The sequence below is a fragment of the Micromys minutus genome, assembly GCF_963924665.1.
Source record: "Micromys minutus genome assembly, chromosome: 1".
Classification (NCBI taxonomy): domain Eukaryota; kingdom Metazoa; phylum Chordata; class Mammalia; order Rodentia; family Muridae; genus Micromys; species Micromys minutus.
Window position 1 is genome coordinate 29,254,539 of NC_137969.1, and position 144,179 is coordinate 29,398,717.

The 144,179-nt window shown below is 40.7% G+C and overlaps 1 protein-coding gene across 5 annotated transcripts; it reads right to left on the reverse strand.

Moving 5' to 3' along the window:
• Positions 1 to 9,454: 9,454 nt before the first annotated feature.
• On the reverse strand, positions 9,455 to 114,225 carry MTMR3 (myotubularin related protein 3). Of its 5 annotated transcripts, XM_080933945.1 has the most exons (21): positions 114,060 to 114,225; positions 72,047 to 72,099; positions 60,861 to 60,938; positions 58,383 to 58,472; positions 57,895 to 58,011; positions 51,101 to 51,183; positions 47,831 to 47,997; positions 37,224 to 37,320; positions 33,931 to 34,044; positions 27,961 to 28,166; positions 27,009 to 27,140; positions 26,444 to 26,555; positions 21,232 to 21,427; positions 20,341 to 20,526; positions 19,516 to 19,686; positions 18,186 to 18,331; positions 15,788 to 17,186; positions 14,487 to 14,597; positions 13,977 to 14,065; positions 13,307 to 13,333; positions 9,455 to 11,536 (listed from the first exon to the last, which is right to left on the reverse strand). In XM_080933945.1, the coding sequence occupies exons 3-21, from the start codon at positions 60,861 to 60,863 to the stop codon at positions 11,365 to 11,367; spliced, it is 3,618 nt and encodes a 1,205-aa protein (XP_080790071.1). In that variant the 5' UTR covers positions 60,864 to 60,938; positions 72,047 to 72,099; positions 114,060 to 114,225; the 3' UTR covers positions 9,455 to 11,364. The 5 variants fall into 5 exon arrangements, with proteins under 5 accessions (XP_080790071.1, XP_080790074.1, XP_080790073.1 ...); XM_080933948.1 differs by lacking the exon at positions 14,487 to 14,597; XM_080933947.1 differs by lacking the exon at positions 13,307 to 13,333.
• Positions 114,226 to 144,179: the final 29,954 nt, after the last annotated feature.

Sequence of the window (144,179 nt, forward strand, 5' to 3'; positions counted from 1 at the left end):
CATAGTATGTGAAAACATGCATGTGTGTGGTTGTGTGTGTAAATGTGTTTAAGTGTATGTGCATGTGTATGAGTGTGTGTGCATGCTTGTTATAAGATATTTGGTCACACTGTGAACTCTGAGATTGTGTTGTTTACTGGAAAAACCTGTTTCTAGGTGTGGTGTGGCTCAGCCCTTAGCACACACCTTTAATCCCAAACAACCGAGGTAAAATTAGTTTGTAGAAGGAGACGCCAGTGTTTGAAAGTGGTGTCTAATTGAGTGGCAGTCAAAGTGAGGAATCAAAGAAAGATTTGATAGACTAGGATCTGCCCAGGACAGTTGTACAGAGACAGCTGAAGAGAGAGAACATGTAGACACAGGTGAAGACAGAATGAGCCAGGGAATGAGAAGGAACCAGACAATTAGAACAGATTGCCAGAGTTAGTTTGAGGCCGAGCAGAGAACAATTCAATCAGAGGCCAAGAGAGAAGCCAGATTGAACCAGTCAGCTCGGAAAGGAGTTTGATCCAGAATAGCTGAGCTGACGAGTCAGCCAGAGCTCAGAAAGAACTAGAAAGGATGAACTTGTTCAGCACTAAGTCTCAGAAGCTGAAAACATTCTAGGCCCAAACTGAATTGTACAGAGGCCAGAAGCTTCCCAGGTTGAGGCCTAGGTTAGCAGATGGAGACAGTGAACCTCCTAGATGACAATTATATTAAGTAAATAAGAGTTACCTTTACACATGCGTGTATGTGAGTGTGTGTGTGTATGCATGCGTGTGTATGTGTGCATGTGTGAATGTGGGTGTGTGTCTGTGTGTTTAATTTAAGATGCTTTCACGTGGGAGGGGGAGGGGTTATTTATCAAGCATGGCAACTTGCCAGTGGCTACACTACTGAAGGACTTCCCTCTACTGGCCACCATTAACTGCTAGCAGCTCCTCAGAGAAGGATGTGGCTTCACATGGCCGTCCTCCACCCATGAAGGACTGTTGACACCTCATTTGTGTAGGTTTTGCAGTTAACCACAGCCGCCTCCGTGAGCTCATGAGAACAACGGCTGCACCATGTCCAGAAGAGGCAGAGCTGTTGCTTCTAGAAGCATCGCCTCACCTGGTGTTTCTTTTCCATTCTGGGGACTGACCCCAGAGCATGCTGGGCAGTGCACTACCATTGGGCGTACCCAGTCGCCCCCCTGGTGCTTTTGACACCAAAGTCTCCTGATCTTCCTTCTCTCTTGGTTCTTGCAGGAAGTTCAAACTTTCCACTGAAGGTTTGATATTTGAATCTGACAAAGCAAAGCCAGCTATGGGATAGGTGATCTCTTTGATCAATTTAATGGGACAAGAAGGCATCAGACCATGACCTGAAGACCCTTATGCTTGGGTTCCATAAGGCATGGACATCTGTGCCTGGATGATTTGTGAGCTGGGAGGACGCAGGCTGTGGAAGGGCCACAGTCTCCTGTTCTGGTTCCTCTTGGCCACCGGCCTCAGCGTGTCTGCTCTAGGGTATGAGGCATTCATCCCCTGTACTACTTACAGCCAAACACCACAGGGAAGTACTCTGCAGCCAGTTCTAAGAAAGGCAGGGGCGGATCAAAGATGGTCTTAGTTCAAGGTAGACTTTGTGGCAAAGAGGATCTGATTTCTATCCTGACTTCTGTTCCCATGGGGGGGAACTTTGTTTCTGAGGCCACAGACACTTTCCAGGCATCTCACCCCAGGCTCCCCTTTCCCCAGCTCCTCCCACCAGTGTTAATTTAGCTTTGTGCTTGGCCTCAGCAGGCTCCCTCCCCTTGACCCTGCTCCCCTTGACTCCAGCTTCCTCAGAGAGCCAGCTGGAGAGAGCCTTCTGAAACATGAGCTCCCTAGGGCTCATTTCTCAGCAGGTTATGGCACTTACACCTGAGTTTGATCCCAAGGACCTAGAACCCACATCACAAATGGGGAGAAATGAATTGTATGCTGTCCTATATCCCCAGGAAGCAGCAAGCCCTCTGTTAGTCATTATTCATGACAGAGGCATGGCCTTGATCCCTCTGTTGCCCAAACACTTCCTAGGATGCCCTGTGGGTGCTCAGTGTCTCCTGGAAGCTCTGTGGGGAGCACTCTGCTGCCTGGAGCATTCTCCACGCTGCTCTGACACACCGTTTCTATGCAGCCTGTTGCTAGGATAAAAGCATGCTCTGTTCAGCCCAGCTCATCTTCCCCTGGCTCACATGCCTTCTCACTTCTGTGGCTTGAAGCATCCACTGCCTAATTGCCTCCCTTCCCCATTCTCCTCTCTCCCTGCCCGCTTATTTTTCTCATCTTATTTGGGTATTTTGTTTGTTTGTTTGTTTGACATAAGGTCTTACTCAGCAGCTTAAATTGCCCTGGTACCCACAGCAGCCCTCCTGCCTTGGCCTCCCAAGTGCTGAAACTATAGGTGTAAAGCAGCTACCACTCCTGTAATCTTCAAGAACGCCTTGATGGGGCCCTGACACTGCATTCTGGTCTCACTGCCAGAGGCTTTTCCTGTGGAAGGTTTGCCTCCTGGTAGAAGTCGTATGTCCCTGAGAATGGCTGTCTGTTCCTCCTTTGCATCCTCCAGGGCTAGCAAGGGTGTCTCTAGATGCCCAGACAAGCAAGTTGTGTGGAGGAGCCAGGAGAACACACAGAGGAGAAAGAATCCGGTAAAGAACAGTGGGGAGGGGTGGGGTGGGAGTGGCGCTGGGATGGTGAGCTGCAGCAATCCAGAACTTAGGGTTAGATTTTGCAGTTGGAGGCATGTCAAACCACTCAACTCAGCGGGAAGAAACGGAATGGTCTGATAGGTCTTTACAGCCTTCAACAGCCAATCTGGGTTGATAATGGGCCCTGTCTTTGGAAACTGGGGATAAGTACGTCTCCAGTGTTCCATGCTCGCTAGGCATTTGATATTCAAGTGCTTCTGCAGGACTGTACTCTCGGCATCACACTGCTTTGCTGAGAATGGGAGGGGCTGTGACAATAAGCATTTTTACCACAGTCTGCATTTTTCTTAGCAGTAAATGTTTTTAAGGTTTGCAGGGGTGGTGGTGGTGGTGTAATTTCCTTTTGGGAGGGTTAGAGTTAGGGTTAGGGCTGGGGATTGAACCCAGGGCCCTGTGAATACTAGCTTAGTGCACTGGCACTGAGACACACCCCTAGCTTAGGGTGTGTTTTAAACAAGGTTTGGGGATTGGCAGAGATTGGAACTCAGGGAGGCAAGCGAGACCAACTTCTGTGAGTCTCCAGAAGGAGCTGGGACCTCAGGGAAGGGGCTCAGTTTCCCAATCCTTGGTGGTACCAGGATTCCCTGTGGCTCCTCCCTATGTCCCTCTGTCCCTCAAGGCACTCCAGACAGTATTTAAGCAGCCAGCCCTCCTTCACTACCTATAACTGAGTTCCAGAGCAGCTGAGACAAGCCTCCACTGTAAGCCATAAAGAAACAATTAGGCACAGCTAATGGCCCATAATTTGTTACTCCTATGTTGTGTTCCCAAGGGTTCCCTCCTAAGTTATTACCCAGGAAGAAACATAAAACTGCACATAAAACAGTGTATTTCACAGAAACAGAGGAAGCATATTCTCATCCTCCCCGTGTCTCCCTGTGATTAAAAGCTGAAGTTCTTCCCAGCTGGAAATGACACAGCATCTCACAGAAGGGAGGGACTGTCACTCACTGGCCCACGGCACTGCAATGCGGACATATGTACAGGGACAACCACTAACTTTGTGGGCCTGGTGTAATACGTGGGGCCTCTTTTTAAACATATCAGGATTTGCAGCACAAACACATTAAGCCCAGCGTGGGCCACTGGTCAGTGTAAGGGCCTAAGCACCGCAGAGGCTACACCTGTCAAGGTGCTGGAACCCTTCCGGGCTCCTCTCTAGTGTGACCCTGGGTTCTCTAAGAAAGCAGGCTGGGTAGGCCACGGAGAACAAACCAGTGAGCAGCACCCTCCATGGCCTCTGCATCAGCTCCTCCCTCCAGGTCCCTGCCCTGCCTTAATTCCAGTACTGACTTCCTTTGATGATGAACAGCGATGTGGAAAGCATCAGCTGAGTAAGAATAAATTAAACTCTTCTCTCCAAGTTTCTCTGGTCACTGAGTTTCATCACAGAAACAGCAACCTTCGCTAAGACATTCCCCATCCCGTTTTCTACACTAAAGCCTTCTGGAGGAGAGGACCGAGGTTCTGAACAGTGTCCAGAGCAGGGCTGTGTTTTTTGTGAAGCAGTACTTACAAAGAAAAGCACTTGAGACACATCTACAGAGGCTGATGGATGGTGCTAGGTGTACTGATTGTAGTGCCTGGAGCATCTTCTCTGGATAGAAACCCCATCGGGCCTCCACAATCTGCCCATCCCTACTAGACAACCTTGGTCAGGTGATGTCTGTTGTCATTTCCTGCATCCACTACAGAATACCTTTTTCCTTCCTAGTTTTAAGGTTCTTAAGGGTGGGATTGTGCAGCACATGTTTTCAAACTCTCGAGATTTTCCAAGACCCACTCATATGGCTTTTCTTTGTCTGGCTACTGTAGTCTCTGTGTCTTGGTGTGAAGCTGGCATTCTGGGTTTCTTTCTTACAAAGGCAGGAAGAATTTGGAGAGGAGAGGAGAGAGGAAAGAAGCTGAAGTAGCTTGGAGGCACAGCAGACAATATGGTAGGAAGGGCTTTGTCACAGAAATGCAGAATGGGGCTGGGGGTTGGGGGACAGACATGAGAGCTCACTTGACAGCTGCCTGTAAAATTGGAGCAGTATGCTCCCTCCAAGTTGGATAAGCATTAAGTATTGCGGTGATGTTACCAGACCCCACTTCTCTACTCCTTTTGGGGTACAGTTCAGCTCTGTGTGCCTAAAAAGCAGGCAACAGAGAATACTGTCAATGGGAGATAGGGGAAACACAAAGTGGCTAGCCAAAGCTTCTGCTCTCCCATCAGGAGCATGCTGGTTGGTGGCTTGGAAGTGAGATGGCCGGAGTCCTGAAGAAGCTGACAATTACTGGCTGTTCCAGCTTAGTAATCTTGCCTGGGTTGGCAAGTGAAGCCTCTAGTTGAGTCCATCTCTTGGGGACTTTCCAAAGCCAGGGGAGAGCTCACTGCCACTGCCAGAAAGCCTGTCTTAGGCAACACCTCCCTTTATCACTTCAGCTTGGAGGCGACTTTCCCTTGCTCTCTGGTTTTACAGATATAGTGAGAGGAGATACTGGTGTCTGGAGCTGACAGGCTAAATTCGTGGGCACAGAGACTCTGGCAGGGTGCTGGCCTCATGCTGCCAACCAAGCAGACTTTGCCTATTTCCTTACTGGCTCTCAGCAGCCTGACTGAACAAGAGACTGCACAAATACAGACAACAGTGAAAGCAGAGTGCAGCGGTCAAGACCACCTGAACTAGGCAATTTCGGAGGCTAAGCAGTAGGTCCCACATTCTGAGTCACAGTCATGGCTTCCAAGCAGTGTTTCATAGTTGCTAGGGGAATCAGTTGCAAATTGATAAGGGTTTTGTTTGTTTAAAAGCAGGAACTTTATGTATTTGGTGAATCCAAGTTCCCCTAGAGAACCTAGCTTGGAAACTGATTTTAAATACAGATTGAACCCATTAGTCCTAGGTGTTTCATGAAGGGTGATCTGAATATCAAAGTTAAAGGGGTGTATGGAAAAGCATGACTAAGTATCACAAAAATAAACACAAAAAGCTATCTTACTGTGTGATGTTTAATCTTGAGAGATAAACACCTAAAATACATGTTCTGTGCTAACAATCAGTCTGGAGTTGCAAGTCCATCTTGTCAAAGGATGTTTGTTCTAACAAGGCCCCGAGGACAAAGGATAGAAGAGTTTTGGTTAGAAGAGTCCCAGAGCTGCTAGTAATGAAATGGACCGTGCTACTGGAAATTACTCAGATTTTAAGTTTTCTCATTACAAAAAGTGACAATTAACTCAGCTTAGCCATTCTATGATGTACATTCATTCCCCAAACCACGTACATGATAAACAATGCCATTTTCTTCATTACGCTAAGGGCTGAGGACACAGCTCAGGAGCACAGCACCAGTCCAACTCATGCCCAGGCTCCACGTCCAGTACTGCTTATTATAAAATAAAATAAACAGGACTGATTTTAAAAGATAATCAAAAAATGTCAGTTAAGTCTTAGTTTGAGGTCGGTGCTGAAGAAATGGTTCAACTGAAGAGCCCAGGGTGCTCTTCAGAGGATCCAAGTTCAATTTTCAGCACCTAGCTGGCATCTCACAGCTGCCTGTAACTCCAGTTTCAGGGGTCTGACCCCCTTTTCTGGCTTTTGTAGACACCGGGAATGTAGATGCAAGCATTTATGCATAAATAATAAAATAAAATGTTTAGGGAACTGAAGAAATGACTTGGTGGTGTAGAGCGCTGAGTGTTCTTCCAGGGGACCTTCAAGAACCTATATGGTGGTCTGCAAATGACTCATTAACTTCAGTCCCAGATTTGAAGCCCTCTTCAGACTTCGGCAGGCAGCAGGCAATACATGTAATACACATACATGCAGGTGAAATATATAATACATATATAGTAAAACAATTAAAGAAAAACCCATAAGAACTAAGATACATTTTATTATTTATATGCCTGAGTGTATATGTATCTGCACTGTGGTTTTAAAGTGCCCAACCAGGCCAGAAGGCAGTTCGATCCTCTTGAACTGGAGCTACAGACAGCTGTGACCCACCATTTGGGTGCTAAGAACTGAACTCAGCTCCCCTGAAAGAGTAGCCAGTGCTCTTAATCACTGAACCAGTCTTCTGATTCCTGTTTGTAAATATCATTTTTATCCTTTGATAATTTCATGTATATGTATTTTGATCATATTACCCTTTCCTCCTAAATGCTCCCAGATAGACCTTAACTATTCTCCCTTCCCAATTTCATAGCCCTGCTGTCCCTCCCTCCCTCCCTCCCTCCCTCCCTCCTTCCCTCTGAGTTCAATTAGTGCTGCTCACATAAGCACTGGTGTGTTACCATGCACTGGAGCATGGTCAGACTCCAAGGGTGCACAGCCCTCAACAAAGCTGACTCCCTCCCCTACTGCCCCGTCGACTGTCAACGGCTCTCAACTAGGCTTGAAGCGACACTTGTCTCAGTAACAGTTTCAAGATAGAATTCCCAGTGGACCTTTTTCATGTTGTTGTTTGACATTTATTCTCTATGTTCCTATGCAGGGGTCCTCCTGCCATGGATGCATGTGGAGGTACAATGATTAGCTCTCAGTCCACCATGTAGGTTCTGGGCAACCAAGCTCAGCCTGTCATGCTTAGCAACAAGTCCTTACAATGGAGGTACTGTGCACACATGTGAGCGCATGCATGTGTGTGTGTGTGTGTGTGTGTGTGTGTGTGTGTGTGTGTGTGTGTAACTTGTTGACTCTGAGAAGCTTTTCAGGTTTCAGTTCTGTTTGGATAATAAACCTTACATTTACCTGATCTTTCATAAAATGTGACAAATTTTTGAGGACAAATAACACCAGAGACAAATGCCATCTCATGAAACAGCAAGACAGGGGATGCACCTGAGTCAATAAAGCCTGGACAGAGCCTCGGCCTCCAGTGACATGTCAAATGAATCAATGACAGGGCATAGTCATAGCTGATGTGGCCAGGGTCCCCATAATGGGGGAACGGTGTTAAGAGTATCAGGGTAAAAGGATAGTGGCGGCTTCAACAGATAGTAAGGCCCTGGCCTTTAGCCCTGGTGGGGATCTACGATACACTTTGATTGGCCAGTCTATCAGGAAGGCACAGAATGGGCAAGGCACTGGGGATGATCCCCCAACTGCCACTTCACCCTCCTCTTGGCATTACACAGAGCCCTGTGCAGCAGTTTTAGCTGCTGGAATTTAGTGCTATCTGCTATGGGTCAGAACTGTAACAGAGCATCATAAACAGACCAAAAGGAGGCATTTCTCTGGGCCCAGGAAACGTAGGTGAGGCATCTAACCACAGCATGAACTAGAAGGCAAGCATATACTTGAGGTTGTTGGGAAACGCTAGCCAGTTTACTAGACCCTGCAGGTAGAGGAGCACAGAGGCTGGGTCTAGGGAAGTCCTACTGCTCCACTCCATCCAGCTGACAAAGCTGGGTTAGTAAGGGGGGGAGGATGAGACGTAGAAAAGCATGTTAGGATTACACGGGCTGTAGCTGTGAACGAAGTCTCCAATGATCCACTGGCATAGATTCATAAGGAACTGTGGTTCCTAACAGCCTCCCATTTTTAAAGCTCATTTTTAGAGGGTGGGGGATGAACTTTACTGATGTTAAGAAATGCCCAAACACTGAGCTACTTTTAGCCTGATTGCTCAGTCTTCTAGGAAGCAAGTGTCCCAGGAGGTCAGAGAGCTTGGACTCCAGGACTCATGCACCCAGGGAGCATCAAGGGGCACAGGGGCAGCTGCAGGAGTGAGAGCATCGGTGGAGGTGCACACTGAGGTCTAGAAAGCCAGAAGGATGGGTGGCCCCTGGGGACACAAGCAGAGCCTGGGGTATCAGGAGCTAGTGAAGGAATGGCATGGGAGCTGGCCTTCTAGGAATTGGAAGGGCAGGCAGACAAGAAGCCCTTCTGGAGGCAGAGACTTCAAAAACTTGCTTTTCAGACTTTAGGGCCAGGGGAAAAGCAAAGTCCAGCTGAAAGAAGGGCCCCATGCCATCTGACTGATGTTATCTGTCACTTAGCTCTGCATCCTATCCTTGAAGTGGTGAGCTGTGGTGAGGTTCCCGACAGAAAAGCTGGCAGTGAGGCTTTGTGGTACCATCTTCACCAAGACTAGGCTGACAGAACGGTGCTGCTGGCAAAGGTGCTTTGTCACCAGGCATGACAATTTTGATCCCCAGATCCCATATGGTATGTTGAAAAGAGTGAACCAACTACTAGCTTGTCTTCTGATTGCCACACATGTGCTCACTGTCCTTTGGTTGTTGGAGAACAAGTAAATGCTTAAAGAAATATCCAATGGCTGCTTTCTGGCTCTTATCTGTGAGCCAGGTATAAACACCCACGGTTCTAAGCGCTGCCGTAGTTCTTAGAGAGCCCTCCGGCAGTTAGCTGCTGCTAGACTGTGATCAGTCAGTGCCTTACAAATAGCATGTGTGCCAGCCTGTGCTAAGTGACAGAGACGGGAGCAGAGAGGCTCTACAGGCTCGGTAGCACTGACTACTCTGGACATGCAGCGGTCTTTACGATGATCAGTGCTACGCCTTTCAGCCTGGTAGACCTCACAGCCTACCCTTGAGAAAATGTATTAGAGTGCTTAGGCATCTTGGGAAATCCCTTCGCCAAAGTCTAGAGTTGAAATGTGCAGTTTTCCTTGGCTAAAGGTCAAATTCCCAGCAATCCCACAAACCACTTCTGTGTGAGGGGGAAAAGGGACAAAGAGAGTTTTAAACCACAGGGCAAAGAATTAGAACTCATTCGCAGAGGCCACCGTGCGGACACTCAACTTTATTCACTTTATCTATATATTTAACAATTCTAAAGTATTTACTTCTTGTTTTGACAAAAAATGAAAAATATAGGAGCACTGGCTCCTCTTTAGGAGAAAAGGGTTATATGTACAGCTACGGAGAGTTACGGTTCCTCCTTTACATACAAAGAAAACATTAATAAAAAAGTGCTTCATTGATCAAAAAGGGCTAAGAGCTGCAAGCATTTATTCACACTGTACAACAGACCCAAGAAACCCGTATCATAACCTCTTGGCACCTGTCACTAGGAACTGCACAATCTTCAATTATGCCAACTTTCCCCACCTGCAGCTCCAGACCACAGCGATCATGGAGAACTTCACCCTGTTTCACTAAACTCGGCCTCTGCCTGACTTGCTCCTGGAAGGATGAGCAATACTCTGATACTCTAGCCTTCCGTTCAGCAGACATTGCTAGGGAAGGCTTCTTTCTGGCCTCTCGAATCCATACTGAGGAACATGTAGAAGCCACCTTCCTGAGAGACAGAAGGCCCATGGCTTCCAGAGGGGAGGGGTAAGGACATGGGCCAGGCTAAAATTAGGTGTCCCCCAACTTCACCCAACCCCAACACTATAATTGCTCTGTTACCAGTCTGCAGCTTTTAGCAGAGCCAAGCATCACCCTTGGGAGGTGGGGTGGGCACAAACATAGATGCCAACAATTCAAACCAAAACCAAAACTGCTCTCTACCCTTCCCACACCCACCTCCACTACAGAGAACTACTGGTTTAAGGCTCTTTTTGGACCACATCAAAGCTCACTGAGGGAAGGTACCCCGAATCTTCTCCAGGCCATGTCATTTTCCAAGAACCCTACAATCACCATGGCTCTTCACTGATATATAGCAGGAACCAGACATGTGCCCACTCAGGCAGCCAAAAGCAGGACAAGGGACTCCTGGGTCCTTCCTGCTGCCCCAGAAGTAAGAGAGGAAGGCTGATTGTGTAGAGAGCTTTGAAACGGTAGGGCTTCTGTCCTTCAGGAGAAGATGCATGATTGGTTTGCTTTGGGAACAGGAGACTTGTGGAACCCTGAGTCTGGATTTCCCTGTGTCGGCTGAGGAAGAGATTGCTTACTGGACTAGGACCCAGATGGGGGCTCCCAGGTGCCTAGCTCAGTGCAGGCCTTGACCACTGAAGCAGGACACTGCTTTCTGGCTAGTCTGTACCTTTTGGTCTGGAAGCCCAAAGAGGCAAAGAGAACCCTACCTAATCTTGGTCATGTTAAAGAAGGGGTCCATGTAAGCCAACTTGTCAGCCATCTAGCCCCTCAATAACTCAAAAGAAGCACATACCACTCTATTCACAGTAAGGCCTGTGGAGTACCTCACTGCGTGCCTTCCTCCCAATGCCATCCCTGTTTTTATTCTGCGAGGTGGGATGGCCCTATTCCTCTCAGGAACAGTACTCTCAAGAAAAGGGCTTCCAGCCTCCCCAGTAGCAAAGGTTTACCAGTCAACTCTGATACAGCTGTGATATGAGGAATGGTCACTAATATTAGGCTGACTTTCTGTCCTGCTGTTTCAGGCCTTCATTCTGGCTCCTTCCACATGGAAGCGCTGAGTGATCTCACAGAATGCCTGACAGCAAGCAGCTCAGCAGTTATAAGAACCTGGCAACCACTGGGCTTCCATTAAAAAAAAAAAATTAAGACAACTGGGACATTTTTCTTTTTAGAAGGCAAAGAAGAGGATGGAAAGGGAAGGGGAGAGGAAACAAAAATCAATTTACAATCCAGTGGTACATCCCAATCTCTGTACAGGTTGTTCCATGCCCCCATTCCAAAATGTATGGGCCTCTCGGACTGCCCAGGCTGTGTGAGAGCCTGTTAAAGGAACAGCAGCATGGTCTCTGTCACCCCAGGTCACTGAGCTTCAGTTTGAAGTGGCAGCAATAGGCTTATCCAGTTCAAGGTCAATGCTGGAGCTTGTGGGATGGAGGCTGCTATAGCAAGACTTGCACACTCGACTGGGTTCAAAGAGCTGCTGGCTAGGAACCGGAACCTTCTGGTTACAACAACTGGAGCAGAATACATTCCCACAATTCCTTGAGACAAAAAGGAAAAATAAACAACAACATTAGTTTCAGTTGGTAGGTTTTTGTGGGAGGAAAAAAAAAAACAACTTCAGAGAGCAACATTTGGTGTGTACCATCTGGATGTGTTAGAAACGTGTTCATTTCTCCACACTAGGCCAGGAAGAAGCTCAACAAGAAGATAAGTGTCTACCTAGTATAGTCATTTTCACCTCTGGCCAAGGATGGCATGTGACTGCCTCAACACTCAGGCACAAGGCTGTGGATGCATAGGAAGACGTTCAGAAGAGCTCTCTGTGGGCAAATGAGCCCAGCACTACAGCAACTGCCAGCTTAGCCCTGAGTACTGACCTGAGGATGTACCCAGTGATTGCATTAACCTTGCCCACCTGGGTATCTTGAGGTCAAACAGAGACCAAAGTCAAGTGGAGTCAGCCTCTGGGCTCCTCAAAGAAGAGAAACAACTATGCTGCCCATCTGGGAATGAGAAACTTTGGCCTAATGGTCACTGCCTCAGAGGTAAGTTGGATGCAGACTACTGCCAGCAGCATGCAAAGCCAAAACCCAAAGCAGCAGACGACACATGCTCAGCATGAAAGAGAGGTGGAAGGATGAGGTCATGGAGAAACACATGCACGTATACATCCCTGTTAGGCAGTAATCAGTCAGCTAGAGCTCACTACCCGGCCCCGTGCATCTCAAGGCTCCCTTCTCCTTTCTGCCAAAATCTCTATTTCTTTGTATCTTTGCAGTACAGGTCTAAACACCCAGACTGAAACCGCCCCAACACCCCTCTACCCCAACACACACACACACACACACACACACACACACACACACACACACACACACACACACACGTGGAAGGTAACCAACACAGGATAAGTTCTGTTCATCTTATAATCCTACATTTGCTGAGCCCTGAAGTACAAACCAACACTGGTCAGCTCAGCACAGGGAACCCCAAGGCACAGCTCTCCAGAGGAGAAGAGGGAGTTAACAGAAAGGCTTCCTCTGTACTACTCAGCCATACTCCTCAGAATACAGACCACACTGGGTAAGGAACACTCAGACATAGGAAGAACAGACACTGAAGACCACATAAGACAAAGTAACATGGAGAAGGAAGATGGGATACAGGGCAAAAGGACAGTGAATGAGAACACAAAGCCTTTCATTCCTAGAATGTAGGAAACATTTTATATCTTTCTAAGAAACACAAGTCAGCAAGAACTTGTGGTTACAGAGGAAATCTTCTGAATGTCTGTACTTGTTAAACATACCTGCTGAAGTTTGGCTTAAAAGCCTGATATGAATTCGATCAATTAAGCTTTTCTATCTGACTTCCCTTGGGAGACCCTAAAAGACCTAAGTAGAATCTTCCACACTAAGTAATTCTCTGCAAAGATCTGTTCATTTCTGTCTCTATAAAAATAAAACAAGGCAGTGATGCCATGACTTGAAGGTCACTAGTTTCATCAAACTAGTGGCATCAAAGAATGACTGTCACCTCTCCCTGAATAAAAAGCTCTGAAGCCCACTGGCCTTCCCCGAAAGATGAGCCCTGCAGAAGCATCACTTCTCACCAAGAGTCTAACAGCCCAGCTGGCCTGTGCAGTCTACAAGGCTGCAGCAGACATGCCCCTGTGAGTCTCTTGCCTGCCTAACCTCTCCCTTTCAAGGCTTCAGCCCAATGAGTGCAGAGACGGGAATGGCAGCATTAGTGTGGAGAAGTTACTGTGGGTGTGCAGACATCACAGACAAGTTGTTGCAAATGCTCACCACGTTTGATCAACACGGTCAGTGTCCCTGCAAGGAGGGGAGAAAGAGCTCAGAGGAGAAGCCACTTGGTCTAGGGGTGCGGGGTGGGGGAGACCCATGGTCCTAAGAGTGTCATCTGTCCACAAAGAAATTTTCCCATGACTTTCAATATAGTCTCACTTTAACGTGGCCACTGTACCATTCTGATAAACTTCCTATTCTAGGAACACTGAACATCTGTCAGATAATCACCACCCCAGCCAGGGCAAAGCAGCCTTAGTGACTCACTACCCAACCCAGGAGAAAGAAATTGGAGCAACAAAGACTGGAGACTGCCCTCAGCTGTGTCTACTATTCCCCAGCAGCACAGGGAGCAGGAAGGAGTGAGAAAATCAGGCTCCCCGCCTAAGATAGAAAACTGTTTTTGTTCAAAGTATCCATGACCAGTTTTATGCTGGAAATAAGAAATGAAGATCTATAAGGTAGCTGTTACCCACCAATCTGGGAAACAAAGTATGTCCACATTTCAAAATAGTGAATTGGAACAGAGTCCCCAAATACAGTTCTAGAAGGACCAGTTTCAGAGGCATAGAACCACATCCCTAATGGCAGCTCACACAGAACATTAATTGTAAGATGCCGAAGTTCAGATTCCGTAACCCAACCCACCCTAAAAGCCACCCAATGGCACCTGCAGTGGTGCTTCCTACTGGCGAGCCAGAAGGCACTGTCGCAGGCATAGCAGTGGGCAGCCAGGTGGTCAGGTAGCCAACGGGTCATCTGTAAAACACATGGGACCAAGTTAGTAACAAGATCAGCCAGCTGAAGTCAACAGAGCCACACCAGGGGGAGCAAGAGCCACAAGGACTACACGTGCTCCAGTGGTATCAGTCCAGCAGGCCTGCTGACAGTATAAGAAAGGTGTCCACATTGTTTGCCTGGCGGAGGCACCAATCTCCTGAGACAAACTGGCCCAGCGGCACCATGGGTTGCCATGAGAGCTGGCAGAGGCAATGGAGAGAAAGGGCCAGCTCACTGATGTCCCTGTCTTACAACTGATGGATGTGGGTTCTCAGAAGCTGAGGTGCAGAGGCTGAAGACTGACTGTGAGTTCTTGGTCAGTGGCATGGGGCAGGGACTGGAGTGAAGAACTGTAGGACACCTGTGTGGTTGGCACGCAGAGCAGGGGCTGAGCCTGTACCTCTGTGTCCTGTTTATCCACCTGCTCCCAGCTGGCTTCAGAGAAAATCTCTGTGCTGCAGCGAGACAAACAGTTCTGATCCAGATTGCTTTCCGAGTCGGGGATTGAAGTCTGTTGGCAAACAAACACAGCTGAACGGAGTGAACCTGTCTCCTCCCAAAGGAGGAACAGAGCACTGGGGGTCTATGGGCAGGCCTGAGAGCTAAGGTGCCAAATGTGCAGTCACACCAGCCATCCAGACTTGGGCTGGCCAGGTACAGAGAGGGGCTGGGCTCAGAACAACACATGGATTTTGTGAAGTGACGTGGAGTGGAAAGAAGGGTCTTAGGGTCCAGGAAGCAACGAGTGAACTAGAGGGAGAAGGAGCTCCCTATGTCTGCTGTTCTAGGGGGTCTGGTGACTCAGTCCAGCACTGAATGAAAACAGTGATTTGAGTGCGCCCTCCTTTTTTGTGAGGGACTCATTGGGACAATGAGAAACCATTATTTAGTAATGAAGAAAAAGCCAAAACTTCCTTTGGTTGGACAGTCACTGGATCTGGGATAATTCTCCAGAACCTGCCTTACACTGTCTGACCCATCAAAGAAGAAAGCCCCTCTGGGAATCTAGGAACCCTCATTTCTCTAGCTAACAGGCCTCATCAATGCTAAGCCCTCAACAATGCTTTAAAAACAAACAAACAACCCCTTCTCTCCATTTCTCTTGCCAGCACCTGCCATAGAGTGCGTATGAACACTTGTTCAAAAAGAGCAAAGCTCTCAACACTCCCGAAGTCTGGGAAAGCAGGCAGCTCTCTCTAGTCACTAAGGCAGAACAAGCACTCCAGCACAACAGTGTCAGCACTGCTCTACCAATGCCACTCTGAACGGGTGTGCAAGCCCTTCTAAACACATGTGTTTTTCTTTCAGGGTAGAGTGAACTGAGAACTCACTATGCAGCTTGGGCTGACCTCAAACCTGTAGAAACATTTGCTTCAGCCTCCCTTGATTACAGGCATGAGTCACAAAGCCTGGTTGACACAGGACTCTCTCTGCAGAGATTCCATCTCCGTGTCATGCATATCAACTCCCCTCTTTCTCTTAACTGCCTACAATGGAATAAAAAGCCAGCACAGCAGAAAAGAGGCAGACTGCTGTCTCCATGGCCAAGGCTAACTCCCAAACAATCTCTCTCAACATTAAGAACTTTCTAATCCTTTCAGAAATGTTTCAATAACCATGCACTGGGTGCAAAGGGTTATTTTGCTGGCCTCTGTGTGTTGTCTCCTTGGATAACTTCAAAGGAATCAAGACCTAACTTACCACTTCATCTCCAAAGTCCCCATTGAAGCGCAGAGAGCTGGTCAGGTACTGGCTCTCCAGGCGACTCTTCAACTCCTGGACTTGTTTCTTCAAAGTCTCCACTTCCTGTTGGTGACCAGATTCTATCTGTCGCAGGCGCTGTTGGATTGTGTCCGTGTACACAGGCATGCCATCATCATCCAGGTGGCTGCGGGAAGGCTGGTCAGGACTGCTGCTAGTGGATGGCCTCCCTGAGTGGCTATTCAGCCACTTGTGATGCAAGTTCCTTGAGTACAAGTGAGCAGAGCTACAGCTTGTGGCAGACAGCTGGTGGCTCAGTGAGTCCTTACTCCTCCCAGCCTCCCCATTGGCACAATGCCCATTGGGTGTGGGGTACTTCTGAAGGGTGTCAAACCCTGCAGGCTGTTCTGAGGCCTTGTTTTCAGTCTCTGGGACACCGTTGCACACAATTCCCTGTCTACATTTGTCTAACGGCAAGGCACAAGGAGCCTGCATCAGGCTGAGGGTATTGCCAGAGGATGAAGTCCTGTATAGCACAGAGTCCCATTGGGGCCTCTCAGCAGACCTGGGTTCTGGTGCTATAGGAAGCATGTCCTTGCCAATGAATCTACCACTGCTTGCCAGGCAAGGTCTGTGATGGAGCTGGGGCCCACTCTCTGACTTCACCTTATCTTCTAGTAACAGGTGCATGGCGTTGTTCATGTGTGGTCCTCTTGTCTCGAATGGGACTTGGGAAGGCAGCAGAGGACTAGACTGTGAGGTACCAAGGCCAATTTTTGCATCTACTGGGACAGCAGGGGCAGTATTCTCCCTGACCTCTGCAATATTCTCTACTTGAGGCTGTTCTACAGGGACCTCCTGGGAGTCCTCTCCCCTGAGAGGAGCTTGGAGTGAACTAGAGAGATCACTGTGCCCATCCTGATGTTCAAGAATACCCTGGGAAAACAAAGACAGGCTGGGGCCTAGATGGCTTCTTAAAGGAGCATCACCCAGCTGTGGTTCTTGGTGAAGTACAATTGAGCCCACGGCCACCATCCTGCTCTCTTTTGGTAGGAGTGCCTCCTCTTTGACCTCTGGCACCTCAGTGTGCTCCCTGTGGGCAGGCTCTTCTACCCCACTCTCCTCTTTGGTGGCCTCTTGCAAAATGTTCTCCATCTGTCCTTCAGCCACACCAGCTGCCACAGATAGCTCAGCACCACTGAGCAGCTTGCTGGGCTTTCGCAGGCTGTCCATAGCAGGCCCCTCTTCCCCAGCACCAGCAAAGCTGTTCAGTTCCAGCGAGCGCCCGTGCTCCTGCCACTTCTCATTCAGGCTGGGGTCACTGCTGCGCCGGCTGGCCAGTGGCACCATGGCGTCGCAGGTTGTGGTCAGATTGTCAAATGATCTAGTCTTGGGTAGGCTAAAAGAAGAGAGTTTGGGGAAAATGAGAATCTTAGAGGCTATTCAGAGGGCTACAGAGGACAGCAGGTTTCTAGTAAGCTAATGTTTCACAACTGACCCATTGCAGCCACATCTCTGAAATGAGGCTCAGACTCCTAGAGTGGCATGGCTCTCCACTGGTACTTCCTGCACTTCCTCACTGCCAGTCCCCACCCTCAAATAGGCTAACAGCATATGTTATTTCTAAAAGATGTCCTTTTACTTTTATGTTTTCCTCTCTTTATTTTTTGATTTTTCAAATGGGGACACATGTATTCCAAGTTGGCCTTACACTCTCTATATAGCCTAGGAATGGCCATGAACTCCTGATCTGTCTGCCTCTACCAATGTGCTGACAGTACAGCAATGCGCCACCATGCCAGGTTTATACAGCACTGGGGTGCAACCCACTGCAGCCTTCAAGGGGCATCCCTTACAATGTTCTGTGCCTCTCAAGTAATGGCAAAGGAACTTCCTGGTTCTTTGTACTATACATTTTAAGTTCATTTATTATCTCACTCTGATCTTAATAACACATATTCAAAAGTGGCAAAACCAGCTTCTCTCATCTTATAGTACCTGCCTTTCAAGCCTTAGAAGACTAATCAGAGTAGAGAAGGGGAAGGAGGGAGCAGGGTGTAAGAAAACCAGAGTCCACAAAGACTCTACAGATGTGCTCCACTACGGAGAAACGGCTCAGTGCATGTGGTAGAATCATAATAGGTCCAGTTCATTTCCAGAAATAAGGCTTACTATCTTTCTTAAGAAGCTAAAACTGCAGCCAGATGTCACAGTTTATGCCAGTAAATCCAACACTCATATCACTGCAAATCTAAGGTCAGCTTTGGAGGCAGGGAAATGAGGGATGGAGGAGAAGGGGGAGAAGAATGGAAGAAGGGAGGAGAGAGGGAATACCACCACTTGAGAGAGAATAGCACCACTTAGGACTTGGGACTTGTGGCATCAGCTTTGGGCTCACCGGCTCAGTGGGGGTTCATCAGGGCTGGTGCCTGGGGCTGGGTATGGTGCACAGCTGTCATCTGTGGGGGTAGATGGGGATGGGCAGGGAAGGTACACTGCACTCCACAGCATCAGATTCCGCACGTGGCACACGGGGTATAGCACCTGAGGAGAGGGGGAGGACACAGGTTTATGCATGATCCAGCAAATCTCTTAGAAATGCTTGAAATTACAGAGCAAGAATAAACACACCTAGGTGGGCCACTCAACACAGCTGTGTCACAGATCAACAAAGAGGTGGCACCAGTAAATAAAGGTCTATCTTCCAAGAGGATAGGTATAGAACCAGGGCTTCTGTCTGGCAATGATCATTTAAAAGTCTCTTGTGAACATGAAAAGCTAATGGTTCCTCTTATTAATTATCTCAGGTGGTCTTTACTGAATGGCAGGCTTTCACCAGCCTGATTTACCAAGTAAGAATTGTTCTGTTACAGGATGAATATGTCTGTTTCCCTGAAGCTTGGCTTCAGTAGAAGCTGCAAACCCATTTTACAAAATCACTTAAATTAATCATGTGACTATAAGGGTATTTCCCCATCTGTTATCGCCACTTCCCCGGTAGGCACGGTGAAGGGAGAGGCACTGTAAACCTTTTCTTCTGACTACTTAACTGTGAGGAGAAGTGTATTAATCACCCAGCACTGTAACACAACCCCCAATTAGCCTTCATGGACTTCTAAGGGCTTAAAATGCATCCCACAAAGGGAACACCAATACATTTTGATACACAGACATACTGCCTCTCTTTCTCTGGTTAGCAGAAGGCATTCTTTTGAGGGAACAAGGTGCTAAAAGGCCTGGCAGCTCTCATGTGTGAAAAGATCCATAGACAGACACATGCCAACACCAGAAAGAACTTTGTGCTGAGACAGAGAGGCAGTGGGTCCCACTGCCTGTTTCATGGAAGAGTAGCAGGGTCCTGGAGGCTGACCCTTCTTAGCCATACAAGGCATCTGAGATAAGGAAACTTGGTGCACTTTCCTCCAAAGTATGTAAACACATTAGGACTATGCTGAGCTCTGAAAAAAGTACAGGCAATGATTCCTGACAAAGGGATGATGTGTCTTATACCAAACCACCTTGAACCTGGGTTGGTCATGGACAGGCCAGAGCATTATCAAGAAAAAGGCTTTATACAGACAGAATGGTGGAAAATGAAAAATGGAACTGGTACCTTGAGACAGCTGACACATTTTTACAAAAACAGGTACTATTCAAACCAGCTCCCATATGCACCCCACCCTCAAACTCTTTCTGCTCATCACAGAGACAAGCTAAAGGGTACATACGGCTTCTGACTGAGATGAATACAGTAGGTTTTTAAAAGCCTTGTTGCCTGCTCGAAGAAGTGACCACACAGAGCACGTCCGTTCCTGAGTCTGCTTTTCCCCTCTCTCTTTGGCGTTGTTGCACAGGAATGTTCCAAAGAGACAGGAATAGGTATGCTGTACCAGTTTCACCTGCAAAATTCCAATCAGGCAAAATTATATAGTGGGGTACATGGTCTCAGAAAGGAGGTCAACCCAAATGAACAACTCACCAAGACATCCCAGAGAACACTTCAGCTCACTCAGGGATGTAGACTGTATATGTATAGGCAGCTAATAGGTGCCTCCTCTTCAGTTACCAATTGCAGGGCCTGACCCCAACCACCAGCACTCCCATATCAAAGACACACTAATGCGGTAGGCATAATGGAGAAATGCTGAGCCCGTCAGAAATAAGGGGAAGAAAGCTGAAAACACGGGAACAGAGTACATCTTTCATCAAAGGAGTGGGTGCGAGCAAAAAACATAATGGCAGACAGCATCAGTAGAGACTAGAGGAGAGCACATTCAGATAGTTTCTATGTCTAAATACCTTTTAGATCATGCACTTTAGAAACCAAGTTTAAAACAAACTTAATGTTACAGAGGAAAACCTGGTGCACCTTGATTCTCTGAGTGAAAAATAAAATGCCAGTTAACTGCTGTTGCTTTTAAATAAAGCAGTCACTCCTTGTTAAATTTGAAAAGTACATAGCTGTGAATGAAAATGGCCCCCTAACACTTGACTCAACATCCCTCTAAGTGTATGTGGGTCCCAAAATATAGAATCATTAAGTCCAAACTCACAAGGAATGCTTCATTGAACTCAAAAGAGCAAGGAAATTGCCTCTGAAGTTGATGAACACAGTCAAGCCATTGTAGAAACACTGGGCAACGTTCATTTAGATCATCTGAGTTCTCCCCATGACCACACCGGTCAGCAAACTTATGACCAAAATCCAGCCATTCCATTTCCACAAGGACTTGGAAACCCTGCAGGGAGGCACCGAGGAGAGATCACTTGTACAGTACTGTCTCATCTGTGACATCCTGAGCTCCATGTCCCCAACAGTCAATCTTCTTTACCAACCTTCTGGGAAGTTCCTCTGGCACAGACTCAGAGCCAAAGGCTCTCTCGGCCTAATGGCTCACACATCATTTTTACACAAATGTCTCAATTCACCAACTCCATTCAGGATCCAGCTAAAGGACACTGACTATCTATCTAGGTATTTGTGTAGTCTTTCTAATTTACCACACAAATGCTACTGCCTACCCAAATTTCTCTTTTATTAATTTTAACTTATAATGCCATAATACAAAAAGTCTTGCCCAGTAGCAGTGTTTATGAGTATTTGTACTTTGTGTCACTTTATGCGGCTGTCCTTCTGTCTTTAACCCATGCACTTCTGTTGAGACCCACTATCATAAGCATGTGGGTGTTCTCTAAGGGCATTTTCCTGAAGTAGACAAAATCTTTCTAAGTAGAGAAGCTGCAAAGGAAACATTCCTGCATCCTCAATGCCCATTACTGAGCACAAGGCACCTAGCCATATAGCTCTAAGCAATGGATGCAGGATTACAACAAACTACACTTTCGATAGACTTAACTTCCATCCCCAAATTGATCATACAACCTTCCTAAAGGTTTCTACAACCTATCTTGAAATGCTCCTCCCTCCCTCAGACACACTTTACCTCTATGGTTCGGTAATAAGGGTCCAGCAGGAGCTTAGCCAGGGCCACAATCTGAGGAGTGCGATCCCAGCCGTCTGAGCAGTGCACCAGCACTGGCCGCTGATCGCGGTCCACTGCATGCACGACGAGCAGTGCCGACTTCAGAAGCACAGACAGGTGATGGAGCCACTTTGTACTTTCAAGAGCAGAAAGCCAACTATAAAAAAGACAAGATATGGAAATACTGATTTTTATGATTCTATGGCATCATGTCCAAGGCCTGTCAAATTAAAAGGAAAATTCCAAAATGATTCTTAAAAGTTTACTTATAATGGATATCCATGTGAGGCTCAAGCTCCACAATCAAGAGAAGACAGCTTTAGGGGAAAAAAGCAAAAAACAAAACCCTATAATTAACAATACTACACTGTACCCAGAACTTATTTTTAATTTTTAACTGTGTGTACAGGAAATGTGTAAGGAGGCTGGAAGAGGGTGTCAGAGCCCCAGGGTTAGAGAGTTACAGGGTGGTTGTGAACAGCACAATGTGGGTGCTAGGAGCCAAACTGCAAGAGCTCTATGTGCTCGTATTCAATGAGCCATCCATCTCTCCAGTCCCCTACTCTCCTCCCCCCACCCCCCCCAATGTGCTGGGAATAAAACCCAGGATCTCACATTTGTTAGTTAAGTGTTCTACCATTGAGCTATGCCCCTAACCCTAGTTCTGACACACACACAAGTATATCTCCCCCAATCCACATTTAATTAACTTGAAACAGGGGTATTGTTATATAGCCCAGGCTGATCTGGAACTCAGTTCTTAGATTAGCCTCCAAGTGCTGGTATGTACCACCACATCTAGCTCTTCACAGATAATTTGCCAAAAGGGTGTGTGTGTGTGTGTGTGTGTGTGTGTGTGGTGGTGGTGGGGGGGGACAAGGGGGAGTAGTCCTAGACTGATACACACAATGTAAGAAATAGCTCTTCTGGCAAACACATGAATGGTTTAAACACTACCTATCACCCACTGTTAAGTCTTGACTACTTACTGACTAAAACTGCATAGGTCCATTATGATCATTAGAGTCCTAAGACCTGGTACAATGGCTACATAATACTGCTGAGTTAGATTGGATTCAGAAAGAGGTCTCCCCCGCCCTTTTCAAAATCCTTTAGAGGGTTATCAGATAAAAAGAACGGCCTGTTTGGCTTGAGGTTACATAGTTCACTACCTCCCCCAATTATGCTGATTTTGTGTTTCATGCACTTCTCCATCCCTCATTCCCCCAAACAACTTGTTTTGTTTTTGTTTTTGTATTGTTTTGGGTTTTTCCCAAAATGTGGCCAAATTTGTGGTTTTAGTCTAGCCTTTTAATCACTGAAAGATAAGGAATAATAATTGTCCAGGATCTTTGAGAAGGCTTTGCCAGGACAAGGTTTAGATAAGGCCTATAGGACAAAGCAAGTCTACTAAAACCTGAAGAATGAACATGAATGTTATTAAGAGTCTAAGAAAGGGAGAGCTTTCCTGCTAGGCAAGCGAACAGTAGAACAGGTGTACAAGCCCTGTTTTTCCCAACTATACTGTGACTCAGAGGCTGACACTATGTTGTCATCATTGTTACACCCCAAGCTTTGCCCCAAAATATAGGACTCCTTCTATTTAATGAATTATAATTTTTTTCATAGGTAAAGTTCAATTTCAAGATTCTCTATCTTTCAGTTAGATACACTTAAAACACTTTCTTGACGAGTCAGATGTTTTCTCTTTTGTCTTAAAAAGCTAAGAGTCATTGTGACCATCTCCCTGCAGAAGAAGCAGTAAACAACTCCAGGAGGACTCCCTTGACCCACTGACCACGAAGTGCTGTCAGCCTGAGAGAGAAGCTGAGAGAGAGGCAGCCACCAGAGACGATGCCACAGCACTCCTTTGTGCTGTCAAATTGGAACAGAAACACAGCGTCCACGAGCCCTCCACGGCCCCAGACGGTGGCTCACTCAGTGTCCACCAATGCCATAGCTTTTTTTTCATCCATAAAGGAGATTTAAGTACCCAAATACAAAGCATTCTATTTTTAACAAATCCTCCATTCACTTGGACAGGGATAGGCTAATTAATTTTTGTATTCAAAACAGAGTTTTATTTTTAAATAGTCCCCCCTCACCCTTGTCTGTGTATGTGCAAATCCAGTGAAGGCCAGAAAGGGCATTGTATCCCTCAGAACTGGAATTACAGTCATGAGCCATCATGTGGATATTAGGAACAAAAGCTGGGTTCTATGCAAGAACAGCAAAGTGTTCTTAAGCACTGAGCCATCTTTCTGGCTCCAAAATTAAGTTTTTAAAGAAAGAACTTAAATATATGTGAGGTATCAAAGACTACATAGTACTGATCTGGTCTCTTTATTTTACATGACAAGGGATCCTGAGCAGTTAAGTTACACAGCCAAGAACAGAGTTTGTGACAAGTCTAAAAGGACTAACTAGGCCCTGGAGTTAAGTGACAGATGCAAATGGAAAATCCAGAAAGGAAGAAGCCAGTGCTTCTTTGGTCAGAATGGTGATACGAATGAGATAGGTCCAAGAGGCTCGTATATTTAAATGCTTAGTCACCGGACTGACACTATTCGAAAGAATTAAAGGATTAGAAAGTGTGGTCTTGATGGGTGATGTTCATTTGAATCACTTTGAGGTTTCAAGAGTCCATGCCACGTCAGGAGTCTCTGTGCCTAGAGGTCAGGATACAGCTCTCAGCTGCTGCTTCATAGTGCATGGGTGCCACTATGCTCCCAGCATGATGCTAACGAACTAAGCCTCTGAGAATGTAAGCCAGCCCCAAGTAAGTGTTTCCTTTCACCACAATACAGAGGCGCAGGCCTTTAACCTCAGCACTCTGGAGGCAGAAGTAGGCAGACTCCTGTGAGTTTGAGGCCAGCTTTATTTATGAAGAGAGGCCAGGAGAAGCCCTGTCTTGAAAGACTAATGGAATACACATTTATTCCCAGCACTCATGCGGCAGAGAAAGATTTGTAAGTTCTTTGTGAGTGGCAGAGAACTCTGAGTTTAAGGTCAGCCTGATCTACAGAGTGAGTTCCAGGACAGCCAAGGATACACAGTGAGAACCTATCTAGAAAATAAAGAAGAGGGGAGAGAACAGGAGAGGGGAGGAAATGGGAGGGGAGGAGAAGAAAAAGGAAAAGAAGAGAAAAGAAAAGAGAGAAAAGTTGCCTTGGTGGTGATGCCTTTTTACAACAGAACAGTGACTAACAGTCAGACACTGCTTCCTCTTCAGGGCTGACTGCTACTGTGATGGATTTAATTACTTTTTACCAGGAGTCAGCAAAGGCAGTTTGGGCAGCACTGATGCTATAAATCCAGTTGAGAATGTAAAACAAACAAACAAAAAAAACTTGCTTTGATTATAGAATCTACTGTCAGGACCCAAAGAAACAACTCTGGGCTTCAGCACAAGCACTTAAAAAAGAAACACCTATCTTTACTGGCACACTGCTGGCTTCCTGAAACAACAGTGCTTACATCTCTTTTACAAAGCACTGCTCCCAATTTATCTCATACTCAAACAAGTCCCCTTGCAGGGAGTGCTGCTTTACCTTCCACACGGTAAAGTCCAGCTATTCATTTTTAAGAAGCAGTAGAAACTATGATAATGTTCTGAGTAAGATTACTTTAGAAATAGAAGTTAATGTAAGAAAAGAACTGGCCTACAGGTTCAACACTAGAACATACTGAGAGACTGGGGAGATGGCTCAGTTTGTAAAATGCTTGCCACACAAGTATGACAACCTGAGTTTGAGTCCTCTAGCACCTATGCACCCCCCAAATGGGTGGAACCTGAAAAGCTCCTCCCTTAAACTAGCTTTCATATTTCACAATACTCAAAAGAGTTATACAAGCTTCCAAAGGCGGGAAGGAACCAACAGTCCTACCCAGCTGTGGTATCTATGAATCATACATGATGTGCTTGGCACATATAGGTATACCACCAATAGACGTGCTAACTTGGAAGGTGGTGATGTCTCAGGGTCTTGCCCCATGAAAAAGAACTGCATTGTAACTAAGAATTGCTTACAGTGAGAGAAAAGTCTTCTTTGGAGATGAGCCCCTTAATACCAAATAGCCAGACCTGAAATCCTATAATACAAGCAACACTAAATGGACGGAGTAGGTTCTGTGTGCGTGCATGCATGTGTCTTCACACAAAATATTGCTATAGTGCTTCAAGGACCAAAGAATTACACTGGACTAAAAATAACTCAACAGAGAAAGGAGGAGCCCATGAAAAAATAACAAGTGTCTGCTGCTTCTGCTCTGAGGACTGAGATCGATTATGTGCTGCATCCTAGACTCTCTGACAGAACTGTGTTACAGACGTATCAGTGAGGCTGGGTACCCTAAACAAAGAACGACAGGCCAACTAAGGAACAACTAGATTGGGAGAAATCATCCTCCCAAGGGAAGAGTCTCCAAATTGATTATCCAATACCAAGTTATCAGCCCTGAAAAAAAAATAAAAGTAACATTATATGGACTGAACAGATATTTATATACTTAGAAATATGCACACACATTGTAGGAATATGTACTGTGTGAATTTGTGTCTCTGTCTTTCTTTGCCTGCCTAAGGCACCTTCTGATTGGTCAAAATAAAAATCTGATGGCCAATAAGCTGAGGCAGGATTAGAAAGTGGGACAACTCTGGCAAAGAGTTCAGGCACAGGTGTTTTCTCCATCTGGGCTTGAAGGAAGTCAGATGTATGAAACCAAGGAGAGGGAACCAGCCATGTGGGAAAGAGTAGAATAAACAGAATATTGAGTTATGAGCTAGTTGGGAAGCAAACTAGGCATTTATTAATAAAAGATAAGCCTCTGAGTTGTTATTTGGGAACTGGGGCAGACATAGAGAGCCTGAATGGTTACACACATTATAATTGGGTAGGAGGGAAAGGGAAGGGGGTAAGTTATGTAATTATGTTTTAATTTCAAAACAAAACAAAACACAAACTCTGCAGAAGAGCTGAACAATTTTTCCACAGTTGATGTTCTATACTGTAGAAAAAACAGATTCTAAGCCAGAGAGAGTATCCACAGGGATAAATAAGGTTCACTAACAAACAGAAACCTCTGAACTTGTTTAAAATCAAACCAAACCAAACAAAACTAGCAATTCAGCAGCAACAACAAAAAAAGCATACAAATTAAAGCCAAGCCTTACTTTCCAGGATCTGGCATCTGGGTGCACAGCAGTCGCAGAGACTGGAAACTCCTCCGGATAGAATGTATGTTTGCCATTCCCATAAACACAACTTCACAGTTTGGATAATACTCTGTAGAGAAAAACAATTTTAAAAACCCACAATCCATTCAACTTAAGAATCACACTAGCCAATGTGAAAGCAGCAAAGTAGCAGCACTCAAACAGTAGAGCCATGACAGATTCTGAAAGGGCACAATGCTGGAACTCTGTGTTTACTACCTCAATTTGATCCCCACTTTTCTAAGAAGTTTGTGGGGAGTGGCAGGAAGCTAGTGATTCGTGGATGTACTGTGTAACAGACTGAGAAACAGAGCCTTCACAGACTTGTGGGCAGAGACCAGCTTTCCTATCCTTAAGATTGGCACACAGGAGGAAGATGGTCTGCACCTCAGGAAAGCTTAGGAATGTCAAGGATCCAGAGACAAACCCTGGCTTTCTGTGTCATTTACTTTAACTGAAGCCTAGTCTGTGAATGACCTGCACTGACAAGGACAGATGATGCAGGGACAGATCATACACCCACCTGGGCACTCACAGCCTCCTCCTTTGGCTCGATTTGCCACAGCTGCTGCATAGGAGCGTGCATCCAAGATCAAAAGCTTCTGTGGCTGGAGAGCTAAACTTTCTGCTCCTGAAGTATTTGACAGAGAGGAATCTGCAGACATCAAGAAGGGGATAAAAACTAAAAACCTAGCTTTCCTAGAACTATGAACAACTAGTACCAGAGACATATCACAGTGAAAACAGAACAAAATAAACTCCAATCAGTGAAGCCCCCTAGCCAGACCCTGCTATACTGACTTGCCTTCGGGATACCGTTTTGCTTCTTCAAATTGATAAGGATTAATATTGCAAAACCAACTCCCAAAGCACATTAGGTCAAATTCCTACTTCACCTAATGACTATTTCTACCCCTGTAGTCCTTTCATAAGAGCAGGTATTTTTCTCCACAAACTGGAGACAGCCCACGTCTTCATCCAAACACTTCATTCTTGTCACAATGGCAAGAAAGACAACACTAGGCTCTTAAATTGAGCTTGAAACAAAAGGTCTTCCAGTACTTTGTCAAGACCTGTCACTCCTCAAACAAACTCACTGAATTCTCTCTTATAAAAGTACTTTAAGGCTGGTGAGATGGTTCAGTGGTTAAAAGCACTGACTGCCCTCTTCTAGTGTGTCTGAAGTCAGTTACTATATACTCACATACATTAAACAAACAAACAAACAAACAAACAAATAAATAAATCTTTAAAAAAAGGAAAGTAGCTTCATAGCCAGGTGTGATGATGTACGTCCCAATAATCAGGAAGCAGAGGCAGGTGGTTCTCTGTGATGTCAAGGCTAGCCTGGTCTATATAGTGAGTTTCAGGACAGAGACTCAAAAAATCTGAAGTAATCTAAGGAAAAGCCACTTTAAGAAAAAGCTTTTCAGGTGGTTTTAAAAACTGTTGCATGGGCCTAGTGAACACCTTACCAAACTCCACATCAGAAAGATCGCCTGCGTTGGGAAAGTCCCGACAACTGTTCCGAGTGGAAACCTTGCTGACACTTGACTGAGAGTCGGAAGCACAAGCTTTGGCCACTGACTGCACCAGATGTTCATCATCAGCATTTCTCCAGCCCCACCAGCTAACCTCTGGTTGTCCGCATCGGGCAATGACAGCTCCATTGCTCTGGTGCCTGTGTAGAGACAACAGACAGTGAGTGTACTACGTCAAGGCCCCCATCTGATGCTCCATCTTTTGCATTACTAATAGGGAGAGAATAACTTTGTCAGTTATCATCCTATCATAGTGCTCTCTGTAAAGTTACCAACAAATGGTAAGTGAGTATTCTGAAGAGAAAATGAACTGACACTCACAATTTAGATATTCTGAATCTTTATTTTTGGGAAGTAAGATTTTTTTTAAATTAAATTTAAAAAAATTAAAAATTACTATACTAATCCTACTTTGTAATAATTAAGTACAAACACCTCATTTCTGATACTGAATCCAAAACATGCAAGATACTAAAGTACAGAACACACTGCTTTCCTCACTCCTGAGGGGCTGCTGCAGTGTCCATGCATTCACTGCCGCTGGTTAATGACTTTCCAAACCCATCCCATCTTTGCAAGTGGAACACTCGCCTGGCCTACAGTGAAATACTTTGTACGGCTCTCCTGAGATGTCATGACTTACAAGTTATTCTTACTGTGGACACAGCACTCATGCATGACCCAGCCATGCTTCCTCAGGCTTCTCAGAGGGAAGAAATCACAATCCCAGTAAACTATACTCTGACAGATCCTTTTCCAAAACCAGAAATTATTCTCAGAGTCTACTCTGAGATGCTATTTGCATGTGTTTTCCAGTATGTCAATTAAAAAGTTGGAAAAATGTAGTATTTAGTTGTAAAAAACAAAGTTCAGACCCATGCTATGCCAAAAAGTATCACAGAGTGAAGTGAGTCCATCACAAAGTTAAGACTTGTCACATAGTCAGAATAGGCAAATCTAGAGAAACAGTCCATTACTGGCTATATCAGGATAGAGCATTTGGGGAAGTAAGAAATGACTACTAATGAGTATGAGCTTTCATTCTGTAAAATGAAAATACAGTAACATTAATTGTAGAGGTGGGTCACACAACTCTAAATGCAATATACTAAAGACTGCTAAATTGTATTAGCATATTAAAGCTTTCTTGGGGCTGGAGAGATGGCTCAGTGGTTAAGGGCACTGGTTGCTCTTCCAGAGGTCCTGAGTTCAAATCCCAGCAACCACATGGTGGCTCACAACCATCTGTAATGGGATCTGATGCCCTCTTCTGGTGTGTCTGAAGACAGCAACAGTATACTCATAAAATAACCAAATATTTAAAGCCTTTTTTAAGCTATAAAAGTAATAATCTGCTATAAAAATGGAGAGCTCAGTGGATGAAGCATAGGCCTGGTACCCCACACTCCATGCCTGAACGCATGTAAAAATAAGAGGCGGCAAATGACTCAACAAAGCTGTACCACATGTGCAGATATACACTACACTACACTACACACACACAATATTTTTGTTCTATTTATATATATATATTTATATATATATATATATATATATATATATATATATATATATATATATATAGTGTGTGTGTGTGTGTGTGTGTGTGTGTGTGTGTGGTGGGAGAGAGGCCAGAAAAGAAGGAAAGCCCTCCAGGAGCTGCAGTTCTAGGCAGCTGTGAACGCCCAGTGTGGGTGCTGGAAACCATACCCCAGTCATCTGAAAGAGCAGCAAGTGCTCTTTACCACTTAGCCAACTCTTCAGCCCCAATAAATACTTAAAAAAAATTGGTAAGTAAAAGTCTAAAGCTCTACCAATTCTATATACTGAAGAAAATGCCCATATTCTTAAAATGCTCTTGAAATTGCACATGCAAACCCACACACAAACAGTACAGATGAGTTTACTCAGTATTTCATTCCTTTTATTCTTCTTTAGGAAATAATGTGAGAAAATTTAATCCTTAAATTCACAAGCAGTAAGTTGAATCTGGTGGTAACAAACCCCACTCTAGTTGCTCACAGGTTTTCAGTTCTTTACACGCCATTACCAACACCAAATTGGCTCAAACACAAATGAAACAAATGATGTGAAATTCCATGATTCTTGCTGTGTCTTCCTACTAGCCTGAAAAACCACAGATCTGAATGATGGCAAACTTCCCAGAAGAGGGTGAGTGGACCTTCCCTGAGAGCCCTCTGTCTCTGCAAGGCTTCCTAGCACTGACTGAGAAAGAGTAGCAGATGACACTCTGGTAGTCAATCTGGAAAGCTTTGTATTGCATGAAAGTCAGCTCAAAGACAAAAGTTATATATAATCACTTTAAAAGGTAAAAGAAAAAAAGAAAATTATATAAAATGGACATTTTACCATTTTAACAAACAGAACTTGCTAAAATACAAAAGGGTAAAAGGTCTAGTAAAAAAACCCAACTTATTAAAACATGAAATGCTTCTATTTCACATGAAAATGCAATGGTTTAATCCTCTAATCTGATGGTCAGGCAAGCTCCTCATCTAATGAGGATCACCACATGCACAGAGAAGCTGTGAGCTGCACTACAGATGGAGGTCTCCCAAGATCCTGCTGTGCTAGAGCAACTCTGTTGCTCTGATCAGGGACTAGTCCAGCTCAGTTTGGCCAAGTAATTGTTGCTAATGACCTCAGAAATCACTGCTGCAGGCCACACAGAATTATATTTAGAAAATGCTGGGTTTAGGGGCATCTTGCTACCTGTGGTGGTTTGAATAAAATGTGATGGTTTGAATGAGAATGGCCCCCATAGGCTCATATTATTAAATGCTTAGTCATAAGGAGTGCCACTATTTGAGAAGAATTAGAAGAGGTGGCCTTGTTGAAGTAGGTGTGACCTTATTGGAGGAAGTATTGTCCCTCTATCTCTTGGCTTCCAAATCAGGATGTAGCTCACAGGGATTGTTCTAGAGCCCTGACTGCTACCATGCTCCTTGCTATGATGATAAGGAACTAAACTTCTAAAACTGTAAGACAGCCCCAACTTAAACGTTTTCCTTTCTAAGAGTTGCCTTGAGCACAGTGTCTCTTCACAGCAATGAAACAGGAACTAAAACATCACCTCTGAGGGACTGAAGAGTGGTGGAGTGTCCTGAACATTCTTCAACACACCCCTAACAAAACTAAACAACACAGGGATTGTTCAGTTCAGAGATCAGAGACATAAGATGCATGCCCTTCGGTAGAGAGAGCAGCTCCAGGAATCCTGTTTGATTTACATGGCTACACCAAGAACTTTCAACTACAATCTTTACAGATTTCTCTCTCAAGGGTTGATAGTAAAAATTTCCATTTACGTATATATTCTAGGTATCTAAAGTGGGGAACCCTGTAACCCATGCCTTCTAAAAGAGGATTATAGAAAAGAAAGGGAAAAAAAGCTAATTTTTTAAAAATCACATTCTGAGGAGCTCTTCTTAACTAGCATACTTAGGCTTTCTGCCTAAGGGGAGGAAAAATGGTTTTTACTGAAAGCCTTTTACTCAAAAAGTAAGAGTACTCCCCCTTTTGCTCCAAGTCACAAGTCTTACAAATGCCAGGCAGCCGATGGAACACAGCTGTTGGTCAGAACAGCAGCCAGATGCTTTCCCAGCCTCATAAATTCCTTCAGCTTTCTCTGTTCTATAATTCCATGTCATTCTCATACTTGTGTGACAGGTAAATTTGGTGACCTACTTTGGTATCTGAAAACAAAACTGATGAGGATTGACATCGGAGGTTTAATGGGTCCCACTGAGCCACAGGAAGTGTCCTTCACGGTCTGTATTCAGGGTGGCATCAGAATTTGCCTTCAATAGGCTAAATGAACAAACTGGTTACCTTTATAGGAATGCCAAAGAAATATACCTTCCTAGAGCCTCAATATTGGAGTGCAATAGTTCCTGGTGTGGCAGTTTTTAACTATGTCACTGTTTTGGCTCACTTTGGGCAGTCTAAAAAGTCCACAAACCAAAAAATAAAATAAAGAATGTTAACATTACAAGACACAATATGACTTCCTAAAAATGTAACATGATTGTGTGACAGCAGAGTGCTCACTGACTTATAAAGCTAGGACTCAAGTAAATACTCAATTCCAAATGTCACTTAAAGGCATTAAAGTGGTAAGAGGCCCTCATTTACATACCAGAGCACATCTGAATTAACTTTCCTATTCTACTCATCAGAAGCAGGCTGGAGTCAGTTAGGGTGCCACAGTGAGAACACAAAGAAAGTCAGGGCAGTGACTCCAAAACTCATGCTCTGTCAGTGTATCATCAACCCTTTTTAAAACTTGCACCCCTTAGCCCTTATATAGGTACCATTCCCTCAAAATAAAAATCCCTTATGCAGGGAAGAGAAAGGCTTCTAAGAATCTTGACATAAGAATATGCACCTCTCCAAGGGTGTGACAGCATCAAACCCTTGGTGGTTTGCTAGAGAGGCCCTCAGTGCTATAGGTGTTGGGATTCTGTAAACCCCACCCCTCAGTTACCTAGCAACAGCCAGGTATACCCCACCCCTCAATTACCTGGCAATAGCCAGGTATGCTCCACTCCAGTGATCTGACACTATAAAAGGAGCTGCTTGACCCCTCCTCTCTCTCTTGCTCTTTTGCAGCTTTGCTCTCCACTCAATCCCTCCTCTTCCCCTTCCCTTCCCCCCACCACGTGCTCACAGCCGGCCTCTACTTCTCTCTCTCTCTCTCTCTCTCTCTCTCTCTCTCTCTCTCTCTCTCTCTCTCTCTCTCTCTCACACACACACACACACACACACCCTTTTAACTCTCCCACGCCCTGAATAAACTCTATTCTGTACTATACCCTATACCATCATGTGGCTGGTCCCTTGGGGGGAAGGGATTCCCAACATGAGCCTCCCAGAGGCCTTGCCCCAGGCCTCACCGAAACTCCATGGGCCACTCTCTTCATCCTTCCCCTAACATTGGGGCCAAAACCCAGGACGTCATCTTTTCACAACATTGGTGCCCCGTGACTTTTCCTTTCAGTGACTTTGTCTTTCATTGGTGCCCTGTCATCTTTTCCTTTCAATAGGTAACACCAGTAATGCAGGTATCCTGAGTTACCACTCTGAGGAGTCTTTCAGTGACATAGCTACTTCCGAACCTTCTAGATCCCTCTAACTCATTCTTCACCCATGCTCCTATAAGTGACCTTAAAAGCTCCATGTGGTCAACAAGACAGCCTCAGGCAGAACCATTTCTTAGGTCTGTAGTTGGTATCCTATCTAGGATTTATAGAGGGGCTATTCATGTCTCCCCACAACAGCTACAGCTACATGCCTTACATCTCTGAAATTTTCTGTCTAGCCACAGCTGATCTTATGCCTTACATCTCTGAAATTTTCTGTCTAGCCACAGCTGATCTCAAAACAAGAATCCTTCCACATGTTAAAGTGACAATCATAAACACCATTAGGGTTCTTTCAGCTCTATTCTAAATCTCACTAATCTTTCAACACAAAAGTCCTGTTAAACATCTGAAGCTAAATGCAGTGAATACAAGAAAAGTCATTTTTACTTTTTTAAAGACAAGGAGGTCTCCCTGTGTAGGAGCCCTGCCTAGCCTGGAAGTCCTTACAAAGACCAGGCTAATCTTGAAGTCATAGATAACCACCTGTCACTATCTCCTGAATACTAGGATTAAAGGTGTACATTGCAACAGGTGGCCTAGAAACTTTTCTATGGAAATATTCTCATCAGAGTTCATTTGCATTGCCAGCTACTGTTCTGGACACAGTGAAAGCTATTGTTCTTTTGGGTTTTGTTTGTTTGTTTGTTTTCTGCAAGCACAACTGTCTCTGCCAGGTCAGCAGCTGTCAAGATGACAAGCAGTGGGGCAGAAGTACCTGGGGCTGGTCTGACTTACATACCTGTAGATGACAGCAGGGATGCGCTTCCAGGATCTGAAGCCTGCCACACTTTCTAGTTCTTTGTCAGTGATCCAAGCAGGTACTATGAGCTCTTGTGGATAACTACCACATAATCTGTTGGAAAGAAGAGAATGGTGGTGAGAAGAAAAGAGAAAGAGAAGGGGAGAAGATGGAGGAGTGAGAGAGAGGCAGAGGCATAGGACATGAGCTGGCACAGGGACACTATTCATGCCATCACAAAGCCAGGTAAAAAGGCAATGAGGGGGCTGGAGAGATGGCTCAGTGGTTTAGAGCACTGGCTGATCTTCCAGAGGTCCTGAGTTCAATTCCCAGCAACCACATGGTGGCTCATGACCATCTATGAAGGGATCTTCTAGCATGACTCCTACACTTAAATAAAAAACATAAATAAATAAACTTAAAAAAAAAAACACAACGAGGGTGCTTGCCTAGCATGTTCAAGGATCTATATTCATTCTCTAGCATAGGAGAAAAAAATGGCAGAGGAGAAACTGGGGGAGAGGAGATTATTTGAGGTTTAGGTCTCCTAACCAGAATAGGCAGCCAATTTTTGCTTATATTATACAAATTATGTTTGATGGTTCACTCTGATGCTGCCTTTTGGAATCTGATAATCTAACAATGAAAAACAAGAGTTGAGGGACATTCTCATTATCCATGATAATTCTCTGTTGTAAATGTCTGTGTGTAAGTACAGAAAGAAGCATCTGTCACCTCTCTTAGCTTCAGTCTTCTAGGCTCTTTGTCAAACTGAAGCATGGAAAGGACAAAGCCCACCATTTCAGATCTCCTCTTCAGATTAACTTACTCACCTGATCTGAACCAGGATATCCTAAATTTTAAGTAACAAGTGCAACCAGGAGTAATACAGATACAATACATACTAATAATCCCAATGAGCCAAACTGGTAATGTGAGCAAGCTATTAGCCATGATTTCCATAAAATAAACTTCAGAAGAAACATTTCCTATGCTCTCTGCCTTGCACTCCCCACCCCCACTTGCTCATTTAAAACAAAAGGTGGTTTTGCATTCTAGTCAAGCGAGTGGTTCAGAATACAGCACGTTGGACAGATTTTATTTACAGGGCAGTATCACTAGGTAATCTTCCTTTTAAACACTGAAAGCAGTATGAAATTTAATCCTAAAACTCAAAAGCTATCCGTGCTGGCTAGTTTTTATGTCTACTTGGCATGAGCTAGAGACATAAGAGAAGAAAAGTTAAGAAAATTCCTCCATAGGATTATGTGGGAGTGCCCAGCCTACTGGACAGGTGACCCTAGATGGTACAGAAATCAGTTGAGCAAGCCATGGAGAGTAAGCCAGTACACAATACTTGTCCATGGCTCTGTTTTTAGGGTTCCTACCCTAAGTTCATGTGCTGACTTCTTTTGATGGCTGTGATGTGGAAATATAAGCAAAACAAACCCTTTCCTCCTGAAATTGCTTATTGGTAATAGTGTTTTATTTCAGCAATTGAAACCCTAAGGTGCCATCACCTCTACTACTACCTTGCCCTACTCTAAGCATCAAAAGGAGACTTGAGATATAAGGGTTTTGATTACTCAACACTACATTTCTTTCTTTCCTCTTCTCAATTTCCAGAAGATAAAGAATCAGAAATTTAAAAGCCACTCCCGCCAGAAGGACGGTTGTGATTGATAATAGCTACACAAATTTCCTAACACCCATTCAAACTCTAAACAATGACCTGTGACAGTGACCACAGCAACTACTCTAATAGCTTGTCTTGCCCTTTTTATTTTGTTTTATATTCAAGACTAGAATAGATGTTTCACAGTCCTGGAGGCTGACTTGTTCATACGAACTGGTGATTTCTATGCTCACTGTCCGGCAGACACCACGCCTGTTCTACTCAGAAGTTAGCTCTTCTCACTGCTGGCAAACAGTTCCAGTGTAAGAAAAGAAAGTTCCACTCAGCAAAGTGAAACTCAGATTTTCTGTGGCTAATCTGTCCTCCAACCTGCCTCTGAGAACAGTTCTATGTGAAGCTCTTGTGTCCTTGTAACCTTCAGGTTCTTAACTTCTTCACTAGGATCCATGTTTAGAGTTGCAATGAGTGGTAGATTTTCCAGTGAAAAAATGACCAACCACAGACCAAGAAAATTGGTATTATAAATTGAGGTAACTGAACAGATCAAAGGATGATTAGTGATGCAAAGAAACATACGAGTGGAATATATTCACCTCAGTCTCCTGGACTGTGTTGTTTCACAGAAACTTAAATCGACAAAAACCCCAGTATTTGGCTACCTTCTCTCACCAAAGCACTTACATGTTTTAAGTTTTAAGGAAACAGGTAATGAATAAACTTAGTAATAATTTTTTTAGCATTTAATGGTTAAATGATCATAGCTGAGGAAATTTGTCATTAAGATGAGCAATGAGGGACTGGGAGTATTAGTCAGTAGGAAAAATGCTTGCGCTATGCTATCCATTAGTATCCATGTTCAGATCCCTAGTGCCCATGGAAAAAGCTAGGTGTGGTAGCATAGGCCTATAATCCCAGCATTGGGAGGTAGGAGGTTCTTTAGAGCTTGCTGGTCAGCTAGTCTTACTGAACTTCAGTGAGACGCTGGCTCAAAACTAAAGTGGCAAGTGATAAAATAAGATGCTCAAAATAACTGCTGGCCTCTGCCTACACCTGCACAGGTGTATCACTCACACACACGCTATCTCTCTCTCTCTCTCTCTCTGTCTCTCTCTCTCACACACACACACACACACACACACACACACACACAGATGAAAGCACGTTTGTCCTTGCTTTAAGTACACTAATTCCATAATGCCAAAATGGTGATGAATACACACTACTACCCACAGTAAGCATAGTATCATCTAGACATGCATGTGGCAAGAAGAAAGGAGGCCTGCAGAGGTAAAAAGAAAGGTTTCAAGAATAAAAGGTTCAAAAAGAACTCTGAAGAGCACAAATTTAGAGTTAATAAACAAAATTCTATTTTTTTAAAAGATTTATTTATTATTTAGAAGTACACTGTAGCTGTCTTCAGACACACCAGAAGAGGGCATCAGATCTCATTAGATGGTTGTGAGCCACCATGTGGTTGCTGGGATTTAAACTCAGGACCTTTGGAAGAGCTGTCAGTGCTCTTAACCACTGAGTTATCTCTCCAACCCACAAAATTCTATTTTAAGGTACCCGAATTTAATGTCCTGCCACCTGAAAATAGAGGCTTCTGTTAAAGGTACTGGCTGTGAAACAGTCTACAAATATCCATGTAACTTACTTGTATTTCTCATTGATGTTGGAAATCCTCCAGGCATTGTTCATATCAAAACCCATCCGCTCCACTTCATTCTTAAACCTCGACGTTACATGTTCCCCTAGTGACAGGACAGACAGCAGAAACAAAGAAATAAATACCACTTTGCAAAATAAAAACAAAACCACCACTACCTTTGTTCTATTCTATTTCAATTGTTTTAAAGGCAGGAATATAAGTAGATAACATATATTTAGCTTTAGTAAGAAAAAACTGGGCAGATTAAGACTACAGAGAGAAAAGAGGAGTAACAGATCAAGAATAATGTCATTGTAGCCACTAGATACCTTTATTCCCAGCACTCAGAAGCCAGAGGCAAGTATATCCCTGTGAGTTTGAGACCAACCTGGTGTACACAATGAACTCTGAGCCATCCAGGGCTGTAGCGAGCCCACATCTTGAGGGTGGGGTGTATCGACTCTATGAGTGTTGTATCATTTGCTGCATTTAGAGGACAGCCTGGGGAGAGTCGTATGACACATGTTCCTGGCCTGGAAACCCATGTTCTTTCTTGTAAATACACAAACTACTACTTTACTTCCACACTCAGAATGACAGTATACATAAAAAGGAATAAAATCCATCTTAAATCACCAAGATTGGTAACAGATGTAAAATTATTTATTTGAAACGGTTTGGGCCACATTTCAGAATATTATATATTCTGCATATATTATAACACCGCAGTTTCAATTTTAACAGGGGCTGCTCAGGTGTCCCTAGTACCTCAGTGGAGCACATGAGTACTTCATACCAAGTAAGATAACTATATCTGCTCAGCTCAGGCCAGACTGCAAATAGATTAAGAAATGCCTTCAGGTTTTTAGAGACTACAAGTAATCAGGCAGGTGGCCGCTGCCAATGATCAGAAATCCCAGAAAACACCCATTATTAAAAAATACCCTGGGGATCTATAACAACACACCCTCTCACCTAGCTATAACCTGGTCACATCTCTCTTAAATGTGGCCCTTTATCCTTTAAGACCAAAATCTAAAGTGCTCTCTTCGTTAGGAAGTGCATGGTGATGGTGCTAGAGTTTAGCAGTAACTTACTAAACAAAACCACTGAGTGGGTTCCTGACGTGTGCAACCAGTCTTGGAAGCTAAAAAACAAATGGGGGCAGGGCTACAAGAAAGCACAACAAACAAAAGCACACAGCAGACTGCTCTGGAGAGAAGGATAAACTTTTGTTCTCCTTGGGAGATGAGCTTCAGAACAGAAAAACACTGGCTGCTTGGATGAAGGCCAATCTTATAAAACTATGTCCCATTTACACAACTTCTCGAGTTTAAACTAAGTATCACATGCTTCCAGAGGAAGAGCTCAGAAAAGATGATGTTCAGACAGTCAAGAAGAAATAACAGTTAAATCTGGTCCATTTGAAAAGTTTTAGAAGCAATGTAGCAGGCTCCCAAACAAGATAAAAAGCTATTTGAACAGAGGTGCCATCTGTCTACAAATTTTAAGGAGTATTTATTGCCCCTTAGGAAAAATAAACAGGGAGTCTTTTAACGTAAAAGATAAAGCTGTAAAATTGTGACAGCTTTCAAGTTTGTTAAAAGAAGATATCCCAAGGAGGGGGAGAGATGGCTCAGCAGTTAATAGCACTGGTTGTTCTTCTACATGGGGCTCACAGCTGACTATAATGATATCCAATGCCCTCTTCTGGTGTGCAGAGGTATATGGAAACAAAGTAGTCCAGAAGAAGGCACAGACTTCCTTAAAACAGGAGTCACAGATAGTTGTGAGCTGCCATGTAGGTGCTGAGAATTGAACTCTGGTCTTCAGAAAAGAGTAGCCCATGCTCTTAATTGCTTAGCTATCAACTAAGCGTCAACTTCTATGTCTTTAATTCTTAATTCTTCACAAGGTTATCTAGCATAGTGTTTCCTTTCCTCTTATATTTCTTATTTTTCTATATAATATTTTTAATAGTATTTTGACAATTTTTGGAGACAGTGTCTCAAACACAGCCTAGGTTGGTTTGAAGGCTGATCCTCTTGCCTCTGCCTCCCCATTAGTAGAATTACAAGCATATTACCCTATGCCCTACATGCTTTTATTTTTTATTTATGTATTTACTCTCATTATTTTATGTACAAATACAGGTTCATGGTACATGTGTGAAAATCAGAGACAACTTGTGGGAATCAGTTTTCTCCTGCCTTGAGTTCTAGAGATCAAACTCAATTATAAGCAGCAAGCATTTTTACCTGTTGAAACATCTCACTGGCCCATGTTTTTACATTTATTTGTTTTTAGATTTATGTTTTATTTATTTATATGTTTTTAGATTTATGTTTTATTTTGTATGTATGGTGTTTAGCCTACAAGTACGAAAGTGCACTACTAAGGTGGAAATTTCTGGTTTTCTGGAGTCTCAGTTGTGTCATGTGGTATTTTCCTGGAAACTGTCTTATAAGAGGATGTTTTGCTGGGAACAGACAAATGGCATTTTCAGAAGCTGTCTGGAAAAAAGGTGTGTGATGTTTTGCTATAGAGGACGGTTGAGTGTGTGATGATTGGAAAGAGTATAAATATAACCCAACAGTGGACAACACTGTGTGGTATTGGTTCTCCTTGTCATTCTTTGCTGATCTTTGCTGGGCTTTGCTGATGCTGGTCTTCTCTGACTATGCTTTGTGGCATTAGTTCACCTTGCAATTCTTTCCTAGTCATTGTTGTGATTTCATAGAGAGGAACACACCAAAGAACTTCTGGTGGTGTTCCAGTAGATTTGGGCCAATTGGAAGAGTTTTGTAGTTTCTTCTGGATCAAAATGCTGTTGCTGAATCATGAATAATGTTTGTGAGTGGACTGAGCTATTACTGCTGACTCTTGTGAACTGAACTGCTGGTATCTTGGTATCACAGATTGGATTCACTCCAAAGAACTATTTAAACAGGTCCACATCCTCCTTTGCTCTATTAACCTTTCTTCTCCATTACCGCTGGTGGGTGGTGGGCTAGAAGGGAAGTTAAAGTACTTAAGCACACTTACTAAAATTGAAAAATCTAAGCCTAGACACCATTAGTTTGCCGGTGCCCTCAGAAGACAGTAGGAGTCAGAGTACCTGGAATTACAAAGGATTGTGATCCACCATGTAAATGCTGAGAACCTGAGTCTTCTCCAAGAGCAAAATGTGCTTTAAACCCTTGAACCACCTCTCCAACCCCCTCATTCGTCTAATTTCTAAAAAATATTCTCACACATAGGGTATCTTTTGTGTTTTACTGTTACCTTTATTTTTTTCTAAATCTCCTATGCCCCCCATAGCTTACCCTCATGTCTTTTTCTCTATTTCAACCTTTCCTTGCCTCTGTCATCTCTCCATTTAGTGCCACTGGCTGCCCTGAGTAGTTACAACCTCACAGCACATTCTACATCAGTTTTGCCGTATTCTGTTCAACAGTCACTACAAATGGAGAAGTGAGCTTCATCAGGTTCAAGTGGATTTCTTTATCTTGTGTGGTTTGACACTGACATTTTCTCCTCTCTTAGTGGGAGTAAGGCTCCAAGATTAAGCTTCTCACTAAGAATACCTACAAATAATATCATAACACCCAAACCACCTAATTTACAAATCACAGACTAGGAACAGAAGAAACAGACAGAATATTTTAACTTATCAACTACTAAATTCAAAGATACTGACAGATGAAAAAATCAAGGTTTACTGGTAAAATGATCGGGTAGCCTCAAAGAACATGCAACCAGCAGATAAACTAAATTCAAGAGCTAAAGAGGAAACAGCAGGAGCACAAAGTCAGCAAAGTGGATGAAAAAAAATCAGCAGTGAGAATGATAAAACAACATGGAAGGAAAAAATCAGCAAGAAGATTATTATTTTAGAAAAAAAAATGTTGGAAATGAAGAACTTAATGAGTCAGATTCAAAAACAAAAATAGCGGAAAGCATTGCCACAAACCAGATGGATTGCCAAATTCAAAGTCAGTTTAGTCTACATAGGAAGTTTCAAGACAGCCAGAACTACAAAGTGACACCCCATCTCAATAAAATATAACACTGATAAACACGGAGACACAACCAAACCTAAGATCTATGAGACAGAAGAAGCAGAGATTAAAAGCTAAAGTCTGGATAGAGAGATGGCTCAGTAGCTAAAGATACTTGCTGCTCAAGCATGAGGACCCCAGCATACGTGGTGCACCTGGGACCTGATCACCAAGGGGCACAGAGACAGAACTGCTATCATTCACTGGCTGTCAGCCTAACTGAAAACCATGAGCTCCATGTTCACAGGAAGACCCTGCCTCAAAAAGGCACCCGAATGAACTATACTTATTCATAAATATACAGTTGACCAATCAATACTAAAGGTATAGAATATGTTCAATAAAATAGTAACAAAAATTCCAAAATCTAGAGAAAGGACATTCAAATAAGAGATATTCAAAAATCTCAAGCAGATATCACCAGAGAACTTCTCTAATACATATCAAGAGTCAAGAATCAAAAATATAAAGTAAGAAATAAAACTGTTAAGAGAAAAACACCTAGCAATGGCAAACACATCAGAATATCCTGAGATTCCCTATCAGTAACTCTAAAAGCAGGTAAGCACTCTATGACTTATTTCAAGCCCTTAAAGTAGATAACTGCCAACTAAGATTGCTATAGCCAGCAAAGCTATCTTTTAAAACTTAAGACATGGAAGTCATTTTCAAACAAGCATGAACTACATCCTTTGATGACTACTCAGCCAATACTGCAAAAGATAATTGAAAGAACACTATTCACAGAGAAAAAATAAAGACAGTTTCAATCCCAAGTGTGTAGTAAAGAGTCAAGTTCATGAGACTAGATGAACACTGGAGAGCTAGAGAGGCATTTATCATGTCCAACACAGTAAAACAGCAAACCCTTAAAATTAACAGGAGAGAAGGACCATAACAACCACACAACCAGGAAAATTACGCTAATTAGTAAACACCTCTTAATAATAACTTTAAGTGTAAATGGCTTCAATTTACTAATAAAAAGATGCTAGACCAGCTGACTGGACTAGCTGACAAGATTCAACTATCTGTGGTCAGCAAGAAACAGATTTCATTGGTAAGCCCACAAATTAAGAGTCAAAGGATGAAAGAAGAGACGAGAAAAAGGAGGAGGAGGAGAAGAATCAGGGGATGAAAGCCTATACATGAAAAAACAAAACAAACAAAAAAGGAAGCCCCAAGTAGTTAACGGCTATTCTTATTCTGATAAAACAGACTTCAAAATAGCCAGAAGAGATAAAGTCAACATATTAATAAAGAGAACAATTTAACAAAAAGATGTAACAGTTGTAAGTACATTTGCACTGAGTGTTGGGGCTTCCAATTTATAAAGCAAACATTAATGAACACAAAGGGTCACATAGTTTCTGATACAATAACTGTGGGTTACTTCAATACCCAATTCTCACCTTTAGACATACCATCCAAATAAAAATACACAAAGAAACTTCAGAGTTAAATTACATTATGGACCAGATGAATGTAACAGACTTCTGCAAAATATTCAGAATATACATTCTTCCAGTAATCCCTGGAACCACCTCTGAAACAGACCACATTCTAGAACATAAAGCACATCTTAACAGCAACCTAACAACTAACACAAATTCTAGTATCTTCTTGGGTCACATGGAATAGCACTAGAAGTTAATAACAAGAGAAACTACAGAAACTGTATACATATTTGAGAACAGAGTGACTCTTAGTAAGTCACTAAAGAAACCAGGGAGGAAACTGTAAAATTTCTAGAATTAAATGAAAATAAAAATGTGATTTATCAGAACATTTGGGATCCATCCACAGCATGTTTTAAGAGGAACATTTATAGCCTGGTCTACAACATGAGTTCAAGGACAGCCACACCTCCACACCTACAGAGAAACCCTTTCTCAAACTAAATATAAACACACACACACACACACACACACACACACATCGTAGTCAATACAAATATACATAAAAACAAGTGGGCAGGAACCAGATAGGGGTGCCTCCTCAGGAGCTCTGCCAGAGTCATGCAGCTGAGCATGCTTGCAGCTAACCATCAGACTGAGCACAGGGACCCCAGTGAGGGTGCTGGGGGGGGGGCGGGCGGATGAAGGAGCCCATTGCAGCCTCATGAGAAGAACAACACTGGTGACCAACCAAATCCTCCACAGCTCCTATGGTCTAGAACACCAACCACTGAGCACACATTGAGAGGCCCATGGCTCCAGTTGCATGTGCAGTGGAGAATAGCCCTGTCTGGATCAATGTGAAAAGAGGCCTTCAGTCCAGTGAGGGCACGTTTTCCCAATGTAGGGGAATGCCAAGGCAATGGGTTGCAGAGGGTAACTGGGAGTTTATGTACCTTCATGAAGACAAGTAGAGGGGGTGGGGAGGTGGGAGTGGGGTGGGCGAAGGGGATAACATTTCAAATGTAAATACAGAGAGTATCTAATTAAAAAAACAAAACTTCCAGTTCAACCAATCTTGCCTAACTTCAAAATTATTGTTTTCATGTAAATTTATAACTCAGAAGTCAACTTGATACCCAAGTTTATTACTATAAAATGAAGTCTTCTTTAAAAAAAAAAAAAAAAAAAACCCTTATCCTAGCTGTCTGGTAGCCAGTCTTCTCCTGTTTACCTTCAAAACAAGACCTTGAACTCTCAGCTCCCCCTGCCTGGACACTGCTATGCTCTGGCCTTGATGATAATGGACTGAACCTCTGAACTTATAAGCTATCCCCAATTAAATTTAATTTTTTAAATATTGCATTTATTGGTGGTGTTGGGGTACATTCTACAATACATGTGCAGAAAACAAAGAACGACTTTCAGAAGTTTGTTCTCTGGTCCTGGGGACTGAACCCACATCACCAGGCTTGGCAATATTCACCTTTACCTACTGAGCATCTCACTGGGCCAATACATGTTTCTTAAAAATAACCGGAACATTTTTAACGCTGAAAAGATGGCTCAATGGTTATAAAGTGTTTGCCATGCAAAACTAATAACTTGAGTTCAGGTTCCAAGAACCCATGTAAAAAGTCAAACACAGCTGCACATATCAGGAATCTCAGAATGCACAGGAGAGATGGATATAGGAGAAACCACCCAGGAGCTTATGAGCCAGCTAGTTTTGAATACACAGCACAGCAGCAAACATCAAGTAAAAGGTGGGGGTTAATACTCAGTTTTCTTCCACATATACATTCACTTTCAAAAAAGTACCTACCATATTTACCCAAAGGACCCTTACAGCTAAGAAACTGGAACAAGCCTCCATGTCTAGTAACAGGTGAATCAATAAAATGTACACACACAATGAATTTTTTTTATTTATTAGAAAGTTTTATATGCATTTGTATGTGTTTGAGAGGCATGATGCTTGTGTGGAGGTTGGAGGACAATTTGCAGGAGTCAGCGCTCTCCCACCACGTGAGCCCTATTGATTAAACTCAGGTCATCAGGCTAGCACAGTGAATGCTTTACCTACTGAGCTACCTCACCCACTACAATGGAACTTTAATCAGGAGTAGAAAACGATTATTGATTATTGTGACAATACATAGGAAAATAGAATTAGGCATCAGTATTGTTAAGCAAAACAAGTCAGACTCAGAGGGAAAAAAGCTTATGTGGAAAAACTGTTTGGCCTCCATAGGCACTGCACATGCACAGTCCATATTCATAAATGCAGGCAAAGCATTCATACACATCAAGTAATTCTTTTAATCTTAGAGACTGCTGTGTGGCCACCCTCCCCATCATGACAATGATGGACTAACCTCTGAAACTGTAGTCCAGTACCTCAGTTATATACTTTCTTTTAGAAGAACTGTTTCCTCACAGCAACAGACTAGTGACTAAGACACCACAGTTCCTTACCATGATGGACTGTCATGAACGATGAGCCAGAATGAACCTCTCCATTGTTAAGCTGCTTTGTCAGGTATTCTGTCACAGCAATGAGCATGTAACTACTCTCAAAACTGAGGACATTTGGGCAAAGGCTGCAGTTCTGAGTCTGTTGCTTGCCTGAATTTGAGATGAGGCAGATACTTAATACTTAACAAAGACTTTCAAGTTTCACAAATGAATCCACAACAATGCCGAGACCTCTTCCTAGGCCAAGGGAGTCCTAGAGTTGCGGTTGCAATATGACTGGTTCCACTACAACAGGCTCAACTGTTGAACACCAAGACAATGAGTGACAGAGTCATCCCAGGTTCCTGCTAACACACTTGGTGCTGAGCAGGAGAGAAGCCACCAAAGGCTCTTTGTATGGCTGAAAGATTAAACCAAAGTCTACACCTCAGTGTCCTGCTGTGCTCTCATGTTCTAGGCTACACTATACTCTGAAGTTTTTCACATGTTGTTTCATCCTTAAGAAAATGTAACAACAATGTGGCTGTCTGGTGTGTTCCTGTTATAAACTGTGGCTGCCAACATTCAACTGGAATAAAAAATGGCAGACATTTTTATTTTTGTATACATAGTATACCTATGTAAAAGGAAAAAAACCCAAACATATTCTCTCTGTCTCTCTTTCTCCAAATAATGTCAGTAAAAGTCCATATAAGTGATAGCAGTTAGCATCAGTGTGAACCACATATGTATCTTGAGAAGAAAAAAAATGCAACCTTCAATCCCAGTGAATTTCCTACTGATCAGTTAAGAAGACATTATTTGTAGCTGCATGATTTCCATACCTTTCATAAGCCTCATGTATAGGAGGTACAAGAGTATTTCTGAATTGAACTCTGCAATTAACACACTTGACCTTCAAAATACCCATGTTAATTTGGAGAGAAAAAATAAGAAATGCTCCAGTTTAAGAAACAAAGGAAACTGAAGGTCAGAAAGTTTAAGTATTATTTTCCATTAAATACAGTGTATGGGCTTGAATTCAGCATTCCGAATTCTAAAATCAAGACTTTACCCACTACATGTTGTACCCTACCCTAGGGAAACACAGGCCTAGAGAAAGACAGAGGGCACTGGATAGCTCTATTGGTTAGTATACATCATCAGGAAGGAAAGATCCTGAAGACCTAACCTCAGAACAACCCATTCTAGGAATATCCTAAAAGCCAGCTAAATAAGAAACAACTAAAATTACCAAGGGAACAGAGAAGTTCTCTTTAAAAGTTTGTTGTGAAAGCTGGTGTTGGTGGAAAACACCTCTAATCCCAGCACCTGGGAGGCAAAGGCAGGTGGATCCCTGAGTTCAAGACTAGCCTGATCTACAGAGTGAGTTCCAGGACAGCCAGGGCTACACAGAGAATCCCTACCTTGAAAAACAAACAGTTTGTTATAAAAGAACAAAATAGACGCAAGCAGACCTGACTGACAGAAGGCAGGCAACTCCAAGCCAGAGAACAAATGCCTCTTAAAATCAGTGTCATAAACATGAAGATGCAAGAGGAGTCACTTCTCCACATTCATTATTCTATCAAATAAAATAAAATAAATCAAAAAATCAAAATTGATCAAAAAATAAAAATTGAAATAATATACAATGGTTTAAAACTTAGCAAATGAAGATAAGATTTGTACCCTTCATTGTCTGTAACGTCACAATATAAAAATTGAAAAGATCTACATTTTTATTTGTTTTGATTTGAGATAGGATCTCACTACGTAAGACTAGCTAGCTTAGAACTTACAATGTAGACCAGGCTAGCCTTGAACTTACAGAAATCTGCTGTCTTTCTGTCTCCTGAGTACTGGGATTTAAAGGTGTGCATCACCACACCCAGCAAAAGTCATATATATTAGTTGAAATTAGTTTAAAACATAATGACAGGGGCTAGGAAGATGATTCGGTACAGTGCTTGCTGAGCAAGCAAAACAATCCCTGATACCCATGTAAAAAGCATAGCACCATGTCACATGCCTACAATCCTAGTCCTGGAAAGGCAAAGACGGAAGATTGCTGGAGCTTTGTGGCCAGTTAAAACTGGTTAACTTGGTGAGCTTTAACCTGTCTTAAAAAATAAGGTAGCCAGCCATAGAGGAAGATACCCAACATTACTCTCACCTCCATATATGTGTGTAGCTAATGTACACACATACACACTCACTGGTTGACACTACAAATAACTGTCTTAGCATGCACAAAATCTAGGCTTCAATCCCTAGCATGTTACACAAACAATCCCTGTCTTGCTCGCTCACTTACACACATACACACAGATGCCACTTTAATAAAAGATCAGGAAAAAAGTAGAGAATAAAGTGAGAAATTAAGTATTTTTACATAAATGTCCAAGACTAATCTGGTTCAAAGCCCACTAAATGCTATTTAACACATACATAAAATGCACAGCTTCTTTCCACTAAAGTTCCATAATCCCCACAAGCTTTCTTATAGTCATTTTAGTCCTAGGAAGCTAATATAGCAAACACAGTTTCCCCCTTCCCCTGAAAAGCAGGAAATATGTCTTACTAAACTTAGAGTAATGGAAATGGCTAGATGGCAGAGACTGAAGGTGTGAATCCTGTGGGTTCCCATTTCATGATAAAGGCGTCTGAGCAAGGCTTCATAAGAAGTCCGGCCTACCTGGTCTGCACAGGTCTCCGTGCTGCTCTTTTTCACTGGCGTAGACCTCCATGCACCAAGCATGGTATGCAAATGAGAAGAGATCTTCTATTTTACCAGGTGGCCGGATGGCACTGTTCAATCTCTTAAGCCAATCTTGACACTGCTCAAAGGTTGGGAACTGACACCTTTGCAAAGCAAAACAGGTATAAATAAATGTCATCAGGTGACAGTCCATAATGAAGTCTAAGAAAAGCCACCATTTCAAGAATGTGTATTCATAATGAAGACGAGTGAAGAAAGCGTCAGAGACAGTCATTACTACTACTTACAATAAAAACAGACGAATCACATTTTAGCCAATGGTGCAAAAGAAAAAAAAAGGAAGTTGGACATGTGGAAATCTATTACTTAGATCGAATGAATCTCTTCTAAAAGTAATTAATAGTGATTATCAAAGTAAAGTACTAGTTTGTATCTTTGATGATCAGGTCTCACCCTACTTCCTTTAGCTTGTGTTACAGTTATCTCTACTAAGAAATAAGTTCAGAAAAGCCCTGTTTCTTTTGCTGCAATATAACAGGCCATCCTAAAAAACAGACTACAATACTATCCATAGCCAGTTAGGAGATGGCTTCAAATTTGGCTACTTAGCACTCAGGACCAACAGATACAAAGTAAGGCAGAGAGACACACAAACATTCAGCTACAGCCATACAGAGAACAAACAGCTCTATTACGAATAGCAATTTTCAGTATATACCATTAAAAGGTTAAAATAATTAGTACTAATTGATTTTTTTGAAGACTTTTATTTTTAAATGTAGTGCTATAAACTAAAATTAAACTTTTAGATCTGAGTGTCTGTCAGTTACCTACCAAAAATATAGTGTGTGTGGTGTGTGGTGGCTTGTTCCTATAACCAGTACTTAGAAAGCTGAAACAGGAGTACTGTAATAAAATGTCTCAGGCCACCTTGGACTGCAGAGAGGAAGACAGGCAAGAGCAGCTAAAAAGGCTGTTAAAAGTTTGCCTTAGCAATGAGGTCACTAAAGCCTTCCTTTGAACCAGTGAATGTAGTTCATCAACATAATACAGTGTTTACATGTATCCCAAAACAGAACAAAGAAGTAAAAATGTCAGACACACACACACACACACACACACACAAAACGCTCACCCTCCACCTCCCCACCACCACCACCACCACCACCACCAGCTCCCAGGAACTAAACTACCAACCAAAGAGTATACATGGAGCAACCCATGACTCCAGCCACATATATAGCAGAAGATGGCCTTGTTGGGCATCCAGAGGAGAGGCCCTTGGTCCTGTGAAGGCTGGATGCTCCAGTGTAGGTGAATTCTAGGGCAGGGAGGCGGGAGGAAATGGGTGGGAGAGCACCCTCATAGAAGCATAGGGAGGAGGGAGGAGGGCGGGGCAGGGGGTTTCCAGATCGGAAACTGGGAAAGGAGATAACATTTGAAGTGTAAATAAAAAAAATATCCAATAAAAGAAAAGAAAAAATTAAATTTAATTTAAAAAATATATCAGGAACATATCTAGAACTACTAAATTAAAAACAAATTTGGGGTATCATTTTGCAACCATCAGAGTTAAAATTAGGTTTAATAAAATCATGAATAAATGCTAAAGTTAGAAAATTTTTTATGAGAAACAAGACACCTGCATTTTCTCAAAATGTTTCTCATAGATTGTTTATTGGTTACAAGAAAATGTAGAAATTATATAGAAATTGAGTAACATTTTGACCAGACTAATCAAAACTCATCAATAAGAGACACCTGAATTGACTGTCTGTGGATGTAACACAATATTGTGAAAAGAAGTGTGTGTGTGTGTGTGTGTGTGTGTGTGTGTGTGTGTCCCAGTTGCAAACACATAACTTCAATTTAATTTAGAGGAAACTCTAGACATGCATAAGAAGCAATCTATTAAAACAGAAAACTATATTACTCCATAATTGGAACAGGATAGTACATTTGGCAAATGTATCATCAAAGTAAAATTGTGACATTGACAATGGTATACTGGTTATGAGAAAATATTGTTAGGAAAGCTGTAGGGGGTGGTTTGATGTTTTAATTGAGAACCTGTTTATTGATGCTAATGGTCTTCACCCCAATTAGTTTTTGATCTACCAATAAAGATATCGGTGGCCAATGGCTGGGTGGAAAGAAGGAGGTAGGACTTCCAGGTTCCCATAGGCTAGAAGAGAGAAGAGAAGATACGAGACATACGGAAGAGAAACAGGGCAGACTCAGAGGTACAAGGGAGAATTCCCAAAATGTAGGTGGAAAGGGGAAGTGGTCCAAAAGTGTCTTGCGCAGCAAAGCAAGACCAATGAATGGACTTCACAGAAGGTAACTGAAGAACTAAACTGAAGTGTTAAGCTAGGGGTAAAGGTAACTGGGCAAATAAGCTGGGGGCAGAATTAGAGGCATGGAGCAAGGAGTGATGGTAAGGGCATGCTAGCTGTGAAAGGCTTAGAGGAGCCCAGCCACAGAGCCAATAAGCCAATTTAAAAATGAGTTAATATGAGGCTGGAGAGATGGCTCAGTGGTTAAGAGCACAGACTGCTCTCCCAGAGATCCTGAGTTCAATTCCCAGCAACCATATGGTGGCTCACAACCATCTGTAATGTGATCTGATGCCTTCTGGTGTGTCTGAAGACAGCTACAGTATACTCATATTCATAAATAAGTAAATCATTTTTAAAAATGAGTTAATATAAGTATGACTTTTATCCAAGCATCTGAGATAGTTTCTGGGAAGGTGCATACATGTGACTGGCTGAAAACTTAAAACTGTGTAGACAAAACTATACACTACAGAAAGCATACTTAAAGGGGTTAAGGCTGAAGAGCGAAATGAAACCTATTTTAACTTTTCAAAAAATATCTTTCTCTGTTTCTCTCTGTCACTCTCTCTCCCTGTCTCTCTCTCTCTCTCCCTGTCTCTCTCTCTCTCTTACACGCGCGCACACACACACACACTGCAAATAATAAAGTAAATTGGGGTAAAGTGTTAACAGGTAAACACCACTGTACTGTTTTAGTTTTTATATATGTTATATATTTAAAATTATTTCCAAGTAAAATGTATCTGTTTGTATACTAATACACTAAAAATAAAATATTCCAGGCACTAATTACTCAGAAATTATCTTAACAGAGTTGATCTTCAGAAGATATTTTCCTAACAATGTAACAACTCTTTAAAGAATATTTTTCCTTAATACCTCACATCCTCACAAACACACCACCTACCTTATAACTTTGCAGTCTTTGCATGTCAAATGAAGCTGAAATATATCACGGCATTCAACGCTTTCTATAAGCTGTAATGGAACCTGCAAAGGTTAAAAAGGATACAGTCTTCTTAGTCAAAAAGGCACTGACTTTGAAGATACATTCAGACCAACTGATTAACAGGAGAAGCAGCAAATAGAACTGCAAATGTAGCTGGATCAGTAGTGATTTACTACTGATTAGAGTTTCCCTTTCCCTAAATCAGTGACCTCAAATCACAGCATGATGACCACCAAGAAGAGGCATAGGTTCTGGAAGAGAAGAGGAAATAAATCCTTGAGTATCAAACCCACAAGTTCATTTCTCATGGCACTATTTAAGATACTATGAAATGTAGTAACACAAAGGTTGAAGGCACTAAACAAAAGCACTCCAGGCTAAGTGCAAACAAGAATGAATGTCTTCCCTGTCCCAGGGTCAGAGAGTATATTAATGCCTCAGTTCTTACCAAAGGGGTCTTCTGGAAGCCTAATTGCCTACAGGTTACTAAACAAAAATGGCACAGTAGTCACTGGTCAGGGTATCTGGTCAGTAGAATAGATCAGAGATATCAGTAAGTCTTGCAGTGGTCAAAGAACCTAAAATAGGCTAGATCCAACATGTTCAAAAACTGAAGAATCTTGTTTGTCAAGTACGACCCAATGTCTTCGTGAACTGGAATAGTCCCTCTCCCTGCCAACTGGGTTATCAGGCTCTACTTAACAATAGAAAACAGATTCAGCTATGCCAGTGAGACAGAGGAAACACTTGGGAAGTGTGTAAATGACCCTAAGGCTAACACTAGGACATTCCTCCTGAAAAATATCTAACTCAGCCTCCAACTCCAAAAGCAATTTCCAAACATGTAATAAATTAATAAATTCTTTTTGTTTGTTTTTGTTTTTTGAGAAGGTTTCTCTGGGTAGTTGTGGCTGACCTGAAACTTATTCTGTTGACCAGGCTAGTCTCAGACTCAGAGATCCTTCTGCTTCTGCCTCCTGAGTCCTGGGATTAAAGGTATTTACCACTACTACCCACCTCATGAGAGAAAGAAAGACAGAGAGAGACAGAGAGACAGAGAAATAGAAAGACAGAGATAGAGAGAGAAAGAGAGAAAGAGAACAGAGAGATATTTTAAAACTCCCTATGTCACTGAAGACCACCTTCAACTTCTGACTCGTCTTCCCAAGTCCAGTACCACCATGGCTTGTTTATGTGATACTTGGCGTCCAACCCAGAACTTGATGCATGCTAGGCAAGCACTCCACTGAGTGAGTTACTATATCCACCCGAGTGCATTAACACCTTGGGGAAAAATGGCTGGCTTGTCCGTAACACTGTATTAAACCAAGTCAAAGCCGGGCTGTAGGAGCTGCAAGTAGTATTCCAACAATTTGTTCACGTTTGTTCAGGTGAAAGCAATCTCCTCCAAGGCATAGGAAACAACCGAAAGTGTTGGCAGCACAGGGCTGCTCCAAGTCAGTCCTGCCACTTTCAGAGCTGACTCTGAAACTGCCATGACAAACAACTCTGATCTACCCTGCAGCTGCCAGAATCAGCAGAGATCCCTCAGAAGAAGAATGCTGGGTCAAAAAGAATTCCAGGGCAAGACAAAACACAGAAACAGAAACTGGATGCAGATGGAGGAAGAACAGCAAACCGAAGATTCAGATAAGCCTGGGAGTTTTTGTCTCAGGGTGAAAGATTCGTTTCTAAGTATAAAATCTATTAAAACCTGTCACAATTTTACTAGAATTGGAGTAAGAGGAATACTATGCATTCCTGCTTATACTCCAAGAGGTGGGGGAGCAGCTTTGGCTTTCTGCTAGTTAAGCCCTTAGCCCCAAGGTGCTGCACGAGAAACTACAGTTGATGCAGCTAAAATTTCTTTCAAGAGTCTGTAAATCTAGAGCAGGATAGAGAGGGAGAGATTATCAGTAAAGATAAAGTTATCAAAGGAGAATATGAAGATCAAGAGAAAAGAGATTAGAATAGGTACAGGTGCTTGCTGCCAAGACTGGCAACCTGAGTTCAAGGTTCACACACAATAAAGAAATATAATATTTTTAAAAAGAAGACAAAATATAATACAAACTAGTTCTTAGGTAGTGTTACTGGTCCCCTATAGACACTCTTTACTTGTTTTTTTAAATGTGTTCCTGCATGCTAGCTAGCTACTTTTCCCTGTCTCTCATACAGGGTGGGGCCATCTGCCAGTTTGGCAAATGAAAGACCTGTAAAGCTTGTGAGCCACCTAAAAGTTGGGTACTGGGGCTGAATTCAGGTTATCTCCAAGGGCAAGTTTGTGCTCTTAATCACTACGTCATGGAAGATGACGGAAGAAGGGAGAAGAAAGAAAAACAGGAGGAGGGGGGAAGAGGAGGAAGAAAAGAAGGTTGGTTCTTGCATCCAAATCAATTGGAATCACAGTGTGGAAAAATGCACATTTCTTTCTTTCTTTTTTTTTTTTTTTTTAGTTCATGTGTGTAAGTATTCTAGTTGCATGTATGTCTGCAGAGGTCAGAAAGAGCATCAGATCTAGAGTTACAGATGGCTGTAAGCCACTGTTGGTGATGGGAATCAAACTCAAGTTCTCTGATAGTACAAGTGGTCTTACCCCTGAGCCACCTCCCTAGCCCTTCAAAACATAAAAATTTGATATACAAAATTGTCACATGTAAGAGTATTGCTAATAAAACAAGAAATATCTGGTTCTGTAACAAGGGTGCCTTCCTTCCTTTTGTCTCTTTCAGTCCCAGGCTCCTCTCCACCTCCTTTAAGAGTGGAAACTGGCCATCTTTTCCTCCCTATACATTTAGCCAAGTTTCTCTCCTTTGTAAAGGCTCTAGACTTACCACTGCTCTAGCTCTCCCAACTTCCCTCACATAACAGAAACAAAACAAAAAAATCCTCAGTCTTTAATACCTCTCATACCTAATACACAACCTGACCAAAAAAAACAAAGGTTTATAAATCATTTCTGCTTAAAACTCAGTCTATACTCTTTTCTAAATTTTATTTATTATCTGTGCATACACACTCATGCACCCATGCAAACACCACAGTGAGCATACAAGGCTCAGAAGACTTCAGGGAATTGGTTCTCTCCTCCCACCTTTACATGGGTTTCAGGCATTCAGGTCAGCAAGCTTGTCCAGAAATTGCTTTTAGTTGCTGAGCCATCTCTTCTACCCTCAATCACATTTTAAAAAATTTATATATTTTATGTATATGAGTGCTCTGTTTACATGCAAGTCTGCACACAAGAGGGAATCAGATCCCATTATAGACATTGTGAGCCACCTAGGATACAAGGGATTGAACTCAGGACCTCTGGAAGAGCAGCCAGCTAAACCATCTTACAGTACCTTCCTCTACAATTTTTAAAGGTCATAATTCCATTGCTTATGTATGTATAAACTGTGGGCTTTATCTTCACCACCACAAAATATTCCCATAAGAACACAATGCACTGGTAAAAAAAAAAAAAAAAAAAAAAAAAAAAAAAAAAAAAGAGGAGACTCGTGCAGTGGAGAAACAATTGTAATGTAAATATCCAACACTCAGGACCAACTTGCTCCAAACAGAAAAGCAGCCATCAGCCAAGAGTCTCAGCCACTGGCTGGGGTTTTAGAAGCAGAAGACTGTGAATCAGTCTGTTGAATTACACAACAAAACCTGTTTTAAGCTTTCATAAATCCTACCTGAACATTTAATTGTAAGCTTCAAAGAAATGTAGTTTTGGAAAAATAAAGAACAGATTGCACACACCAAGAATGCTGCAAATGGACTCTGTCACAGAGGTACTTCACCCTAGCCTGATGCTTACTGAGATTATGTAGCTTAAAGTAATAGTGCTTATAGTATCTAAACCTAGAAACATTCAATGTGCTGTGAAATTAAAGGAATATTTGATATTGAGTAGCTATTTAAAACTTAATGGCAAGTCATTTTCTGAAGTTACTAAATAATGCAAAGTGGGTCATGCCACAATAGAGATAGCACATTTGGGTTCTAATGGCTTAAATGTGCGTGATTTAGATGAAATAACCTTTAATGGGGTCTCTTGATTTCCTGTGTTTTGCTGTTAATACTTATCTGTTGAAAATAGAATAGAGGGATGCAGAGAGAGGCAACCCCTATCAATCCTCTGGTCTCCATCTAGTATCTGCTGCAGGAGGAAGCAGCCTTTTTCCTTTACTTCCTGGAGTGACCTCGGGCTTCAGGAACCCTTGCACTGATTGTGAGGTCTCTTAATAGGAAATGTTCATAGTCCCTACAATGTCAAGATAATTTTGCACAATCTTGTTCTGCACAAACACAACATCTGGGGTTCTGTAAGTGACACACAGGCTCTAAGACTTGGAGAGTTATAATGCTAGAGAAAATGCTTTGTGTGAGAGATTAAAAGTAAGAGCAGTAGTCAGTTTCCTTAAACGGGGTGTGTGTGTGTGTGTGTGTGTGTGTGTGTGTGTGTGTGTGTGTGTGTGTGTCAGACTACATCCTATTCAGATAGTTACTGTAAGAGATAGATCATCAATGGCATAGACCTATTCACAGAAGCACAGTGTTTTAAAATGAACTTCAAATCAGAAAGGGGAGAGATGATCTATATTCATTTCAGATTCATACTAACTTCAATTTATTGCCCATTTACTGAATTGAATGGCATCAAGAGACATGTTGAATCCTGAAGATACAGAGACAAGACAAAACAAAGAGTGACAACATGTCTAATAAATGTTGTAAAAGTATGTACGATATAGAAGCAGCCACTGAGTACACTTACTGCCAGGAAGGGAAGGGGATTGAGCAAAGCTTCACAGAGGAAGCTACCACCTGAACTGAGTTCTGAGAGATGAGGAGACATTCCCTAGGGGAGAATGTGCAAAACTATGAAGTTGGCCTGAGTGGTCCAGGGAAGCTAGCTTTACTAGTAAATGGTGGACAAAAAAGCTGACAGGGACAAGGACCACAGCCTCACATTATGCTGCATAATTTGACTGTCACAGAACAAATTAAGAAAACAATGAAAGCTTTAACACAGTGGATGATGTGATTCTCCAAAAGACCTGATTCCCAAACAAATCTAAGAATAGACCTTCACATACTTAGCCAAATCTAGTAAACGATAAATGGGACATGGGAAAATACAATAAGATGAATACTTATTCTCAAAGACAATTTAGTTACAAGCTCACTGATTCTAACTATTTAAAGAAGAAAAAGTTAAGTTTAAGTTGACTAGTATTTTGACTCACTCCCCTAGAATATGGTAGGAAAATTTCAAAGCTGATTATTTTATCCCTTCCACCTTTACCCACTGGTCATGAGGGCTCAAGTCCAAATGAACTCTTGTACTGGTTGGTTCTTGTTAACTTGACACAAACTAGAGCCATCTGGGAAGAGGACCACCTGAATTGAGAAATTATCTCCATCAGATTGACGAGTGGACATATTCTTGATTAATGTTTGATGTGGGAAAGCAAAGTCTATATTGGGCAGTACAACCCCTGCGTACTACTTCAGTTCCTGCTTTGGCTTCCCGCAATGATAGACTGTAAGCTGTAAGATGAAATAAACCTTTTGTTTGTTGGGTTTTTCAAGACAGGGTTTCTCTATATAGCTGTGGCTGTCCTCCAGCTCAGAGATTCCCCTGCTTCTGCCTCCTGAGTGGGACTAAAGAAGTGCTCAACCACACCCATCTGAGATAAACCTTTTCTTCCCCAAGCTGCTTTTGATCACTAGAGCACTGTTAACATAGTACATTTTCTTTTTCCTTGATGACTTTGGTGTATACTAATGAACAGAATATAGGCATAACTCAAATCTAGTAGTTGGGTAGACGAATTCAGGTCATGGTTCAGAATAAATGTGTAACTATGATAAATAAACAAACAAATAAATAAATACTAAATGCCAACTCAAAAATGACAGCCATTGACCTTCTCATAAAGAATGCAGCTTGAATAGTTAGGTAACTTCTAGAATGGTAAATAAAATGAATGCAAGAAACAGATTTCAAAGAATGCCCCTAAATAAACATAATCTGAATGTAGGCCTGAGCTCTGACACACACCACAATACACTTTTCTGCACAGACACTCAAATGCAGAAAGCTACAAGACTGGCAAGTAAAACAGGAAGAACATTTCCCACTGGCAGAAATCTGTGAACTTGTGGGCCTTTCAGGGATGGTTCACTGATGACTCCTAAGGATAGAGGTGAATTGGAAGAACCAGTTCTGCTGGGTGGACTCTCATAACCCAAAAAGGGCAACTTCAAGCTGCCCTTTTCCTTAGATAACAAACAGTCCAATATGTCAATAAACAGTATACTAAGACCTATTCTTATCTGCTTCAAGAGCCACCAGACTAACTTTATCCAATATGATGGTCTGTAGTGAGCTCAAAGAGCATCTTTTCATTCATTGTTAAGACCCAAGAAATGATCTCAACTGAAGCAACTGCTAACTACTAAGTAGTGGGCAAGCTAGGGAAAGGCCTGTACAATCTTTACACATTTATAAAGCTTAATAATACAGCAGTGCCTGATATAGACTACTTATTATTAACTAAGAATGCATACCTCAATAGACAAGATACATTATTTTAAATAAGCATAAGAGTTTCTTATTAACCTGATATCCTTGAGCATGAAATTAGCTGAGAGGAAAGCACGACGTAAAATGCTCTCATACACCTAAGCCTGTATAACTCTCACCTCTTCCTTCTCCTGTCTACCTTACAGGGAAAATGGCTGGTATCACTTACATTAACAAGAGACTCCTTAAACTTGATGTGAAGTCTGTAATTAGAAAGGGCAATGATGGCATCCTCAGCACGGCCCACATACTCTGTGCTCTCTCCATGAAGTTCAAGGAAAGGAACCTGAAAAACAGATGAAGAAACCTTTCAGAGTTCCAGAGCAGAAAAGCCAAGTTTTGAAAAATAATCCTGGTGAATACACTGTCAGTAAGCAAACAGACAAAACCCTCTGCCACACAAGTTAAAGTAAAAAAACCTAAAGGATGGCTTATAATTAATGTACCCAAGTTATAGACTTCTAAGTAATAATGAGATAAATGATTCATCTCAACCAATAAACTTTTAAGAAATAAGCTGCAAAAGGAAACGCTTTCCAGATTATATTTTTATAAGTACAGTTTAAGGATTGTGTCTATTATACATTACTTCAATCTACTAGTTTTACTATAAGGCTAAACACATATTACACATATTTTTAAATGGCCTATATTCACCTGAAGATTCTCATCCTCCCGTATCAGCTGCTTCCTGGGAAATATCTGATTGGCTTGGATGCACTCAATGCTATGCCGCATCTCTTCATCCTGAAAAAAAATCCCACAATGTTTAATAATTTAAAAGAACTAATCACCCATGTTTGGTTCTTCTGCCAGGTCTACTTATATAATCATAATAACCCAATGTCCATTTTGAAACAAGCAGAAAAGTTAAAAAAACAAAAAACAAAAACCTCTCTCCAAGTGTTTCATCTGATACGTTAGGTACTACAATGGTTGCAGGGTTCTCCAAAGGCTTACATGTTGAAGGCTTTGGTGCTATCACACAGGACTGCCAAGCAGGGAGTTAGAAACTCCGAGCAGCAAACCCTCTTCTCTGTTCCCTGTGCTCCACCAGGTAAGTGGTCTCTTTCCATCACATTGTCCCACCTTGATTATACTGCCTCACCAAACATCCAAAAGCCAGGGGTTAATACTGTTAACTAAAATGAACCTCTTCTCCTGTTTTGTTAACTTCTCTGGGGCATTTGCAATAAGAACACAAGTCTGACTGATAAAGGTATCCCTAATCTGAGGACACACTGATGCAAACATATCAGGCATTACCAAACTCAGAACCAAGAGGCTACTGGTATATCTGGTACATTTTGAAAAAAATACAAGAAGCAGGTGTGGCACTGGAGGTGGGTGGGCTTTGAGGTTTCAAAAGCTCTCAACTACCATTCCGGCACCATGCCTGCCACCTGCCACTACGTTCCCATCATGATCATGAAGAACTGTCCCTTTGGAGCTGTTAGCAAATCCCCACTTAAATGTTGTCTTTTATATGCTGCCTTCATCATGGTACCTCTTCCCAGCAAAAGAACAGTAACTAAGACATATCCTTTATGATGTGTGGTCACCCTGCTCCATAGCTTTGGGACAGAAGGAACCCCATGAGGACCGTGCTGGGGACCAGAGACCTCAGTAGTACCAGAAAGAAGACTCTATTGCTGGCCACATGGCACACAGTGAAGGGAAAGCACTCAGTGCAGAGCAGAGCAAAGCAGCCTTCATGTCGGATTGTCACTTTCTGGCACTGGTGTGTACATACCATGACAATACGAGGCAAGCACATTTCTGGCTTACTGAAAACTATGGGCAAATAAAAACATGCTTTAGATTAAAAAAAATAGTAGCTGGTTGGTTGTGGACATGCCTTTAATCTCAGCAGTTAGGAGGCAGACAGGTAGATCTCTGATAGTTAAAGGCCAGCTTGGTCTACATCTACAGCGAGTTCTAGGATAGCCAGGGCTATACAGAAAAATCGTGTCTCATATACTGTCTCCCACCCATCCCACTCCCCACAAAAAACTAGTAAAACATCATCATGCTTTGGGTACAAGACTAAATCAGAAAATTGTGATGCCCACAAATTTTGAGTATACTGGCCCACCTTTAAGAAGGAAGAAATTACCTTCCTCCTCCTTTTAATATGATGTAACTACACACCTGGGGTGCTTTTTTACTTTGTTTTTAATTTTGAAAAGCATTCTCCACACATCCCTAATGAAGCCTGAAATTAACATGATATTTTCAACTACCTCTTTGTGTACGAGCATGAAACACCTTAGGTCTAAGAACTACCACATGTTTAAAAACAAAACAATCACACACACACACACACACACACACACACAGAGAGAGAGAGAGAGAGAGAGAGAGAGAGAGAGAGAGAGAGAGACAATGTTATAGAGAATAACTTCTCTAGTTCTCAAAGCTTTGCTTATATGTCGCTGTGTCCCATCTTTTCTGCCTATGGCCCAGATGCCACTGAAATGCCCTTTGTTTTCTTAAGTGAAAGGTATGGGCAGGGTGTGCACAGCTGCCTCATCTGCCATGGGGTCAAAAGAGTCTTGAAAACACAATAGGAAAGGAAGGCAACTGCTTCAATCTAATAAATTCATATAGAATGTATGCTCATGTACATTATTAGCTCAATGTGACCATTCTAAAGTATATGTTTATTTTGTAATACATTTTACAATAAATGTTTTGCAATTTTGTCAATCAAATAAAGAAAATATGTGAGTGGCCATCTAACAATTCTCTACACACCAAATACACACACAGAAACCATTCTCACTATGTCTTGCTTCCTATGATTATATTAGGAAAAGGGAGGAAGTGAACCGGGGGCCTTGCATATGTGACATGTGGCTTAGCTCTGAGCTATACCCCCAAACCAATTTCCTAGTAAAGGAAGAAATGAAAATTCTGGAGTCCAAAAAGTCTATATTTCAATCTTGTCTCCATTAAACTGCTGCAAACAGAGCTGTTCTATTCATAGTAGACTGGTACTGAGAAATTGACAAAGGAAATAGAGATAAATTAGTGAATAGGAAAAAATGAAATGATTTCTTATAAAACAGAAAGCTGTTTATCGTTCGCTATTATCAAGAGTCTGACTCTAATTTCCTCATTTCTGGTACTTACCATGACCAGGCCAGGTCAGGAGATATCCTGTCCTTCTCCAGTCTCTGATAAGGCTCTTCTTTCTCTTCTGCTTGAGACCTTTTATTTTAGGAAGAAGAAAAAGAAGAGTAAAATTAGCAATAGTTTCCCCCCTAATTGGCTATACCTTAAATGGTCATAATGCATATACAGACATGAAAATTGACTGGAGTCAACCAATAAAAGTTGAGTATCAGCCAGCTAAATTCTCACCATTGGTTCTAAACTTAATAGTACCTTTGTGAAAATATTACTAACTTTAACTAATTCTGTAAGAAACATAAAAACACTGAAATTCCTGTGTTGACGGTAATTTTCAAATGTTACAAACCTTGCAGAAAGATAAAACAAACAATAATTAAAATCAGCAAACACAGTATTCTACTAATGTTTCAGGGTGTTTGTGTAGCTTATCTCAGAAAATGAGTCTTCCCCATGGAAACAAACTGACTTGGGTGAAATACCTTATTTCACATCCTGTGCTTACCTGTTATGTAATAGTTCACCTGTGTCTCTAAGAACTAAATAACACCCAACTAGAAATGCAAAGATGGTCCACTAATGTGCTGTCACCTTTCCTTAGTGAGCCTTTCTCTGCATAGATTAGACACACCTAGTATTTTTGGTTGCTGAAGTTTGACTTAAAAAAAAAAAGCTGACGTCTGTGGGAGTCTGAACCTTAAGCACAACCACTGTGAGAAGAGCATTAAGTCAGTGAGAGAGAACATCAAAGGAGGGGGCGAGGCTATGGACCTCTGCTGGACTGGGAGGGAAGGCTAAATTTAACAGAATGCTCTGGGAGACAAGGGGCAAGGAATCCACTGGAAGTGACAAATCCAACAACAAACACTAGACTCACAAGTAGGGACACACACACACACACACACACACACACACACACACTCCACTAACTGTGAGAGAAAGGTTCCTCAAGCTTTCTGCCTCAGCAAATAAAAGCAAGTACTTTCCATTTTACTGATGGGCACCCATAAGAAAAGTGTGGATTACTTACCCCATAAGCCATGGGCAGAAACAACACAAAGAAGCCAAGTTAGTTTCAGATGACTAATACTTGTCCAACTGAAGACAACAGCACAATCCACACATTTAAACTACTGTACTGTTTTTTGCTGTTTTATGCAGTTGTGAATTGAACCCATGATAGGCGAGTCTCCCATGACTGAGCTTATATACTTAGAACTCAAACTGCTCTATCTTAACCAACATAGACAAAGATCTGATACATTTTCATATTATTAGATAACTAAAAATGTAACTCCAGTGCCAAGACATTAATGCCAAAAATATAGACAGAGGAGCCAGGGAGATGGCTCAGTCATTAAGTACCTGAGTTCGATACCCAGTATCCATATAAACAGCTGGGCACAGTGGCACACACTTGCAATCAAACCACTATGGATACAAATAGGAGTATCGTTGGCACTCACTTATGTGCCAGTCTAGCCTAGCTGGTGAGCTTCAGGCTAATGACAGCAGAAAAGATCCTGCCTCCAAAGAAATAAATGGCATTCCTGAAGATTCTCACAGATGTATACCAGCACACATACGTGTACAGACATGCATTTTAAAATACTACCTGTGTATAGAATGTCGGTGGAATATGAAGAACCTGAAATTCTCAGGAGTACATCTCTGTGAAAACAGTTTGGCTGTTCCCAAAAGAGATAAATGGTCACAGTTCCCATCAGTTTTACTCATGGTCAAATACTCAACAGAACAGAAAGCATATCATATTTCTACACAAACTTGTACACTGAGAAGCTGGGCTCAGTAGTGTGTATCTGAAGTCCCATATATATAACTATCACTTGAGTTGGAGACCAATGCAGCAAAAACCCACCTCAAAAGCAAAAAAGGAAAAACAGAAATTGAAAAAATTTACAAAACTAGGCCAGGCACAGTGGCATATGCCATTAATCTCAGCACTTAGGATAGAGAAGCAGGTAGATCTCTGTAGGTCAGAGACCAAGCTGATCCTCGCAGTGAGTCCCAGGACATCCAGGACTAGGCTGAAAGACCCAGAAGGGAGGGAAAGAAGGGAAGGAGGAAGGGTGGAATTAATTTTAACACTTGTAAATAAACATTCATGCAGCATTATTCATAATACTCAAAGAATAGAAATAACTCAAATGTGTAGCAAACAAAAAGGTAAACAACATAGAATAAAATACTTTTCAACAATAAAGAAGAAGAAAATATGAAGGCATGGAACAAAAAACATCATGCTAAGCAAAAAATCTGGGGCACAAAAACACTATAAATTCAAATATCAAGAGGTAAAAACAAAGAACGAGAAAATAATGTTGCTAGTACATGCACTAAGTGAGGAATATGGAGTGACTTTTGTGGGTTCAAGGTTATATTTATGGGGGAAGGGTGGAAATCTTCTAGAATTATACAATGAGGTTTGCACATGATGAATATACTAAACACCACTGAGCTACGTACTTTTTTTAAAATTGGACTTTATGTGATCTGAATTATACCTCAATTAAAAGGTAGATAAGAAGGCATGAATATACTCACACTAAGTATAAACAATTTTACTGCAAAGAAAAGTACAAAATGAACTAAGCAGCAATGACTTTAATTCTAAGCACACGGGCTACTGGCTCAAAAACTACCACTTCCTTCTGAGGAAAAAATCGCCACTTTCAGGTCTAGAGCCAAAAACTGAATAAATTATTATTCTGTATGCCTTATTAGATACAAAAACTAGGGAACTATCAAACCTCTAACAGGATGTCAAAAAGACTCAGGAGAATCATACATTGGTATGAAATTAAGAAAGAATAAATTAATTTTTTTAAAAATGATTTGGGACAAGAGCTGGCTCACTGGTTAAGAACATGTTATTACTCTTCCAGAGGCCCTAAGGACCATTCTCAGCATTCCTATCAGGCTTGTTTCACCTCCAGGGGATCTGCTGTCCTTAGCCTCCAAGAGCACCTATACATTAACACAGACAAATACAAATGCACATAATAAAAAGAAATACAGTAACAGGGAAGAGAAACGACTCAGGGGTTAAGAGCACTGGCTGTTCTTCTAGAGGACCCGAGTTCAATTCCCAAGGCCCACATGATCACTCACAACCCTCTGTTAACTCCAGTTCCAGGAGATCTGATGTCTTCTTCTGGCCTCTATGAACACCAGTCATATGCATGCACACAAACATACATGCAGTCAAAACACCCATACACATAAAATAAAATTTAAAAATAAATGTTTACTTTCAAAAAATAAAATATTAAAGAAAAAAGGAGGAAGAAGATCTGAGTTAACAAAAGATTCATTGGTCAATGGCGTGAACAAACTTTCACTATCTTTTTTTAAATTGTCTTTATTTATTTATTATAAGTACACTGTAGCTGTCTTCAGACACACCAGAAGAGGGTATCAGGTCTCATTACAGATGGTTGTGACCCACCATGTGGTTGCTGGGATCTGAATTCAAGACCTCTAGAAGAGCAGTCAGTGCTCTTAACCACTGAGCCATCTCTCCAGCCCAACTTTCACTATCTTTAAATTCATAACAAAATATATTCTCTCATATATACAAACTGGAGATGCTAGAGAAACAATGTCTAGTTTTTAAAATTGGTTGAGAATCAGCCTAGGCTGGAAATCTAGCTCAGTGTATAGGGTTTGCCTAGCATGACAGTGTGAGGCCCTCAGTTAAATTCCCATCATTGTAAGATAGACACCCTGTCTTTCACACAGAAATAAAACCTATGTGGAATCAAGTAGTTCAGAGAGAAATAGTCTACCTAGCACATAAAGGGAAGAATCAGACACCAGCCTTACAACTGCCAGTAAAATCTAGAATACAAATAGTGATCTTTCTATAAAAGAAATTACCCCAGATTCTCGAGTACATTTCCAGACAACAGAGTTGAAAGAGAAGCTTACAAATCAAGAGACTCCAGTGAGAGCTGGAGAGATGACAACGCAGTTACCTGCTGTTCCCAGCACCCACAATGTTCACAACCATCTGCTGTCACTCCAGTTCCAAGGGATTTGACACCTCTTCTAACTGAATGGGCACCAAGCATGCATACGATGTATAACATACATTTAAAAACTCATATACATAAAATAAAAAATAAATGGCTCTAAGAAACTCAAGTAACCATTTGAAGCAACTGCAACGCAGGAACATTATCTGGATCCTAATTCAAATAGAGTATAAAAACAAATTGAAACATTTTGAGAACTCTTACTACATATTACTTAATTAACATTAAATGAGTTATGTTCTACACACATAGTTGTGATTATGACTCTAGGTTTGCTTTTTCTTAAGCGATCTATCTTTTGACTGTATCTGAAATACACTCTGATAAAGTGATAAGCAAAGGCACAGTGGAATGGCGAGCACCTGTGAAACATGACGGGCCATGAACTAAGAATTTTTCAAGACCAGTGGAATGGGTAATAGAGATTAAGTGATTTTTTTGTATAATAAAATTTTCTTATCATAGCACAGGAGCCTCAAACATTCCATGTGGCAAACTCAATACTTTCAAGTTTTTAAAGAAACTAAAAAGAGGATGTTGAAGCTCTTACTGCATTTCTATGTTTATTTCCTCTCTTTCTTTCCATATCTTGATAAACAAAATGTGGAATTAACCTCGATGTCCACAGGATGAGGAACTATATATGCAATGGGATTCCAGTCAGTCACAAAGTATAAGAAAATTCTGTCATTCTCACAATGTGATGGAATTAGAATAGTTGTCACTAGAAGCTGGAAATGGTGTTGGGGAGGGAGATGGAAGACCACTAGTGAGCACAGGAGTACCGGGGCTAAAAGACAGACGAGGTCTAATAGGCTATAACACAGAAGAGCCATATGCAGCTAGTACAGAATTCCAGATGTATATCGCACAAAGACACTGTGACTTCTCATACGCATTGTATTCACATAGAGAAACGTGCCAACATATTCCAAAATTCACAATAATAATTAAACATATGCATATATGCTGTGCCAATTAAACATAAATATGTCTATATATAAACATAAATGTGTCTATATAGAAAAACAGTGGAGGACTAATTTAAAGAATCAAAGTTTTAGCCATCATAAAGCTAGCATTAATACAATATACTTCTCAAAATTCATCTAATGTTTGTTAATATTTTTTAACCAAATTTCCAAAGAAAATTTAGAAAAACACACATGTATCACAGAGCTAGAAAGAACAAATAAGGTGCAGTCAACATCAATGACAATGAACTATAAATCAAGACCCAGTCACAGCATATACACATAGACAATATTTCCCAGCAAACCTTTTCTTTTCTTTTTTGGGGGGAGGACTGAGTCTTTCTGGAATTCACTGGCTGGCCTCAAACTAAACTCACAGAAATCCTCCTGCCTTTTCATTTCAAGATTTAAGGCCATACCTGGCCTAATATTTTAGTAAGTACAAAAATCTTATGAAAGTAGTACTCAATTTAAAGTATTCACTTGAAGATAGTGTCTTCCACTTCTATAACAAAAAATACCCCTGGGAAAAAAAATCAAGTCAATAAAAACAGCTCAATGCCTAGCACACATAAAGCCCCAGGTTCAATCCCCAGTAATGCATGCTTGTGTGCACCCCTGGCCTTAATCCTCCCCTTCTTCCACACTCCCCCAATATCCAACAGAATGGCAGTGTGTTGGACCCTGCATCCAGGCAGCTTATTCCTCCAATAAAAAAGACAGAAAAGGTAATTACAAGTTGTAATCCAATTCATTCAAACACAGTACAGCTATAAGAATGCAAGAAGCCTACTTTAAATAAAGGTAACCAATCAGAAAGGGCAATTTCTGGCATAGGTATCTTCATGCATTCTTGACCCAACAACAACCTTTAACATATTTTAAAAACTAAAAGGAAGGCAGTGAGGCTAAAATGTAATGACTAGATCACAAAGTTTCAAACCTTGAAGGTGAAGACTTGCACAAAGAAAAAACCATGTCAGCATAGGGTAAAGACTCTACTCCAAGTACAATAACCATGGCCCAGTAGATTCAAACTGCAGATTGACCAATCTGATTTTCAAATTCCTCTGTCTGGTGTGTGGTAAATGGATTAGAGGAGGAAAACAATAAAAACTATCAGGAAACAATTACAGGAAAAGGATGGTATTTCTATTTAGAGCAGAGGCAGGACAGTATAGACAAGGAAACATTAAGAATCGAAACCGCATTTGGAAATGTAACAAAGGTATACATTAAAAACTTGGCTATGAGAACTAAACAAGATTAGAGAGTTTCTAATTCAGGATGGAAGATAATGAAACACATTTAAAAAACAGTTCAAAATAGGGCGCAAAAATGTAGCTCTGTGGTAGAACACTCGACTTGCTTAGCATGTATGAGGCATCAGTTTTTATCTCTACCACTAGAAGAGGGGTCCCAAAATATGTGCTGTTTTAATTGACCAAGAAAATAAAGTTACTATAGGAATTCCAAAATAATAAGCCAAGATCATGGATAAGTTTGTAACCAGGAGAAACTAAACAACTGTTTACAGTTTCCTTTTTTTTGTTTGTCTGTTTTTTTCCACTGGTTAAGATACTTGCTGTTTTTTTAATTGTTTAAACTTTATTTACAAAACAAAGATAAAAGGAAAAAAATTTTAAACATTTTTGCATAAATTTATTCAAATACATTTTTGTCAATGCTTGGCTTTTTTTTTTTCTTTCTTTCTTTCTTTTTTTTTTTTTTAAGGTTTGATACTCTGCATTAAGGTCTTACTAGTTACAATGAGCAAAAAGTACATGTAAAACAGGATGTAACCCGGAATTAGTCAACGTTTTCTTGGTGTGTAAGGATTGAGCATAATGTCTTTTTGTTTGTTTGTTTGTTTGTTTGCTTTGTTTTTTTCTTGAACTTCACACAGTCTGTGAGTTGTTTCTGGGGCAGTCCGAGCCTCTGGGGTTAGCATCCCACTATCACTGACTGCATATTATGTCTGTTCTTTTGTGACTGGGTTATCTCACTCAGGATGATATTCTCTAGATGCAGCCATTTTCTTAAGAATTTGGTTAAGTCACTGTTTCTGATGGCTGAGTAGTACTCCATTGTGTAAATGTACCACAATTTTTGTATCCATTCATCTTCTGAAGGACATCTGGGTTCTTTCCAGTTTCTGGCTATTATAAATAGAGCTGCTATGAACATTGTGGTGCATGTATCTTTGTTGTATATTGGAGTGTCTCTGGGGTATATGCCCAGAAGTGGAATAGCTGGATCTTCAGGTAGTACTATGTCCAATTTTCTGAGGAATCGCCAGACTGATTTCCAGAGTGGTTGTATCAGTTTACAACCCCACCAACAGTGGAGAAGTGTTCCTCTTTCTCCACAACCTCGCCAGCATCTGCTGTCATCTGAGTTTTGGATCTTGGCCAATCTGACTGGTGTGAGGTGGAATCTCAGGGTTGTTTTGATTTGCATTTCCCTGATGGCTAAGGATGTGGAGCACTTCCTTAGATGTTTCTCAGCCATTCCATATTCCTCATACAGTTTCCTTTAAAGGTATAAAGACCAAATAGGAGCAATCTCAGGAAACAGTGGTGAATGCAGTGCCTCAATGAAAACTATGAACAATTAGACTCTCAGCACAAGGGAAGAAGCTGAGTCAATACACTTAGTTTAGTAAGCTGTTTAAAACATTTCTGATTTAGCTGTAATAGTACTACATGTTCCTTTTAAGAAACTGTTAAAATATCGATGAAAAAGTAAACAACTGTCGCTCACAATGCTAGCAGGAGTGTATAGTAGTCCATTTCCTCTTTGAAAACTGCTAGCTTCATCCTCAAATTACAAAACACATCACATGACCCTGCAAGTCCTTTCCCACATATCTAACCAAGAAAATAAAACATACATTAAGTATATATATATATATTTATTTACAGCAGTTATTCAAAGTAGCCAAAAAGTGAGAAACAATCCAAGCAACCACTATGGATGAATGGATGAGCAGGATGCCACATGCTGAACAGCACACTTCTCAGTTGTGGTCTTTCAAGAAATGGAGGAACCTTGGACACATTATACTAAGTGAAAAAAGTCAAGCACAAAAGACACATGACAGGGTTCCATAACAGTGAAGGCCGGTAAGACTGCTGCCAGGGAGTAGAAAACAGATTAGTGGTTGCTGCGTGCTAGTGGAGATGGAAGGGAAAGGGTGGTAATAGCTAAGGGTGTAGAATGTCTTTCTGAGAAGTTGAGACATGGGTAACTAGGCAACAAGTGAACTGTACCTTAGCAACTCATTTTAATAACTAAGTTTCCTCTGATGCACTGAAGCACAGCCACCACTAACTACTTTATTCTTTTGTTTCAAGAACTTACCTTTGCACATATAAAAACACAGATAACTCCACAAGTGAAGGGGAAGTTAAGAGAACCAAATGATATTTACCATTCTCCAATTTATTTGATTCTAAAAATAAATCAAATCTTTCCTATATTGGTGCATATGTTTGGACAACAGTTCAACATTTTATTACATCTCAATCTACCATAATCTACCAATTGCCTGGTCAGACATTTAAATTGTTACCATTTTTCTATTACTACCCAAAAAAATCTTTAAAATAAACATCAAAAGCTATCCTGATATCTCTATGCAAGTCACTATTCTGTTACTACTGGGTCCTAAAACAAGTTATTAAATGAAAAACTATAAATAAAGGATGACAAGGGTTACCACTGCTGTATACATATACATCTTCTACAATCTTCAACAGAGTGATCAACTTTACTGGATTACTTTCGGAAGGTTGCTCTTGTTGTATGTTTTGTCTCTTGAGGCAGGATCAGGAAATAAAACCAAGGCTGACCTCAAACTTATCATTCTCCTTCCTGAGTCTCCTGAAATTTGAGATTATGAGCATATCACCACTCCAGGCCTCAACTTGGTAAAACTTGTGAGTGTTCTATTCTTTTAAAAGTAAGATAAATTACACATAAGCAATGTCTGCATTTACTATGAAGTACATTTCTATGTACCAGAAAAATGAACAGAGCTACTTGACAATGGTCCTTCCTCTAGAAAAATGTGATTGAGGACTATGGATACAGATGCAGCTTGGATGGTAGAGTGCTAATCTAGTATGCCCAAGGGCCTGAGGGTCAATCCCCAGGCCCCAAAAACCTGGGTACAGTGATGCATACTTACAACCCAGCACTTGGGAGGTAGAACAGAAAGTCTGGAACTTTTTATTTTGTTATTAGCAGTCCTATTCAGCTGTGAGCTATCTGTGCTATACTACTAACCGATCAGGCAAGACATGCCCACTAGAGCAAAAATGGCAAGTTGTGTTAAAGGAGTAACAATTTTCTGGTTGAATTTACCATTCCACTGAAGGGAATTCTTGTCTGGTACTGTAAACCTAGAGAAAAATCCCATGTCTTAGGAAGTCATATACTATGGTCCTTTTGTTAAGTGAGCATGGCATAACTATCAAATTGCCTTCTAAATCTTTTTGTTTATCCCCATAGATCAGTGCTGCTGTTGTCACTGGTTAGGAAGCTTATTTTTGCAGGGGGCAGAGGTTATTGCATGAACTCATAACTGGTAAAAGTCTAAATAACTGTTGAAAACTGAGCCCTGCGTTGAAAGCTTTGCACCACCAGCTCCAAAACCCAAGAAATAATGTAAAGGGGGGAGGGAATATATATAAGCTGGAGGAAGAGGTGGAGTGTTATGGGTCACTTTCTTCTAGACATTGCATAGCTCTGTTTCTCTCTCTCTCTCTCCCTCTCTCTCTCTCTCTCTCTCTCTCTCTCTCTCTCTCTCTGTATTTGTGGTATTCAAGTCTGTATGCATTTTCACATGTGTTGGTACATGTGTGTGCACATATACACATGAATGGGGAAGCCAAATATCTGCAGTGGGTATCTAAACACTCACTACTTTACTTACTAAGGCAGGATCTGCTGTAGAACTGGGGGTTCACTGATTTGGTTCTTTAGCTAGCCAGCTTGCACGAGTCTCTGACTCTGAAGCACTAGAATTAGAGAAAAGCAGCTTTTATGTAGGTGCTGGAGATCTAACCTCTGGACCTCATGTTTGCACAAAAACCCTTTATCCTCTGAGCCATTTCCCCAGCCAGGCTGTTGCACTCCCAAACTCTCAGTAACTGTACACAAAGGCTGGTCAACATTATGTCAGGAGTGGGGTGTAGGAAGGACAGGAGGTACAGATCACAGGGCCAAGAGGCCCCATCCTTTCCTGACGATATAAACAAAGGTAATGGGGCTGGAGACAAGAGAGGCATTTTGAGGCATTTTTTTCAGTGGTACAACCACAAGTAAAGTGATCATAAATAACATTTCACTCAGGCAACCCTAAATAAACTCAAAGGGTTGTGAAAGGAGGAAGGAAGGAAAAAGAAGGAGAGAGATGAAGGGAAGGAAAGACATGACACAAGAATCAATGAGAGAGGAACAAGGACAAAAAGGCTCTGGGTATAAAAACACCCAAAAATATATATAAAAATGTCATAGTAAGTCCATTGTCATGTATACTTCATATATGCTAATAAAAAACTGATCTGGGTCTGGTGGCACACACACTTAATCTCAGCAGAGACAGGCAGATCTCTGGGAATTCAAGGGCAGCCAGGGCTACACAGTTGAGATCCTGTCTCTAAAAATAAGTAAAATGAATAGCTGGAGATGTGGCTTAGTTGGTAGAGTGCTTTCCTAGCATGCAAAAAACTCCAAGTTTGGTCCTCCAAACTTGCTGATGGTGCAAAGTCTGTAATCCCTGGAGGATCAAGAGTTCATGGACACCATCTGTTACACAGCAAATCTCAGGCCAGCCTCTGCTTCAAAATATCAGACAGACAGACAGACAGACAGACAGACACACACACACACACACACACACACACACACACACACACACACAAACTTTAAAAGTTTCAGAAAACAAAAGAGTTAATGCTACATCTCAAAACCACAACTATCTTATACATTTTCAGGCATAAAGAACATCACATTATGCCACAAATATATACAGAAAAGGTAATCTGACCTGGGTCTTAATGAAAAAGGACAGGGTGTTACAAAACTAATCTGTAACTGCATTTTCCTTGCTTCAAATCAGTAGAGTGACTGCAGGAGAAAAACTTACCAAATGAATATCGTCCTGAGAACTGTTTCTTCTACAAGGTTTCACAAGGAAATCTGCAAAAGAAACAAATATCCCACTGTCAACTTAGGCTACTTAAGCCCCCTCTAAGACTTCTCTCTCCATACCAACATCTAGAACTATTGTATGAATTCTTGGTGGATACGCAGATTTGTTTCTTATATGGATGCTCCTATGTGAGGGAGTCCTCATAATGAGTCCCTCAGTTTACCAAGTGTCACCTCCCACAGCTGGACAGGGAATCCTTTGCTGCTGTCACCACCATTCTACCCTAGGTTAGACTTCTAGCTTAAGGTCTTTTGTGCATAGAACTGACTTCTACCAAAGGATCTTACTTACCTTTTTAGAATATTAAATTAATGGATATATAACTACAATCATGAAGAATTCCTAGCTGGGCAATGGTGGTGCACTTGGGAGGCAGGCAGATCTCTGTAAGTTCAAGGCCAGCCTGGTCAGTCTACATACAGAGTTCCAAGACAGTCAAGGCTACACAAAACAAAATGCTCCTGCTATTAGGCAACAATCTGAGCTTCATAGAAATAAGAGAACTAAATCTACCCAATTGTGGCAAATTTTCTTAGTACTTGTAGACACATCCTTTCGAACTGTTTTTTGGAGTTTAGTTTTGCATTTGTATTGGGGGGGCAGTGTTGCTTAGTTGGCTTTGTTTGTAACAAGGTCTAGGTCTCACTATATAGCCCAGGTTAGTCTGGTAATCACCATGTAATTAGAGGCTAGACTAGAACTCATGGTACTCCGCCTGCCTTAGCCTACCGAGAACTGGGATTATAGGTCTGAGCAACCATATCTGGCACAAGATTATTACCTAAAATATATGAAGTAACATAACTAAGAGTACCAAAACTCTAAAGAATTAGAAAATGAAGGGCACAGTTTAAGAAGCAATACAATGGTATGCTGGTGACTTCTTAAGTAATTGGGAATGTATCAGAGTAAACTCAGGACACAGGCCAAATCCATGGATAAAAATGAATCTATGAACCCGGCAGTAATGCACACTGGTAATCCTAGCATTTAGGTGACTAAGGCTGCAGTACTGCTGCAGGTTCATGTCTAACCTAGGCTACATACCAAGACTCCATCTCAAAACTAAAATAAAAAGAGCAACCAGCTTATAGTGCTAGATAAATCAGACAACAGCAACACTCAAACAAAAAAAAAAAAAAAAGACTAGAGCAGAACAGCTTTGTGCCAGCAATGACTCCTCAGTAACCACACTCAAACATTTCCTCAGTGAGTGGATCATCACTGTGATGGTGCCAACAAAGTAAAAAAAAAAAAAAAAAAAAAAAAAAAAACAAAAAAAAAGGGCATTCCAGGTAAAGGTGAGTCTGAAAGAAGCTCTCCTATATCATGAGGTCATAAATACTTCAGAAAGTAACAATAGTTATGCTTGAATAACCTTCAATATTCTCCTGTTCATTGAGATAGGATATAATGTAATTATGTTAAATCCAAACAATTAACTGAAAGATCTAACTATAATGGATAGTTATATTTTTAATACATGAGGCACAAATCAAAGCAGGGGATGAAATAGGGATAGAGTAACTTTAAGCTAATCCTTATGTATAAGTATTACCCTAAATTCTATAACTAAGTTCTAGAGGGGCAAAACACAAAAACCAATCTTTCTGAATCTCTCTCAATAAGATAAAATTTTCTGTTACACACACACACACACACACACACACACACACACACACACACATTCACATGTACGAACAAACTGCCATGTGAATGCAATTTTATTTACTATAGGAACTAGTCCTGGGGCTAATGACATAGGTCAGCACCTATAGTTAGCTTCCCAACATCCATGTAAAATGACAGATGTGACAGCACAGGTCTATAATTCCTGAATTGAGAAGGTGGAGACAGGGGGATCCTTGGGGCTTGCTGGCCTGCCAGTCTACCCAATCAGTGAGCTCCAGATTTAGATAGAGACCTTCTCAAAAAAAAACTGAATAAGCAATCATGAAAAATTAGCAAAGGCAACCTCTGTCTCCCTTCACGCCCACTCAGCTCTACCCAGCATGTTACATGCCTCTAAGTCTAGCACTCTGAAGTAGAAGCAGAAGAATCCAAAATTCAAAGCTATTCTTGGTTAAAAAGGAGGTTCCAAGAAAGCCTGAGCTACATGAGACCCTGTTTTAAAACAAACCCAGAAAAGACAAAAAAAGAAAGAGAAAGAAAAACAAAAACTCAGTGTAGTTAAACTTTAAGGAGCATTTTACAACTGACACTGCACTGTGTTGACTTTTTCTATCTCCACCTTAAGAGTTTCCTTACTATGTGTATTAATGTTTCTGACAACTAAAACTAGATTTCAGTAGCATGTTTACTAGGATTATTCAATGATAGGAAAATTATTTAATCACAAAAATTAACCCAAACCCAAGCATTTAATGAGCTGACTATGATTAAAACTTATTCCCTGAATCTAAAGTTTTCTTTGAAGCCTTTACTACTGAAATCAAGAATAAATAAAAACCAAAACAAGAAGGCAGTTCAAAAGAGTGACTGTATGCATTCCCCATGCTAAGTGATGGAGGGCCTCTCACATAACAGCACTTGTGGGTGGGGCATGACGAAGCAATAAGTAAAATAAAAGTTCCTACCCTTGTGTAGCACCATCTGGTCTGAGTATGACTTTCTCAAATTGTGACATTTTATTTACAATCATGCTTTGTAAAGACAAACAACGGTACAGACAGAAGTCATTGCCCAATGAAGTAAGACCACTAAGCACCATGTTTAAAATCGAAACCAGACCCTGTGTGTCTTCTACCTTTCTGGAGACACTAATGACTAATGACTGGCTGTAGTCAGAGCCCTGGATGCAGTTCCATGATTAGTTTACTGCATCTCTCTGCCAGCTGTGGGACACAGATAACAGCTAACTGTTATCATGCCCAGCACAAAAACAACCATCCTCCTCTTGGGAAAAAAAACCAAAACAAAACAAAAAAACAAACATCTGAATTGTCAGAAACAGCCAGACCCCATGTTACAATTCCATATCAAAGAACAGATACTGGAAACAAGTTGCTTCAAACAGCAATTCTCAAATGTCACAGCTAAAAGGAAATGTATACTTCTGGAATTAGACAAGTGATATAGTGATGTGGCTCCTGGGTTATACAAAAATTTTTTTTGAACATGGGAGATTCTGAATACACTCTTCAAAGGGTGCTTCACAACAGGATTTCAGTTGCTGGTCAATGTTGAAGATCGTTTGTCTTCAACAAGTAGCTGAAATGCTGGCAGCAACTTTTCTAACTGTGAACTTCAAACTGTAACAAACCTACACCAAAGTTAAGTATTCTTTGCTGTTTTTAGACACTAAGATTTGACTACATCTCAGAATCCCCTTAATACTTTCCTGCCTCAAGGAAGTAACACACCATGAGAAAGCTGAATAGTCACAGAAAAGATTATCTATATTCAAACCAACAGCAAATCTGATTGCTAACTGTTAAAAATAACTTATTTTACAGGAATTTTTCCTTTAAAATTTAAACCTTTCAAAGGGAAGGAAGCAGAAACAGGCATATATCTGAGTTCAGCACTGGCCTGGTCTACAGAGACCATTCCATGACAGCCAGGGCTACACAGAGAAACCCTCTCTCAAACAAAATAAAACACACCTACAACAACCACATCAATTTACTTTTTAAAAAGTTAAAATTTAAACCTTCAAAAATGTAAAGATAATACATTTTTCTGACTTGCTCTTTATAATTACTTCTGTGATATAGTCTTCTCCTATTTGACTCAGATATATTAAGCCATTAACAGAATTATAAGGAAGGTCCACAATCTATGTTATTTTCTGACTTCCCCTATAAAAAGGGAAGGTATCACTTTACTATTGAAACTAAGAATTAAGAACTAATTTTGGAGTCAGGAAGATAAAATCTAACATGACATCATAAATTTGTGCTGAGGAAGTAGAGACAAAGCCCAGGTTCAGTGGCTCTGTGTAAAAAATAAAGTAGAAATAAAAGACACCCAATGTCAACCTTAGGCTTCCTAATACATGTATCCTAGCAAGAGTACACACCTACACACATATAAGGTAGCACTTAGACAGACTTAACATCTAAAATTAAAAATGTTCCCTGTTTCCTAAAAGGGGAGGTGCATAATTTACTGAGAACAAAAATGTCTGGGACTGGAGAAAGTTCAGCAGTTAACAAGGACTGTCAACTCCCAGTGCCCACATCAGGCAGCCAACAGACCAAGCCTGCTTCCAGCCAGCCTCTGAAAGCAGCCACACATATGTGTGTTCATACACACATGGGGGGTGGGAGGAGAGGAAGAGGGAGAGGGAGAGGAAGAAGGAGAGGGAGAAAGAGAGAGAGAGAGAGATTAAGCAAATAAAACCGTTTTAATTTTCCCCTTTTTATTTGATGTGTGTGGATATTTTCCTGTGTGTATGTCTGTACAGCATGTGCATGCAGGCCAGAAGAGTACTTCAGATCTTTTGGGACTAGAGTTACAGATGGTTGTGAGCTGCCATATAGCTGTTAGAAAATGAACCCAGGTCCTGTAGAAAAGCAACAAGTGTTCTTCACTTCCTAAGTCACCTCTCCAGACCCTAAAATTATTTTTTAAGACCGGTCAAGTCTCAATTATTAAAAAAAAAAATTATAAGAGATCTAGCATAAAATTACTAGAAATTAATTTAATTAAAAGCCATGTAGAGTTGGTTTATTATGTATAATTCCGTGGACACATCAGAAAGACTATCTATGTAGCACTGGAAAGTCTCTTGACTTTTGTTCCTTTGATTAGTTCAAGGCATACCTCTGGGAAGGCAACCTTCCTATACACATGCTAAAGTCTCGAACTTGGCACTTGCTCTCTGTTACCTTCTGGTGCTGGGAACAGAAGCGGCTGGAACATTTGTCTACGTTTTTCATCCCACTTCAACGCACTGATCAAATACTGACACAGAAAGACAACTTACATTCCAGAAATTCATGGAAACTGAAATTCTCCTAATAGTAAGTTTATAATGACTTCTCCTGCCTTAACATCTTACTTAACATTAAACCACAAAAACCTATCCAATCTGCTCCCAATATTCAGGAAAAAAAAAAAACTGAAGTAGATTTTCTTAGGTAAAAGACTTAAAATATAATAAACAGATTCTCAAAAGAATTCTGCAATAACGTTAAAATTAAGGACTCCTATATCTTTTAACATTTAATTTTTTAAAAGAATTACATGATACTGAATTTACATCATAAGAACTGTTTTTTATATACTAGTCAAAAAATAAAGAAAATAAATCTGTAAGTTATATCACAAAGGCAAACAGTTTTAAAGGCCACTAAAGCTCTAGAAAAAAAATATGAAAGCATCAATGTAGTTCTGGAACCTGCCAATTGACAGTTTATACCAGCACACTCTGCTCCTGAATCTTCCCACAGAGCAAATGTCCAGCGCTATTCCCTAACCCTCTCACCACGAAGTTGCCTAATAAAAGGAAGAAAAAAAAATAGCCTAATCTGTCGGTCAGCTTGCTAAAGGAACCCCAAAACTACGTCCATGTTAAATAACATGTCTTATTTTCCTATCTTCTTTAGACACTTGACATATTAAACATGAATTCTAGGAAAAGTATGAAAGTAAACCAGACTCAAAACAATATGCTAGTTACCCTAAACCAAGCTGATATGTACACTAGCTATCATGTCCAAGTATTTTATTAGGAGTGATAAAGTTGCACACCCCTTTTGTGAATTGAGTCTAGAGTTTTATGTACAGTAACAGGTATCAAAATGGTCAAGACAGGGATTCAGTTCAGCCGGTAAAGTGCTTGCCCTATCTGAATGAAGCCACATCAATCTAAAATAGAAAAGGACCAAAAAGCTCAAGGAAAATGCATACCCATCCTTTCAGCCCACAAATTAAAAATAAAAATTTAAACTTTGAGCCTATTGGTGGTAGCACACACCTTCGATCCCAGCACTTGTGACGCAGAGGCAGGCAGATCTCTGAGTTCAAGGCCAGACTAGTCTACAGAGTTTCAGGGCAGCCAGAGCTATGTAGAGAAACCAAAACAAACAAATAAACAAGTAAATAAATAAATCTTGAACTTATGTCATCACAATTAAAAACTGCTGTGCTCGAGGCTAAACAGATAGCTCAGTGGTTAAAAGCACTTCTCACTCTTGCCCATGACCTGGATTCAATTGTCACCCCCCATACTGTGCCTTGAAACTCTGTAACTCCAGTTCTGGGGATAGGATGCCTTCTTCTATCCTCTACAGGAACCAGGCACACATGTGGTGTATAGACAGAAAGGCAAGCAAACCAATACACATATAAAATAAAAATAAATGAATCTTTAAAAGTTTCTTTAAACCTGCTATACTTACCTAGCACATTCAAAACAAACTGTATACCTCTCCAGTCTGTAAATGCATTCAAAAAAGAGCACATTCAAAGAAATAAAACACACAAGGTAAAGGCTGTGTGCAGTAAAAAGAGCCTACTCTTCTACTGGCCTAGTTAAAATTTATATTCTGGCAATTAAGTAGGGGGCTACTCATATTTCTGAAAACAAGCCAATAAAAACTCCAATAACCTCCAATAACCACATACCACAATAAGGTCTCTGTTTATGAAGCAAACTCAAAGACCTAGCCTTTCTAAACAGTCCTCCTTAGAACATTTAAAGCCAAGAGACCAGAAATCAGCATATTCAACACATACTCAGAAAAGAAAAAAAAAGAAAAAAAACCAAAACCAACCACTCTTCACAATATTTATATCGTGGAAGCACAAGAGTACATGTGACTGCCGTCCTAACACCTACGGGGGAAAAGCAGAACTTTTTAACTAATGCCAAAGAGTTCATCACTATGTTTTATTTATGAAAACGAAATCAAAAGTATCAAATAAGGGCTAATAAAAGTTGTTAAGTAAAAGGAATTCTCTCTTGTGCTTTTAAATAACTACATTTAAGTCAGCAATTCAGGAAAATTTAAATAATCTTGAGTTCACACAAAAGACAAGATCCAGAATCATGGCTTTAAAAACTTCTTCAGATATTATGAAATTGGAAAAAAATCAGAGGTTCCTTCAAGACATAAACTTATATTCATACAAATATTGGTGCAATAGTCTGAAGATGAATAAACAGCCGAACAGAAACCTATTCTACATACAATATAGAGTAATCTAAAGATAATGATCACATATCAAAAACAAAGGCTAGCCAGGTGCAGTGGGGAAGCTAACACAGAAAGATTTCAGATTGAGGCAAACCTAGGCAATGACTTCCACCACTAAATAAATAATGCTCATTCAGGGAAAAAAATGTCCAATAGACACAGGGCATGTGAATGTGAAGTACCCATATGAAGCTGTCCCCACACTTAGAAAGACAGACATGTATACACACATACATGCACATGCACAACACACCATAACATGCAGTACACATGTCATTCAAAGCCAGTTAAGATTTCATGCCTATCAAGTTGCTTTTTGAAAATACATTTTGAATATGTCACGTCCTGTTTCAATAATGTCAAGTCCCATTGACATTAAGCTAACCACTGGTCTTGCTCTTGTCCCATGCATTCTTCCAGTTGTCAAACTCCAATTACTAATAAAGATGGCCCTCCAATATGTCTTACACTATTTAGCAGTAGCACATTAAAGTGCCACAGTGACTATTTACTAACTTCTCTAAAGTTCAAAGAAAATAAAAACATTTCTTGCCTGTTATCATTTGTCATATTGTAAAAACAAACTGCTTTTCAAAACTAGGCAACCTGTTTTATCTTTAAAGTTTTAAAAGATATCAGGCTGGAGAGATGGCTCAGTGAAGTTCATCCCGAGTTCAATCCCCAGCAACCACAATGTGGCTCGCAACCATCTGTAATGGGATCCAATGCCCTCTTCTGGGATGTCTGAAGACAGTTACAGTGTATTCATATACATAAAATAAATAAAACCTTTTTTAAAAAGTTTTAAAATATATTTATCTATCTATCCTGAATATCTTTGTGTTAAAATGTAATCAGAAGTCCTACACTGTGGTCCACCACGACTTTAATCCCAATACTCAGGCAAAGGCAAGTAGATCTCTACATACAGAGTTAGCCTGGTCTACATAGTGAGACCCCTGTTTCAAAAGAAAAAGAAAAAAAAATTTCTATCAGCATATAACTGACCCACCATGTACATTTAAAGTGAACCTTTTCATTGTTTTATTTTAAAAATATGTATTTTTAGCTGAAAATACATATTTAAGTACACAGTTCAACAAACATTCGTACTACTGTACAATCAGTATCTAGAAAAATCACTATCCATATTCCAGAATCTTTCATCCAATTAAACTGAATCTCTCCCCATGCTCTTGGAATTCACTGCTTCCTCCCCTAGGTCTCTATACTCACTATTACTTTGTTTTTATAGAGCTGCTTTTCTAGGTAGCTCAAATAAACTCATCAAACCCCTCGTATTAATTTTTTAAATGGCTATTAGAATAGAAATATTTGATTCCACCTAATTACTTAAATAGAACAGTTACTTCATTTGGCCTAGGAAATGATACAGAAGTAATTTAGAGAGAATTAGGAGGAAAAAGAGAATATGAACCATGGAGCCATGAATCAGGAAAATCCTAGGAGAATATACCAATGGTCAGAGATCTTTCAAAACTAAGGACAGTACACTCCAACTTCTAGTCCTCAAGATCCACAAGTTGCCTGCTACGCTCTTCCTTCAATTATGTAAAACACTGCAGTAATCTGCTGAAGCCTCCATACCACCACCACCTACCTCTCTACCTACCTACCTCCCTCTTTCCCCTTCTCCCACTCTCTCCCTCCCCCTCCCCCTCTCTGTTTATTTGTTTAAGCTTTAATTGAGTCTCTGAGTTACCAGTAACAGAGTCCTGAAAAATAAATCATAATTATGGTGTGACAAGTTTAAAAAGAACAAAGACAAAGATTATTGGGACCTAGATGAGAAATACTTCTGTTCACTATTGTATCAACTGAACACAAAACACTTTTCCTAATAACTGTCAGTTAATGCCCATGAGCTACTGAACATTTAACAACAACAAAGTCTTATCATAGTTTATTGACAAAAATACTCATTTGAGTTCATTCTTTTTAACTTCTCATTCACACTAACATGAAACATTAGAGTTAGGAATGTAGCTCATTCAAGTAGTAAGGTACCCACATAGCATATGCAAAGCACCGGGTTTAATCTCAAGAATCAAAAGAGAACAAAAAAAAGATATGAAGAGATTGAGTAAGTAAGGGGAGAAGGAAAGTTAACAATATTCTAAGCAATCCAGAATTCTAATATACTTTAAAACTTAGTTTAAAACAAGAAAAATTCTACTGCTTTATTTATATTATTTATATTAAAGTCATCAAAAATTTTATTTATTATATTTAAACATTCATTAAATATAATAAACTGTAAGTTAAACATTCTCCAGAAATATACTGATGTAGATATTGTATTCAATATATGGAGATACACTGTTATTTTAGAAATAAACAGTGAAAACTCTAGCAAAGTACAATATGTAATTCATTCACTGTAATCAATCACCCTTTGTAACTGATGATTGGAATAAAAAGACTTAACAACTATAAACATAAACATTTCTAAAGTTTAGTTAAAAATTAAAAAAGAAATTAAAAGTCAGTGATCAGAATGATAACATAGCATACCCAAAGGCCTCAACCACTATTATCAACAAAAAGAAAAATAACTATGTGTAAATATGGTTTTTACATATTTACTGCAAATAAAGATTTATGAGAATGAAAAGAATGCCACAAATTTTCTACTTATTTGGTACTCTTTCTGGTCTCACCAGCTAAGAAGCCTTAAGAGTCAACAATTTCATGTTACTTTCTAATTATATGAAGAATAAAATATTGTTAATTTCTTGTCTAGTGTATCCATACTCATTTTCATCCTGTATGTTCATGTTCTTTGTCCATTCTGAAAAACAAAAGTTGGAGGCTAAGGATATGCCAAGTAGCTACAAGTGCTTTCCTGCAAGCCTGAGGACCCATGTACAAGCCATACACTAGATCTTCGACAGAGTCTGTACTCCTGATGAGATGTGCTGATTGATGGCTGGAGGAAGAGACCTAAGAATCCCCAGAAGCTCACAGGTCAGCTAGCCTGGCAGACCCAAGGCAAACAAGAGACCCTGTCATAAACTTCTGACCTCCACAAGTGCACTGTGGCATGCACATACCCACATTACTAGAATGTGAGCGCACATAAACACACATTCATTCACTTTCTCCCCTCCCTCTTTCCGTGTGCCTATAGTGAAGATATTTAGACTTAAGCATAAATATTTTTTCATATTACTTGTTTTCTGACTTGTTTATCCCCCTCCAAATAAACATTCACTTTCAATGCTGCATTATTTACTACAGTGGCTTCTCCGTGGATATAACTGATCTGGTGAGGTTGCCAGGAATTTTGAGTAAAATATATGAAGTGTTTTAAAGCATTTAAGCCTCCCCCAAGAGGGAGTCAAGACTAAAATTGTAGAAGTTTCCTGAGGCCTAAAGAAACATAAACATAAAATTCAAAATAGCAATGGGGGAGGGGGTGCCTTAAAAGAAGAAATGAGAAAAAAATTAAAGGAAGAGGAAAAACTAGGCTTCCAGAAATGAAGTTATAATCAACTTATTAATAACTAGATTAATAGCTTTCTCTCCCAATGTTAACTATTTGTTTCCTAGTTTATCTAATACATATGGTTTTTAATCTTCCCCATGCATTGTAAATCTGTTACTACTGATCTACTTTATATATTTTTGTGCTTGTTTCATTTATGTGTATGTGTTTTGCCTGCATGTACATGTATAGCACATGCCTACAGGAGTCTGAGGTCAGAAAGTATGTCAGATCCTCTGGAGCTGGAATTACAGACAGTTGTGAGCCACCATATGAGTGTTGGGAGCTGAAATCAGGTTCTTTACAAGAGCAGTAAGTGCTTTGAGCTACCGTTGTCTCTCCAGAACTCTTTACAAAAGCTTTAAGCTTCATGTTTTAACAACCTGTTTCCTACATTATTATTTTGCTACCCAGTAGAGAGATCGGAGTCCTTCCATGTCTCTTTAGAATTCTGATGTCATTTTGATTTTCTACCTAACTTGAGTGAAGCCAAAAGCTGCCAAACACATCATGGTATATTAACATCTTAGATCATTGGAATAAAATGGAAGTGACAAGTAAATGCAAGGTCACTGCCATCCATTCTTTATTTCATTCCATTATCCTAGTACACTGCTACTGTCTGGCTATGTTTGTCTTTTGAATAGAATCATTCTGTACAATTAGTTTTGTCTTGCTTTTAAAATATATTTCTGCTGATATTGTATACTGCTATAGTTTGTTCATTTTTATTATCACTGGAGTATATAACTACAACTTGACATTAACACTCTAGAAAAGTTTGAGCAGTATCCTTAGAAAGCTCAGCACACATATATGCTAACACCTACTAAAGTAGAACTGACAGTTCTACTTCTAGGTATTAACCCAAGAGAAATAGAAACATAATCACAAGACAACTGTAACCCAAATGTCCACAGTAACTTTTTCACAATTGTCCTAAGTAATAATTTTCTACATACATCTTGAATTGTTTGAGAAATATTTTCTTTGTCTTCCATTTTTTTTCAGTAATTTTTTTCTATAAATGACTTCAATTTTACCAAAACAGGTTAAGTGGCCACTGAATTTAAGACCTGGCAGCATTAAATATTGTTCTAGATGTGCTAACGCTAATGGCATTTTTGAAAATTAACAGTGAATAACCTATGCATTCAAAAGTCAAACATTTATTAAAATATCTTCAAGCCAGGCACTACTTTGTACTCCTCTCTTAGACCCTGCCATTCCCATCCTTTATCTCAACACTGAGACAGTGTGATCTAATGGAGGGAAAGTCAGGAAAACTGGTTTTCCATTAAATTCCGAGGCTCACCATCCTCAGAGCTGGCATCAGCTTAGGAAAAAGCTCCAAGGTAGAAAGAAAGTCTCCTTGCCCAGTATTTTTGCACTGTGCATTTATATTGTTGTAGAGCTGGACCAAAGCAAACACAGGAGCCAGGAGGAGAGAAGCTGACTAGAGACTATTTGGTCCATGGACTCAGTGTATGTATTAGACTGTAACTGCCTAAGGGTTCCCAGCATATGCAGAACACCAGGTTTTCTTCCAAAATTAATTATGAAGTCATGTTCAGTAACATAACAATATGAAATAATTTTGGTATATATTATACCTGCTGGGTACAGATAAAAAGGACTTAGAAGTGGTGAGTTATCTTTTTTTTAAGATTTATTTATTTTGTGTAGGTGAGTACATTATTGCTGTCTCCAGGCACAGCAAAAGAGGGCATCCGATCTCATTACAGATGGTTGTGAGCCACCATGTGGTTGCTGGGAATTGAACTCAGGACCTCTGGAAGAGCAGTCAGTGCTCTGAACCACTGAGATATCTCTCCAGCCCATGAGTTATCTTTATCTGTCTTCTAAACCAAAGCTTCCTAAAGCATTCTCTACTTGCAACCCTTTCACCCAAGAAATGTTTCTGTGTGCCCAGGTATTTACATATAGAAAGCATGCATACAAGCAAAACATTTACTAATAATCATAAAGACCTTATTTGGAAAGCACATAACTCATTAAAGGTAAAAAGGAAATTTGCATACTGATAGCGTGTTTGATTACTTTTACATAAAGAAATACAATGGCCAAATATTTAATAACAGAATATGTAGAGCCTCTTAAACATTTTTTTAGAGTTAATTGATATTTTGCTTTTATAGTAGTCAGTATTGAGAACATTTTCACTTATATGCACAGTACAAAAAGCAACAGTATTTTTAGGGCCATTTCAGAAATTTTAGAAAGCCAAAATTTATTGAACAACTTAAGTTAGTGTCTCAAACAAAAATTAAAAACAAAAATCAAACATTATAATATAATGCAATACAAAGAGACACTAATTTGATGCTCATGTGCCAAGGAAGAAGAATGACTGTTCTTTTTCAAATTAAATCAGTGTCTCTGTAAGAGCAAAAACTTGTATATGTAAAACACTACAATTTAATTTTTTCCTCATGGCCAGAGTAATTCCAAGTTAGAATCTGATTTTACATGCACACACAGTCCAGTGAAGAATATTTCAGAAGCCTAGGTGAATACACAAACACTCTGAACACAAGTTACATTCCAGCTCCTATTTTGCGAAAAGCCTTTGAAAGGAAATCAACAGTCAGAAAATGCTCTTTTTGTAAAAGCATAGAACAATGAGACAAGATAAATATTTAATTAGCCCATAGGTAGGTATATGGACATCTACTATATCATTTGTTTTCGTAAGGTTAAAAATGAAAAAGAACTTTATTCTCTAATCCCAGCAAAGGGTCCTTAGAATGCTGTTATATCAGCTAAGTCATATCATTGGCCTCAGGTCCTTACCTCCCTTTGCTCTTAATGTTGCTAATTGTTTAGGTATGCCAATCCAGTGTTCTATAAACTTTACAAATCTAAAAAGAACATTCTGAAAAGAACTTTCTAGCATGAATCAAAAACAAAAGCAATAAATGACAGAAATATTATCTCAAATGTGAACTGAGAAGGAACAGGAGGAAACCTAAGGAAATTCTTGTAAATGCTGTGCAGCATATTTATATATAAAGCATGGGTCTACATATAGATGAGATCTTATTAAGTTTTGATTTAATGATACTACATCAGTGGTTCTCAATCTGTTTAATCCAGCAACACCCCCAACCATAAAATTATTTTGTAGTTACTTCCTAACTGTAACTTTTTGCTATTGTTATGAACCATAATGTAAACATCTGTGTTTTCTGATGGTCTTAGGCAATACTTGTGAAAAGGTCCTTTGACACCTGGGATAGTTTGTATGTGCCCAACCCAGGAAGTAGCACTATTATAATGGGGGTGGAGGGAGGGAGCTGTACCACGCAAGCATAAGGACCTGAGATCAAAGCCTCAGAACCCACATAAAATACACACACAGTGCAAGTGTCTGTAATCCCAGGGCTCCTACTGGGAAACAGAAAGCTGAAATAGGAGAATCGTTGGAAACTCAGAGGCATAATCAGCATAAAAACAAAAAGACTCTATCTCAAAAACAAAAAAACAAAACAAAAAAAAAAGCAAAAGACTAGAACCTACCCTTGACTTCCATATATTAATGCAGACATGCCTGCATACACACACATACACATATGCACGAACACTTGCACACATATACACACACAGATTCACCAAGTACAGGCACACACACCACACACACATATACACACAAAACAAAAAAACCTGGGCAGGGGAGTTAATCTAACAGAAACATATGTTATGAGGAGACTTGGTTGGTTAGAAAGAAGATTGCAGGGAAGAAAATACAATTTCTTTTTTAGATAATGAAGAGGTTATAAAATTGTGGTGATGGTTGTGTAATTCTCTAAACAAAGACAAAAATCACTAGCTTATATAATCCAAATAGATAATATATGTGAATTACATGTCAAAAAGGTTATTTTCTTTGTTTATATGTGGTGCAAGTACACATATATATGTGTGTGTGTGTGTGTGTGTATGTGTGGTGATCACAGGTCAACAAATAGGCTCTTTCTCCAACATTCTCCTCAATATTTTTTGAGGCAGAATTCTCATCAAACCTGGAGCTTGCCAATTCAGCTAGACTAGCTAACCAGGAAGCCCCAGAAATGCTCCTGTCTCCACCTCTCCAGCTGGGACCACAGGTGCATGCTGCCACACCCAGCTTTCTACATGGGTATTACCAATCCAATCTCAAGTCCTCATGCTTGCACAGTGAGCATTCTACTGACTGAGCTGTATCCCTAATTCCCAATAAAGCCATTTTGAGGTAAGAAGATAGAAATCAGGCTAGACATACTACAAATTCTAGACAGACAGACAGAAACGCACACACACAGATACACATACACACACCCCACATCTGCTTTTAAAAGAAGAACCAAGATAGTGACACAGCCTTAATCCCAGCACTCAGAAGACAGAAGAAAGTGGTCTCTAGAAAGTAGTCTACATAGCATGTGAAACCTTATCTTGATAAATGAATAAATAAATAGATAGATAGATAGATAGATCGATAGATAATCCTCCCCCCCAAAAAGTCAGAGGGATGGTATTGTTGGTTCAGTCTCCCTTCTGAGAAGACAACTTTTTTTTTAAAGCAAATATTAAGAATTAATTATTGTATTAATTATTGTATCACTTTATATATTTTCTGTTCAAAGCAATGACTACAGGCACAAGACAACACAAAGCAAATGTCCATGCATGTAACAGTCAACAGAGCAGTAAGGCTAGCATCTAAGAGGTAAGTATGGTGATAAAGAAAGGTAGCTCAGCTATTACTATTTTCTTCCCACTGTGTTATATCTCATTTTAGAGATGAAAGTTCTACTAACTTGGTTGTGTCAGTATTTCCACTGCAGAATTTTACATGCAAAAAAAATTGTTGCTTATTAAATAGTGATGTAAAGTTCCCAAATCACCACTCAGAAGCATGCCACAGCTCTAGGGAAACAACATTTTTAACTGACAGTTCTTAAAATTAATCATTTTTAGTTCATTTGAGTTATTTTGTTTGTTTGGGTTTTTTTTTTTGAGGGGCTTTTCAGACAGAGTTTCTTTTGTTCATTTTTTTTAATAATCGTAAGCTCAGAAGTCCTATTAAAAGGTCTGAGTGTGAACATGTCTATTAAATTATGAGTCCAAACTTGCCTCTAACGACAGTAGTCAGATTAGTCATTTGCTAGGGTAGCAGAGAAAAACGAGGAATGATACCATCATAGGGTGGTAATATATATTTGTCAAAAATGCACTAAGTAAATGTCCACACAGACAAATTTACCTCAATATTTAAAAAAAAAAAAAACAGAAACATGGAGGGGCTGAACAAAAATGACTCTAAGTTAAGAGCATTTGCTTTTGCAGACAACCTGAGTTCCTTTCCCACCAAACCACACAAGTGATGCACAAACCGCCTGTAACTCCAGTACTAGATGGATCTGATGTCTCTAGCCTCCAAGGGCATCAGCACTTATGGCACATATTCCCACAAAGACACAAACACATAATTTTAAATAAAATAAATCTTTAAAAATATATAGAAATAAGGGCTGGTGAGATGCTTCAATGGGTAAAAGTACCTGCGTCCAGGCCAGACACCTTGAGTTTGATCCTTGAGACCTACAGGGTAGAAAGAGAGAACTGACTCCTAAAGCTGTTCTCAACTTCCTCAAGAATGCTAAGCAATGTGTACACTGTACATGCATGTACACGCATGTGCATAGATACATAAATGCAATAAAATATTTTAAAGTGGATACAATTCAAGCTTTGGGAAACTATTGGGAAATTAAGTATTAAAAAAACTCACTAAAGCTGAAACAGTGGTGGCACTCACTTTAATCTCAGTATTGAAAAGGCAAAGGCAGGCAGGATTTCTTTGGATTCCAGGCCAGCCTGGTCTACAGAGGAGTTCCAGAACAGCCAGGACCACACAAAGAAATCCTGTCACCATAAACAAACAAGCATGTTAATTTAACTTAAAACCACGTTAGGCTATTTCGAATTCTGCTTTATTTTGATTCCAGGGGGTATTACTGTATAGCACAGTTAGCCTTAAGTTATAATCCTCCTGCTTCCACCTCCAATGTACTGAGACTACAAATCCTACACCTGGTTCAAATCAGGCTATCTGTATAGAACCCAATCAGTGAGCCTCCCAGAATCCCCCAACCCTTAGCGACTGCAGCCTTCACATAATACTCCTGTCACCCAAACATTTGCTCAATGCTAAACACAAACATTTCAGTCAAAAAAATAAACCCTCCTTTAGTACAAGACTACCATTTAAAATGATGAATCTAACCATTACAAAAAAAAAAAAAAAAAAAAAAAAAACCACAAATGTTCAAAGTGTGGAGTCAGTCATGAAGTCCAGTTCTACCGGATACTTCTACAACACAACTTCCACACCTAAGGTTCAGAGATCATTGTGAGAGATGGGACAAAGGACAGGACACTTGCTGTAAGACGCCGTGTCCCAGCAGTGTCAGAAGCTATCGCCATCAAGTCTCACCAGCATGGCTACCTGAACACGTCCTAATGTGGGTGCTGGGGATCACACTTGAGTAAGTTCTCTTAACCAGCTCAATGACCAAGTAACTAATACTTTGTAAACATAAACACTGCAACAAAGTTTTCAGCCAATGTTCACTGAAAGTACATTTAAAAACAAAACAAAACATCATTGTAACAAGTGAGAAGAACAGAAACTAGAAATAGTCTATTATCCATTAATAGAAGAAAAATACATCGAAGAAATAGTGTTTTAAAAAGAAAGTTATGTATTAGTTAGGGGTACATATATTAGGGCTGAAGGGACAAGCAGAAAATAAAAATAAAAACTCAATATAAGGATTGACAGACAACAACAACAAAAAAGAACCGGATTGAAGATAGGTAAAAGTAGCTGCATACATGTTACCTCACACCTACAATCTCAGCTCTTGGGAAAGTTTGAGACTCACCTGGGCAACATAGTAAGTCCCAGGTCAGCCTGAGCTATACTAGGAGACTGTCAATGATAAAGAGAAAAAGGAAAAAAAGGAAGAAGGAAGATAAAGGGGCGTTAGCCTTATGTTTTAATTCTTTACAGAGACCCTATTGTTCATGTATTGAAAATAAGTGTTGGAAGGAACTGATGCAAAGCAGTTGATAAAAACACATAGGAAACATTTGTATCATTTGTACAAGTGTAATTTTGCCTTCTGCACTTGCACAAGTTGCACAATGCTTTGGAAAAGCATCAATACCCAAGTCTTTCTCTTTTGTTAACTACTACTGGCTCTAGAAAACTACAAGTGACCATTATATACAACTCGAAATCTAGAGGAAATGAAAAACAAAAACTTTTTTTAAAATTCAAAACTAGCAGGGCATGGCGACATCTTCCTCTTAACTCCAGAGGCAGCAGCAGAGGCAGGAGGGTCTCTGCTGAGCCCAAGCTGTCCTAGCCTACACTGTTTAGTTACAGACAGCCAGGACTCCACAGTGAAACCTTGTTTTAAAAAGAATTAAAAATGGGGATGGGGAAGGATTTTGGGAGGAGGTGACTGGGAGAGGAGTAGTGGATGGGATGTAAAGTAAAAAAGTAGAAGAATTTTTAAAACTAATAAATAAATAAAAATGTAAAAAGCACATACCAAACTGTAGAAACAGACATACACAACAAATACAAACACCAATGGAACAAAACAAAAGAGCCTTGAGATAAACCCTTCCATAACCGTATATCTGTAGTTCAGCTTCTATGGTTTTATTTACTCTAGATCAACCATAATCCAAAAATAATGAATATTAAAATTCTAGAAATAAATAATTCTTAATTTTTAAGCTGGATGTTGTTCTGAATACAATATATGATGAAATTTCAATATATCCTAGGACCTGAAATCATGCCTATGTCCTATGAGTATGCCCCGTGTTCTTTCCATTAATCACTTAATAAGTATCTCTGCTATGACTCTGCCAGCATAGTAATGTTTGCATCAAGGAACCCTCATACTGTAGTTTACTGCTATATCACAATGCCTACCTCACTTCATCTCATCCTGCAGGTGCCATTATCATAAGAATGAGCACAGTACAAAATGTCTGAGGCCATACTCTCATAACTCATCATACTGGATCATTGTTCTTTGTTATTGCTATTAATCTTACCATACAGCTACTTGTAGTGGCACACACCTTTAATCCCAGCATTGGGAGATAGAGGCAGGCAGATCTCGGGAGTTCGAGGCCAGCCTGGTCTACAAAGTGAGTTCCAGGATAGCCAGGGCTATGCAGAGAAATCCTGTCTCAAAAAATAATAATAAAACAAACGAGCAAAAAGCAACAACAAAACCTCATACTTACTTTACAAATTATCATGCACATGCACAAGCATGCACACTTGAACACACACACACACACACACACACACACGAAAAAACATGCGTATGGAGAGTTTGAAGGTGCTATGTACAGCTTTCTAGGCATTCAGAGTTTCACCCAGGGTTGCAAGACTATATTGTTCAGTCAAACTATTTCAGCAAGGAAACTATAGCCATTAAGAGGGAAAGGACAATTTTCTCAATGAATGGCACTAGATATTTTAGATTCCCACATGTGAAAGAATAAAGTTAGTCACTTAGTTTACATAAAATGTAAAAAAACTAGATCAAAATGAAGTAAAAACTAAACTATAAAACTCTTAGAAGAAAAAAGAAAAAGCTTCATGACATTGCATTTGTTATCAAAGACACAGGCACCAAAAAGAAAAACCAACCTGTGCCAGCCACATCAAGATGAGAACCTTTTGTGCATTAAAGAGCACTATCAACACAATACAAAGGAAACCTCTAGAGTGGTTGAGATATCCTCAAACACCAAACCGGACCAAAGAGATTAATAACCAGAAAATATCTTAAACTTCTACAAGTCAACAAATAAAAATCTAAGCAAACCTATTATAAAGAGGGCAAAGGACTTTGTTATGCTCTTTAAGGCTCCTCAAGCTTCAAATGGTATGCACTGACCTACAATGTCACTATGAAGGTAAGGCCTTTCTTTACTGCTGCAATAAATTAATTGAAGTTGTACAAGTAAGGCCCAGTCCTAAAGGAGCACCATGCTTATGAGTGTACCAGTATTCATTATCCAGAAGTCAGCCCTAGGCAAAAGTTAAACCATGCCAGAACCTCAAACAGAGACTTAAAATATACACTGTTCCAAAGAATGTCTATAAAAAGACAATAAAACACTCCCAACATCACTAGTAATTAAAAACATAAAAATCAAAACACCACAATTAAACTATAATTATTTTATTTCTTAGAACTGCTATTTAATCTTTAATGTCTTCATTTTTGTTTTGAGACAGAGTATCATATATGTCAAGCCAGTCTTGAACTCACTATTTAGCTAAGACTGACCTTGAACTCTTAATCATCCTGCCTCCAGCTCCTAAATGCTAAGATTATTGATATTTACCACATGTCTCGTTAATCAGAGCTTTTTTTTTTAAGATTTATTTTATGTATGTGAGTATAACTGTTGCTCTCTTTAGACACACCATGAGATGTGGTTGTGTCATCAGATTAGTGGTTGAGAGCCACCATGTGGTCGCTGGGAATTGAACTCAGGACCTCTGGAAGAGCAGTCAGTGCTCTCAACCACTGAGCCATCTCTCCAGCCCCTCCACCCACTCATCAAGCTTTTTACTTTTTAAATTTTTCTTCCTTAAGTGTTGTTTAGGATATGGGGCAATTGTGGGATTTAAGATATAGCAATTATGATAGTATGAAGATTTCTTATAAATAGTAAGCACAAAATAACAACATGATCTTAAAAAATGCACTTCTGGATATGCACTTAGAAGAAACAGAACAAGTTAACTTGAATAGACACTTGTATATCAATATGCACAGAAGCATTATTTACAACACCCTTAAAACAAAAGCAAACCAACTGTCTATCAATATATGTAAACATGACACTTACATACAATGGAGTATTATTCACTATTTAAATGGAAGATAATTTAGACACATGCCACATGATGAACTTTGAAACACTGTTTTGAAAAAAAATCAAGTACTCCCCCAAAGAGAAATATTGTATGTTTCCACATATATGGAAGTACTTAAAATAGTCAAATTTCATAGAAACAGAAAATGGAAGGCTGATTACCAGTACCAGTAGGAGCAGCAAATAGGAAACTGGAGTTTGATTATTTATCTAGCCAACCATGGATGGCTTAATTAGCCAAAGTAAATCACTTTAATTAGTACAATATGCAATGAATGACTTAATAACTTTTTTGCTACTAACAAAAAACTAATGAACTCAGGATTTATCTGATTAAATTCTTACATCGAATTGCCTAACTCTATAACAAAAGCACTAATAAAATAAAATGCCTATATAGCCTCACCCAATTGCCTAATAAAGTCATATCTGAAGTGCATTGTAAGTATAATTTTACTGGATTAAGTTTAATCTAGAAAAGTATTTCCGCAAGATTAAAATCAGGACTAGAAACTTGCTGAATGAATATAAATTTATTCAGATGTTTATTAATAAGTCTTGTTAGATATCACTATTTCAAAACTATAATTTTATTAATCCTGACAAGAGGAAACTTTCTTTGTCCTTCCTTGACAACCTTTGTTCTGCATATATAAAACTGGACAGTTTATAAACCATTTCACCAAATACATCCGTGAGAAAGCCACAGCAAGACTGTTTTTTGTTTTGTTTTGTTTTGTTTTGTTTTTTTCATGATTTTTCAAGACAGGGTTTCTCTATGCAGCTCTGTCTATCCTAGAACTCGCTCTGTAAACCACACTGGCCTCAAACTCAAAGATCCACCTATGTTTGCCTCTCGAGTGCTGGGATTAAAGCTGTGCACCACCAGGCTCCAAACCATTACTTTTAACTATGTCTACAATCTATACCATTATTAAGTAGCACCAGACTGTCACAACCACCAGCTTCCAAATAATGACACAGAGACTTATACTTATGAATATTTAGGCCTTATAGCTTAAGCTACTTCCCAACTAGCTCATTATCTCTCTTCGCAGTCCCTACTTGCTTCTTGTTTCTTCCTCAGCAACCATCAGATGAATCTCCCTAACCCGAATCTCTCCCAGGGTTCCTATCTCTGCCAGGAAGTCCCGCCTATCTCCTCCTGCCTAGCTATTAGCTAATCAGCTCTTTATTAAACCAATCAGCAAGTGGAAAAGAATGTTTACGAAACATTGAGACGGAAGATGCTTCATAAAAATAACAATACCAAAGTCCTGGCCTGCCCAGTACTGAAATCAAAATTTGAATAATACAAAGAGAACCTACACACAATCCACAAGAAGATTATCCCAACAATTAAGAATTAAAATTATCTACCAAGCAAAATAGTTCAGTCCTGTAATTCTAGCACTAAGGAGGCAGAGGCAAATAATCACTAGTTCAAGGCCAGGCTCAGCTGTACTGACAGATTCTACTTCAAAAAGAAAAAAAGATAGGTAGGTAGGAAGGAAGGACAGACAGAAAATAGGGCCAGCAAGATGATTCAACTAATAAAGGCAAATACCACTGAGAGTGACAACTTGAATTCCCAGAATCTACACACAATAAAAGGTGACTGACTTCCACATGACATGACATGGCATGACCACACATAGCACAAAATAAATAAATGTAATAAAAAATCTTTTATAAACTTCAAGAAAGAGAAAATGTGGCCATGCTCTTAGAAGCGTTGTAGGGCCTAGAAACACTTCCAGTGATAATAAAATGAAGAAACAATGACCTCAAGGCTGCTAGGGCTGTTACACAGAGAAAAAAAAAAAAGGCATGAGTAAGTCTCCAGTCCTCATTGCTTTTTCCTCAGAGTAGGAACTGAGTGAGATCAGAAGCCAAGCATCTACCCAAAGAGACTTCAAGGGACTAGAGATACACCCCAGGGCAGAACATCTGTCTAACATGTGCAGGAGTGAGAGAGATTTCATTTTGCAAAAAGAGTATGACTTTCAGAGAACTGCTACTTGCTAATCAAAAAGAAAAAATTAGGGTCAACTTTAACTGGAAGTCATAGAAGCCATTTATATCAGGTGGCCAGTTTAGAGACCCATGCTAAGAACTACAAATTTCTAGACAAAGTCTCAACAGCACAAGGACAAGTCACACTCAATAATATTTTAAATTCATCTCATGCCAAATGCCAACACCAGCAGCTAACGTTTCCTAAATTCAAACTTGCAAAAGTTCCAAGGCAAAAATTATTTAAAATTTTTAAAGTTCATATGCAACTTCTCCCTGTCTAGTGATCCCCTGACCATTTATTCAGATTCAACTCAATAGTTAGTAAATAATATTTACCCGTACAATCTTCAAGCTATAAACCCTATCCATATATAACATGGATATTGTATCAATTTACCTACACAACTAACCCACTATTATTTATCTAGAAGTACTGATAATAAAATGAGAAATTATTCATCCTCATTGACAAATATTTAAATGCTGCTGCCTGGCAGACTCATCCTAGTGAAACAAAAGATAAATGAAAACAGTTTGACTTGTAGTCAACTAAAAATCATACTCTGTATGACTATAAAGCCTCATGGGGAAGGGGAGATGACTCAGGACACTGCTCTTCCAGAAGGCCCAGGTTCTATGTCCAGCACCCACATGGTGGCTCACAATCAAAAACTCCTGTACCAAGTAATACAATGCCCCCTTCTAGCCTCAGAGGACACCATGCACACAAGTGATACATGGACATACATGTAGGCAGACCGCCCATGCACCCAAAAAAAAAAATTAACTTATTTAAAAACAAAATAAAGTCTATAACAAAATAAGTCTATACTGCAACTTGTAACGCAATTTCCATTTTTTTATCTTTTACATAAATAGCCAGGCTGCTAGTCTGTGCAGCTATGCTAAGGTTTAACAGAGGACCACTTAAACCCAGAACTAGAAGTCAGCCTGGGCAACACAGATTGATAAAAGAAGGATGGGAAGAAAAGAGGAAGGCAGCCAGGCCTATAAGCAGAACTTTACAGGAAGGGACCTTTGCTGGGAATGAAGAGTAGTGACAAACAAACACTATTACACAAAATTGAAGTGTGCAATCATAAACAGTGACCCAAATATAAGGCATATATACACCTTTGTTTAGAATTGGAGAGATCCTACAGAAGCTCCTTCTCTAGTCTATACATTGTGCAATATGTAACTACATAATTGGCAAACTAATCCATGACAAGAATCTTCAATCTTGGGATCGGCAGAATGAATGCATCTCATGACTCAGCAAGTAGAATCAGATGTTCTCCATCCATCTGCCTGCTCTCCCATCCTGTCCATCTCCCATGAAGTCTGGGAATACCTATCATCATGTAAGCCATTACTAAATTAATTTCTAAGCAAGACAGAGTTTGGGAAAGTCTGCCACCTTCTCATCCAGCCAAGTGTCCAAATAAAAGCTGCCTTTCTTGCTTCAACAATTTCTCTCTCAGCTTTACTGGCTCACCATGCAACAAGCAGTCAGATCAAGGTAAATGAGACAAGTCATTATGATGAAAGAGTGAAGTAGATGGTAAACAGATTCCAAAATAGGTATGCACTAAAATCAAAAATTTTAAATATGTAAGAAGAGGGGGTGGGAAAACACATGCATGCACACGCACGCGCGCACACATACACAAGAATAATCAATAGTCATAACTTGTGATTTTATTTTTCTTCTGGGTGTGTACACTCACAAGGAGCATGCTGCAGTATATGCCTGTGAGTGTAAGTGCACATTTGTGTGCTTGTGAAAAGGGCAAAATGTCTCTTCCCCTATAGACTGCCATCCTTTTTAAAAATTATTTTTATTTTATGAACATGACTGTATCGTGTATGCACTAGTGTACATAAAATAAACCTCATGACAGAGGTCATAGCAAGCATCAGACCTTGAAACTGGAGTTACAGATAGCTGTAAGCCACCATGTTGGGAACCAATATCCAGGTCTGTAGATTGATGTCTATATTCAGGTGGCAGGCACAATATAAGGCAAAGCCTGTGACTGGACAGTAAAAAATGAGGGTGGGTACAGAGCTTTTGAGAGGCGGGAGAGAAGGAGAAAGATGGAGGAGAAAAAGGACAAAACAGACCCATGTGGCTTTAAATAGCCAGAGGCAGCTATGAATATCTTATACGGGATGGATAATTACAGGATCATTTGTCTTATCTAGGTGGGCAGTTTATATCAATATAAATTGGCTCTGAGTTTACAGTGTGGACAGAGATTTTGTGAGGTGATAATTTACTGATATAAATCTGATTGATAAATTACAAGTCTCAAGAGTTTTGATTTTTACCAGGTTAATGAGAATGGTGACTGGGCAGAGTCTGCAGCAAAAGAGCCTCGAGTTAGGCGGTCACTGCCAGGGTCAGAGAGTAGCCAACGATAGTGTGGTATGGTGCCGTTTTACACTTTTTATTTTTATTTTATCCCCCCACCCATGACCTCTCCCACCCCCAGAAAAAAGATTTATTTTTATTTTATGTATGTGAGTACACTGTAGCTGTCTTCAGACACGCCAGAAGAGGGCATCAGATCCCTTTACAGATGGTTGTGAGCTACCATGTGGTTGCTGGGAATTGAACTCAGGACCCCTGGAAGAGCAGCCAGTGCTCTTAACCACTGAGCCATCTCTCCAGTAAGTCCCTGCCCCGCAGAAAAGAAAAAAGAAAGTCCATTTTGTGTATTCCATATATTCACTGGGGCATGATCAAATTCCTAGTGGGCAACCCCCAAGGTAGGATGAGTTTTCTCCACCTACATCCATGCCAGAGATCATCAGCTAAGGAGAGCTATGCAGTGGTCTCTGCAGCCCTGACCACCACACCCATATGGGGCACCAATATTTGGCTGTATCAGGACCACTGATCCACTCATTCATTACCCTCAGAGGCTGCTCAGACCAGGAGTCTCATCATGGTCTCAGGTGGTTAGTCATGTCACTCACACCAGCATGGCTCCTGAGGCAGCAAAGCCTGAAGATATCACCAAAACTGCACACATCCACATGGATCTGAAGGCTTCATCACAGTTTGGGGCAGCAGCATGAACTACTGATACCAACTTCTGGTGGTACTGCAGACCACAGTGGTCCTTCAAGAAGGTCCAATCCAGAAAGTGAACCTTTCCTCATTTCAGGCCTCTGCCACTGCCAAGAGCCAGTGGGATCCTGTAGCCCAAAGGCATGTTGGAGGACTGGGTCTGTATCAGCACAAGCTGTAGTACACCATCCTGCTGGTCCTACTGGGGAATGACAGCATGTAGACCTCAGCCCTCACTTGTCACCACCATCACAGTTCCAGGTCTACCTCGCTAACACAGGCACCACTCATTTTTTCTCTTTCTTTCTCTCCCACCTCTTCATTACATATTTATTCATGGTAGTGACACTTGAGTGTCTTCCAGCACCCTAAGATTTTTTAAAAAAATAAAAAACTTTGATTTACAGTTAGTTAGCAGTACAGGAATACTTATATTCTCACTTATTCCAAGTGGGTTTTCCTAGGAGTAAAGTTGGTTAAATAACTGAATTTAAATTTTATAGTAAAGTTGCAAAAGGTCTAACATCCAGGCATGTCCAACATGAGGTATGTACATGTGAAAGAAACCCAAATCAAGCAAACCAACAAAAGCAGAATTTACTGGCTCACAGGATACTGAGGTAAAGAACTAGAGATAGCAGGCCCTCAAAAGCTCAGTGCCAAAAGCCATTTCTTCATTTCATTCTACTCTTTACTTTCCTGGCCTCGTTCTGTCCCTCTGCAGCTACACCATCTACCTTTGACAGAGCAAGAGGAGAGATGACGCAGCTGGAGGCAGTCCCAGCTTCACAAACCCAAAAGAAAACTGACAGCTTGTTCTTATCATTTCTGTTATCAATACAGTAATAAATGTGCATTTCTATTCATGTTTTACATATAACATAATGAATAATATATAATCAATTATATATTACAGATAATATATTACTATATATTGTCCCTTCATGGCAAACGCCCAATGCCTTATAACCAATCAGCACAGGATGAACTAGTAAAAAACTGTTCTAGCCTAGTAGACATGATCTACCCTTGAGCCAACAAAGAAAATATAAAGAAGTGGAATTCTGAAATCCTTTACAATGTAATAGTTTAGCCACATATGTATTGGCTGACTTATTCTTCTAATTTGCTTTTTTTAAAAAAATGATTGTTTGTTTTTAATTGTTGAGCCTATGTGTGTGTGTCATATGCATACCTGGTAGCCACAGAGGCCAGAAGAGGGCCAAATTGGAATTACAGATACTTGTGAGCTGCCACATGGGTGCTGGAATGAAACCCAAGTCCTCTGTAACAACAACAAGGACACAGCTACTGAGCCAGCTCTCTAACCCCATGCTGATTTATTTTGATGTCATAAATTAAATGTAAAAGATATCAAAAATTTAGAACTCCAGCAAATACCCTATTCCTTTTACTAATATAATTAAGTACTGTAGGATAACTTTTATATGCTTTTAAAAAATCTAAGTTAAGTCTAGGAATTAACAATAATTCTATTAAATGTAAAAAAACAATCTAACTCTCACCAAAAAAAAAGTCACTGAAAAAGTACTACTACAGGGAAAAAGGGAAAGATTCATAAAAGTCAACATGGTAGTTTAGTAATCTCATCTTTCAATATATTTAATAATGGTCCAATTTTAAAAGTAGAGTATAGATTCATACTACTGATGATCACATAGTCATCACAGCAAAGACTAAAATTTATAAAGCTTTCAAGGTTCTAAGTTATCTCTAGAAAAATGGGTCTCCCTTTTAAAGAAAGAAAGAAGATGGATTTGTAACTGGAAAGAAATCCAAAATTACCCCGCATATCTAGGTTTTAAATTACTTTGGTTCAGAACAAATCCAAAACAACTGAGTAATACCTAGAAGCTGGCAACTTCAAATCCTCTGCTGGCCCTACAGCAGTTGGCTGTCTGCTATAGTTTATCTTTACAGCACTTCCAGTCCCATGCATAGCACTTCGCTCAACATCACAATACTACACTCATTCAAAAGTATATAAAGACCTATAAAGTTACAAAAAAAAAAAAAAACCCAACAACTTTCTACTAACATGTTATCTTTTAAATTTAATCTAGAGCAACAAAATATTATATTTTTAATAAGCAGTAAATTGACTTATGTTGAATTAAATAAAGGTAAAATTTATTATTTATTAACACAAAGTTTTGTTAAGTTCTAAAAATCAGAGTCAATAAAAATGAAGCATTGAAGAAAATATATGAGTCAAGATTCTTGGCTTATTACAGCCACAACATACAGTACATTCTTTTAAGTGCTTCACCATTTATTAATCAGTCTTAAGATTCTATAAGGCAGGTAATATTGCCCTTGTTTTAAAAAGAGGGAAATTAAGATACAAAGAAATTACTTTCTCAAATGATAAGGTTAACCAATAAATATTTTAGAGATGCAGGTTTAAATCATGTAGTAAATTAAGTAGAACCAGTACAGGCAGAGCCAATTCAAAAACAAAGGTGAGCTGAGGGCTAGGTCCAGTACCAGAGTGCCAAGGTTCAATACCCTGCATGCTGTAACTAAGTGAATGAATTGTTTAGGGTTTGTTGCTTTGTTTTGTTTTTTTGAGATTTATTTTAAATGTGTAAGTGCTTAACTGAATGTATGTATGTGTGCCATGTGTAAGCCTGGTGCCTGGAGAGATAAGAAGGAACTGGTTCCCCTGGAACTGGAGTCATGGATGGTTGTAAGCTATCATATGAGTGCCAGGTAACCTAAACCCAGGTCCCTTCTGCAAAAACAAGTGCTTTTAACCACTGAACCTTCTCTCTAGCCACACTTATTTTTTTTAACGCCATTGTCAAAGCACTACATATAGAAAAGACTAAAGATAAAAAAAAAGAATAGAGAAAAGGAAACTAAGAATTTTTTTTCAATGCAATGACCAGGTCCAAATGACATGAAAGATGGCAATCTGTGGTACCAAATTAGATGGATGAACAGATGGATGATGGATGGATGGACGGAAGGAAGGAAAAGAAAGATAGATGGATAGATAGATGGATATAACATATTCCTTAAATAAAGCAAAGTAATTTTAACTTTTGAGAAGCATACTCTAGAGAAAACAGTTGAAAACTAACTTTTTAATTTCTAAAGAGTATATTTGAAATACATCAAACAGCTAAACAACCCATCTTATTTATAGCAAAATACTATCATGCTTAACACTATTTTTAGGATTAACATATTTTACTGAGAAGTAGTTCTACCATAATCAAAATCGAAGTATACTCCAGCTTATCTCTGAAAAAATATTTTGAGGTAATTTATGTGTTTTTCTCATCTCTAAGACACCTTTAGACAGAAAACTTGTAGGGTTCTGCACTTTCCATTCCAACTGGCAACTTTTTTAGTGATTATAAGTTTAGTTGGCCACCAAAAACCAATTATGGCTAGGAAATCAAATTTAAAGATAAAACTACAATCTCTCCAATCCACAAACCATCATATTTAGTAGTATCTAGTTCACGGTACTAGAGCAAGCTCATTTTCTAATCATTTTTACTCCTACATGGTCTTGCTTTGGTTTCTTGCAGTCTGTTTAACCAGGAGACAGAGGCAACAGTGCTGGCATGAACATGATAGCGTGCTTACTCTGAGCTAAGTGTATTCCTTTAGCTCTAGAAAACTGATCTGCATGGAGCTTCTTGAGCTAACCCTTGGTCCCCATAAGCCTATTCTTGTCCAGGCCCAGAAAAGAGGAAAGCACTTCAGTCCCACAACGGCACTACCATATGAACCCTCGATTTATTGCTCACCCTAAAATTATGTAAGATGGCTAGCAAAAAACAAAAAAAATGTAATCTATATATGATAGGATAGTGGTGCCTACTTCTGTAAAAGGTCCTTCCTATGTGTAGCATTACTCCCAGGAGGTACAAGTAAGATCTCATCTTGATTTCTTGGCTGCCTTTTACTGATGTAATCACAGCATTAAGCTTTGAAACAGAATCCTGGGATAGGTCATTCCCTTCAGTGTCTACCACTGCTCCTTAGTGAGTCAGCTTCTGGACTATTGCCAGCATGCTTTCTACTGAATTTAGCATGAAAACATATTTTGGTTAAATAGAAAGAGTGAGTAAAACAACACATTTCAAGACTCCCTAAAGTACTTACCAAGCAAGGGATACAAATACACATCAAAGCAAGCCACTCAAATGTGTGAACAACATACAACCTCCTCTCATACACAAATAAAAAGTATGAATTAAAAGAAAAATTTAGTAATACAGCGGGCAGGAGAATTTTACAAGAGTTCCTTGTACACATGTGTCCAAAACTGTCCTGTAAAGTTTTCTGATTTTGAGTAAATTTTATACAAATAAGCACATTTAAATTTGTGTAACTCTGAAGACAGAAAAGTAAAATTAACTTTTCATATCAGGCAAGAATATCACTTAAGTGGAGGAAAGTCTAGTTCCCATACCTTATAAGAGAATGTTATTAATTTTCTTTAAAAAAAAGAAAAAAAGAAAAGAAAAAAAGAATGAAACAGTAATTCTTAGAGAAAGTTAAAAAAAAAAAAAAAAAAAAAAAAAAAAGAGCCAGGCAGCCTGGTGTACAAAGTGAGTTCCAGGACAGCAACGGCTACAGAAAAACCCTGTCTCAAGAAAAGATTATGGTCTTGCCAGGCAGTGGTGGCACATGACTTTAATTCCAGCACTCAGGCAGCAAAAGAAGGTATGTGAGTCTGTGAGTTCAAAGCCATCCTACTCTACATAGATAGTTTTAGGACAGCAAGGACTGCATAGAGAAATCCCATCTCAAAAAAGCAAAAACAAATATATATATGTGTGTGTGTGTGTGTGTGTGTGTGTGTGTGTGTGTGTGTATGTATGTATATATGAGAGAGAAAGAGAAAAGCTTATGCAGTTTTAGTAAATAAAGCCCTCATCAAAAACATGTAAAAGATGATTTAATATCCAAAATGAGTAAGTTATATATATAAAAAATAAAAAATTCTAGACATTTTTAGAATACATTATGTAATTAGGATATATTATATAATTCAGTTTAAATAATAAAACCAATATATTACCTAAGAAATAGATTTAAACAGCTTACATTAAGTTAGAATACTTAAAAGAACATTATTTTAAACTATTTTATGCAAAAAAGGGCCCAAGCACAACCCTCTAACATACAAATATAACACTTGCTTAGCATGGTCACAATCCTGAGTTCAACCCTCAACACAGTTATATACACAAGAAAGACTGACACAGCTAAAACGCTAAGAAAATCTTTATTATATTATTAATTATATTATTATGTACTCCTGCCTAAAGCTTCCCCTGCTACTTATTCTCCTGGAATAAATACCTGTCATTTTTCAATATCTTTGATTCTTGCATTTCCTTCTGTAGCCCTAGTTGTTCCCTAGTTGAAAGAAGACCATTACAGTATCATTAATGACAACAGCATCACCTCAAACAGCAAGAGCACAGCCCTCACCGCTGGCTAGTCACCACAATAAACACTTGCTAAATCCTCACAGAAGTGCTGTCATTACATTTCTAAAAAGAAAATAGAGAAGTTAAGGAAGTTGCCCTAAAATCACAGGAAATTTTTACTGACAGACTTTGATAACCATCCTACTACAACTCATCCTATTGACAATTTAAGAGCCACTAAAAACAAAATATGACTTTAACACTGAGGCAGTCTATGTATCCATTAATAAGTATGTATGAATTAACTTCTTTAATTTATTAAGTTCTGAGGCTGACAAGCTGGCTCAATGCATAAAGGTGCCTGCTAGCAAATACGATGACCTGAGCCCTATGCCTAGAATCCACAGGGTGAAACTGAGCTTACTCCTACAAGTGGTCCCCTGACCTCCAGGGGCATGCCACAGAACACAAACAAACAACACAATAAAAACATAATTTTAAAAATATTTTAGTACTATTTTATGTGCATTTGGCTGTGTATATATCTTATGTACCAAATGTGTCTGATGCTTTTGGAGTCCAGAAGAACAACTCTGAGCATCAGCGCTGTATGGGTGCTGAGAACAAAATCTGAGTTCTTTGGAAGAGCTCTCCAACCCCAATAAACTTTTTTTTTGAAAAAGGAAACAATTTGATTTACAGTTAACAGTTTAAGAACACTCATATAAATAGATTATTCTCATTTATTCCTGGGAGTGAAGTTTGCTAAACAACTGACAATATTCTATGAAAATTACCAGCTTTTTCAAATTCTACAGTAAAGTTACAAAAGGTCTAGTGTCCTGGCATGTTTAACCTGAGGTTCCCTTATAGTCAATGTTACATTACAACATCAAAATGTTGGATCAGAGCTAGGCAGTGATGGTATACAGTTTAATCCCAGCACTCAGGAGGCAGAAGCAGGAGAGTCTCTTGAGTTCAAGGTCAACCTGAACTACAGAGTGAACTCCAGGACAGCTAAACAGAGAACCTCTGTCTTCAAACAAACAAACAAACAGGGGCTGGAGAGATGGCTGAGTGGTTAAGAGCACTGGCTAATCTTCCAGAGGACCTGGGTTCAATTCCCAGCAACCACTAATCTGATACCATGTCTGAAGCCAGCTACAAATGTACTCATAAATAAAAATTAATAAAACTTTAAAACAAACAAAAAGCTGCATCAGCTAGATATTGTATTTGAGTGTACACGCATTCAGGTCAGAGATCAGTATCAGGAGTCTCCCTCAGTCACTCTCCACTTTATTTGCTGAGCCAGGCTCTCTCACTGAACCCAGAACCCATGATTCCACTACGCTTGCTGTACAGTGAAGTCCCTTGCACTAACCAACACTGGTTATAGACACACACCACACCTGCTTTTTTTCTGTGGTGACAGGGTACAAACTCTTATCTTCAGGCTTGCATACGTTCTATCAAGCACTCTCCCAACTCAGCCATCTCCACTCTTTTCATCATAAAGCAATAGATACATGGGCATATACATACATGTGTATATATAAGTAGCTTTCTAGCACCTTTATCTATAATTATCAAAAACTGAAAACAATATAAACAAGCTAAGGAATAAACTATGGCATATTCATACAACGAAATACTATTCTGAAATAAAAACTGATTACTAATATCCAAAACAAGATGAACATCAAATTAAACTCTATCAAGTACAATATGCCAGTCAAAGGCAGAATCACTGCAAGTTCAAGGCCAGCCTAGTATACATAGGAAGTTTCAGGACAGCCAGAACGACATATAGTGAGACACCATCCCACAATTTTAAAAAACATCATGCTGTGTGATCTATACATAGAATTCTAAAATAGGCAAAGCCATAAAGAGAAAACAAATAGCCAGAGAGACCAGACTACACAAAGAACTGGAAGAAGAGTGTTTATGTGTCTAAAACTCAACACTGCTATATGTAAAGTATATCTTAGTAAAAAATAATTTTAAACCATAAATGTGATAGAATCTTAATTATTTCCAATTACAGAACAAGATATTGGGGGGACCCACAAGAACAAAAAACTTTTTTTCCATTATATACTTTGCCTAGAAATCTAAAGAATGTTTGTAAAATCCTTCAAGAGGCTGAGAGATGGCCCAGTGGTTAAGAGCCCTTGCTGCTCTTCCAGACACTTGGTTCTGAGCACTTACATTGCAGTTCACAAGAGTCTGTAACTCCAACTGTAGAGAATCCAGTAGAAAAGCAGTTTAAGAACCTTACACAAGGCAAAGCATTTTGCTTTATATACTTAGTAAAAGGACTTTTAAGAGATGAATTTTTTTTCAACCCTTGAAAATACTTTGAGAGGTAATGGGATACCCAAAAGTTTTGATCTACAATTACTGACCTTACAAAAATATCTTCTCTACACATTACATAAAACAATAATCTGAGTTAGTAAAATAGTTCAGCAGGTCAAAATGCTTCCCATGCAGTCCTGGCTACCTGAGCTTGATCCCAGAAACCCAGGGTTCAACTCCCAAATCCTGACCTCCACATGTATGCCATGGTATACAGAAATACATGATAATAATAAATAAAATCATAAACAATGTTTTTAAAAGAACAATTTAATTTACGTACATGTGGGTAAGTAAATATGAGCTGGTCAGGCATGATGACATATGGCTACAATCCCAATAACCTAAGAGGCTGAGGTAAAATCAGGTTGTTCAAGTCTAGCCTTGGCTACACAAATTTAAGGTTAGCCTAAGTTCTATAAGATGTTGTCAAAACAAAAAACAAAAACAAAAACAAAAAAACAGTTGACAATTTAGTCAGCCTATGAATGCTTAAATTTATATACCAAACAGTGCTGGTGAAAACAGCTGCCCCACCTTACTGCAGTTTTATCTAAGCCTGATGTCAAACCCTCTAAGTTACAACATCTCCAACAACAGTGGTCTCAAATCCTGTGGGATCTAAGATGTCCAAGAAAGAACCTTTTTCATTTTCTTTCTTCCTTCCTTCCTTCCTTCTTTTCTTCCTTCCTTCCTTTCTTCCTTTTTTCTTTCTTGTATTTAGAAAGAGAAAGGGTTTCTCTGTGTACCCTGGCTGTCCTGGAACTTGTTCTACAGACCAGACTGGCCTGGAACTCAGAACTCAGGCCTGTCTCTGCCTCCTGAGTTCTGGGATTAAAGGTGTATGCCACCACTGCCCAGCTGAAAGAACCTCCTATATCAAACTGCACAAGGTAAGAAAAGATATTTGGTATGTGTCCAAGGTACTTTACAAAGCAACCACCTTCAACATTAAGTATCTCATTCCTTTAGTTGAACAAAAAACAAAACAAACAAAACACACACACACACACTCAAGCTGCTTAATTAGAATATCTTTCACAATCTCTAAGATTTTATTTATTTTTCTTTGACAATAATCATACAAAACAAGAAATAAGTCCCTAAAATGAAGAAGAGGGGGAGCCTTTATTTTTTTCTAACTCAAGGAAATGTTTTCTAAAAAAAAAAAAAGAAAGAAAGAAAGAAAGAAAAGAAAATGTTTCCTAACTTCATAACTTATGGTTGAAAGAACACCAAGTCAAAACCAACTTCTGAATCTTAAAAGTTATCAAGGGGAATGGAGGCATGTGCTTCTTCTAGACCTGGTATTTAAGGGGTATAAGCAGGAGAATCTCGAATTCAAGGCCAGCTTGGGCTACAAAGTAAGACTGAAGTTAGCCTGAGAAACTTAGTGAGATCCTGTCTCAAAATAAAAAGCATCAAGAAGGCTAGGGTTACACCTCAGTGTTGAGTGCTTGCCTGGATGAGTAAGGCCTTGAGCTCAATTTCCAGGCCAAAAACAAGGAGGAGGAGCAGTCGTCACCACCACAACCCAATAAAGCATTTTAAAAATGGTGTAGACCTGGCCCTTCCAAATGGAGAGTCAAAACAACAGGTCACTGTGGTTCTTTGCAAGCAAAAGAAAGCAAACAGCAATTACACTTCTTCACTCAGTCTCCAAAAACCAAACTCCGTAAAAGAACAAGATGTTTTACAGGAGAACTGCTTTCACAAACCATATACTGCTCCATATGGTCTCAATTCTTCCTAAGAGGAGACTGTTTATGCTGTTCCTTATCTTTTTGTCTCTTTCTAATTCAATTAGTCAGCAATCACAAAAAGTATTAAGTTGATGATTTAGGTATACATTATCCTTATTACTAAGTTGATAATTTAGGTGTACATTATCCTGATTACAAATATGACTCTCAAGAGCATGGGGCACTGCCCAATGAGAGGCAGAAGCAGGTGGATCTCTGTGAGTTCCAGTCCAGAGTACTCTTCATAGCCTTTTCCAGCCTGGCCAGTCACATGGTGAATCCCAGTCTCAAAAAAAGAAAAGAGTAATTTTCCACCTTAGAAATCTTAAGCATTGGCAGCCAGAGCAGAATACAATAAACCTCAAGAGATGTCCCACTGGGCAAGAAAAATAGATTTAAGCTTCATTTCTAATTCTCATTCTTGTTCGTTTTGTGTCTTCCATAAGCACATAAAGCACAAATAACATAGTTTGTAAATTAAACACCAAGGTATTAAAGATTAGCACTCATTATACTGATGGTACAGGCAACCAAAAAGCCTCAACACCAGAGCCCGAAAGTACTGCTATATTATTTAACTCATTTTTACCCCTCCATAGAATTAAACTATAGAGATTAAGTCTTAGTGCTGAAAAGAAAATATAAAAACTAACCCACTTTAATGTCAGAATTACAAGCTATAAGTGGTACACTGCTAGTTGAATGTATGGAAGTAGGGTCTAACATATTGATGGAAAATTAATACATCTATCCTACAACATACCTTCAATATATCCAAATTTTAAAACACCTCCATTTCAAGAAATGGAGGATCTAAGCTTTGTTCAAGGTTCTTGATTCAATAGCCAGAAAAACAAAAACAAGAACAACAAAAAATGCCCTTCGACCTGAGAAGCAAACTTACAAGAATAAGAAAACAGCAATACTGCAGGAAAACGTCAGCACAAGTTCATCACAGCACTGTTTTAAAAAAAAAAAAAATTTAAGGCAACGTAAATTAACAAAAAATAGTTGTAAACTATGATTACAGAATACTCTCCCACGTGAGAATATAAATTTTACATGGAAAGCTTTTCTTGTAAGTATTCCAGTTGATAACATATAATGAAAGAGTTAATAACTGTTAAATTCAAGTCAGACAGACCACCTCTACTTTTATGTATTCTCCTGGGATGATTAAACTGGCTTCACATTGGGATGGTTGCTTGGGCTTGGGAATGTGTTTTGTTTGTTGACTTTTTCTGACAGAAGAACCTTCTGTAGCCCAAGCAGGTTCTAAATTCACTATGTAGATAGAGTTAGCCTTAACTGATCCTCTTGCATCCACCTCCCAAGTGCTGAGATTTCACATGTGCACTGCCACACCCAGCACATCTTGTAGGATTTTTACAATAAACATGTACTATAACATTCTGAATCAGAAATAAATTTACTTTAAAAACAAACTATATGAGAAGAAGAGATGTGAAGATTGGGGGAAGAAAGAAAAAGGGTAAAAAGGGGAACAAAGGTAAATAATATCTTCCGTCCTATGTGGAATCTAAATTTAACATTATACTTATCATACATATATAGGTGTGTGTGTGTATGCATGTATGCATGTGTGTATGCATGTGTGTGTGTGTGTGTGTGTGTGTGTGTGTGTGTGTGTGTGTGTGTGAAATCAGAAGAGGTGAGAAACAGCCACCAGAGGAAGAAGGGAGCAAAGGGCAATGGGCAAATGAATTTACATGCAAAGTACAATGTTATACATGAATGAAATTATTCTACACTAAAAAAAGACACTTTAAAGACAGCAAGATGGTTCAGCTGCTGAAGATACCTACTGCCAAGAGTGACAACCTTAGTTGAATCCTTGAGACCAACAAGGTAGAGAGAACTACCTCAACAAGTGGTCCCCTGACCTCTATATGCCCACCTACACACCCATACCTATACATGAACATACACAGACAATAAATAAAAATATAGTTTAAAAAAATTAAACCTAAAAAAAGCTACAAGGGAGAGTGCCTACTACTCAGTCATGAGAACCTGAGTTCAACCTCCAAATACAACTTTGTGTATTGGTGGCTCGTGACTGTAATCCCATCTTTGGGGAAGAGGCATAAACAGGTAGATCTTTGGAGTTGGAAGGCCATCTGGTCAGGTTGGACAAATCCAACTACAGAGCACTGGTCCCAATGAGAGTCTGTCTCAAATTACAAAATGAGCAGTCCTCAAAGACTGGCACCAAAGGTTAACTTTTAGCCCCTGCTCAAATACACATACATAAACACATATACCGGCATTTATCATTGCAGCCCCAGAGCTGGCCTGGAGCTCACTATGTAGGCTAGGCAGCCCTCAAACTCAGAAATCCTCATGCCTCTGCTTCCAGAGTGCGAGGATTAAAGGTGTATGCCATGCCCAGTATAAACTTAGATAAGAATAATAAACACAGTTCCCAAATCAACCGTTTTACCATTAGCAATGTACTGAATTATTCCTTTTAATGCTTTTTTTTCAGTAACCACACTGACTTCATTACCCTGCAATATGCCACTTGCCACTTAGAAAACACAGTTCTGGGGTTGCAGAAATTGCAGAGGACCTGGGTTTGGTTCCCAGAAACCACATGAAGGCTCATAATCATCTGTAACTCCAGCTCCAGGGGATCTGACATCTCTCTGACCTCTGCAGGCTCCTGCACATTCATGGTATACACACATGCACATAAAACAAAGAAAAAATATTTTAAAAAAGAAACAAAAACACACTCCTAAAACTTTTACACAGAACACGCTAAGCTCTTTGCTCCAACCATCTACCACCACAGCTCCAAAATAAGAAAACACATCAAATACAGTTAAGTGTGTTCCACTTGATCCTTCTGGGCATTTGAATTGATGGGCCTTACTTCAGTTCCAATTCCCAACCAGGGTTCACCCTGCAAGATGAGATCCACTCTGCTGGAACCCCTGCAATCCCATGACTATCTCTGTAACAGATACACGTGTTTCTTCACTTCAGTTGCCTTCTCAGTGCTATCAGGAAATTCTGCGTTTAACATGTTCCTGTTTACCTCTGCCCACTAGCCAACTCTGTTTATTGGAGAGGTCAAGGGTGAGACAGGGTTTCTCAGTGTATCCATGGCTGTCCTCGAACTCAGAGATGCACCTGCCTCTGCACCCTGAGTGCTGGGATTAAAGGCATGAGCCACCACTGCTGCCTGGCTAGACAATTCAAATCTTCCATAAAAACTTTTTAAAAAAGAGTCCTGATGCAATAGAATTCTATCATTACATTTTTTAGCTTGTTTTTCATGTGCCATTGCACTTGCTCTTCCCTCACAACCTGTGAAATAAGTAGACACTGTTCTTCCTTTTAATAATGAGGGAATGTTATATGGCTTGCCAGAAACAAAAGGGCTACGGTAGACTCAAGGGCACTAGATAGACTCAAGACTTACTGAGCTATCCACTATCACACTAAAACAATTCTCATTTTTAGTGTAGGATACAAATATCAACCTTAAAAGGTTTTCTAGTTTCTTCATACAGTACAAAAATGAAAATGAAAGCACACCAGTATCAAGATTACAAAATTAAGATTAAAAATAGCAATGACATATAGTAGTAGTCTTGAATTACTGGGAACACTAGTTCAATAAATATGGATGTAACCTCATACTCAATTTTAAATCAGTTTCACTGATTATGAAATTACATAGAAATTCACCATCAATGGTCTAGGGAGCTGGCTTAGGAGATAGAGGCACTAACAACCAAACCTGCAACCTGAGTTTCAACCCCCAGGACCCACATGATGAGTGGCGAGAATCAACTCTATAAGCTACGCTCCAACCTACACATGTGCACCACTGTATGATGTGCACCATTGCATGAATGTACCCACACTCATACTCAAAAATAGATAAATTTTCTAAAACTTAAAAACAAATTCACCACTTAAAATTACATGACTGTGTAATCTGTAAGAAACAACTAGCCATAAAGCATGCAAACTTCTCCCAAACATTTTTAGTATTGTGCCTTCATACCAGATTATAAAGTGCCCTCTGTGAAACTTGACTTGATTTCAACATAAAGAGAATTACAACAGCGTAAGCTTGCTGTTTCTGCATTCTTGCAACATGCACTCAATTTCCTGAGCACTTTTGGGAAATGTATAAAATCCATAAGCTAAAAACAAAACACAAGACAGAATATTGTTTCCAGGATTTTAGGACAAATTCATGAGTTTCTTTTTTAATTTCTTTTTTTTGTGTATGTATGCATATGTGTGTCAATGCACAAATGTGGAGGTCAGACAATTAAAGAGTTTTGTTCTTTCCTCCCATCACATGGGTCCAGGGGATCAGTCAGGCCTTCCAGTGTGTGTCTTTACCCAATAAGCCATCTCTCCTGCTTCTGTTTTCATTTTTTAAGACAGGATCTTACTATGAAGCCCTGACTAATGTGGTACTTGCTTATGTGGCTGGTCCACAGTCCTCTCAAACTCTTGGCAATTTTAGCCTAAGTTGTTTCTTTAAATAAAAATATACATTTTCCTATATTTAAAAAAAATTCTTTTTAATGTGTAAAACCCTGGCCTCAGTATGAGGTCTAGGTTATGTAGATGAGGAAACTCAAGTCCAGAGAAGTGATATCCCAACAGCCATTAATGCCACAAATTATCCAGATCTGTCCAGCAATGCAGAATGTCCCATCAGTCTATACCATCTCTAAAATCAATAAAACGTGTGAATATCCAAAGTTTTAAATACATTAAGACTTCACAGTCTACAGAAAACAGAATCTCTTAACAGAGGATGAAAACTCCCTCTTCAATGAAAGACATCAAGTAACTCTTAATAACTAACACTAGTGCTTCTCACACTTCATACTAAAAACATCTGCTAAAAAAAATGTAGAAAGAAAATTCTGCTAAGAACTATGATAAGTAGTGGGAATATCAGAAAACAAAACAAGATAAGATTTCTGGTCTTAGTGAACAACTGAGTAGGCCTCTCTAATGATACATCAAAATACAACCCTATGCAATTGTTAACACTTTCTTAACACTTCTTCCAAAATTGTAACAATCCTCAACACACCTTTGAAAAATGAATCTATCTCTTGATAACTCCGAATTCCATCTTAGCACACAAAGTATAAACTAGGACTGTTCAGAGTGTTTTGAAACTAATTTTACCATACCTCACAGCCTGAAGCAAAATTTCAAGAACTTTTAACACCCTACAGTACACCTTCCAGGTTCACAACCCTGGTCTCAAATGACTGTAACACACCCTGCCACCCTCCACTTTACTGGAAACCTGAGTCAGATGGTTTAGAAGTAAATACAATGTTGGCATGTTAGAAAGCACCTTTAGGACCCCTCTGAGAGCCAGAAGCAGACTTTATGCCTTGCTTCCTTTATTTTCCTCTAGGTCATTTGTGTATCTCTGGAGATACCTTCAGCTAAGCAACATTTAATTTGATAAAATGTGTTCTAATGCCTTGTAAACAAATTCATTATGCTGCTCACAGTTACCTAAAATGTAAAAATCGTAGGAGTAAAATATGTCTTCATAGGCAATCACTCTAACCTTCTAGAAGCTTCCAAAGTTAGTTTAATAACACACTGCATAGCGTTTACCCAAAAAACGGTGTCATTCTGTAAACTCTTCTACTCACTCAAGTCATAGAAGTCTTTCACTGGCCACCAACGCACGTTATTCCAAGTAAAAACACCAGAAACACTGCAGAATCTCAAAGGACTCCTTCACGTCCCCACAAACAAAATCACTTAATAAAGAACCATCTATCATTCAGTCATAACCTCTGATGGCTCACTGTTCACATGAGAAACGAAGCAAAGCCTCCACAAGAGCATATGCACTTTTAATACAAAAAGAAACCTACATGTCAAAAAGCCAAGTGGATGCCAAGATAGTAAAAAGAGTAAAAAATGTAAGCTTCATTTTGACGATGACTGAACATTAATACTTTGCAAACCTGTGTGTGAAACTCTCAAGTGAGATGATCAGACTCCAGGTGGACTAACAGAGTGCTCAAATTCTACTTCAAATTTTTGAAATAAGTTTTCTGGCCCCAACACTATCATCTTGGATCATGAAATGCAATACATCCAGTACAATTTCAACCCAAAAAAAATAACACTAGTCTTTTGCAGAGCTACTTGAGCAGTGTTCCCTGAGCTCCTTCAACCACCCCTGGACCTTCGTTCCCCTTCAAGTACTACCAGGTCAGGAGGATGCCCTGCTGCAGTTAGGCTGAGGCCCGAACAGTTCACCCATGGTTTCCAAAAGCACGACCTCCGGCCTCTCGCCACTAAGGACTCCCACAGTCTTGGCCAGGGCCTCAGGCCACACGCTCACCTCCCGAAGGTCCGGGATCATTTTCCAGGGCACCCAAGAGATAGAGCCTCACTGCCAGGTTCAGAATGGCTGCCGAGCTCGGCGACCCCGCCTCCCCCGACTTGCCAGGCTGGGCCTCAGTGCTCCATTCCGAGAGCTTGCCCAAGGAGGCCGCGGCCACCCAGCCCTCGGCCCGCCGCTGCCTCCCGGGCCAGTGACAGCCGCCGCACCCGGCCCAGGCCCGCCCCTCCTCCAGCACCTCCTCGCCACCGGAGCCGGAGGGTGGGCTTCTTACCAGGAGGCAGGACATGGCGAGGCCCGCCACCGCACGGCCTCCTCCGCCACCCCAGGAGGCTACCAGCCAGGGTCGGCGGGGGGCAGCGCCTGGGCCGCTGGAGCGTCTCCGCCGGCTGCTCCGCTGCCGCCGCCGCCGCCGCCGCCGCCGCCGCCTTCTCACAACCACAACAACATGGCGGCAGCGGCCACACAGAGCGCGCTCCCGAGACAGATCGGAGCTGAGAGCGGGGGCGCGCGCGCACGCTCCGGCGCGCAGTCCGAGGTCGGGAAGGGGGGGCGGAGTGGGTTGGCCGTCACGGGATGGACGAGGGCGGGGCCTGGCGCGTTAGTCACGCCCCAGGATGTGGGCGGGGCTGCAGGTCTCTGGAATGTGGCTGCAGAGAAGCGTCCAGAGGAGACAGACTAAAAAAAGAATAGAAAAATGAATAGATAAACCGTTACAAAATAAGAAAAAGAAAAACAAAGATTAGAAAGATTTTCGGGAGGCTGCTTTTCCAACTTAATGGAGCAAGACAGCTCTTTGGCTGACTCTACTCTCTATTAAAACTAACAGTAGTGATATTATTTCCCCAGCAAGTATAGTCGATATAAAACTAACTTAATACGGTGCATGTATATATAGTGTGCTGTAAGTTCTGCCCAGAATACAAGTTTAAACTGCCTCAACCTCACCTCCGGGGAAAAAAAAAAAAATCTCAGTGCTTAGGGAAAAGAAAGAAAAAACCTACTTAACACTGGCTTCCAGAAGAACCCCATAGTCTAACACTGCAAGACCTTATCTTAGATCAACAGTTCTCAACCTGGGGGTCTCAGACATCCTGCACATCAGATATTTGCATGACAATTCATAGCAGTAGCAAAGTTACAGTTAGAAAACAGCAAGGAAAAGAATGTTATACTTGGGTGTCACCACACATGAGGAACTGTGTTAAAGGGCCACTGCATTTAAAAGATTGAGAACTACTGTCTTAGGTCCTAACAAACCCTCAGATGTGTTTCTTTCCCTTTCTCGGATGAACTTTTAACATGACCTTGATTTTTCCAGAAGACAAGTAAGTAAAATTTACCCCTGTATTTGTCACGCTGTCTGTTGTCACCCACCACCACCTAGCAATTATTTGTTTCTTTGTATTCAACATTGTTGCCTTTCTGCCCCCACTGGAGTTTAAGAATAATTAGAAAAAAGGATGCCGCCTCATTAGGTCTCCAGCACCTAAAATTGTGCAAGACAATAACCTAATTATGGAATAGCAAGTGTTTATATATCTAGTTGACTCTTCATAAATGGTCAGGCTATCTTTATTTTACAAATAAAACAAAGTAAAACTCAGAATAAACTGAATTTAACTAAAACTTCAAACCCAGACCCAGCCAACAATAAAACTGTCTTATTCCTCTCTGGGTTATGCTGCCCCCCACATCACAGAATCTCAAGGGAAGTATTACATCACAGAGCAGTTAGCACAGACTTCCCATCGCTCTCCGAGAACCCAGTCTTCCTCCTCTTCAATGTAGCTGATCCCGCCTCCATTTTCACCTTCACTAGAAAAGCACAAGGCTAACTTCGAAGTACAGTGACTCTACCTACCTCTTGGACCTCAACAAAAAAATAAAAATCTCTTGGTAGTGATAAAAACAAACTCTACACTTTCATTTATAATCTACTGTCCTGATTTGCCCTTGTGTATATTACCATGGCCTTTGTGGGACAGGAAAAGAAATAGAACACGAAATGGATGAATGACAAGATAAAGAGTAATAGAGTGCCGTCCCTGTGCAGTACAGACTGCCAGGCCGATCCCCTGTCGGATAGCTAGACACTAAAGTGGCTCTGGGTAGACAATTCAAGCAATAGAAAATCCATACCTACTCCGCCAGTCCCACAGTTCCCACAGTGCAAGTGGAAAGAGCAAATGGCTTGGCTTGTCGCTTTTCTCTCTGCGTATCAAGAATAGCAGTTTCTTTTTTGATCTGGAGTGAGGGGGAATCTTTGACTGAATCTTCAACCAGTATTTAACACGTTTGAAGGGATTTTCCCATGAATTGCTGTGTGCAGCGAAGCTTTCAGTGTGCACCAAACCACCTCGACCTTATGATATAGATGAAAAGGAGAAAGCCAGAGTTTGAACTCAAGCAATCTGATGTTGAGGGACATCTGTGAACATCATACCCTTTCTCCCCACTACTGGGAGCCTATTATGGCAGATATTAGGGAAGTTTCTCTAAATACAAAAGAGCAAACTCGGCATAGCCTGGAAAACTCGATTTCTAGGGACTGAGGATACAGAGTGTGCACTGAGCTTACACCAGGTCCTAGGGTCCATTTCCCCACTGAAAATTAAACTTCCAGAACAAGGGCCTAAGAAGACAAAAGTGAAGAGAGCTCATGTAAATCTGAATCCTGGTACTTAGACACGTTTGCTTGTTTCTTGTTTCCCTTTTCTGTGCTCCAGTTTCCTCATTTCCCATGTCACATGACCACTGTGCCTACCACACAAAAGTGTGTAACAGCCCTCTGATGTAGTACATTTGAAGGGTTTGGTTTTGGGTTTTTTCTCTCTCTCTCTCTCTCAGATTTGTTTATTTTATGTGTATGAATGTTTTGCCTGCACGTATGTCTATGTACCTTGTGTGTGCGCCTGGTGCCCGTGGAGGTCAGATGAGGACATCAGATGCCCTGGAACTGCAGTTACAAACGGTTGTGAGATACTAGGTAGATACTGGGAACTAAACCTCTGCAAGAGCAGCTAGTACTCTTAACCAGCAAGCTATCTGTCCAGTCTCAAGATTTGAGGACATTCTATATCTTACAGACAAACTAAACCAGAGGATAACGATCCTTGCAAGCAGAAGTCAAAACCCAATAGAGAGTCACAGGAAAGCTAGCTCAGGAGGGTTCTCGTCACTGTACAGTTTTACGTATGGGGCTTCTTCTGCCCACCTGACCCTCCTCTCTCCTTCCTGCTATCCTTCAGCTTCGGCTTCCCAGTATATTCAAAGGTGAAAAAATGTTCTCCCAGCTTCTTGAAGACTTTGAAGTAGCACAAAGATGCAAAGGTTGACTGCTGGAGAATGGGGGCTTCTCAGAGTCTCACAGTGCCCCTGGGAGACTCAACCCCAGGCTCACAAATGCAGACTTCCCAACACTAGGTCCAGATAAAAGTTATTCACACCTGTGAAGCTCTGAGTAGCTTAGACCCCAGTCCTCACAAAGTTCATGAGTTGATGAGTTTACCTGCCAATCCAGCTCACTACCATGGCAATGAAGTTTCTAGCTGCTGAAAACAACGGGTCCAAAAAAAGCAGATAGAAATTGAAATAAAGTCATAGTTCCTGACTCTAAATCTTTAAGTTGAGAATTCGGGACATATATCAAAGTTTTACCGCTTCCTGTCATATCCAATTTTATTTTACATAGCCCCTAGTTTGAGTTGCATTAACTACAGCATAGTCATTCTCACCATATATGGTACAACCAAACGAGGTTAACACTGGGTTGAAATATCAATTATGTAGGTTTGTTTATGTACCTATTTTTCTAGGATTTTTTTTGTGTGATTATAGATAATTACCTCATTTTTCCCTTCCCTTTTTTTCCTTCAAACCCTCCCATGAACAACCACCCTCCTTTCAAATTTATTATCACATTTCCTTTAATTGTTGTGCTATATATGTATATACATATGGACAGTTTTGTGCAGTGTGTATTTCAGATGCTGATTGCTGTGCCCAGGGATCTGAATGCAGTCTGCAGTCTGAACGTTGGCATCGTCAGAATATTTGGAGCATCTCCTGTCTCAATAATGTGTAAAAATTCTTCTCCATCACTTTTGATTGGTTAGTAAAGAGCTGATTGAACTTATAGCTTGGGAGAAGAGAATAGAACAGGACTTCCAATTCTTAGTCTGGGGGGCCCAAGCAAAAAGAAAGAGGAGAGAAGAAGAGGTAGAAGGACCAGGAGGAGGAAAAGGACCAGAAAAAATGTGCCATGAAAAGAGGGCAGATGGAGCAGAGCAAACTAGCCAGGGCAGATTGCAGGTAAAGGACCTTGTGTCTGGGAAGTTAGCAGAGGTTGGAATAGATGAGTATCTGCCCAGCATAGTGCCTGCAGCTTGTTAGATCTCCATGTCATTTATATGGGGACCTAAGACAGGCTAGAGCAGGCATAAAAATGCTCCGTCATTGCTTGGAAACAAAAGGGGCAAAGAAAAGCTTCCAGAATTACATCTACACACACACACACACACACACACACACACATACACACACACACACACACACACATGCACATATCAAAGCCTATTTTTAACAAGCAGGAAAAAAACTTTCTATATTCAAAGAAAGATTACAGTGACATTAATAACATTGATGAGAATATAGTTACTTCGACAGAAAAAAACCTGAAAGTGGTACCTTTTAAAAACAATATAAAGTATATGCCATTATCAGAATGATTACTTTTATTCTGTATCCAGTGGCAGGAATCTAAAAACAAGGCAAACATAGCACTGTGTGTGCACTTGAATTAAAATTTCCAGTAAGTATAAAAATATCTCCCAGGATTTTTTCGACAGCACATGGTACCCCTCCTGATGGAAATGGAAAAGTTTGATTTCAGTTCTGATTCAGTGTAGAACAATGGGTTTCAAAGCATGGCCCAGAGGTTCTTCAGGTAACCTGAAATTCTTGGGGGTCTGTTTGGCCTCAAACTCTTTTCATAATCATACCAATTAATCACTTGTCTTTTTACGATGTTGGTATTTATACCAATGGCTCAAAAAGACTGGTTTCATTGCTGGCACTTTGTCCCAGTCAAGGAAAGGGTACAGTGTGTTCCACTGGCCATTGTATTCTTTACAAAATAGACTGGTACTAAACAATATGTCAATTTCACTTAAGAATGTCCTGTATTGGGGGGGGGAGCTAATTTTATTGGCTCTTTGATGGAGAGTTTTTCTCTCTTTGAGACGATGATATGGACAGTCCATATAAAACACTTTTTTTCAAAGGTTATTGAGCTGAAATTCACAGGTCAATTAATCATGTTAAAGCAAACAAACCATTGGCATTTAATACCATCCTAGTGTTCTGCAACATACATACACACACACACACACACACACACACACACACCCCTTTCTCCCATCCCAATGTTTCAGAACTCTCAAATCCCCTAAATTATCTTGAAGAAAATCCTTCTGCCACTATATGGGTTGTAGTTGAACTAGTCCCTTATTTTATTTTTTTTAAGATTTATTTATTTTATATGTAAGTACACTGTTGCTGTCTTCAGACACACTAGAAGAGGGCATCAGATCCCATTATAGATGGCTGTGAGCCACCGTGTGGTTGCTGGGAATTGAACTCAGGACCTCTGGAAGAGCAGTCAGTGCTCTTAAGCACTGAGCCATCTCTCCAGCCCTTAGTCTCTTATTTTAAGGAACACTACTTTTACAAGAAAGAACGGCTAACATGCAGCATCCAGTTTCTCATATTTGATTAGTTGGCTTATCTCAAAACATCTTTATGCTTGTGACAAATACAATTATTGTATTTGTTACCAGTGGTAAAATTAAAGCCTAATTAACTTGAATGACCTACCATAAGCCTGAATGCTTCATGAGACATAGCCTTTTCTATTAAAGGTTGGGCAAGGTAGGGAACACCTTTATTCCCAGTCCTTGGAAGGCAGAGTCAGGTGGATTTCTGAGTTCAGGGTCAGCCTTGTCTTCAGAGCAAGTTCCAGCATGCAGAGAAACTCTGTCTCAAAACGAAACAAAAGAGTTTTATACTGAGATCAGTGGTACTAGTAGCAAAAATGGATATTTCACAACACAGATTGAAATGAGCCAAGAGAGCCACATAAACCAGTAAACTAATATTTTACATAGGATCAACTCATTATGTTACCAGATGGTACCTTTCCAAGTGAAAGATAGACCAGCAAACTACAGTGCAGCACAATGCTAGAAGTTCATTGGTACAAATTACCCAACGAAAAATGTTAGACTCTGGCAAGTCTTAGTACATTGAGAAAAACAATCCACAAATATCTTATTTGTATGAGACAAGATTTTCTTTAGTACTTTCTCCAGAGCAGACTGCCACAAACCAAATGCAGAGGCAGATATAGCAGTGCAGGTGTCACAGACAAACAGGTGCACACATGTACGCATAAGCAAAAATACATTCTGATTTTTTTTAAAGGATAAAAACCATTGGCATTGGGAGAAGGATGTATAGTGGTATTCAGGAGACGTTGAAGGGGGAGACAGGGGTAGATAATGACCCTATTCTATTGCATACAAGTATAAAATTTTCAAGTAATGAAAAGTAAACAAAGAAATAAATGTAAAATAGAATAAACAGCAACAACAAACACTACCAAAGGAACAAAAGCTCTATAACATTGCTCTAAACAATGAATGTATTTTATTTTGAGAGAGGGTCTCTATACAGATCTCTGACTGTCCTGGAACTCACTATGTAGATCAGGCTGGCTAAAAACTAACAGAGATCCACCTGCCTCTATCTCCCAAGTACTGGGATTAAAGGTATGTGTCACCATACCAAGCCTGTTTTTTTTTTAAATATGGCCCCCAAAGCATAAATATAATAAACCAAAGAGATTACATCAAACTAAAAAACTTCAATGTATTCAGTAAAGCAACGAGTATTAGTGAATAATTTAGAGAATAACAGACTATATTTGCAAACCATGTACCTAGGAAAAATACAAAATCTTCAAGGAGTTCAACTTAAAAATAAGCAAACAACTAACCCAAATGAGAAATAAATTGAAGATGTAAACAGGCATTTCCCAAAAGAAGACATGGCTAGCTGCAGTGACGTCACCTTTAATCCTAGCACTTGAAAAGCAGAGGCAGGCAGATCTCTATGCATTCAAGACCAGCATGGTCTACACAGAAAATTCTAGGCCAGCTAAGGCTGCACAATGAGTCATTGTCTCAAACCAAAACAAAGTAAAACCAAAGGAGACATACTTACAAATAGCCAGACCAGACGGGGGGGGGGGGGGGGGGGGGGGATTCCAACCTCACTAATCATTCAGGAAACGTATATTAAAACAAAAGTGTACACTCTGTGGAGATGGCTTAGTAGATAAAAGTGCTCACTGCACAAGAATGAGGAACTTAATTTGGACTCTAATATCCATGTAAAAAGCCAGGCACGGCAAAGAATGACAGGACAGGAGGATCCAGGCGCTTATTGAGCAAGCAGTCCAGCCAATCAGTAAGCTCCAGGTTCAGCAGGAGATGCTGTCTCAAAAAGTAAGGGATGCACAGTAGATAGACCTCAAACATTGACCTCTGGCCTCCAAACATATACACTACACACACACACACACACACACACACACACACACAGAATTCACAAAGAAGGGTCAAGGTATATGGCTCAATATTAAATGTATGCTTGCATGCTTAGCATGAGCAAGACCTCAACCAAACAAGGCCACCACATGCCTAAATAAGAAAGAATACAACGCCTTTGAGAACGGCCATTATGGACAAGACAGACAAATGCTGATGAAAATACAGAGAAAAGGGGAATGTCAGTGTTGACTGGAATGTCCATCAGTAAAGCCTTATGGACCACAAATGAAGATACTTCAAAAAAATTAAAGTCAAACCATGATGTAACTCCGTTATCAGAGTGCTACCTAGCATGCATGCAACTCTGGGTTTGACCCCCACCCATGACCACATAAACTTGTAATCCCAGCACTTGGAGGAAGGAGACAGCAGGATCAGAAGGTCAAGGTCATCCTTGGCTACAACGTGAGTTTGAAACCAACCTGGACAACGTCATACCATGTCCGAAAAAAACTAAAAATAGAAGCAGAACAGGATCCAGCAATCTGAGTAATGGGTACATATCCAAAAAAAATGATGTTGCCATGTGTAGAACTAATACATATCTACAGTTATATTCATTGTAACATCATCCACAATAGCCAAGCAGTGGAAAGAATGCACGCGCAGATCCCAACAGTAGATGAATGGATAAAGAAAATTCGGCCTCTATACTATGGAATGCTGGTCAGCTCAAAAAAGAAGAAAGCCCCATTACTTCCAATACAATAAATGACTTGGAGAATATTACGCTAAGTGAAATAAGCCAGATGCAGGTATATAGAGAATACACTCACATCTACATGGAATCTAAGAAGAGTCAGTCCTAGAGGAACTGAGTAAAATGGTAGTCACAAGAGGCTGTGACTGAGGCTACCTGGGAAACTATGTGTCAAAGGACACAAGACATTAGACAAAAAGAATTCTAGTTACACAGCATACGTCTGTATAGTTATAGTGCATACTATATTTTAACAATGGATTCTGTAAGAGAGTGGGTTTTAGAATGTCCTCACAAAAAAGAGACTTGAGGTAATGCATATGCTAAACAGTTTAATTTACTCATTTCACAGTGCTCAGACATATTAAATAACCACGTTAGATCTCAGAAATAGCTACAAGTTTTAATTGTCAATTTGAAAAGAGAAAAAAATATAAAATTATCTGCCACTAGTGGTGGCTTATGTAACCCCAACATTTGGAGGTAGAGGCAGAAGGCTCATGATTTCAGGCTCTTCACAAGTTCAAGGCCAACTAGACAATATGAAACCCTGCCTCAAAAACTATATAATAAAAAGTAAGTAAAATTATCAGAAGAAAGTCTAAACTGGGTGCAGTAGCACACTCCTAGCCCAGCATCTGGAAGGTAGACCCAAGAGGACCAGAAAGTCTATGAGACTCTGTCTCAAAAACAAACAAACAAACAAACAAACTGTCTCAAAAACAAACAAACAAACAAACAAACAAACAAAAACCCCAAAAACTAAACATGGTGTCAAAAATCTCTGATCTCAGCACTTGAGGGCAAAGGTTGGGAGATGGAAAAAAACAAAAAACAAAAACAAAACATTAGCCTAAAGAAAAATAAGTCAATAGCTGTAAAAAGCAGATTGTGTCAAAAAATGCTTATATATGGAGCCCAAATAACTAAAATGCTCATGACAAAGCTTTTGCATCAAGCACATCTGTACCCCTCCTTACTGTGTGTGACCTTCATCGGGAAAACAGAGAGCTAAAGGAACTGAAGTTGTCAAACAAGTTAGTGCATGTGCACATGATTTCTGTTGTCCTCTGGAGAGAGGTACCTGCGGCCTAGCATCAGAGTGGACTCACAGAGACTGTGGGAGGTAGAAGGCTGGCTCACTGACTCACTCACGGACTGATCTGACCTTGCCAGTAGAGACTCAGTTTTCTCATCCGGTAAATGGCAGGGTAGGATGCCATAGCCTCTGGAGCCTGCCAGGCCTTCCCTCCGTCTTCCCATTAAGGGAGAGTCCTAACTTTGATCACGGATTCACTCCTGGAAAGGACTCAAGAGCAAGATGTCTCCCTGGCACCCACATCCCGTTTCTCAAATGAATAAACTGAGGCCTAGAGAAGTTAAACAGTTTGTTTAGCCACGTTGCCAAGAGTTGGGAGAGAAAATAGCAGCTCCTTATTAGAACCCCTCGGGGAAATGAAAGGACACCGTCTGTTCTTTGAGAAATGACTCGAAGTTTGGCAGTTTAGCCACTATGTGCGTTCACAAGCACTGCAGTTCCAGCGGGGATACAAATCTCACTTGAGCCTGAGAGAATCAATAGTGTGCGGCCTTCACTAGGTCAGCAAGCTTGATGAATGCTTCATGTCACAAACTAAATCCACCTTTCAAAGATCCGGCACCCCTTCTAAATTCTCTCAGGAAAGGTAGAGTAAATGAAATTGGCAAGAAGTTGGGGCAAGGGGAGGGGGGTGCTGATGGGGCCAGTTTCTCCCCCTCCTCTCCCGAGAGTAATGATACACATCCCTCTCAGCACCCAATTTGCTCTACAGCAAGCTTCCCTGCAGCCCAGGCCAACTTGCCTGCTACAAATAGAACCAGAACCCACTGAAAATAGCTCCTCTTTCCTCCTGCCCAGGACTTTCAAGAGCTCATCAGGACACCCTGCCCCCACTGAGCAGGCCACAAGCCAAAAACTCAGAGATGGGGGCCCCAAGCCCCCTCAGGGTTATTGGGCCAACAACTCAGGAGCAGGAGCGACAGTATTAGCTGACTCTTGAATTGCTGGCTCGGTGCCAGCATCATGGTCTCCTCCGGGCTATAGTTCTCAGAAAGTCAAAAAAGAAGGTCCCTAGACAGAGGGTGGAGGTGGGGGTCGGGGGGTATGCAAGCCTTTAATCCCAGTCTCAAGAGGCAGAGGCAGGTGGATCTCTGAGTTCCAGGCCAGCCTGGTCCATGGAGTGAGTTCCAGGATAGCTAGGGCTACACAGAGAAATCTGTCTTGAAAACAAATCAAACCAACCAACAAAAAACAAAGAAAGGAAGAAAGAGAGAGAGAAAGAAAGAGGGTCCCTGACTCAATAGTGTACTTGCAGCTTAGAGCTTAGATGGGGGAGGAGCTTCCTGCAAAACCACACAACCAATTGGAGGTAGAGAGTATGAATGCTCTCCTTCCCCATAGGTGAGCCACTGCAATACACTCCTTTCCATTCAAAGCCATATGGCTCCAGATCCTTAAGGCTGAAATGTCACCATAGTTAAAGTCAGGGCCCATGTTACTCGTCCCTGATAAGCAATGTAAAGTACCCAATTAATAATTTTAAAAGATTCATTCACTGTGACTCCATTGGAAAGAGACAAAAAGATCAGGCGACTTCCAAGTCCATCTTAAGGGTCCGAAGACGAGAGTCAGGTTAAACAGAGAGCAAAAGATAAGAATATATATCAAGTCCTGGTCAAGGGGCAGAGCCTTACCCCTCCATTGTCACAGGCTCCAAGGCTCCTGCAAGAAAGATGGTTAAAAAGATGTCAGCACTCCAAGTTTCCTTCTGGTTGGCACCAGGGTCGGCATCTTCCTTCTTCCAGAAGTCCTTTCAGAAGCAATTTCAATACCTTAGGTCAGCTTGTTTCAATAATTCAGATAGCACCAGCTTAAGAATGTTCCCATTCCTTCCATCCATGCCAGTTACAACCAGATCATCCAGGCCAACCTTTGACAGCTAGAGAAACTGAGGGACACAATAAGAGAAGACTCTTCTCAAAGCAGGCTCTTGGCAAGCGAATAAATCAAGCATCCAGGTCTCTTGGTCCAGGGGCCAGTTGTTTTTGCAGAACTGAAGCAAACAGAATCTCCTTGTTTCCTACATATAGCAATCCCAAAACCCCACGGGTCTTTTTATTTACTTATTTTTTTTTAACTTTTGGGTCTCAGCAGAGCAAAGAGCTCCTCCCCCATTCCTCTGGCACCCAGACACCATGTCTGGCAGCCAGGCATCCTGAGGTTACCTCTTCTTCCCGCTCTGCTCACGGTGTTAAGTGTTCTAGGGGAAGAGAGCAAACTGCAGGACATAAATCATGGGTGACACAGGCTGGCTTTCTCCTTTGCTGAAGGTGAAGCGACAGGACCCAGCAAGGAAAGAAAATTTGCAGGAATTTGCTGGCTCGTTTAAATCCAAGGTCCACCTGCGCGCATTGCTTCTACTCTTGAGAGGTAGATATATTTTCTCTGCCCAGGATCCCATCTGCTATCAAATAATTCTCTAAACAGTCTTAACCTCTGCGGTGATGGCAAGAGAGAAGAGCAAGGGGCCAGGGGAACTCTGTTGCGGGAAATTAAGTTGTTTAAGAATGTTTTAGAGGTTTGAAGACAGCCAGAGTGTCAGAGATTCTCGATTCCATTTCCAGCTCTCTCTGGAGTCTGCCAGGCTTTTCCCAGGATTTGGATTGAGCTCAGGAGCCAGGCGAGATACACAAACTCGCTCAATCCTTTCTTCTTTCCTATTTCTTTTTAAAAATTTGTATTATGTTTTGACAGGGGATCTATACGTACTCTCAGCTGGCCTACTATGTTGCCCAAGTTGGCTTTGATTTTTGTCTTGATCTTCTGCCCTGTGTCCTGTACCCCTGCCCTCTGCCCTCTGTCTTAATGAAATTAAAGGCAATCATACCTTTTCTTTTTTAGATGGAGTCTCATGAAATCTAGGATGGCTTCAAACCTACTGTGAAATCAAGGATAACTTTGAACTTCTGTTTCCTCTACCTCCATCTCCCCAAAAGCTGGGATAACAGGGATGTGTCACTATATCCTGATATAACCCAGGGCTTTGTACATGTAAGGCAGGACCTCGACTAACTAAGCTACATCCTCAAAGTCAATCTCTCTCTCTGTCTCTCTGTCTCTGTCTCTGTCTCTCTCTCTCTCTCTCTCTCTCTCTCTCTCTCTCTCTCTCTCTCCCCACCCCGTCCCCCAAATGTTGAGGTGGAGCTTCGTGCTACAAGCTTGTTTGACTACACATCCAGCTCTCAGTCTGTCCCTTTGCTGCCAGTATTGGTTGACCATTCCCTTGATTGAGCACAGGGACAAGTCTGCTCATGTGACAATGAAGAACACAAGCACAGGCCCTGCTTTCCTGAGACTCACAGCCTAGCTGGGGTAGCAAATAAGCCCAATTCAGCACTCAGGCAGAGAAGTCAAGGACTCGTGGCAGTGAAGATGTGGAGGAAGCCACCCTAGGCTCACCAAAGCCCAGATGACATTTAGTTAGAGACCAAAAGTGGGATCAGTTGTACACTGACCAACCAGGAATGGTGGTTCACATCTGTAATACCAGCCTTCAGAAACTCAAGGCAGAGGCTGGGCAGTGGCGGCACACACCCTTAACCCCAGTACTCAGGAGGTAGAGGCAGGCAGATCTCTGTGAGTTCAAGGCCAGCCTGGTCTACAGAGTGAGTTCCAGGACAGCCAAGGCTACACAGAGAAGCCCTGTATCAGATAAAGAAAGAAAGGAAGAATGGAAGGAAGAACAAAGAAAAGAAAATAGAGACTGGAGGGTCAGGAGCTCAAGGTCACCCCACATAGCAATCTCAAGACACTGTCAAAAAAAAAAAAAAAAAAAAAAAAAAAGCTAATGAAACAGATGCACACTGGGTAAAACGTGAGAGAAGAGAAGGACACAGCACAAAGATCCAAAGGCAAAACATTGCTGGTCTATTCTTTGATCTTTGAACTATTGAACCAATGTGCTGAAACAGGTATCGCTTTATTTAGGCATCTTACTGTGGTCCCAAGAGGAGAACAATGCTGAAATTGTGTGATTTAGTGTGGTGTTAGTCATAAGGCACAGGCTGGGTTCCATACAATTACATTCTTTCACTATGACAAATGCCTCATCAGCACCTCTAGGAATAGCCCTGTCCCAGCAAGTCTCTGGGTGGTGACGGTTACTGTATTCATTCCATCTGTCTCCCCGTGTCCTACATTTCTGACATGTGCGTTTCTACAAACTGATGTACATTCTCCCTTATCAGGGTACACATAGCACAAAAGGGCAGCTACTGTGACAGAGAGGCCTCTGGCTTTCCAGAAAATCATGGAACAATATTCAACCAGAGTCGTTCTGACTCTCAGCCCAAAGGCCTGGGAAATGATTAGGCTTTAAAGGCCCAAAGCAAGAGAGTCAACATGTATCCAGAAATTACTCTCTAGTTTTCATCAAAGACCCAGAGGAACTGACAGATTCTGTCTTAGGCAGAAAGGTAGCCAACCCAGCTTGTGATTTCTGAATTTCCCACATTATGAGGTGTAATATTATATAGTTAGTCTTGAAACTAAAGAGAACAGGAAGCTGGCGTGCTGGCCATGATATGCGGGACGCAGAGAAAGGTGATCTCTGTGAATTTTAAGGTCAGTCTGGTGTACACCGTGAGTTCTAGGACAGCCAGGGGTGCATAGTGAGGCCTTGGGGGTGGGGGTAGGTGTGTGTGGGGGGGGGTGTGGGGGGGGGATCAGAGCCTTGTTACACTAATGTACCTACTAATCTTACAAAATAAAATTATAGCCAGGCATATTGTAGCTCAGACCTGTAATCCCAGCACTTGGAATCAGAGGCAATAATAGTGCCACAGATTTAATGCCAGATTACACAGTGAGTTCTAGGCCAGCCTGGGCTGCAGAATGATAGCCCCCGACTCAAACAACAACGAGAAGAAGGATGTTGTAAAGTTTGCAGAGCAAAGTTCTTATAACCCACTTTGGAATTGTCACATCCTGTTTTTGTAATTTGGTAAGCAAATATTCTTATATACAGAATGAACTCAATCTGCATTTTGGGTGAAAGAATGGATTTCTAGCTCCTTACTGTGTGACCTCCAGCCAGATGGTGATCTCCAGAGAGTTTTGTTTGGTTGTTTGTTTAGTTGCTCTCACTGTGTAACCCTGACTGACTTGGACCTTGCTATGTGGGTCAGGCTGGCCTCAAACTTACAAATCCATCCACCTTTGTCTTCTCAGTGCTGGGAGTAAAGAAAAATATGCCACCATACTTGGCTAGCTTCTGCTTTTGGAGCCTTGTATTTATCTTCTACAACAATATAGCAAAGTATTTCCATAAAGGACCAGACAGTAAGTATTTTAGCCTTGGTAAGCTCTATAGAGTATCTCTCCCTTCCTTCTTCCTTCCTCCCTTCCCACATATTTTCCTTCACTCCTTCTTCTTTCTAAAGTGTAAAAACTATTCTTAGCTCTCTGGTCAAGAAAACAGGCTAGTGGGAAGGGCAGAGCAGGTTTTTGGCTTGAACCATGGATTGCTGACTCATGTGGACTGAACCATGGATTGCTGACTCATGTTCAGCTATGCTCACGATATCTATGAATGGTGTGCAGAAATTTACCAGTTTTTCTGCATTTTGTTTTTTGTTGGTCCTTCTAAACCACAATTAGAAGGTGGCCACTAAGCTACCTCTCTTTTCTAAGTAAAAGTGGATGTCCCAAGAAAGAATCTCATTTGCAAGGTGACTTAGTAGCTAGAGAAAGCTAAAATAGAGATATTTTTGTTTTGTTTGGAACGGGTTTCTTTAAAAAAAAAAAAAATAGGGATTTTTAAATGCCCAGGCCTGCAAAGGACACACTAGAACCTAATACTTAAGAGAGAAGACATTGAACCACTGTGTAGAACAGTAGTATCTCTGCTATTTCTATGAAATAAAGAGTCAAAGCTGTAGTTTTGGGGCTGGCTCAGTGGTAGAGTACATGCTTAATACCTAAGTCGCTTGGTTCAGTACCCAGTTCTCCTACACACACACACACACACACACACACACGCATGCACACTTGCACACTCTAACACATACACACGCACACACACATATACTCACACACACATACACAGGCACATACACAGACACTCATACATACACACACACGCACACACACACACATGAGAGCTCTACCTTATTGAAAGAATAGCACATCCACTTTGCAGATGCTGTTTCTTAGACCCGCTATGCTACGGTTACTGTACACAGTGTCAGGAGCTGGAGCACTGGCTGCTCTTCTGGAGGACCTGGTTCAAGTTCCCAACACTTTCATAGTAGCTCATGAACAATAGTAATTCCAGTCCCAGGAAATCCAGTGCCTTCCTCCGCCATCCTTGGACACCAGGCACACGGGTGGTACACAGACATAGCTTCAGGAAAAACACCCATACACGTAAAATAAGAAAACAATAATAGAAAATTAATGTCAACCACTTTGTAGGTCACCGTATCATTGGACCTCAAACTCGTTCTAGGAGGCGAGTTAATGCAATCTCTCCTGAATGAGTGAAGGGATGTTCCAAGAGGCTAGTTAACGACCCTGTTTAGAGCTCATGATATATTACTTCTACACACACACACACACACACACATACACACACACACACACACATACACACACACACACACATACACACACACACATACACACACACACACACACATACACACACACACACATACACTTAGAGCTCATGATATATTACTTCTACACACACACACACACACACACATACACACACACACATACACACACACACATACACACACACATACACACACATACACACACACACACACACACACTTAGAGCTCATGATCAGGGTACTCACAGTTTCTTACAGTGTCATATTTAGTTACATGAAACATTAGATTGATAACTGTTTCTCATGTTAGTCTTCATTCAGTCTCTGTATGAATTGATTTCTTACATTCTCTTCACCCATTTCAATATTTGAATTAAAATTCCAATGGGTTCTTGGCTTAGAAATAGATTTACATAAATATACTCTATCGATTTCTGACAGATGCCAAAGTAATCCAGTAGAGGGAAAAAATAGACTTTTCAAAAATGGTATCTAAGTAGTTACTACCCACAGGCAAATAAATTAACTTGTATTACATTAAAAAAAACCCTCAAAGTGGATTTATGGATTAAATGCAAAATATAAAACTATGCAATTCTTAGGAAGAAAACTAAGAGAAAAATCTTTGAAACCTAGGGCTAGGCAAGAAGCTTTTAGATTCAACACCAAAAATACAACCCATAAAAGGAGTAAACTGGGTCATATCAAATTAAAAACTCTAGGACAACAATGAAAACCATTACAGACTGGAAGAAAATATTTGTAAGCTATATACCCAGCAAAGGATCACAAAACTAAGCAGTTAAAACTCCAACATCTAGCTAAATATGGTAGCCCAGGCTTGCAACCCCACTCAGAAGCCTGAGCCAGGATTGTGAGTTCGAGGCCAGTTCGCACTATGTAGTAAGTTCCAGACTAGCCTGGATTATGTAATCAGACATTGTCTCAGAAAAATAAAAGACACACAAACAAACATCAGACAAGTTGGAAAATTGGCAAGAGGCATGAGCAGATATTGTTCTAAATGCAATGCACGGGTGACAAGCTAGCATTTGAAAAGATATTCGGTACCGCTGGTCTTTAGGGAGACGCAACGCAAAACCAAAATAAGACATCATCCGTCAGAAGTAAAAGTGAATGGCGGTGTTGACGGCTGCAAAGACCAGCCCTGAGTATACATGGGTACCACGTGCAAGGTCGCCATGGAGAAAAACATGACGGTTTCTTCCACAGCTCAACAGTTAACCGATACTCCGAAACTGTGGTCTTGGGCAGTTATCCTAGAGAAATAAACTATTATCGGACAAAAATTCTTCATGCGTGTTCACAGAGGCTTCATTTATAACAGCCCGACTGGGAAACCGCCTCCAACATGTCCTCTAGTGGATACGCTTTAAACACATTGGTAAATCTCTAACATGGATACTACGCAGTAAAAAAGCTTTCGCTACTTGTGGCATGTTGGTCTGTTTTCAAGGAAATCATGTTGAATGAATAAAAATCCAGGCTGGAGAGGTGGCTATGCGGGTAAAGACACTCGTTGCCAGCCTGACTGACCATCTGAGTTTGATCCCTAAGACTCATGGAAGGAAAGAGCCAACCTGGGAAAGTTAACCTCTACATGCATGCATCCACATAAATGTGACACACACACACACACACACACACACACACACACACACACAAATAAAAATAAACCTTTTTAAAAATGAAAGCATGCTCACTCCAGCAACACACAGACTAAAATTGGAACAATGAAGAGATTAGCATGGCCACTGCGCAAGAATGGCACAAATTCACAAATCGTTTCATATTTGAGAAAATTATGATGAGACCAATAAAAAAAATCCCACTATCTCAAAAGCATACATACTCTGTGTGGTGGTTAATTTTGATTTTCAACTTATAGGATCTCAAATCACCTAGAAAAGTAAGTTCGGGCCATGTCTGTGAGAAAGTTTCTAGGTTGAGTTGATCGAGATGGGAAAGTCTATCCTAAACAGAGACAGGCCGTGCTGTGCTGTAAGCCAGGGCACCAGGCTGAATAAAAAGGAGGGAGTGGCTGAGAGTGGTGGCGCATGCGCACTCAAGAGGCAGAGGCAGGAGCTTCTCCAGTGCTTTTCAGGCCAGTCTGGTCTACAGAACAAGTCCAGGACAGCCAGTGCTACACAGAGAAATCCTGTTTCGAAAATACACATACACACATAAAAAATTTTTAAAGGAGGGAATGGACTAAGACCAGTGTTTGCCTTTCTCTGCTTCCTGGCTCCTGACGTGCCCAGTTACAGACACGTGACCAGCCTCCTCATCCCTCTGCCACTGTGATAAACTATATCCTGGAACTAGGGGCCAAAGTAAACCCTTCAATCCTTGAGTCACTCTTGTCAGACATTTTGTTGTGACAACCAGAAAAATAACCAATACACTGTGTGATTCTATTTATAAGACATTCTTTATATGAGAAGATTGTAGAGGCAGTAAATTGATTAGTGGTTACTAGTAATTAGGGAGAAAAGGAGAGGGATGTGTGTGGCTGTAAAAAAGATACACAAGGCATCCTTTCAATGAAAATGTTCTGAATTTTGACTCATGGTAGCCAAACAATTTTACACATGTAATTAAGTTGTATAAAAGTGAATATACACACACACAAAGATACAAAGTACAAACACATAAACAAAAGCTGTAAAACTGGTAAAATCCAAAGATGGATAAATTGTGTTAAACATTGTATATACTTGTTCATTCATCCATCCATTAATTGGAAGGGGGTTGGTGTTTCAAGACAGGGTTTCTCTTTGTAGCCCTGGCTGTGCTGCTGCTGCTGCTGCTGCTGCTGCTGCTGCTGCTGCTGTTACTTTCTTCTTCTTCTTCTTTAGCTTCTTTCTCTTTCTCTTCTTCGTCCTCCTCCCCCTCTTCCTCTTATGAAACAGCTTATTTTGGCTACAGTTCCAGAAGAGTCAGAATCTGCCATGCTATGTAGGGATGTCAGCAAGTGATAGCCAGGGCATCAGAAGCAGGAAGATAAGAGACCACTTCCTTGGAGTGACTTCTTGTAACTACATTCAAATCTATGGTTATCTCAGGAGGGTTCTGCTGTTCTTCATAACCTCCAAAATGGCTGCTGCATGGCTCTCAGTGAGTTTGCCATTCATTTGTCATTCAGCTCTCCTCTAACAATTGGTGCCCTCCATACATTATCTCTTTAACAGAGCCAGGGAAGAAAGGACACAGTTATGACATCTCCATTTAAGGAGGAAATGGAAGCTCAAAGTGTGAAGTCATCCTGCAGTCCACCTGGAGCTTAGGAGGCAAGAGCGATCTAGAGCCTCCACACCCACATCCTTTACACTGCGCCTCCTCCCTGTCAGACGCTGCCTTAGATCTGTGGCTAAGACTAACCAGGGCTCTCCTCTATAATTCCTTGAGCTTCCCTTAGATCCTTCCAGTTCCCAGAACAGGTTCACATCCCAGGGCTGTCACAGTCACTTCTCGGAGCTTCAGTCCCTAAATCAGAGCTTGAAATTCCAGCACTGTCAGTGGACCAGATGAAGCAATGCATTTCAAAGGGCTCTGGACACACCAAAGGGGCAGTTATTATTAATAACAGGGCACGATGAAGTAAAGTCTAAATATAGGCCACTCAGTCCTATTTATCCTCTGGTTTGATGGGGAATGCTTTGAGGCTACGTTTTAGACCTTTATTTTCTCTTAACACCTAAATATCCCCTAAAATAGGTTTCCAAAGGTTCTGGTTAGCTATGATCTTAATAGAAATGTGATCAGAAAGCATAAAGAAAGGTATTGATGATATAAATAAATAAATAAATAAATAAATAAATAAATAAAAAGCCTTGTGCCCTAAACCAAATTTTTCTCATAAACTGTGAAGAGAACAGAGGATGGTCTTAGCAAGAAATTGGCTCCTGGGTTACCTGTTTTATAACCCCAGGTAACTCCTTGTTTTCAGTTTTGCAACTGTGGGCTCTGTCTTTTCAGGAGCACACAACAATGTGGAATTTGTAGAGCACGTTAAGGTACAAGAAACCCTTGCTATCTATACCAGCCAGGACCCGTGGGCTGGTTTTGGGACAAAGTTTTTCCACATAAAAAGACCTCCCCCCCCCCCAGCCCCGCTTTCCCAGCTATGACAGACAACCTTGCAAATTCACAAACAAATTCCTCTGCTTTATTACTAGTGCCAGTAAAGTGGGCTTTTAAAAGTACCTTTCATCCCCACATCTTAAGCAACATTGCAAACAGTAATTAAAGCTCCCTGATGAGGGAGGAGGTATATATTATTCAACACATTTCCAAACAGGTAAACCCAGACTTACAAATTAAAGGCCTGTCCATGGGTCACCAGGGGTTGGAGCTGGGAGGAGAGTGGGAATTATTCTAGACTTAGAAGCCAGGCATGGTGGCTCACACCTGTAATACCAACACTGGGAGAGTAGAGGCAGAGGATTAGGGGTTCGTGCTCAGCTACCTATCAAATATGAGGATATCCTGAGCTACCCAAAACGCTGCCAAGAAAACATGATGAAGCAGAAAGATTCTAGATTTACCAGCTCCTGCATTCACCAAGGTGTTGGGTAATAAGACCATAAGAAGCAAAGTGGGAATGTCCCCCTCAGAGCTGGTTAAAGCATATGCGGCAATTCAGAGAGTTGGAAAGAGAAAAAGGCTTTATCATAATAGTACAAGAAAAGAAGGAAGAAAAGAGGGAGAGGGATAAATATATGAGGAAAACATTGATATGTAGATGAGTGGATACACAGGTGATTGACAGGAATAGGAGGGAGGGCTTTAAAAATACCAGAAACATTTATTTATTTTTTAACAATTTATTTATTTTATGTATATGAGTCCACTGTAGCTGTCCTCAGACACACCAGACGAGGGCATCAGATCTCATTACAGATGGTTGTGAGCCACCATGTGGTTGCTGGGAATTGAACTCAGGACCTCTGGAAGAGCAGTCAGTGCTCTTAACCGCTGAGCCATCTCTCCAGCCCCATATTTATTTTTTTAATTTGGATGAAAGCTCACCCCAAGGCTCAAAGATCTTTCTGCAACAAAAGACTGTAAGAGCCAAAGGCAGTGAACAACGTCCAGCAAACAATGTTTTCCAGACACGGCAGGACCAATGTACATATGAATTTACAGTGATTGTGACTGTGTGCACAGCACCTGCACGAGCTCCAGCCAGACAAACCAGAGGCACAGAGAAGGACACACAGTCTCACCATCAGCTGAAGAGCTATCAGCATTCAGTAGCGCCGGGAGAGGGAAAGTCAGTTTTAAAAAAATGTGACCCTCCTTGCACCCTCGTACACCAGAGCAGACCTGAACCCCACAAACATCCGGGCAGCATGAGTTGGGCTCGATGGGGAAAAAAGAAAAAAAAAATACGTCTAAAGTTAGGTGGCAAGAGATGAGAAGGGAAGGAAGCGAAGGGTAAAAATATGTTCAAAATGTATTGTATGAAATCCCCAAAGGATTCACAAAAAAACGTGTTTTACTTTGGTTGAAGGTAGGGTTAGCATGACTAAAAGAATCCTGTGTTTAGACCTCCTAATTTTAAAATGTAGACTAGGGAGTTTATTTCTAAATTTGGAACTATGGACTCATGAGAAACTGCAAAAAAAAAAAAAAATCATAGAAAAAGGTCTTGCATTCCCATCACTCAATACTTGCCACCCTGCCCCCGCCCGCAACAACTTCCCTCACAACTCTAGTGCATGATCAAAGCTACGAAGCTGTCAGAACATAGTTAATAAGACTATAAATTATAATCAGATTCCAGTCTGGGAAGCACAAACTCTGTTTCAAGTTTTCATCCCATACATGAACTATACAGATTTTGAATATGCTGGAATCCCAAGGCATAATCCCCAGAATGGTGCTATTGGGAGACCATGGTATCTTTTTCTGTTTTTAATTATAAAAATGATACTTACTGAGGCTGGAGAGATGGCTCAGCAGTGAAGAGCCCTTCTTGCTCTTGCGAGGACTCAGGTTCAGTGCCCAGCACCCACAAGGTGGCCCACATCTGTCTGTAGCACCAGTTCTAAAGGATCCAACACTCTCATAGCTTCCAAGGGAGGCACCGACCTATGTGCAGACAAAACATCCATACACATAAGGTAAGTCAGTATGCATTTTAAACTACCTCAATTTGTTGATTGTAGGAGGATTACATAGCAGATGTGTGGAGGTCCAGGAATGTGCAGGAGTTCTCTCCTTCTTCCAGGTGAACCCCAGGGATCTAACTCAGGTGGTGGTCAGGCTTGGGGACAAGCACCTTTACCTACAGAGCCGTCTCAGCAGCCTAATGGGGGCATATTTAAGATGCAGTGTCTACTGGAAGGTGCTTAAACCATGATGACTATTCACTTGAAGGAGACTATGGAACCACATCTCTTCCCTTTTACTCTCCTTAGCTTCCTGGTAATGAGGCAAATGGTTTTAATCTGCCATGTCCTCCTGACCTAATGTGCTACCCCACTGAACACCAAAACAATGGATCCCGTGTATGCTGCGCTGACACCTCTGACCCTTCTCTTTACAAGTTGACCTGATGTATGGAGACACCTATATCTACACTATTTTTCTTTGTTTCAAGTGTATCTTTTTGTTTTTGAAAATTGCATGTGATTTTGGAGGTCATTTGTTTATTTTGTGGGGCTAGGGATAGGAACCAGAGCCTTGCCCACTACGGAAAATACTTCACTACTAATCTATGCCTCCAGCCCTAAGTGTTTTCACCGGGTGTGATGGCACACTCCTTTAACTCCAAATCTCTGGAGGATGAGGAGGCTGGTCTCTATGAGTTCGAGGCCAACCCAGTCTATAGAGTGAGTTCCAAGCCAGGTGGGCCACAGGAAGACTCTGTCTCAAAATACTTATTTTTAATTGCTATGGAACATTACCACCACGCTCTTTTTTTTTTACTTTTGCTTTACAGTGCTGGGGTTGGAAGCCAGGACCTTGTGAATGCAGAGATGGACTCTCTGCCACTGGGTCACAGTGCCAGCTGCCAAACACTCTTCTATTATTATCGTTCCATCTTCAACCTTAATAAATCAAGCCATGTTCCTTCCTTCCTTTCTTCCCCCCTCCCTTCCTTCCTTCCTTCCTTCCTTCCTCCCTTTACCTGGTTTCTGTCAATCAATCCTATGTTCATGGGACCTGTGCCCTGGCATGGAGCAGTGGTTCATTATTTTTTCCTTGTGGTGTAGTACTTTTCCATAACCTTTAAGTTTTATCTTATTTTATATGTATGGTATGTTGCATGGATGGATGGGTGGATGTGGAACTTATGTGTGGCTGGTGCTCCTGGAGGTCAGAACAGAGTGTTGGATCCCATCTGGAACTAGATTTAAGAAGGTTGTAAGGCACCGTGTGGGTGCTGGGAAGCAAGCCTGGGTCCTCTGGAAGAACAGCCAGTGCTCTAAACTGCTGAGCCAGCTCTCCAGTCCCAAGCAGTTGCTCTGTTGTTTTTTATGAACAGACCAAAATTATTTGTGCATTGTATCCAATTTCTGGCACCACGAATAAGAAAGTACTGAGTATCCTTGTACATGTGTGATGTTTGTTCAACCTAAAGGCGCATCTCTTTTACATACATTTATTTCTGAGGGAGGCGTGTGCACACACGTTGAAGAGGATGACAATTTGCATGAGTCAGTTTTTTCCTTCTTCCATATGGACTCCAGGCCTGGAACTTAGGTCGGCAGGCTTGGCGGCACGAGCCCTACCTTACCCAACTCAGCGATCTCAATGTCCTCTGCATTTCTGATAGACAAATAAGCTGGAAGTGACTTTCAGATTCTAAAATAGCTTAGTCTTGTTTGGTTGGTTTTGTTTTCCAGGACAGGGTTTCTCTGTGTAGCCCTGGCTGTCTTGGAACTCTCTTTGTAGACCAGGCTGGCCTCAAACTCACTGACATGTGTCTAACTCTGCCTCCCTACTGCCAGAATTAAAGGCCGAGCACTTCCTCCAACTCCACCTCCGCCCCCACCTGGCTTTTACAACAGTTTTGATTTTTTAAATCTTTAAATTTTTTTTACTCATTTACTTCCTAACCAGCAGTGTGTGAGACATCCAATATACAATTTTGCATCATCAAACTCTAATAAATGGTTACGCACAAGTCATATTTTAATCAGTCTTAACCTCAGAATCCTTGTTTCCAAGTGTTTTCTTATTTGGAGCCAATAATGGAGAAATCACAAAAGAAATCTCAAATGCTATGGGGCAGGAAGATGACATCATAGGTCAGAAAGTTAAGAAACTTAGGGTTGTCATTTTATTGGGAGATTTGGAACCAGTCACTTTATTGAGCCTCAGTTTTTCTTGTCTCTAAAAATAAAGAAGGCGGATGGGACCATTTCTAAAGTTCCTTTTAACTTCAAAGGTCATCATTCCAATTTGAAAAAATGTTGATGTTGTAATGCTAAGTGAAAGGATAGAAAAGACATGTGCTGCTGCCTAGAAAAACATCACTGCCCCAAGGCAAGGGCTGTGGGAACACACACTTATGTGTTCTCTTTTATTCTGCAATTCTTCTCTATCTGTGTTTAATAATAGCTTTTCAATTTGTGTTTGTGTGACTTTTAAGATATTTGTCTATGCAAATATGTATTTCATGTTAACATAACTTGATAATACCAATATACCATATTAACATGTGAATTATATTCCTTTTTTAAAAATTATGAGGCCTGAGATATCACTTCCTTTAGGTACACCCTCAATTAGACTTCTTAGAAATTTTTTGTTTGTTTCTGAGGCAGTGCCTCAACATAACACTGGCTGACCTGAGATTCATTCTGTATTCAGGCACTCACACAAATCCTCTTGAGGGAAGAAATTAAAGGTATATGCCACCACACCTGAAAAAAACTGTATGTATTTACATGTGCATGTACACAAATTCACACAGACACACAGAAGCATATGCCATAACACACATGTAGTATTTTGTTTGGTTGGTTTAGTTTGTTTTTTTTTTTTTTTTTTCCCCCGAGATAGGGTTTCTCTGTATAGCCCTGGCTGTCCTGGAACTTACACTGTAGACCAGGCTGGCTGCAGTTTTTAAAATTTTATTTATTTTATGTATCTATTTGGGAGGGGGGAAGGAAGGTGCGTAGAGGTCCAAGGGCTACTTGCAAAAGTTGGTTCTCTCCGACCATCATATGGGTCCCAGGAATCAAACTCAGGTCATCGGGTGACTTTACCCATTAAGGCATCCTGATAAGTCTTTGGGGTGGGTGGAGGGTAGGGACAGTGTCAAGAATTGAACCTAATTCTGTTATGTGCTGAACAACTGAACTCTACTTATTCAGCCACTCAACCAAACACCTTCTCTTTGTGGCTCTGAGGGCCTGATGAGTGAGCTCAAATGGGGCCTGAGTGTCTAGGAATTTATCACCTACTTCAGGAGACAAACACAAGCAGATGGGCACAGGCAATGTGCGACGGTTTATTTTAGGCAACCTGGGAACTTAGAGAAGGAACATTGCTCAGTTGGAGATGGCAAAGACTTCCTGGAGTACAGAGCAATTGGCTGGGGGAAGTTAAAGAAGTTCTGAAACACAAACCCTTCAACTGATGTGGGGAAGCCACTGAAAACCATCAGTCTGGGATAATCTGTATAACGTAACCCTGCCTCTATCACAAGTGGACAGTCTGCTAGACATGTAAAAAGCAGGCACCTCGATGCCTTGTAGATGCTGTGTGGTTTTCTATTGTGAAGAAACGGAAGAAGCTGCTTTGGCCATCAGCAAGAACAGAGAGGATTTTTATTCTGGATAAGTGACCAACAACCTTATCCCAAAGGAGGCTCAGTAGCTCAGCACGACAAGAGCCAGACAGCTGAGAGAGTGACGCATTCCTCCAAACAGTGTCAGGGATTATCAGCAGGCACCAGGAAAAGAGCCTGAGTCCAGAGAAGAAAGAAGCAAAGATGTATTGTAATATGTTTGTGGTCAGTGGAGGAGAGGCTCCTATAGACAAGGTGGCAATCTGTTCCTCAGTCCCTCCCTCGGGATCTCCACAAAAGCTGGTTTCTGCCTTTGCTGGCAAGCTACCCTAAGCAAGTACAACATGCTCAGGGACATAATGATGTCCTCAGACATCTGAATTACAGGAACTAACTGGAGTCAGGGCAGCCTTCCCTGTTTGCCTAGTGGCATCTTGATAAAGCCTGCAAGGCCAAAAATCAGTCCTTGACAACCACTCAGGACAGCAGTTCATCTTGGGACACTTCTGCCATCTGTCTGGTCTTTCCAGATACAAAAACTGTAAGAACTGGTAAGTCGTTGCCTCCTTCCAGGAAGGATTCCAAACTCTTGACTTTCAGACCCTGAGATCCAGCAGCCAGGGTCTAATTTGAAGGCATAAGACCTTCATGTGTGTGCTGGGGATTAAACCAAGGATCTTATGCATAATAAATAATCTACCAGTTACCTATATTCTCAGACTCCCAAACATATGTTTTATATGTTATCTATACATTTAAAGACAGGCCAGCCAGATGGATTAGCAAGTAAAGGTGCTTGCCACCAAGTCTGACACCACAGGACTCACACCGAGGAAGAAGAGAGCCAAATTCACAAAAGTTATTCTCTGATACACACACACACACACACACACACACACACACACAGCAAACAAATGTGAATAAATAAACCTCAGAGTATCAGAATCTTGATTGTTTATGGTTACCCAGAATGCAGGTCTAATATAAGGCTTCTGAGTAGACAGTTGTTACTAAGAAGTAACTCCAGGGAACAGAAGGACAGGACAGGCAAAGAATAAGAGCAGGAATAAGGAGGAGGGTGCCGTGGTGCAAGCCTTTAATCCAGCACTCAGGAGGCAGAGGAAAGAGAATCTCTGTGAGTTCAAGGCCAGCCTGGTCTATACAGTGAGTGCCAGAAAAACCAATGCCAACATAGTAAGACTCTGTCTTGAAAACAAAATAAAACAAAAATATGGGAGAAAGGAATGTAGCTCAGTTGGTAGCGTGCATGCCTAGTATGCGCAAAGCTTAGGTTTAGTCTCCAGCAGCATATTAACCAGCATAGATCCCAGCATTGGGAGGTGGAAGCAAGAGGATCTCTGTGGGTCAGAGGTCAGACTGGTCTACATAGTAAGTTACAGAACAGCCAGGTCTACATAGTGAAACCCTGCCTCAAAAATAAATAAATAAACAAAAATAGAAAGAAAAGTTTAAGATCACCTCGACACTACTGAGTAAGTTTGAGGAAAATCAAACTTATGGCCCCGTATAAAATGAGACAGAACTTTAAAAAGCCAGGGGGCTAACATAATAGTTCAGGCTACAAAGTGTTTGCTTTGCAAATGTGAGAAACTAGGTTCTATCTGCAGCACCCATGTAAAAAGGCAGGGCTGATATACACACTTGTAATCCCAGCTCTGGGAAGGTAGAGACAAGCAGATCCCTGGGGCTTGTTGACCAGCCAACCTCGTCTAATTGTGAGCTCCAGGCCAGTGAACAATCCTGTTGCAAAGGAGATGGATGACATTCCTGAAGATAACACTTGACATTGTCTTCTGAACTCCACATACCCTCTTACACATACACACACACTCACACACACACACACACACACACACACACACACACACACTTAAGAAAAGCTAAGCTAAACAATGGTCCTAATATGATAACTAATGGCTCAACCCTTGAAGACCTTCTGAACAGCCTTGGAAACACTCCCTGTAAGTAATAAAGGGTAACACATTTATCCATCAATCCCTAGCCCTGTTGGGCAAGGGTGGCTTCACAGGGTACTGATTGTCCATTGTCTAGCCTTTCCTACTTACATATGGATGAGTATTTAGCTTGGCAGGTGTTCCACACCCCTGTGGCATAGGATGAGAGAGGCAAAGTGCTGTCAAGCTGTACCTGAGAGCACCAATCTCTGATCGGAATAAAGGAGAGGTCAGAGGGGTGCACAGGAAGCATCTGGTTCATGTAACAGATACCCTAGCACCAGTCCTCACTGCCTCTCTCAGCCTCATGCAGTGGACATCCACCCTCCATTCCTGCTTATCTGGCATTATTTCCTCTGTTTTGTCAGCATCTCTGTTTTGGGATAGGGAATCCAGCTCTCCCCAGCTTCCAATCCCTGTGGCTGGGTGAGGCAGCCACAATTTTTGCATGCCACTAACTCCAAGGGTAAGCTAGGTCCCAGGTCCAGCCAATCAACATAGCCTGTTCCCCACTGGAAATTGGTTTTGAAACAGTCAATGGACACCAATGGTACTTAGACCTTCATTTGCTTGCAGAGTTGTGTGCATCTTAGATATAATTCCAACCTAAGTCCCAGGGATGGAACATCCAAAGTCCCAGGGTTAAACACCAATCGGCACATCCATTTTACTGGCGAGCCGCATTAATTGTGGAGCAGGTATGTGACCTACACGGCCCATCCTGTGACTCTCAGGATTCTAACTTGGAATCTGAGAACAAATGTGTTCCTTCTACCCTGAAGAGAAGAGCATGCTCCCATCAGTACAGAAGGCTTTCTAAGATGCAACAGTGAAGTGGCCATGTCACTCACTGCCTTTGCCAGAGCAAAGTCACAGAACTGGTCTTTGGGGACACAGGTGACTGGTTGGCTCAATCAAGCCTGAAACTCAACATATTCCTTGGACATCCAGCTAAGGAAAGCAATTGTTCCCTCTTGCTGTCCAAAGGAATTTAAGATGGGTTTTCTGAACCAAAACACAAAGCTAAACACCCAAGAGAACCATTACTTCATGCGTTAGGAAAAGGAAAAGAAAATCTCAATGTAAGCAGGTTATGCTGGTACAAGCCTGTCATCCCAGTGTATGGATGGTTTTCAATCCCAAACAGAAAGAACTGAAAGTTCAAGTCCAGCCTCTGCCTACATGAGACTCGTTGGCTTGAATTTTATTTTTAAAATGGGGTGTGGCAGGACACTAGAGAGATATCTCAGAGCTCCCCCAAGTGCCCACAGTAAGTTCCCAAACTGCCTGTGACTACACTACCAAGGGATCCAAAGCATCAGGCCTCCGTGGGTACTACCTTCACCTTCATATACACACTCATGCACACGCAAACATACACAGGAAAAACAGCTGAGTGTGATGTTGCATGCCTTTAATCATGGCCTTTGGGAGGCAGAGGCAGGAGGATCTCTGTGAGTGTGAGGCCAGCCTGGCCTACATAATGAGTTCCAGGGCAGTCAGGTTTACATACTGAGACCCTATTTCAGATAAAAATAAAACCAGGAAAAACAAAACAACAACAAAACAGAGCAAAAGAAAAGTCTCAGAGTAAGTTGGGCATCATAAGAGGCTACAGCAGGGGATTGAGCACTCATGACCTACCCAGGAGCCCTCCAAGACCCCTGATCTTGTCTGGATAACACCTCAGCCTAGTCACCAGTATCCTGATTCCCCATCAAAAGGATTATAAAAAGATGTCACGCAATGAATGGTAGGGCACACCTTTTAATTCCAGCGTTTAGGAGGCAGAGGCAGGTGGATCACTGTGAGTTTGAGGCCAGCCTGGCCTACATACTGAGTTCCAGGACAGGGGTACACAGAGAGAAACCATGTCTAGAAAAACAAAACAAAAACAAAAGATTATAAAAAGAAAGTCAAAGAGCTGAGTGTTGAACCTCTCTTTTATAATCCCCAGATTTCAGCAGCAGGAACTTAAGTCTGAGGCCAGCTTGGACTACAAAGTGAGAGACCCTGTCTCAAAAAACCCAAACAGAGGGCTGGAGAGATGGCTGTGTGGTTAAGAGCACAGACTGTTCTTGTAGAGCATGTGGGTTCAGTTCCCAGCACCCACATGCAGACTCCCAACTGTCTACAACTCCAGTTCCAGGGGTTCTGAAATCTTCTTCCGATCCTGAGTGTACTAGACATGTGTGTATAGACACCCCTCCAGGGAAAGCCCATGTGTCCATAAAATTTTTTAAAAATTGATTAAAGAAACAAAAAGACAAAAAGCAAGCAAATGGAAGTGTTTACTCATTCTCACACGGGACCCCACCAGGAGACCAGGGCCATTCTCAAATATCTCGGGATGTTTTTGATGGTTGTTGCTGGAACAAGAGAGAGAGGGCTGGCTACGTCATGGTGTGGGTAGAAGCCAAACTCCTTACCAACAAGCAGCAGTGCCTAGACAGGTGTCCCAGGAAGAGGGATGGGGGACTGGGCAGGGACTCAGCAGGTAAGATCACACTGACTGCCAATCTTCTAGAGGACTCAACTTGGATTCCCAGCACCCACCTGGTGGCTCACAACCATATGTGGTTCCAGCTCCAGGCCATCCAAGGCCTTCTTCTGGCCTT

What these genes read in the sequence shown, in the direction of transcription:
- MTMR3 (XM_080933945.1), bottom strand. An exon ending in CTTATTACCGAACCATAGAG is followed by an intron (nt 20,527 to 21,231) that starts GTAAAGTGTGTC and finishes GCCTCCCTGCAG; the next exon opens with GGTTTCCAAGTCCTTGTGGA. An exon ending in ATTCATCTCAGTCAGAAGCC is followed by an intron (nt 18,332 to 19,515) that starts GTATGTACCCTT and finishes CCCTCTCCTCAG; the next exon opens with GTGCTATACCCCGTGTGCCA.